This window comes from Capricornis sumatraensis, chromosome 7 (assembly GCF_032405125.1).
Source record: "Capricornis sumatraensis isolate serow.1 chromosome 7, serow.2, whole genome shotgun sequence".
In the NCBI taxonomy this organism is placed as follows: domain Eukaryota; kingdom Metazoa; phylum Chordata; class Mammalia; order Artiodactyla; family Bovidae; genus Capricornis; species Capricornis sumatraensis.
The window spans coordinates 47313983-47458161 of NC_091075.1; the positions used below are offsets into that span (position 1 = coordinate 47313983).

At 40.1% G+C, this 144179-nt stretch overlaps 2 protein-coding genes across 3 annotated transcripts; both read left to right on the plus strand.

Annotated features, from left to right (window-relative positions):
- The first annotated feature begins 12704 nt into the window (after positions 1 to 12704).
- On the plus strand, positions 12705 to 71211 carry ZCCHC4 (zinc finger CCHC-type containing 4). Its single transcript, XM_068975566.1, has 13 exons — positions 12705 to 12831; positions 13560 to 13678; positions 14404 to 14486; positions 36534 to 36809; positions 37202 to 37282; positions 45821 to 45893; positions 51267 to 51417; positions 53173 to 53273; positions 61744 to 61865; positions 62122 to 62197; positions 64881 to 64932; positions 65425 to 65569; positions 70872 to 71211. Exons 1-13 carry the CDS (start codon positions 12705 to 12707, stop codon positions 71005 to 71007), a joined length of 1542 nt encoding a protein of 513 aa, XP_068831667.1. The 3' UTR covers positions 71008 to 71211.
- A 7030-nt stretch (positions 71212 to 78241) lies between these two features.
- On the plus strand, positions 78242 to 112503 carry ANAPC4 (anaphase promoting complex subunit 4). Of its 2 annotated transcripts, none has more exons than XM_068974928.1 (28): positions 78242 to 78397; positions 80691 to 80796; positions 82461 to 82593; positions 84135 to 84209; positions 84345 to 84371; positions 84467 to 84511; positions 85154 to 85238; positions 85858 to 85962; positions 87353 to 87436; positions 88566 to 88652; positions 89359 to 89423; positions 90175 to 90217; positions 90328 to 90404; positions 91841 to 91941; positions 92026 to 92077; positions 96025 to 96080; positions 98528 to 98577; positions 100626 to 100682; positions 101009 to 101065; positions 102893 to 102986; positions 107964 to 108061; positions 108631 to 108692; positions 108772 to 108810; positions 108910 to 109011; positions 109989 to 110063; positions 110925 to 111098; positions 111756 to 111879; positions 112233 to 112503. In XM_068974928.1, exons 1-28 carry the CDS (start codon positions 78269 to 78271, stop codon positions 112449 to 112451), a joined length of 2421 nt encoding a protein of 806 aa, XP_068831029.1. In that variant the 5' UTR covers positions 78242 to 78268; the 3' UTR covers positions 112452 to 112503. The 2 variants fall into 2 exon arrangements, with proteins under 2 accessions (XP_068831029.1, XP_068831028.1); XM_068974927.1 differs by having other exon boundaries at positions 98528 to 98574.
- The last annotated feature ends 31676 nt before the right edge of the window (positions 112504 to 144179 follow it).

The window sequence follows — 144179 nt, forward strand, 5'->3', positions numbered from 1 at the left end:
TTTGGAGAAATGTCTGTTTAGTTCTTTGGCCCATTTTTTGATTGGGTTGTTTATTTTTATGGTATTGAGCTGCATGAATGGCAGCCCACTCCAGTACTCTTACCTGGAAAATCCCACGGACAGAGGAGCCTGGTAGGCTGCAGTCCCATGGGGTCACTAGGAGTCAGACAAGACTGAGCAACTTCACTTTCACTTTCATGCATTGGAGAAGGAAATGGCAACCCACTCCAATATTCTTGCCTGGAGAACCCCAGGGACGGGGGAGCCTGGTGGGCTGCCGTCTATGGGGTCACACAGAGTGGGACACAACTGAAGCAACTTAGCAGCAGCAGAAGCAGCAGAGCTGGAATGAGCTGCTTGTATATTTTTGAGATTAATTCTTTGTCAGTTGCTTTGATTGCTATTATTTTCTCCCACTCTGAAGACTGTCTTTTCACCTTGTTTATAGTTTCCTTTGTTGTGCAAATGCTTTTAAGTTTAATTAGGTCCCATTTGTTTATTTTTGCTTTTATTTCCATTACTCTGGGAGGTGGGTCATAGAGGATCTTGCTGTGATTTACATCAGAGAGTGTTTTGCCTAGGTTTTCCTCTAGGATTTTTATAGTTTCTGGTCTTACATTTAGATCTTTAATCCATGTTGAGTTTGTTTTTGTGTATGGTGTTAGAAAGTGTTCTAGTTTCATTCTTTTACAGGTGGTTGACCAGTTTTCCCAGCACCACTTGTTAAAGAGATTGTCATTTCTTCATTATATATTCTTGCCTCCTTTGTCAAAGATAAGGTGTCCATAGGTGCGTGGGTTTATCTCTGGGCTTTCTATTTTGTTCCATTGATCTCTATTTCTGTCTTTGTGTCAGTACCATACTGTCTTGATGACTGTGGCTTTGTAGTATAGCCTGAAGTCAGGCAGGTTGACTCCTCCAGTTCCATTTTTCTTTCTCAAGATTGCTTTGGCTGTTTGAGGTTTTTTTTATTTCCACACAAATTGTGAAATTATTTGTTCTAGTTCTGTGAAAAATACTGTTGGTAACTTGATAGGGACTGCATTGAATATAGATTGCTTTGGGTAGTATACTCATTTTCACTATATTGATTCTTCCTATCCATGAACATGATATAATATTTCTCCAACTATTTTTATCAACAAATTCATCATGGTAGGGGAGAAAATCCCAAAAAAGCCAGAGAGCCATGCCAGCAAGAACTCTTTTCACAAATCAAAATATATTCTTGTCTATGGAGCATGGCTAGATTTCCTTCCACTCCCATTTACTTGAAAACTTAATTCTTGTCCCATCTTTTTTTTTTAATCAATGAGTTTTACTTATTTAGCTCTCTTTTTTGATGATAATGATAATGATGCTGAGTTGGTTTCCATCAAACAAATGTTCTAATCTGTCATAATATCAAAAGAATATTTTCATGAATGGTAGTAATTAAGCATAAAATCTCAGGAACAAAATATATAACTTGGAACAAAATTGTGTTTAACTTTTGCTGCATTTATCCATTGCTGGGAGCTATTTTGCTTTTCTCGGTGCTTCTTATATGAAGATCCCTAAATGTTAAGTGTGCCCATGGATTGAACTGTGAAAATATATAACACAAATACATGTATCTAAGCAAAAGTGAAAGTGAATGTGAAGTTGCTCAGTCATGTCCAACTCTTTGTGACCCTGTGGACTGTAGCCCACCAGTCTCCTCTGTCCATGGGATTCTCCAGACAAGAATATTAGAGTGGGTTGCCATTTCCTTCTCCAAGGGATCTTCCCAACTCAGGGATCGAACCCGGGTCTCCTACATTGCAGGCAGATGCTTTATCCTCTGAGCCACCAGTGCATTATTAATCAGCATCATTTTGTATTCAGTAAGTTTTGACCTGCTTCAGGTGAAGCTGAAGCTCCAATATTTTGGTCACCTGATGCAAAGAGCCGACTTATTAGAAAAGACCCTGACGCTGGGTAAGACTGAAGGCAGGAGGAGAATAGGATGACAGAGGATGAGATAGTTGGATGGCATTACCGACTTGATGGACATGAGTTTGAACAAGCTCTGGAAGATGATGAAGCACAGGGAAGCCTGGCCTGCGGCAGTCCATGCGGTCACAAAGAGTCAGACACAACTGAGCGACTGAACAAAACTGCTTCAGAATATATATAAAAAGTTTTTTGATGAAAAATAAATCCTTAGGCTTGAAGTTTTTATTCTAATAGTAACTAATTTAATTCTAGCTTTTATTTTATTACAACAGATGTAACTTTTGTCATTTTGAAATACTCTAAACTTATGTTCTAATATTGCTTATCTTCAATAATTAAAAGGCAGGCCACAGTTCTCTTTGGCCTGAGAGTCTGAGATTGAGAGAGACCTGTATTTAAGCCCTGGCTCCATCCTTCATTAGCTTGGTGCCCTTGGGCAGATTGGGCAATCTCTCAGAACAACTTTCTCTCCACATGTAAATTACAAGAGCTAATGCTAACTTCAGAGTTTGCAACGAGGATGATACATAACATATAGGTATTTTGTGAAAAGTGCAGTACAAATTCTGTTATAGATTTGGTTTCTATCCGAGCAGCTGTCTGTGTGTATTAATGGCACTTTTGGATTTTAGGTTTTAGATGATAAAGCACACATCTGTGTTTATGGGTTTGGATTATTGCATACATTTCTGGATTGAATATCATGTTTCCTGGAGCATGGTGACAGATTGGGAATCGAAGGCTATTTTAAAGTTTTCTGTTGTGTGACACCTGGGGTTGATCTGGGGTCAAGAGGAAAAGGCACCTGAGGTCACTGGGTAACACTGAGAGCTTTATGCAAACCTGACTCCCTAGAAATTAAATGACATTTCAAAAGGTATTTGCTCAGAATCCTGACACTCCTTTCCAGCCAGTGAAATGCTAACCTGGCAGTTGGTGGCTGGTACTTCTGCAGGTCGTCTTGTGGGGGTTTTTAAGACCCAAAAATTGAAAGCACGTGATATAAAAAAGAAGCTGCTAATCTACTCTGTATGCAAAAAGATGTGTTTATTTTTCCTTTGACTCCAGGAACCCTGGCTGCTCCTCAGCTCTGGATACACAACCCCCACCTGACCGTTAAGCCTTCTGAAACTACTGAAGCTTTCAGAAACAGTAGAAAAACCAGGTAGCTTTGCCTTCTGCAAGAATCAGAAAGTTGTGTAAACATTTAGGGCTGATCCCCTGGCAGCTGGAACTGGTTTAACCAGATTCAGTGACGCTTGTGCAGAAATGTCTGTCTGGGTGAAGAAGCCTGCCTTTAATCTCAGTGGGCCTTTGGGAACAACCCAGAAAGCTGCTCTACCCTTCGAGTGTTTGTTTTAAGTTGTGGCACTTATAGGTAATCAGGAACTGCCTTTCAACCAAGGCACTGGTTTAAACCAAGGTTGCCACCACCCTGGCACAGTGTTTAAGCAGTTTAACATTCAGCTACACTGGCTCTCTGCACAGCAGGTGAGGAATTGCAAGTGCACACTTCCATCAATCTCTAGACTAAATGCTGCTCATTTACTGGGACAACATCCACCCTATGTTTTGAGGGCAAATACTACTATTTATTATTTTAAAAGTTCAAAAGTCTGTGGTTCAAAGAGGGCAACTTGTCATTGCTGGTGTGGAAATTTGATATATAGAGGAATGCAGTAGGAAAAAGTCTTTAACTGAATAAAGAGATGGAAAGGTAACAGAATACGCCACTTTGGCTTAAGCATGATTTGGAGCTTAAGGCAATTGAGAATCAGCAGATATAAGAAAAGCTCACTGCCCTCTTATTTACCTAAAAGGGGGACATACTCTGTAAAGATAACTTGTAAAGATGCCCCCCCTTCACTCCCTCGCTCCCCGCCACCTCCCTTCTCTATCAAGAACAGAAATAAACCACTAGAGATAATTCTAAATCCTTGTTTACCATTAGTTTCACCATCTCCTTGCCTTCTGGAAATTTGCCATCCAGAAGAGCTCAAAGTACTTCTCATATCTTATGTCTCTAAATATATACTGTTCTTTTGTCAAGAGATTGAATATAAGCCTAGGTTCTAACCACCTCTGTGAGAGACTCACTTCTAATGTTCCCATGTGGATGGTTGACAAAAAATGTTCATAAATGTCTGCTTGTTTTATCTTATTAACCTAGTTTTTTTTTTTTTAAGTTTAATTTGTAGGGCCTCAGCCAGAGAACACAAGATGAGTAAAGAAAAAGAATTTTTTCTTTTTCTTTCCCTACAAGATGAACTAGATTCTAGTGGAGTTTCTATTCACAGTTTGGGGAGGTTGAGTTTCTCATGTATGTAATATGTATATTATATATATATATATACACTATATGTGGGTATGTGTGTGTGTTTGTTCACTTATTTAACTGTGCTACCACTTATGAAATTTCTTACTCAGCCGTGTACTATGTTGCGTGTTTTTTGTGCTGTGTAAACATCTGTTTGCTCCTCCGTATTTACTCTTCGCCTTCCCCCCTCTGCTCTATGTTCTGGGAGGCTGACCTTCATGGACACCATCAGCAGGCATCTCCACATCTCATTTCTGTGTTTTTTTTTGTTTGTTTGTTATCTTTCTTTCTTTCTTTCTTTCTTTCTTTCTTTCTTTCTTTCTTTCTTTCTTTTGCCCATAAGAGATGGAAAGATGAAAGATCTGAGGGCCAAAGGAAGAAAGTGAGGTTGGATATTCATTCCCCCAGCTTCTTCCCTGTGGGCCTGTCATGACTGGCTGAGGCCCTCTGCTGAAGGCCATCACTCTGCAGGGCTGTTTCTTCCATATAATTATTCTCTTTGGGTTTCCAGTAACTTTCTTGGCCCTGTAGATCTGGGGTGGAAATAACTTCCTGTTATTAACAGCCCTGAGGGAATACCCTTTCCCTGGGTAGTTCACCTTAACTCTGCCCACAACCTGGTAAACAGTCCCCTTACAAGACTTCCTTCAGTTACCCGACTTGAACGTGCCATCTGTTTCCTGCCAGGATCCAAAAGGTGCACATGTGCTTTCATTTCATTATTCCCACAATTCAGAAGCCACATGTATTATTACATATAGTAAACCTGAGGAAGACTCAGAGATGCTGAGCAACTTGCCTGAAGTGGGTGGCATAATTAATTTGTGAACGGTGGAGCAGGATTCGAAGGGGGCTCTGTGTGGTTCAGTGACCCACCCTCACCAGGCTGAGCTGTATGTGCTGGATGACCTCTATGGTCCCAACCTTTCCCCTTTGTCCTCTTTTCATAAAAAATACTTTGCCGACCCCCTTGACTCCCCCAAAATGAAATTCATAGATGAGGCAGTCTAACTAAACACCTAATTTTTAATAAAATAAAATGTACAAAATATTTTAAAAGGACAGTTACTTATAATAGAGTATATATTTCACATGTAAGTGCTTGGCATGACCACACTGTTACATGATAATGTAGCTGTCAGGTGGACATGCTTACTTTATTTTTTTGTAAAATAATTTTATTTATTTATTTATTGTTGGTTGTGCTAGGTCTTCACTGCTGCTCAGGCTTTCCCCAGTCGCAGCTGAGTGGGGGCTATTCTGTATTTACGGTGCTTAGGTTTTTCATTGTGGCGGCTTCTCTTGTTGTGGAGCACCGGCCACTAGTGCCACCTGGGAGTGGTTGGAAACAGTACCACCAGACACTTGGTTGCCCCAGCGAAGAGTGCTTTTGTGGTAGACTGTGTCACTGCCTCCAGTTCTTCAGCCCTTTGTGACCTATTCCCTTTGCCTTGTAACTTATTAATGTTTGACCAAGTGACCTGCTTGAGTCAAAAGAATGAGGCAGAAGTGACAGTGCAGCTGGAAGCCTAGGCCAAGCTTGTCTATTTCTTCTAGCTGTACTGCATTTCTGTCATTCTCATGAGAAAAACGTGCCCAAGCTGGCCAGTTGGTCACAGTAGGAGGCTGAGGCACACATGGAGAAGAGCTGAGTCATGCTTGTCAAGGTGGATGTAGATCACCTAGACAATGACTTACCTTGGGTAAGATTAGAGAGCTGAACCCCTCTGCTATAAGAAATCTCTGAGATGACAAAATGGACCGGTAACAGCTTCTTTTGCAGGCATTCCAGCAGAAGCTCCAAGTCATCTGCCCAAACCCAAGCCAGTCTTTATGGTTCTTTGTACTCTCAAACTACAATGGACTAAGGACTTCCCTGATAAAAGTGGTTAAGAATCTGCTTTCCAATGCAGGGGATGCAGGTTTGGTCCCTGGTTGGGGAACTAAGATCCCACATGCTATGGGCCGACTAAGCCCTTTAGATGCTTCAACTAGAGAAGCCTGAGTACTGCAATGAAGAACCTGAACCCTGCTTCGAAGACTTAGCACAGCCAAAAAAACACAAACTACAATGGGCCCAAACTGGGGATGGTTGTTTTCCCAAAGGAAACTGGAATTCTGTTAGAGAAGGTAGAGAAGACAGTGAACCACTACCAAATGCTTCACCCATCTTCTGTGCAGCAGATTTGGGGACTGAGGGCTTTTATCATGGCTTCATCCATGTTCTCTGCAGGAAATTTGGGGACTGAGGGCTTTTATCCAGAAAGTCAAGGAGTAAGACTTCCTGATCTCCATAGGAAGATCACCAGTTTGTCCTCTGTTCAGGGTGGAGGACCAAAATCAAGTGTCTCTTAGCAGCATTAAAGATCATGATCTGAGATGGAAATGTGACAAGGGTCTGTCTCAGAGTCCTGTTAAGACTTGAGCTTTTTTCTGCTCAAGGATTTTTGTGTACAAACTAAAAATATTATGAAATAATAAAATGAAACATTAAATTAAAGCTCATATGCATGGCCTTTCCAGCAAAGAACCAACATATGCTATTTAACGTTTTGTTGTCCAGTTGCTCAGTCGTGACCGACTCTTTGTGACCCCATGGGCTGCAGCATGCTAGGCTTCCCTGTCCTTCACCACCTCCTGGAGCTTGCTCAAACTTATGTACATTGAGTCTGTATGTCACTCAACCACCTCGTCCTCTGTCAGCCCCTTCTCCTCAGGGAGCACGTTCAACCCCTGGCTGGGGAAGATCCCATGTGCTGCAAATAAGACCTGGTGCAGACAAAGATGTAGTTTCCAAAGGAGAGTAGAAGCAAACCTGGAAGACATTTAAAGAGGCAGAGGCTGGTATTTGAGAACATATTCATTCAGTTCAGGTCAGTTCAGTTGCTCAGTCATCTCCGACTCTTTGCAACCCCGTGAATCACAGCACGCCAGGCCTCCCTGTCCGTCACCATCTCCTGGAGTTCACTAAAACTCACGTCCATCGAGTCGGCGATGCCATCCAGACATCTCATTCTCTGTCGTCCCCCTCTTCTCCTGCCCCCAATCCCTCCCAGCATCAGACTCTTTTCCAATGAGTCAACTCTTTGCATGATGTGGCCAAAGTACTGGAGTTTCAGTTTTAGCATCATTCCTTCCAAAGAACAGCCAGGGCTGATCTCCTTCAGAATGGACTGGTTGGATCTCCTTGCAGTCCAAGGGACTCTCAAGAGTCTTCTTCAACACCACAGTTCAAAAGCATCAATTCTTCGGTGATCAGCCTTCTTCACAGTCCAACTCTCACATCCATACATGACCACTGGAAAAACCATAGCCTTGACTAGACGGACCTTTGTTGGCAAAGTAATGTCTCTGCTCTTCAATATGCTATCTAGGTTGGTCATAACTTTTTTTCCAAGGATGCAGTCTTCCCCAGCATCAGGGTCTTTTCCAGTGAGTCAGTTCTTCCCATCAGGTGGCTTTTAATTTCATGGCTGCAGTCACCATCTGCAGTGATTTTGGAGCCCCCAAAAATAAAGTCTGACACGGTTTCCACTGTTTCCCCATCTATTTCCCATGAAGTGATGGGACCGGATGCCATGATCTTCGTTTTCTGAATGTTGAGCTTTAAGCCAAATTTTTCACTCTCCTCTTTCACTTTCATCAAGAGGCTTTTTAGTTCCTCTTCACTTTCTGCCATTAACCACCCCCCCTCAAAAAAAATTGGTAATTATTTCTGGTGATATGATTTCATGAATTCAATTGCAAATTTTGCAAACAAGCTTTTTAAAGATTACAAATATGTACCTATAAGCCAAAACTTAAAAAATAGAGGTGTTACTGCTAATGTGAATGAATAATTACGGCTTGAGATATATCCAAAAGTACCATCAACAGCAGGTCCTGAAAGTTTCCTAACTGGAGATGTAGAAGTGCAGATAATGTGCTCCAGAAATCCATGCTAGAGTACTTGAAAAGGGGCATTGTTATGTCAAAGACCAGATGCTACAGGTGCAGGTGAAGATCTGAGTGAAACTATCCCATAAAAAGTGCAGGAAAAGAGGAGTATTTGTAAATTAATATACATTAGTATTAAATGAGTGAGTCTAAATATGTATGAGTAGCATCATTTTTTTTTTACATACTATCAATTTAGTTCAGTCTCTCAGTCATGTCCGACTCTCTGCGACCCCATGGACTGCAGCACGCCAGGCTTCGCTTTCCATCACAAACTCCTGGAGTTTACTCAAACTCATGTCCATTGAGTTGGTGATGCCATCCAACCATCTCATCCTCTGTTGTCCCCTTCTCCCCCCGCCTTCAGTCTTCCCCAGCATCAGGGTCTTTTCCAGTGAGTCAGTTCTTCCCATCAGGTGGCCAAAATATTGGAGTATCGGCTTCAACATCAGTCCTTCCAATGAATATTCAGGACAGATTTCCTTTAGGATGGACTGGTTGGATCTCCTTGCAGTCCAAGTACTCTTAAGAGTCTTCTCCAACACCACAGTTCAAAAGCATCAATTCTTTGGCACATAGCTTTCTTTATAGTCCAACTCTCACATCCATATATGACTACTGGAAAAAAAATAGCTTTGACTAGATGGACCTTTGTTGGCAAAGTAATGTCTGCTTTTCAATATGCTGTCTACGTCGGTCATAACTTTTCTTCCAAGGAGTAAGCGTCTTTTAATTTCATGGCTGCAGTCACCATCTGCAGTGATTTTGGAGCCCCCCAAAATAAAGTCTGTCACTGTTTCCACTGTTTCCCCATCTAATTGCCATGAAGTGAAGGGACTGGATGCCATGATCTTTGTATTCTGAATGTTGAGCTTTAAGCCAACTTTTTCACTTTCCTCTTTCAGTTTCATCAAGAGGCTCTTTAGTACTTCTTTGCTTTCTGCCATAAGGGTAGTGTCATCTGCATATCTGAGGGCATTGATATTTCTCCTGGCAATCTTGATTCCAGCTCATGCTTCCTCCAGCCCAGCGTTTCTCATGATGTACACTGCATATAAGATAAATAAGCAGGGTGACAATATACAGACTTGATGTAAGCCTTTTCCTATTTGGAACCAGTCTGTTGTTCCATGTCCAGTTCTATCTGTTGCTTCCTGACCTGCATACAGATTTCTCAAGAGGCAGGTCAGGTGGTCTGGTATTTCCATCTCTTGAAGAACTTTCCACAGTTTGTTGTGATCCACACAGTCAAAGGCTTTGGCATAGTCAACAAAGGAGAAAATAGGAATAGATGTATTTCTGGAGCTCTCTTGCTTTTCTGATGACCCAATGGATGTTGGCAATTTGATCTCTGGTTCCTCTACCTTCTCTAAAACCAGCTTGAACATCTGGAAATTCACGGTTCATGTATTGTTGATGCCTGGCTTGGAGAATTTTGAGCATTACTTTACTAGCGTGTGAGACGAGTGCAATTGTGTGGTAGTTTGAGTATTCTTTGGCATTGCCTTTCTTTGGGATTGGAATGAAAACTGACCTTTCCCAGTCCTGTGGCCACTGCTGAGTTTTCCAAATTTGCTGGCATATTGAGTGCAGCACTTTCACAGCATCATCTTTCAGGATTTGAAATAGCTCAATTGGAATTCCATCACCTCCACTAGCTTTGTTCATAGTGATGCTTCCTAAGGCCCACTTGACTTCACATTCCAGGATGTCTGGCTCTAGGTGAGTGATCACACCGTCATGGTTATCTGGGTCATGAAGATCTTGTTTGTATAGTTCTGTGTATTCTTGCCACCTCTTCTTAATATCTTCTTCTACTGTTAGGTCCATACCATTTCTGCCCTTTATTGAGCCCATCTTTGGATGAAATGTTCCCTTGGTATCTTGAATTTTCTTGAAGAGATCTCTAGTCTTTCACGTTTTATTGTTTTCCTCTATTTCTTTGCAATGATCACTGAGGAAGGCTTTCTTTTCTTTCCTTGCTATTCTTTGGAACTCTGCATTCAAATGGGCATATCTTTCCTGTTCTCCTTTGCTTTTTGCTTCTCTTCTTTTCACAGCAATTTTAAGGCCTCCCAGATAGCCATTTTGCTTTTTTGCATTTCTTTTTTTGGGGGGGATGGTCTTGCTCCTTGTCTCCTGTACAATGTCATGAACCTCTGTCCATAGTTCATCAGGCACTCTGTCTAGCAGATCTAGTCCCTTAAATCGATTTCTCACTTTCCCTGTATAATCATAAGAGATTTGATTTAGGTCATACCTGAATGGCCTAGTGGTTTTCCCTACTCTCTTCAACTTTAGTCTGAATTTGGCAATAAGGAGTTCATGATCTGAGTCACAGTCAGCTCCCTGTCTTGTTTTTGCTGACTGGATAGAGGTTCTCCATCTTTGGCTGCCAAAAATATAATCAATATGATTTCGGTGTTGACCATCTGGTGATGTCCATGTGTAGAGTCTTCTCTTGTGTTGTTGGAAGAGGGTGTTTGCTATGACAAGTGCGTTTTCTTGGCATAACTCTATTAGCCTTTGTCGTGCTTTATTCTGTACTCCAAGGCCAAATTTGCCTGTTACTCCAGGTGTTTCTTGACTTCCTACTTTTGCATTTCAGTCCTTTATAATAAATAGGACATCTTTTTTGAGTGTTACTTCTAGAAGGTCTTGTAGGTGTTCATAGAACCGTTCAACTTCAGCTTCTTCAGTATTACTGATTGGGGCATAGACTTGGATTACTGTGATATTGAATGGTTTGCCTTGGAAATGAACAGAGATCATTCTGTCATTTTTGAGATTGCATCCAAGTACTGCATTTTGGATGCATTTGTTGAGTATGATGGCAACTCCATTTCTGCTAAGGGATTCTTGCCCACAGTAGTAGATATAATGGTCATCTGAGTGAAATTCACCTATTCCAGCCCACTTTGGTTCACCGATTTCTAAAATATCAACGTTCATTCTTGCCATCTCCTGTTTGACCACTTCCAATTTGCCTTGATTCATGGACCTAACCTTCCAAGTTCCTATGCAATATTGCTCTTTACAGCATTGGACCTTACTTCCATTACCAGTTACCTCCACAACTGGGTGTTGTTTTTGCTTTGCCTCTGTCTCTTCATTCTTTCTGGAGTTATTTCTCCACTCTTCTCTAGTAGCATATTGGGCACCTGCTGACCTGGGGCATTCATCTCTCAGTGTCCTATCTCTCTGCCTTTTCATACTGTTCATGGGGTTCTCAGGGCAAGAATACTGAAGTGGTTTGCCTTTCGCTTCTGCAGTGGACCACATTTTGTCAGAACTCTCTACCATGATCCGTCCATCTTGGTTAGCCCTACACAACAAGGATCATAGTTTCACTGAGTTAGACAAGGCTGTGGTGCATGTGATCAATTTGATTAGTTTTCTGTGATTGTGGTTTTCAGTCTGTCTGCCCTCTGATAGAGAAGGATAAGAGGCTTATGGAAGCTTCCTGATGGGATAGACTGACTGAGGGGGAAACTGGGTCTTATTCTGATGGGCAGGGCCATGCTCAGTAAATCTTTAATTCAATTTTCTGTTGATGGGTGGAGCTCTGTATATATATAGTATATATTACATACTATAGATACTGACTGTTTCATCTACAACCATTCATGTGTTTACTGCAGTTACATAATAAGTCTTGAAATTGGGTAAACTAATTTCTCCTACTTCATTATTTTTCAAAATTGTTTAGCCTATTGTAGTTTTCTCACCTATCCTTATGAATTTCAGAATAATATTGTCCAAATCTACAAACATCTGACAAAGATATACTGTAAATTTCGGTATAAGTGACATTTTTACTAAGTTGAGTCTTCAGCTATTTTTATCAGTCGTGGCTGGTGGTGGTGGTTATGTTGCCTTTTGGATTTTTAACCAGACCAAATCTTTGCTGCACTGCTAAGAGTCATCTGTGGTCATAACCTTCACAGAGTGTAAGGGGAAACTCATTCAGTCGTGTCTGACTCTTTGCGACCTCATGGACTATACAGTCTGTGGAATTCTCAAGGCCAGGATACTGGAGTGGGTAGCCTTTCCCTTCTCCAGGGGATTTTTGCAATCCAGGGATAGAACCCAAGTCTCCCCCATTTCAGGCGATTCTTTACCAGCTGAGCCTCAGGGGAAGCCCAAGAGTCATTTCATCTCCTGGCTATATTCTTACGCAAGGAGGGTACTCACGGATCCTAAGGTACTAAGGCTGAGGCAGAAAATAGGTGCGCTTACTGCACAGGGTCCAGCAAGTTGCCTGTCAACCCATCCCGTCTCCCACTCACTCCCGGGAGTGGGACCTCTTAGCCTCCAGCTAGCAAGGGACAGGGTTTAGGGGCATGACCTCCGCTCCAGCGGCCGAAGTTCCTCCTAGCAGCGTGGGGGCGCTCTAAAGTGGTTGCAGGTCCAAGCGGCGCTCTTTCTCAGCCTCTTTGGTCCGGACTGAGGCTTTCGGGACGGCGGTGGGAAGATGGCGACCTCCAGGGACCAGCTTGGAACCGTGGAGGCAGAGGGGAGCTTGGGTCGCCGGGGATACTCGGGAGTCGAGGTGGTGCTTTCTTCTGATCCCGCCACCCCCTCCCCGCTGTGCCCTCACGGTGGGTCCGCGTCTGGGCTCAGCCTGGCTGTCTGGTGCCAGGGGGCGTGGTTAGCCTGAGGGTGCCTGGGGCATTTAGGGCTCCCGAATTTTTATCTGCCTCTCTCTCCCACTGAGTGCTTTTCCACTTACTTAAGAAACCTTCAAAGAAGCCTTCCTCTTGTGATTTTGGCTCCATCGCGGTTACATCTTTTTTGAAGGGACGAGGCAGAGGCTAGGCACAAAGGATGTATGTTATTGAGTAATTCCCATTGCGAAGTACTTTGATATTTCATGTTGACTTGCTTTATTTTTAGTTAAAAAAATGTTAGGGAGGCGCGAAATCATGAATTCTTGCTTAGAAACCAGACCCAGTTTTTCTCTTAACTCGTGGAGAGAGAGTGTGTCCAAATCTAAATGCTAAGAGTTTCACTGAAAAGGTAACTGAGCAGAGGTAACAAAGTGCTCAGTTGTTCGAACTCTGTTGTTGTGTCAGGACCTAAACGGTTCACCATGTGGACTGCAACTGTACTGACACTAGCGTTTTCTTTCTGGAGAGACTGGTTTTCGAAATATATTTCCTAAGTAGTCAGTGCCTGAATGTTGTGACTTTCGGTTAAAAAAAATTATCGAAGGATTGCATTTAATTATGACAACCTATGCATAAAACTAAAACATTTTGTTTGAGGTCGGTGAAAACCAGAAACTGGATATTGATGACTGACATGTTTTTTCTTATTATGGAACTAGGACCTACTCTTCTGTTTGTAAAAGTGAACCAAGGGAAAGAAGAAACACGGAGGTTTTATGCCTGTTCAGCTTGTAGAGATAGAAAAGATTGTAATTTTTTTCAGTGGGAAGATGAAAAGGTATATCAGCTTTCTGGATATATTTATTTATTTATTTTTGATGTGTGTGTGACATTTTGTTGAGAATGTATGAGATAAACCTCTTAAGAGATGAAGATACCATGTTTTATGGTCCAGAGATTGGAGTTTATATTTACTTTGAACTTACTTTGACTACTGATGTCTTAAACTACTGTCTCAAAGAATGAATTTCCTTTAAAACTTTCTGAGGTATTAATACTGAGTTTGCAAATATAGATTTCTTCCTGAAGAATGCAGGTCATGATCATTCCAGGAAATATTTTAGAAAAACCCTTTTTGGGAAGCGTTTGCATCAAACATCCTTTCTTCAGCTACTGGATGGCTGACGAAGGCACTTAGAGCTACATTTATGAGCTTGGTATCCTCTTGGCTTAGTGCCAGTTCAACTTTCTGAAAGTTTTGACTAGAAACCTTTCAGCTTTGTTAGGTTTATTGGGAAACAGTCTGTGTGCCACTCTTTTGTAGACCTTACAGATCACCGTGTCTGAATTAATCTCTCAGTGATTCAATACATTGTTTACTGTTTCAAACTGCTCTAGAGTTTCCCCAGCTTAATGTCTTTTGTTTTCCCCCGAAATGAATGCTTGTTTACAGCTTTGAGCTGCCTGAGTTTCTGGCTTCTTGGTGTTCGAATATGATACCACTTTTTCTAGGATGTTAGCCAGTTTGATGATTTACTAAGTGGATTTTGTACTATCTTTCAGTTGTCAGGAGCCAGACTTGCTGCCCGGGAAGCCCATAACCGAAGCTGTCAGCCTCCTTTATCCCGATCTCAGTGTGTGGAAAGGTACTGATGGGGTGTCACTTTTAATTTATTATCCCATTGTTGATTTTTTTCTCTGTGCCTTTAAGTTTACTTTAAGTAATTAGTGTATTTTTGTTGTGGTAAAATGTATATTTAACATTTACCAATTCAGTTCAGTCCAGTCGCTCAGTCGTGTCCAACTCTTTGCGACCCCGTGAACCACAGCACACCAGGCCTCCCTGTCTATCACCAACTCCCTGAGTACACCCAAATCCATGTCCATTGAGTTAGTGATGCCATTCAACCATCTCATCCTCTGTCGTCCCCTACTCCTCCTGCCCTCAATCCCTCCCAGCATCAAGATCTTTTCAGATGAGTCAGCTCTTCACATGAGGTGGCCAAAGTATTGGAGTTTTCAGCTTCAACATCAGTCCTTCCAATGAACACCCAGGACTGATCTCCTTTAGAATGGACTGGTTGGATCTCCTTGCAGTCCAAGGGACTCTCAAGAGTCTTCTCCAACACCACAGTTCAAAAGCATCAATTCTTTGGCCCTCAGCTTTCTTTAGTCCAACTCTCAAATCCATACATGACCACTGGAAAAACCATAGCCTTGACTAGACTGACCTTTGTTGGCAAAGTAATGTCTCTGCTTTTTAATATGCTGTTTAGGACTTCACTTTTCACTTTGATGCATTGGAGGAGGAAATGGCAACCCACTCCAGGGTTCTTGCCTGGAGAATCCCAGGGACAGGGGAACCTGGTGGGCTGTTGTCTGTGGGGTCGCACAGAGTCAGACATGATTGAAGCGACTTAGCAGTAGCAGCAGCAGCAGATTGGTCATAACTTTCCTTCCAAGGAGTAAGCGTCTTTTAACTTCATGGCTGCAGTCACCATCTGCAGTGATTTTGGAGCCCAGAAAAATAAAGTCAGCCACTGTTTCCACTGTTTCCCCATCTATTTACCATGAAGTGATGGGTTACCGGATGCTATGATCTTTGTATTCTGAATGTTGGCTTTAAGCCAACTTTTTTCACTCTCTTTCACTTTCATCAAGAGGCTCTTTAATTCTTCTTCACTTTCTGCCATAACGGTGGTGTCATCTGCATATCTGAGGTTACTGATATTTCTTCCGGCAGTCTTGATTCTAGCTTGTGCTTCCTCTAGCCCAGCGTTTCTCAAGATGTAGCCTGTATATAAGTTAAATAAGCAGGGTGACAGTGTACAGACTTGATGTACTCCTTTTCCTATTTGGAACCAGTCTGTTGTTCCATGTCCAGTTCTATCTGTTGCTTCCTGACCTGCATATAGATTTCTCAAGGGGCAGGTCAGGTGGTCTGGTATTCCCATCTCTTGAAGAACTTTGCACAGTTTGTTGTGATCCACAGAGTCAAAGGCTTTGGCGTAGTCAATAAAGCAGAAATAGATGTTTTTCTAGAACTCTCTTGCTTTTTCCATGATCCAGCGGATGTTGGCAATTTGATCTCTGGTTCCTCTGCCTTTTCTAAAACCAGCTTGAACATCTGGAAGTTCACAGTTCACGTATTGCTGAAGCCTGGCTTGGAGTATTTCAAGCATTACTTTACTAGCGTATGAGTTGAGTGCAATTGTGTGGTAGTTTGAGCATTCTTTGGCATTGCCTTTCTGATCACATGGACCACAGCCTTGTCTAGCTCAATGAAACTGAGCCATGCCCTGTGGGGCCACCCAAGACGGGTGAGTCATGGCGGAGAGGTCTGACAGAATATGGTCCACTGGAGAAGGGAATGGCAAACCACTTCAGTATTCTTGCCTCGAGAACCCCATGAACAGTGTGAAAAGGCAAAAAGATAGGATACTGAAAGATGAACTCCCCAGGTCAGTAGGTGCCCAGTATGCTACTGGAGATCAGTGGAGAAAAACTGCAGAAAGAATGAAGGGATGGAGCCAAAGCAGTATCAACACCCAGTTGTGAATGGGACTGGTGACGGAAGCAAGGTCCGATCCTGTAAAGAGTAACATTGCACAGGAACCTGGAATGTTAGGTCCATGAATCAATGCAGATTGGAAGTGATCAAACAGGAGATGACAAAAGTGAACGTCGATATTCTAGGAATCAGCAAACTAAAATGGACTGGAATGGGTGAATTTAACTCAGATGACCATTATATCTACTGCTGTGGGCAGGAATCCTTTAGAAGAAATGGAGTAGCCATCATAGTCAACAAAAGAGTCTGAAATGCAGAACTTGGATGCAATCTCAAAAATGACAGAATAAAGTGGCGATAATTATATTAACAGTGTTGTGCAACCATCACCACTACGTTTCATCACCCCAAATTCTGTCACTGTTAAGTAATAACTCTCCATTGCACCTTCCTCTAGTCTGCGATAACCTTTAATCTACTTTTTGTCGCTATGAATTTGACCATTCTAGGTACTTCAGATAACAGGAATCATCTGTATTTGTCTTGTTGTGTCTGGCTTATTTCACTTAGAGTAGTGTTTTCAAGGCTTATCCATGTTGTAGCATGTATCAAAACTTCATCCTTTTTATGGCTGAATGACATTCATTTGTATATGTGTACCACATCTTGTCTATCCATCAGTGGACACCCAGATGGTTCCACCTTTGGGCCGTTGTATGTAATAGTCAACACATGTTGGTGTATAAATAGTTTGAGTCCCTGTTTTCATTTCTTTGTGTACATCCCTAGGAGTAGAATTACTGGATCATCATGGCATCCGGTCCCATCACTTCATGGGAAATAGATGGGGAAACAGTGGAAACAGTGTCAGACTTTATGTTTTGGGGCTCCAAAATCACTGCAGATGGTGACTGCAGCCATGAAATTAAAAGATGCTTACTCCTTGGAAGAAAAGTTATGACCAACCTAGATAGCATATTCAAAAGCAGAGACATTACTTTGCCGACTAAGGTCCGTCTAGTCAAGGCTATGGTTTTTCCAGTGGTCGTGTATGGATGTGAGAGTTGGACTTGTGAAGAAGGCTGAGCACCAGAGAATTGATGCTTTTGAACTGTGGTGTTGAAGAAGACTCTTGAGAGTCCCTTGGACTGCAAGGAGATCCAACCAGTCCATTCTAGAGGAGATCAGCCCTGGGTGTTCTTTGGAAGGAATGATGCTAAAGCTGAAACCCCAGTACTTTGGCCATGTCATGCGAAGAGTTGACTCATTGGGAAAGACTTTGATGCTGGGAGGGATTGGGGGCAGGAGAAGGGGACGACAGAGGATGAGATGGCTGGATGGCATCACTGACTCGATGGACATGAGTCTGAGTGAACTCCAGGAGTTGGTGATGGACAGGGAGGCCTGGCGTGCTGCGATTCATGGGGTCGCAAAGAGTTGGACATGACTAAGTGACTGAACTGAATTGAACTGATGATAATACTGTTTAGTTTTTTGAGAAATTGCCAACCCACCCCCCAGCAATGTAGGAGGGTTCCAATTTCTGCATGTCTTTGCTAACATGTATTATTATTATTTTTTGCTAGGATAGCCATCCTAGCAGTTGTGTTTTTGATTTTTTGTTTCCTTCTGTATTGATTTTTGTTTCCTTCTGTATTAATTTTTGTTTCCTTCTGTGTTAATGGTGTTGACCATCTTTTCACATGCATTTTGGCCATTTATATATCTTCTTGGAGAAATGTCTATTCATGTCCTTTGCCTACTTTAACAAGGTCATTACTGTTTTTGTAGTTGAGCTGCAGGAGTTCTTTATATGTTCTAGGTGTGTGTGTGTGCATGCACTCAGTCGCGTCTGACTCTTTGTGACCCCAAGGACTGTAGCTTGCCAAGCTCCTCTGTCCATGGGATTCTCAGGCAAGAATATTGGAGTGGGTTGCCATATATTACTCCAGGGGATCTTCGAAACCAGGGATTGAACCTGAATCCCTTGTGTCTCTTGCTTTGGCAGGGGGATTCTTTACCACAAGAGTGTATCAAAGGGTCTCATCTTTCAATTTTTGTTGTTGTTGTTGCGTGTGCTTTTGTTATCATAGCTAAGAATCATTGCCAAATCCAGTTTCATGATACTGTAATCTTCTTTATTGAAATAGTATTAATAAAAGAACTAAATTTTTTTTTTTAACTATAACATCTGTCTTTAAAAATCTGCATTTTTAAAATGTTTTATTGGGTTAACTGGAATTGAGTCACAGGTTTAATTTGTTGGTAAACTTGTGAAGAAAATTCATCCCTTTCCTTTGTGGTAGGCATCGTGCTCTATGTGCTGGGGGAAGCTTCTTTCAAAGCCTCTAGTCTTGGTTGCTGATGACAAACAGGTTTTCACTCTCGTGACAGCTCTTTCTGGTTACCTGGGTTGCTGTGTTGAGAAGGATTCTGAAGTCTTGTCTAGGTTAAGTGGAAAGGATACTGGGATCTGTTAAAAATGTCTTCCTGAGCTTTTAAAGTCCTTTGATGGAGGTGACTTTTTTAAAGATAACTTGATTGCCCCTTAACTACAGTACTTAGTGATATCTACTTAATTTATGGGAATTAACTTGATATCTTCTTAATTTATGGGAATTAAATCAACAGTGAAAAATGTTGAAAGGCGAATTGATGAAAATTGGGTACCACTGAGCCAGGCATCATGTGAGGTGTTTTCCATGTGAAGTGAAGTGAAAGTCACTCAGTTGTGTCCAACTCTTTGTGACCCCAAGAACTGTAGCCCACCAGGCTCCTCTGTCCATGGGATTCTCCAGGCAAGAATACTGAAGTGGGTTGCTGTTTCCTGCTCCATGAGATACTATTTAATCCTGCCAAGGTGGTTTAGATGAAACTTGTGGCTTGGAGAAGTTAAGTTAACCTCATCAACTTCATACTACTAGAATGACTGAGCAGTGACTCAAACTTATGCCTCTCTGATTCTGAAGTAGTATTTTTAAGCATATAGTTCAGTTCAGTTCAGTCGCTCAGTCATGTCCTACCCTTTGCAACCCCATGAATCACAGCACACCAGGCCTCCCTGTCCATCACCAACTCCCGGAGTTTACCCAAACTCATGTCCATCGAGTCAGTGATGCCATCCAGCCATCTCATCCTCGGTCGTCCTCTTCTCCTCCTGCCCCCAATCCCTCCCAGCATCAGGGTCTTTTCCAATGAGTCAACTCTTCACATGAGGTGGCCAGAGTATTGGAGTTTCAGCTTTAGCATCAGTCCTTCCAATGAACACCCAGGACTGATCTCCTTAGGATGGACTGATTGGATCTCCTTGCAGTTCAAGGGACTCTCAAGAGTCTTCTCCAACACCACAGTTCAAAAGCATCAATTCTTCGGCACTCAAAGCAGATAGTAATTAATATATGATGTGCAGTAATTTAATTTAAGGAAATTTAAGGATATAAAAGTTATATAGAGATATATTATTATGAGGTTATCATAATGAGATAGAATAAATGCAGAAAGTAGAAAGTAGGTTTTTCCCTTTGAAGCCATCACTTTGGTCATTTTCTAGTACTTTCCCCCTGGCCTCTTTCCTGTGCAAAGGGGTTGTGGTCATAATGTGTACTTACTTTTGTACTCTACCATATCACTTTTAGCTAATAAGCATGTATTTCATGTTATTGCATAAAAATACTGGTGATTCAGTTAAACTCTGTAAGAAAATTTACATGATCTTCTTTCCTTACATAATAAGATTTTAGCCTGGAGCTAAGCCACTGTGCAAATCTTTGTACTGCCAGAGTATGGTTTTTGATCCTGAAGAATTTTTGAAATACATATTTCATGATAATTAGAAATAAAAACACTGGCTAGAATATGAAAATATTAAAATTTTTTCAAAAGGTTATTTCCTGGGGGCTGTAATTTCATCTGTTCTAGTGATGATAATTGAGAGCTTGTCTTAAATCATCTGTGATCCAAAACCTCAGATTTTGTTCCCCGGGCCTCTGTCCATTTATCTATCCTTCCATCCATCCAATCATTTATTCATTCTTTGTTGAGGACTCAAAAAAAACTTAAAATGCTAGTAATAATGGAGTTGAGATATATTTAAAAATAATACACTGCAAAGAAGATGTACTGTGTTGCCAGTATTCTTAGAAAAACTGGGTACTGTGGAAGGTCAGAAGCTTTACAGATTACTTGTGCCTTCACTAACTGATTCAATTTAAGGATATGGTATTTAAATAGATTTTGGAGGATTGGTAAAAGTTTACACTTTTTGAAGTATAGTGTCATTGATTTTACTGCATCAGTTTATAGCTGATGCTCTTATTTATGCTTTCGTATTTGCTTGCTTCAGAGTGAAAAGTTTGAAATTAATCATTCTTCAAAATTAAAAATGTTGCCTTTCTCAAACCAAAGTTTATTAAATTACCTGTTCTATGCTATTAATTGCTTATTCTTTTAGTGTGTCTTCAGTTTGAGACTAGAAAATTCTTCTTGTGTGTAATGGACCTAAGGATGACATACTATTACTTGAGATTATAATTGTTTTCTAATTTAATTTTATACAACTCATTTGTGTTATCTTATTAAGTAACTATATTTGAAAGTGTTAAAATGCATTTAAACATTATACCTATTTTATAAAGCAAACTTTCCATCTGTTACGGTGACATAGCATTAGCTTTTCATTGATTTAGTTTTGAAATTGTTAAAAAAGAACAATTGTAGTTATTGAGATAAATAGATTTTGTTACTTGGTTTTTATTATGGAACTGGCAGTGCTGCACAGACTTCTAAGTTCTACAATATAGGATTTGATAATCATTTTCCTAATTTTACTCTTTGAACCATGCTTTATATTTCATATGTGTTCAGCTGACTGGTTTACATTTTGTGCCTGAAACGACTTTCCTTGCAGTTTTTAGCTGCCTGTTATGTATTCTATTATGTAGTATGTTGGCCATCTTTATCATGATCCCTGAAGTCTTAGAGAAGATTTATTTTAATGCTAAAATCAGCATTAATTTATGTGCATCCAGATAGTTTTGTTTAGTTGATAATTCATTTGGTTATATTTTTTTCAGAGCTCATTTAAACTCAGATTTTCAAGGTCTGCTATTAGGGAAATGCCATAAACATAATTTGTCTCCTCTTGGAAAGACAAATGGAACATCAAATGGAGATCAATAAAAGTGACATTCAGAATGCTAGCCTGCAGTTTGTGAGTCATGCTGAGCCGTGCAGCAGAATGAATTTCTTCTTGCCCCCGGGTGTGTGTAGTAAGTACAGATGAGGAGGGAGCGCTGAGTAATCCTTCGCTCTGGAGAGTCTCATGTTCTTCCTACCAAGCTTAAAAAAACTCTTGTGTCTGAATGTTACATAAAGCCATGAATGATGATGTAATTCTGAATAGAAATATGCCTAAGATCTCAGTTGATCTTGTCAAGAGAAGGTTACTAAACTAGCAATAAAAACTTTCTGAAGGATAGCTTTGACCAGACACAAAATATGTAAGTGGAGGTTCATTTAACATTGTTCTTTATCTTTTCTTAAAAATAATTAAACTTAGTGGCTTAAGATAGTTCCATGTAGTTAGTGAACTGCCACACTAGCCCCTGGCTTTGAACTTTCATCTCTTCCTGGTGATTTGCACTTTGTCCTGCCTTCAGTTGGCTTCAGTGGGTGTGTGATAGGCAGTCCTTTTGCCTGTTTTTAAGTAGCAGAAGCTGACATAGCATTATCTCTTTGGGGAGCTTCCTTTCTCCTTTTTCCTGTAAAGCCTTTGATTGTTTTTGTCTTTCATTCAATGATGAGTGTTTACTTCTCTGATATCAAGTGTGCTTCGGTTTCCAGGGCTTCTTCAGGCGGTGCTAGCAGTAAAGAACCCGCCTGCCAATGCAGGAGTTGTAAGAGATGTGGGTTTGACCCCTGGGTTGAGAAGATCTCCTGGAGAAGAGCATGGCAACCCACTCTAGTATTAACGCCTGGAGAATCCCATGGACAGAGGAGCCTAGCAGGCTACAGTCCATAGGGTCGCAAAGAGTCAGACACAACTGAAGCAACTTACGTGCTTCCGCTCTGTTGCTCTGGTTTGGTCCTTGACTGCAGGCACAATAACTTTGTGTGTCGGGACTGAGTCATAGGATGATGGCAGTGACGCTCCACCTACAGTCTGGCTGATGGCAGTTTTAAATCATGTCTCAATATCCTCGATGCTAAAATATGAAAATGTATGCATCTTCTGCTAAGTCACTTCAGTAGATGTGGTGAAATAGGTTGATTGGATTTTGCTTTTGTGATCCAGTCTTTCTTCTAATGGGTGGATTTATTTAGCCCGTTTTAATGGTAGGTACGATAGATACGCTTGGTCCTGGTTTTGTTGTATGATATTTATTGCTTCTTTTTATTCTCTTTCACTCTATGGTCTATGTTTGCTTTTTTTAATGTGTGTTTCTTCTGTATTATTGTTTTCATGGTTGCCTTTGTGGTTTTTTAAACCAGATTTAATTTTTTTTTTTTATATTGCCTTCATCTAAAAATGAGAAATGGTGACTTTATATATTTCTTCTTCTGTCTTTCCTTCTCTATAGTTACTATCTGATTTCAGTTGATTATTTCTTTTTAGGGTTAACCTCATACCTTTGATTGTTGCTTATAGCACTTTTACTTGATTTTTCAGTTTTAAATTATATCTTTTGGCCTATGGCTCTAAAATATGAGAAAATCAGTATACTTCTACTAACTCCCACTTTCTCTTCCCCTTCCTCTGCTGGTTTTATTTGGATTTTTATTGTTTCCATTTTATACTATGATACTCATATTTTTTTCTCATTTTAGTCTGTGGTCAAATGGATTTAGTGCTGACTGACAGTCTACTGTTGTTTCATTTGGCTGAAATTTATCCTCCAGCAGTTTTAATTCTCTCATAAAAAAACCTTTGATTAATTAAAAAATAATTGACATCAAAATATCCATGTGGCTATTGTGTGATTCCATTTATATTAAAACATGTATTAATCATAATAACTTCTTTACTGTACAACTTTTGTTTTCCACTAGTTAATAACAGTTTGGGGCTTATTTGTTTTGTATAACTATCTGTTTAATTATTTATGTGCTTCAGAAATGATTCAATTGCAAACTCTCTGCCTGTTGTCTGAACTCTCTCAAAACATTCAGATGTAACATAATCTCTCAGCTTCACCTTCTTGAAGAAATCTGAACTGCTCCTGACTGGAAAAGTTGCCCTTTCTCCTTGACATCCAGCTGTCCATCAGTTTCTGCATGAAGTAACCAGATTACATAACTGTATAACCTCTATCCTTCCAAGTCCAAAAATATTTAATGCCTTTATTCTTTGTTGTTGTGGGTTTTTTTACAATTAGAAATTTAATCTCTATTTTTCCTTTTACACACATATATTTTAATTAAAGTATACTTGATTTACAATGTGTTAATTTCTGGTGTACAGTAAAGTGATTTGGTTTTATATGTTGTTGATCAGTTGCTAAGTTGTGTCCAACTCTTTGTGACCCCATGGACTAAAGCACGCCCAACTCCCCTGTCCTGCACTATCACCTGGAGTTTGCTCAGATTCATGTCCATTGAATTGGTAATGTCATCCAACCATCTCATCCTCTACTGCCTTCTTCTCCTTCCCCCTCAATCTTTCCCAGCATCAGGGTTTTTTTTCAGCGAGTTTCGGCTCTTCACATCAGGTTGCCACAGAATCAGAGCTTCAGCTTCAGCATCAGTCCTTCCAATGAATATTTAGGGTTAATTTCCTTTAGGATTGACTGATTTGATCTCCTTGCGATCCAAGGACTCTCAAGAGGCTTCTGCAGAACTGCAGTTCAAAAGCATCTATTCTTCAGCGCTCAGCCTTCTTTATGGTCCAACTCTCACATCCATACATGACTACTGGAGAAACAAACCGTAACTTTGGCTGTATAGACCTTTGTCAGCAAAGTAATGTCTCTGCTTTTTAATACACTGTTTAGGTTGGTCATAGCTTTCCTTCCAAGGAGCAAGCATCTTTTAATTTCATGGCTGCAGTCACTGTCTGCAGTGACTTTGGAGCCTAAGAAAATAAACTCTATCACTGTTTTCATTTTTTCCCCATCTGTTTGTCATGAAGTGATGGGACCAGCTGCCATGATCTTCATTTTTTGAATGTTGAGTTTTAAGCCAGCTTTTTCACTCTCCTCTTTTACCCTCAGTAAGAGGCTCTTTAGTTCCTCTTCACTTTCTGCCATTAGAGTTTTATATATATATTAGTTTTTCAGATTTGTCTCCATTATAGTTTATTACAAGATACTGAATATAGTTTGCTGTGCTCTACAGTAGAGCCTTGTTGCTTCTTTTTTATGTATAGCAGTGTACATTTACTAATCATGAACTAATTTATCTCTCCCTACCCTCCTTTCCCCTGAGGTAACCATAAGCTTTTTTCTATGTTTGTGTCACTCCTTTGTTCTTGAATGGCATTGTATTTAAATATAAAATTATTCGGATGTGTATTTTCTTTGGGGTTTTGCAGGATTGCTTCATGTCCTCCAGAGCAGTGCTTCTTAATGATCTGTGTTAAAGGGTCAGTGTTTTGTTTGTTTGCTTGATTTATATTTTTATTCACAGTTCACGGGGATTGGATTCTTCTATAATATAATAAAAATATAATTAGAAAATAAGATGAAAAAGAAGGCCTACAAAATGCAAGCCCACATTTTTTATTATTAGACTGAACAGACATAAAGTGCTCTGCCTAGATGGTATCAAAGTTTCTAAACACGTACTCTTAATGTCTGTCTTTGTCTGGTCAGGAACTAGAAGCACATGTTGGCCAGCTCCAGTGCCTGGCCTCTTTGCAGAGCGCTGTTCTAGAGTTAAGTAAGTACTGTAGATGTCTGGGGCCAGTTTGATTTGTTATCACTCAGCAGTTGACTTGATCTTTTCTCTTTGTGCTTTGAAATCTTGTATTTCTGTAAATATCTTTATGCTGATACTTCATTGATAGGATTCTAGGTTGGGAATATATTTTCTTCAGAATTTGGAAGGCAGTGTTCCAGCTTCTTTTGTCTTCCTTATAGCTGTTGAGAAGTTCAGGTTCAACAAGTTCATGTTCAACAAGTTCATTCCTGATCTCTTCTGTGTGACCTGTGACTTTTTTGATCCCTCCATCAATTTTTTAGAATCTTTATTCTTAGAGATGTGATATGTCATGAGGGTCTATCTTGATGTGAGTCTGTTTTGTTTTATTTTGCTGGGTGTTAAGTAAATCCTTGCAAACTGGAAACTCATTTTCTTGAAGTCTGAGAAATTTCCCTAATTATGTCCCCAGTGTCAAAGAATGAAAAACCGAGTGTTACATGATTTTACAGCTGAGTAAAACCCAGTTCTTAGTGATCTTCTGGAGTTGTCTTTTTTTTTTTTTTTTTTGAGTTTGACTCTTGCCTTTCCTTTAAAGTGCTTTTTAACACCTTTGACTTAGGAAAATTTCAAGCATACACAAGAGAAGAGAGAGCAGTGTAAAGAGCCTCCTTTATTCTTTGCAGTATAAAAAGCCTGCCCTCACACCTAGCTTCATCAGTCATCAATATGAGGCTAATTTTGTTCCACCTGTACCCTCTACCCTCACCTTCAACCTGGACATTGTATAGTTCTACCCAGAAATACTTCTCTATGTATAACAAGAGATAAGGCCTTTAAAAACATGATCACAATACTATTAAAATACTTAAAACGTAAACAGTTTCTTAATATTATGTATCATGTGCAGTTAGAAATCAACATTTCTGTTTACCTCATAAATACCATTTTATAATTGGTCTGTTCATATCAGGATCCAGACAACCTTCACATAGTGTAATTGGTTGATATTTCTCATTCATTGAAGAATGAGAGTCATTTGTCTGATAGACTTTCCATATCTGAATTTGATTGATTAAATCCTATAATGTCATCGAACTTTTCTTCTATCCCTTGTATTTCTTGGAGGGTAGCGTGTCACCAAAATCAAGTTCAGTTTTGGTAGCAGACTCTTCTGTAAGTGGTGGGGCATATTTCCTTTAACATCTCATCAAAAGGCAGATAATATAGTTTTTTTCATTTCTTGTGCCTGTAGCTCACTGAGTTTGATCTTTGGATATAATTTTAGAAAATTTTAATCATTATTTTCTTTAAGCTTTCTCCCCACTCTCCCTTCTTGGAGGTTCATTTTCACATATTTGGGCCCTTTGATGTTTCATTTTAGATAGTGTCTAGGGCTGTGTCTTCAAGTACCCCAATTTTTTTTTTTTTCCTATAGTGTCTGAACTGCTGTTAGTCCTGAGTCCTGTCTAGCATGTTTCTCATTTCAGACAATTAAAAAATCTTCATAGGTTTGATTTTGGTCTTTTTCTGTTTTCCATGTCTTTCCTTTGGCTGTTGCTTTTGTCTGCCTTCTTGAACACATGGAATATAGTTATAATAAAATGGCTTTACTGTCTCTGTCTGCTGATTGCATTGTCTCTGTCATTTCTGAGCTGGTTTGAATTGATTTTTTTTCTCCCTCATCATGGGTCATGTTTTCTTGTTTCTTTGCATTCCTGATGCTGGCAATGTGATTTTTACCTCCTATATGGATATTTTGTATTCCTTTACCTATTTTTGAACTTGGCTCCAAGGTACAGTTAAATTACTTGTCTACTGTTTGATATTCTTGAGCTTGTTTGGCCAACAGTAGTCTGTGGGCCACATCTGGTCATGCCACTTCATTCCTGTTTGGTTTGTGGTTGGTTTTGTGCTCTGGCGATAGAATAGTAGTGATAGAGAATGGATGGCCATGCTCACAGTATTTGCTGTCTGATTGTTTGTAGTCCTTTGCTTTTGAAGGCAGATCTTTAAGTCTTTTGGAGGATCAGAGCAGCCTTTGGGATATGGCTGATTTCTCCCCACGTCTGGGGCCATACGTGCTGAGCACTGTACCTAATGCTTGTGGATTTAGAGGTTTTTCACTCAGTGCCCTGGGTGATTGTTCACCTGCTCCTTTGCATTGGTCCTTGCCCTCTCAGAGGGGAGTGTTTTCACGCACCTGCTGATCAGTATGCAACGTAGACTTGAGGGGACTCCCATCAGGCCTCAGAGTGCTCTCTCACTGCCCGTGCTCCGCCCTCTGTACCCTGTGCCTACGTTCAGTGCTCTGTCCTGGGGGTCCAGCCCATGGCCACCATGAATTCTCAGCTCTACCTTATTAACTGGTCATCATGCTGCATCTGGAGCCTTGGTCCTGTGCAGCCAGCTCTCCACAGGCAGGAAGCTGGACACCGTACCACTCGCTCATCTCTTCCCGTCTCTCAGCATTCACTGTTTGGGCTGCCAGTTGTCCAGTATCTTAACACTGTGGTTTCATATGTTTTATCCATCTTTTGAGGGCCAGGATGGTAAATCCTAACTCTGTTGCTCTGTCTTAGCTGGCTGTGGAAGTGTTCAACAACAAACAGTTACTAATGAAGGGTAATAGTAGTGAATTCAGTGTGTCTGTTGTTGAGGAGGGTACTGGTTCCTTCTGCTTGCATCTCATGTCTCTGGGGCCCTTTTCCCTACTGACATTCTTACTTTGAATTACTATTAAAGTTGCTTCTAATATCGTGCTCCTTTTTCTTTCCTGTCATAGATACAGCTATCAAAAGAACAGTTTATCATAGAAATAGGAGCATTTAAATTACCAGCATGATAAGCTTATTTCTTGCTGTAGCCATTCAAAATATCTGTCAGTGCCTTGAGTGCTTTGAAGTGAAACTGTGCTTAGGTATAAAAAGTTTTAAAACCCACTTTGGTTCTATGCTAAGTTCATAGTTTTTGCAGTGTAGTTCAGAGTTTAGTTCAACTGAAATCATATGACTCTTTTCAGACTCTAAGAATCCTTTGATGTGCTTAGATTTAGATATTTCTGACCTTCATTGAGCCATGATGGCTCAGACAATGAAGAATCTGCCTACAGTGAAGGAGACCCAGGTTCGATCCCTGAGTCGAGAAGATCCCCTGGAAAAGGGAATCGCTACCCACTCCAGTATTCTTGCCTGGAGAATCCCATGGACAGAGGAGCCTGGCAGACCCCAGTTCATGGTGTTGCAAAGAGTTGGACATGACCCAGCAATTAATAGACACACACATGAGCCATGATAATCTTACTTATTTTTCTTTTGTTTTCCTACTCTGATTTCTTGGTTGGTTTTTTAAAAATCAGCAGTTTTAAAAACATACTCTGATTGTCTTCTGTCTTTAATTATCAGGAATAAAAGGAAAAAAAAATGATGACTTTGAAATCAAATATAAAGATGACTTGAAAGGGATCAAATAGGATATCTGGTATCATATTTTTTAAGGTCTTTGATTATTGTTTTGCTGTTTTTAATTTTTTTTTTGTTTCTATGGCCAGTTTTTTTTTTTTTTACTTTATTTTTTATTGAAGGATAATTGCTTTACAGGATTTTGTTGTTTTCTATCAGACCTCAACATGAATCAGCCATAGGTATACATATATCCCCTACTATTTGAGCCTCTCCCCCCGCTCCCATCCCACCCCTCTAGATTGATACAGAGCCCCTGTCTGAGTTTCCTGAGCCATGCAACAAATTCCCGTTGGCTGTCTATTTTACGTATGGTAATGTAAGTTTCCATGTTACTCTTTCCATGCATCTCACCCTCTCCCCATGTTCATAAGTCTATTCTCTATGTCTGTTTCTCCATTGTTGCCCTGTAAATAAGTTCTTCAGTACCATTCTTCTAGATTCTGTATATATGTGTTAGAATGTGATGTTTTATCTTTCTCTTTCTGACTCACTTCATTCTGTATAATAGGTTCTAGGTTCATCCACCTCATCAGAACTGATTCAGATATGCTTCTTTTTAATGGCTGAGTAATATTCCATTGTGTATATGTACCACAACTTCTTTATTCATTCATCTGTCAATGGACATCTAGGATGCTTCCATGTTCTAGCTATTGTAAATAGTGGTGCAGTGAACAATGGGATACTTGTGTTTTTTTCAGTTTTGGTTTCCTCAGGGTATATGGCTAGGAGTGGGATTGCTGGGTCATATTGTGATTTTATGCCTAGTTTTTAAAGGAATCTCCTTACCATCTTACATAGTGGTTGTGTCAATTTATATTCCCACCAACAGTGCAAGAACATTCCCTTTTCTCCACACCCTCTCCAGCATTTATTGTTTGTAGACTTTTTGATGATAGCCATTCTGACTGGTATGAGGTGATATCTCATTGTGGTTTTGATTTGCATGTCTCTAATAATGAGTGATGTTGAGCATCTTTTCATGTGTTTGTTAACCATCTGTATGTCTTCTTTGGAGAAATGTCTGTTTAGGTCTGTTTCCCACTTTTTGATTGGGTTGTTTGTTTTTCTGTTGTTTTGAGTTATATGAGCTGCTTGTATATTTTAGAAATTAATCCTTTGTCAGTTGTTTCATTTGCTATTATTTTCTTCCATTCTGAGGGTTGTCTTTTCCCCTTGCTTATAGTTCCCTTTGCTGTGCAAAAGCGTTTACATTTAATCAGGTCCCACTTGTTTACTTTTGTTTTTATTTCAATTACTCTAAGAGGTGCGTCATAGAGGAACTTGCTTTGATTTGTGTCATCGAGTGTTCTGCCTGTGTTTTCCTCTAAGAATTTCTCGTCTTACATTTAGGTCTTTAATCCATTTTGAGTTTATCTTTGTGTATGGTGTTAGGAAGTGTTCTAATTTCATTCTTCTACATGTAGCTGTCCAGTTTTCCCAGCGCCATTTATTGAAGAGGCTGCCTTTGCCCTGTGTATTCTTGCCTCCTTTGTCAAAAATAAGGTACCCATAGGTGCATGGGTTTATTTCTGGGCTTTCTGTTTTGTTCCATTGGTCTGTATTTCTGTTATTGTGCCAGTACCATACTGTCTTGATGACTGTAGCTTTGTAGTAAAATCTGAAGTTAAAAAGATTGATTCCTCCAGCTCCATTCTTCTTTCTCAGGACTGCTTTGGCTATTCGGAGTCTTTTATGTTTCCATATGAATTGTGAAATTTTTTGTTCTAGTTCTGTGAAAAATGCCATTGGTAGTTTGATAGGGATTGCATTGAATCTGTAGATTGTGTTTGGTAGTATAGTCATTTTGTAATATTAATTCTTCCTACCCAGGAACATGGAATATCTCTACGTCTGTTTATGTCATCTTTGATTTCTTTCATGAGTGTCTTATAATTTTCTGTATACAGTTCTTTTGTCTCTTTAGATAAGTTTATTCCTAGATATTTAATTCCTTTTGTTGCAGTGGTGAATCGGATTGATTCCTTAATTTCTTTTTCTGATTTTTCATTGTTAGTATATAGAAATGCAAGTGATTTCTGTGTATTGATTTTTGTATCCTGCAACTTTGCTAAATTCACTGTAATTTTATACTATCATTAGGGTTTTCTATGTACAGTATCATGTCATCTGCAAACAGTGAGAGCTTTGCTTCTTCTTTTCCAATCTGGATTCCTTTTTTCCCTCTTCTCTGATTCCTGTAGCTAGGATTTCCAAAGCTATGTTTAATTGTGGTGAAAGTGGACACCCTTGTCTTGTTCCTGATCTTAGGGGGAATGCTTTCAGTTTTTCACCATTGAGAATAATGTTTGCTGTAGGCTTATCATATATGGCCTTTACTGTGTGGAGGTAGGTTCCCCCGTGTGCATTTTTTGAAGAGTTTTAATCATAAATGGGTGCTGAATTTTGTCAAAGGCTTTTTCTGCATCTATTGACATAAGCATATGGTTTTTATCTTTCAATTTGTTAATATGGTATATCACATTGATTGATTTGCATATATTGAAGAATCCTTGCATAGCTGGTGTAAACCCAACTTGATCATGGTGTATCAGCTTTTTGATGTGTTGCTGAATTCGGTTTACTAAAGTTTTGTTAAGGATTTTTGCATCTGTGTTCATTGGTGATATTGGCTTAAATGTGGTCTTTCCTGGAGAATGTTCCGTGTGCACTTGAGAAGAAGGTGTATTCTTCTGTATTTGGATGGAATGTCCTGAAAATAACGATGAGATCCATCTCATCTAATGTATCATTTAAGACTTGTGTTTCCTTATTTATTTTCTGTTTTGATGATCTGTCCATTGGTGTGAGTGGGGTGTTAAACTCTCCTACTATTATTGTGTTACTGTCAATTTCTCCTTTTATGTCTGTTAGTGTTTGTCTTGTGTATTGAAGTGCTCCTATTTTGGGTGCATAGATATTTACAATTTTTATGTCTTTCTCTTGGATTGATCCCTTGATCATTATGTAGTGTCCTTCCTTATCTCTTGTAATCATCTTTATACTTCTTCAACTTCACTCGCTCAGTCGTGTCCGACTCTTTGCAACCACCAGGCTCCTGCATCCATGGGATTCTCCAGGCAGGAATACTGGAGTGGGTTGCCATTTCCTTCTCCAGGGGATCTTCCCGACCCAGGGATCAAACCCAGGTCTCCCTTATTGCAGGCAGATGCTTTAATTGTCTTTATAGTAACATCTATTTTGTCTGATATGAGAATTGTACTCCAACTTCCTTTTGCTCCCCATTTGCATGGAATATATTTTTTCATCCTCTCACTTTCAGTCTATATATGTCTTTAGGTCTGAAGTGGATTTCTTGTAGATAGCATATCTTGTTGATATGGATCTTGTTTTGTGTCCATTCAGTTGGTCTGTGTCTTTTGGCTGGAGCATTTAATCCATGTACATTTAAAGTAATCATTGATATATATGTTCCTATTGTCATTTTCTTAATTGTTTTGGGTTGATTTTGTAGATCTTTTTTCTCTCTTGTATTTCCTGACTATAAAAGTCCCTTTAACATTTGTTGTAAAGCTGGTTTTGTGGTCCTGAATTCTCTTTAACTTTTGCTTGTCTGTAAAGTTTTTTATTTCTCCATCAATTTTGAATGAGATCCTTGCTGGGTACAGTAATCTTGGTTGTAGATTTTTTCATTTCAGTACTTTAAATATATCCTGTCATTCGCTTCTGGCCTGCAGAGTTTCTGCTGAAATATCAGCTGTTAAGGATATGGGGTTTCCATTGTATGTTACTTGTTGCTTCTTGTTTGATGCTTTTAATGTTCTTTCTTTGAACTATGAACAGAGGTTCATGACATTGTACAGGAGACAATGGATCAAGACCATACCCAAGAAAAAGAAATGCAAAAAAGCAAAATTGTTGTCTGAGGAGGCCTTACAAATAGCTGTGAAAAGAAGAGAAGCCAAAAGCAAAGAAGAAAAGGAAGGATATACCCATTTGAATGCAGAGTTCCACAGAATAGCAAGGAGAGAGGAAAAAAGCCTTCCTCGGTGATCAATGCAAAGAAATAGAGGAAAACAACAGAATGGGAAAGACTAAAGATCTCTTCAAGAAAATTAGAGATACTAAGGGAACATTTCATGCAAAGATGGGCTCAATAAAGGACAAAAATGGTTTGGACCTAACAGAAGCAGAAGATATTAAGAAGAGGTGGCAGGAATACACAGAAGAACGGTACAAAAAAGATCTTCAGGACCAAGTTAATCATGATGGTGTGATCACTTACCTAGAACCAGACATCCTAGCATATGAAGTCAAGCGGGCCTTAGGAAGCATCACTACAAACAAAGCTAGTGGAGGTGATGGAATTCCAGTTGAGCTATTTCAAATCCTAAAAGATGATGTGGTGAAAGTGCTGCACTTAATATGCCAACAAATTTGGAAAACTCAGCAGTGGCTACAGGACTGGAAAAGATCAGTTTTCATTCCAATCCCAAAGAAAGGCAATGCCAAAGAATGCTCAAACTACCACACAGTTGCATTCATCTCACACGCTAGTAAAGTACTGCTCAAAATTCTCCAAGCCAGGCTTCAGCAATATATGAACCATGGACTTCCAGATGTTCAAGCTGGTTTTAGAAAAGGCAGAGGAACCAGAGATCAAATTGCCAATGTCCGCTGGATCATGAAAAAAGGAAGAGAGTTCCAGAAAAACATAGATTTTTGCTTTATTGACTATACCAAAGCCTTTGACTGTGTGGATTGCAATAAACTGTGGAAAATTCTGAAAGAGATGGGAATACCAGACCACCTGACCTGCCTCTTGAGAAATATGTATACAGGTCAGGAGGCAACAATTAGAACTGAACATAGAAGAACAGAAGTTCCAGATAGGAAAAGGAGTATGTCAAGGCTGTATATTGTCACCCTGCTTTTTTAACTTATATGCAGAGTACATCATGAGAAACGCTGGGCTGGAAGAAGCACAAGCTAGAATCAAGATTGCCGGGAGAAATATTAATAACCTCATATACACAGATAACACCACCCTTATGGCAGAAAGTGAAGAAGAACTAAAGAGCCTCTTCATGAAAGTGAAAAAGGAGAGCAAAAAAGTTGGGTTAAAGCTCAACATTCAGAAAACAAAGATCATGGCATCTGGTCCCATCACTTCATGGGAAATAGATGGGGAAACAGTGACTGACTTTATTTTTGGGGGCTCCAAAATCACTGTAGATGGTGATTGCAGCCATAAATTAAAAGACGCTTACTCCTTGGAAGGAAAGTTACGACCAACCTAGACAGCATGTTAAAAGGCAGAGACGTTACTTTGCCAACAAAGGTCCATCTAGTCAAGGCTATGGTTTTTCCAGTAGTCATATATGGATGTGAGAGTTGGACTGTAAAGAAAGCTGAGCGCCGAAGAATTGATGCTTTTGAACTGTGGTGTTGGAGAAGACTCTTGAGAGTCCCTTGGACTGCAAGGAGATCCAACCAGTACAGTCTAAAGGAGATCAGTCCTGGGTGTTCATTGGAAGGACCGATGTTGAAGCTGAACCTCCCGTACTTTGGCCACCTGATGCAAAGAGCTGACTCATTGGTAAAGACCCTGATGGTGGGAAAGATTGAGGGCAGGAGGAGAAGGAAATCACAGAGGATGAGATGGTTGGATGGCATCACCGACTCAATGGACATGGGTTTGGGTAGGCTCCAGGAGTTGGTGATAGACAGGGAGGCCTGGCGTGTTGTAGTTCATGGGATCACAAAGAGTCGAACACGACTGAGTGACTGAACTGAACTGAACTTTGTGTTTAGTCTTTGTTAGTTTGATTTGTATGTGTCTTGGCGTATTTGTCCTTGGATTTATCCTGTATGGGACTCTTTGTGCCTCTTGGACTTGATTATTTCCTTTTCCATGTTGGGGAAATTTTCAGCTATAATCTCTTTAAAATTTTCTCATACCCTTTCTTTTTCTCTGCTTTTGGGACCCCTATAATGTGAATGTCTTTGCATTTGATGTTGTCCCAGAGGTTCTTGACACTCTCCTCAATTCTTTTCATTCTTTTTACTTTATTCTGCTCTTCAGAAGTTGTTTCCACCATTTGTTTTCTAGCTCATTGATTTGTTCTTCTGTTTCAGATATTCTGCTATTGATTACTTCTAGAGTATTTTTAATTTCAGTAATTGTGTTGTTTGTCTCTGTATGTTTATTCTTTAATTCTTCTAGGTCTTCGTTAATTGATTCTTGCATTTTCTCCATTTTGTTTTCAAGATTTTTGATCATCTTTACTATCGTTATTCTGAATTCTTTTTCAGGTAGTTTGCCTCTTTCCTGTTCATTTATTTGGACTTCTGTGTTTCTAGTTTGTTCCTTCATTTGTGTGGTATTTCTCTGCCTTTTCATTATTATTATTTTTTTTAACTTACTGTGTTTGAGGTCTCCTTTTCCCAGGTTTCAAGGTTGAATTCTTTTTTCCTTTTGGTTTCTGCCCTCCTAAGTTTGATCCAGTGGTTTGTGTAAGGTTTGAATAGGGTGAGGTTTGTGCTGAGTTTTTGTTTGTTTGTTTGTATGTTTTTCCTCTGATTGGCAAGGCTGAGTGAGGTGGTAATCCTGTCTGCTGATGATTGGGTTTGTATTTTTGTTTTGTGTGTTGTTTAGATGAGGCCTCCTACACAGGATGATACTGGTAGTTGGATGATGCCAGGTCTTGTATTCAAGTGGTTTCTTTTATGTGAGTTCTCACTATTTGATAGTTCTCTGTTAGTCTAGGATCTTGGAGTCAGTGCTCCCACTCCAAAGGCTCAGGGCTTGATCTCATGAAATGGACTGTTGTCCAGCATAAAATGCCTGTGGTACTGCACACAGTTCCTATTCTCCAGGTTCCAGTAACTCATTTTCAGAAGATTGCTGGCACAGCATCAAAACCAAATTGCTCTGCTCAACTTTGAGTGCTTGAGAGATGAAGGATTCCTTGGAGTCCTCCAAAATGCTGGCTTGATGAGTTACTGGTTCCTGTGACTCCAGCTCCAAAACCCTGTGGAGCAGCAGAAAAGCCCCCCAGAAGGGCACTTCTGCACACCACCTGTGGAACCCCAGAGATGAGCAGGACAGAATGTTTTGTTGTTTTGCACATGAGCTTGTCAGAACTGCCTCCATCAGTACTGCTAAGAATAGAGGAACTTTGTGGGAACATTTTTTCTTTCAAGAGGTAATTTTTCTTGCTAAGTATGCCATAAGAAATTGAAGAATGATCTTAATTTCTCATTTTAAAATGACTGCCTTACTGAGCCAGACTGGTTAACACTTCCAAGTTGGAATACATGGATTTGTCAATAAATTTAAAGGTGATAGTAGTCTCCATTACTACTAAGTTGTTTGAGTAATGTATTATATTCACATTTTAAATGAATATTGATCTTCATCCAGTGGCTAAATTGGAGCATCTCAGTTCTTATGAAATCGCTGATCCTTTTCTACTTTTAGGTGTGCAGCCAGACATAAATTCTAGCCGACATTCCACAGAGTTCTTTGTACCTTTGCTTCCTCATACAGCACTCTTTGGGCTTCCCAGGTGGCGCTAGTGGTTAAAGAACCAGTCTGCTAATGCAGGAGACATAAGAGACACAGGTTTGATCCCCAGGTCGGGAAGATCCCCTGGAGGAGGGCACGGCAAACCAAGCCAGTATTCTTGCCTGGAGAATCCCATGGACAGAGGAGTCTGGTGGGCTACAGTCCATAGGGCTGCAAAGAGTTGGACACAACTGAAGTGACTTAGCATGCATGCTTGCATGCCCAGCACTCTTTAAGAAGTAATACTTTTTGCATATTAAAAGTGGCAAAAATCAAATGCCTTTAAGGTAACCAACTTAGACTGTATTGCTTTGTGTTTTGTCGCGTCTTAAAGGTACTTGAAGTTTATCGAGTTGCCCTTGTCTCAGAGAAAGTTTTGTCAGAGCTGTCAGCAGTTGCTGTTGCCGGATGATGAGGAGAAGCATCATGAACATCCAGTAGTGGGTGATGTTTCTATCACCCAGTTAAAAAGGCCCAGTAAACTCCTTTATCCACTGGAAAACAAGAAGACAAATGCCCAGTATTTGTTTGCCGACCGGAGCTGTCTGTTCTTGGTAGACCTGCTCTCAAACCTTGGATTCAGAAGAGTACTGTGTGTTGGGACCCCAAGGTATGTGGTAACAGTATTTTAAAGGCTTCTCCCATCACCACTTTCTAAACTGTAAGAAAATATAGTGAGTAGTTATTTACTGTATAGAGGGTACAACATGCAACCTCAAGTATACAGTGTAGTCCTTCTCTGAAGGAGTTTGTAATTTTTATTCCATTCAAGCGAAGTCTTTACAGATTTCTGATGTATGATAGAAGATTGTGGTTTGAATCTTCAGTTATTTACTATTAATTCTAGAGTTTTCTGTTTTAGATGAGATCCAGCATTTAAAAATACTTTGAAATTCAGTGTTTCGTTGAAATGTTAGAAATATCAGGAGACCATTGATGGGTTTTTTGTTACATGTGACATTAGTCGTTTCTTACTAAATTTGCTTTCACTGATTGCTTTAGGTTACATGAGCTGATCAGGTTGAAAGAATCAGGTGGCAAGAAGTCTAACATTAGAAGCCTTTTATTGGATATTGATTTTCGGTAGGTTTACAAAGTATAATATTTATTCTCCTTCATTGTGTTCTGTTTCTTTTTAATGTTTTCTTTTCTTTTTTTTTTTTAATTTTTATTTTACTTTACAATACTGTATTGGTTTTGCCATACATTGACATGAATCCACCACGGGTGTACATGCATTCCCAAACATGAACCCCCCTCCCACCTCCCTCCCCATAACATCTCTCTGGGTCATCCCCGTGCACCAGCCCCAAGCATGCTGTATCCTGCATCGGACATAGACTGGCGATTCGTTTCTTACATGATAGTATACATGTTTCAATGCCATTCTCCCAAATCATCCCACCCTCTCCCTCTCCCTCTGAGTCCAAAAGTCCGCTCTACACATCTGTGTCTCTTTTGCTGTCTCGCATACAGGGTCGTCATTGCCATCTTTCTAAATTCCATATATATGTGTTAGTATACTGTATTGGTGTTTTTCTTTCTGGCTTACTTCATTCTGTATAATAGGCTCCAGTTTCATCCATCTCATTAGAACTGATTCAAATGTATTCTTTTGAATGGCTGAGTAATACTCCATTGTGTATATGTACCACAGCTTTCTTATCCATTCATCTGCTGATGGACATCTAGGTTGTTTCCATGTCCTGGCTATTATAAACAGTGCTGCGATGAATATTTTACTAATCCTGTTATAACCCTTTACTTAGTATAGAAGTAGTAATTGTTTATAAGGTATTTCTTCAGTTAGATAGACTCAACATGTAAAAGTGAAAGTCACTGAGTTGTGGCCAACTCTTTGCGACCCCATGGACTATACAGTCTGTGGAATTCTCCAGGCCAGAATACTGGAGTGGGTAGCCTTTCCCTTCCGTAGGGGTTCTTCTCAACCCAGGGATCGACCCCAGTTTCCTGCATTGCAGGCGGATTCTTTACCAGCTGACAGGGAGGCAGTAGGCTTTTTGCTAGTATGCTTCCTAATTTTTTCCTGTGACGGTATCTAGTTGTCTTTGGCTTATAATTTAGACATACATTTCTATTGAGGAAATTTCTTCTTATATACTTACTTTTCAAGGGTAATTCTGAATTTCCTCTGGGATTTTATTTTATCATAATGTCTTAAATGGGATAAGATGTGTATTTTAATGTTTTTAATGAAGGGTGTGCATACTATCTTTCACTGGATGAAGCCTGAAGTGAAGGGAGTGCTAACTAGGAAATAGGTCCTGAGGCAGAGGCTAATTAGTAAGCAAACAGATAAGCTTTGTGGGAGAGAATCAGAATTAAACAGCACCTGATATGTTGGAACAAGCAAGTGAGACAGTGGACCACGTTTTGAGTCTTCCCTCTGGTTGTAATTGAGAAGATACAAATTTTTTATTTACAGCACAGGACAGCAGATGTGTCCATCCACAGACTCTAATTCTATAAACTTGAAGTACTCTTCCTATTTTCTGTAATTGTTTGAATTCTAGGAGTTCATGGTAAGTCTATGAGACACCATGTCCTTAGTATATTTTTCTTGTTCTTGAGTGTATTGAAGGAATCAGTCTTTGAGTTGTTTTTTTTTTTAATCTGATAGGACCTATTTAGCCAATATTCCAGTAGTTGTTGTGTTCTCTCCAGTATTACTCAGATTCTCTGTGAAATTACATATGCTTTTTCTCCCTAAAAACAAGGCAGACAGAATTTTAAAGTGTAGAAGTCAACAATAAAAAGTACAGCTTTCATCATTTATTTTTCTTTAGATTTCCAAGTTAGCTTTGGGTTATCTACTGTAAGCATGTATGTGTCTCGGAAATAACCCACATTTTCTGCAACTCTCATTCCTTACTAACAAGACGAGCACACTCTTTACAAATACCTATTTGGTGTTAGTAATCTTCGGGAAAAAGAAATTCCATGAATGATAATACAGACGTCTTCTTAAAGATAAACTCAATTTCTTTTTTTAAACTGAGATATAACTCATTTAAAACAGACCATTTTTAAGTGTGTATTTCAGCAGTTTTTGGTATATTCACTGTTTTACGTCTACAATCTATCACCCATAATTCCAGGACATTTTAAATCACACTAAAGAGAGACTCCTTACTTCCCCTGATATGCTCCTTACTCCTCCTGATAAGCGTCAATCTTTCTTTCATCCAGATTTGTCTCTTCAGGATATTTTATATAAATGGAATCATACAATATATGCCCTTTGTGTCTGACCTTCTTCACTTAGCATAATGTTGTCAAGATTCCTCCATGTCATAGCATCTAAGTGTACTTCCTTTTATGACTGTGTATTATTCCATTTATGACTGTGTATTATTCCATTTATGACTGTGATATATTCCATTGAGTGAATATATCAGTTTCTTTTTTAACTACCTTGTTTATTTCCTAAAGTGTTATTAAATGATTATAAAGGTATTATTTTAAAGGTAGAAATTTAACTTTTAAGTTCTTATAATAACATGAAATATTAACTATAACTGATATTTAGTAAATGCTTGTCACATGTCAAACCCTATTCTAAATTCTTTGGTCCCCACAATAGCCCTCTAGGACAGATGCCATTAACATTCTCCTTTCCTCAGAATAGAAAACTGAGGTACAAAGAAATTAAATAACTTGACCAAAGTCACAGTCTTAATTGTCCTATGGTAATTCTATGTTTAACTTCTTGAAGGACTCCCAAACTGTTTTCTAAGGTGACTGCACAGTTTTTCTTTCCCAACAGCCGCATATGAGAGTTCCAATTTCTTCGCATGCTCATGAACACTTATTACTGTCTGTCTTTTTGAAATAGTGTCTCATTGTGGTAATGATGTTGAGCATCTTTTCATGAACTTAGGACCAATTGTTTATCGTTTTGGAGAAATGTCTATTCAGTCATTTGCTCAATTTTTAAAATTGATTATTTGTCTTATTGTTGAATTGAAAGATTTCTTTAATATATTCTGGGTACTAGACTCCTATCAGATATATAATTCGTAAATATTTTCTCTCATTCTGTGAGTTGTCTTTTCACTTTTATGTAGTCAAAAGTTATTCTCTTTTCTTTGGTTGCTTATGTTTTAGGTGTCATACCAAGAAACTATTACCTAGTCTAAAAGCATGAATATTTACATTTGTTTTCTTCTGAGAGTTTTTAATTTTTAGTTCTTACATTTAGTTAATTTTGAGTTAATTTTTTAGTATGATGTGAGGTAGGGGTCCAGTTTCATTCTTTACATGTGGATATCCAGTTGCCTTGGCACCATTGTTTAAATGATTATTCTTTTCCCATGGAATGCTCTTGGAACCTTATTGAAAACCACGTGACGATATATCTGTGGATTTATCTGTAGACCTTAAATTCTGTTCCTTTTATTTGTGTCTGTCCTTATGCCAGGCCCATGCAATCTCAATTGTTGTTTTGTAGTGAGTTTTGGAATTGGAAAGTGTGTATCTTTCAACTTAATTCTTTTTTGAAATTATTTTGGCTTTTGTGGGTTTATTGCATTTCTGTATGAATTTTAGAATTACCTAGTCAGTTTTCATAAAAAGCTAGCTGAGCTTTTTGTAGGAGTCACATTGAATTTGTAGATCAATTTGAGGGGTTGTTGTTTAGTTACTAAGTCGTATCCAACTCTTTTGTGACCCCATGCACTATAGTCCACTGGGCTTCTCTGTCCATGGGATTTCCCAGGCAAAAACACTGGAGTGGGTTGCTGTGTCTTTCCCCAGGGGATCTTCCTGACCCAGAGGTCAAACCCACATCTTTCCATCTTAAGTGTTCTGTTTCATGAATATGAGCTATCTTTCCATTTATTTAGCTCTTCTTTAATTTCTTTAAACAATATTTTATAGTTTTCAGTGTGCAGGACTTGTACTTCTTCTGTTAAAGTTTTTCCTAAACACTTCATTCTTTCTGTTTTTTTTTTAAATTAAATTTTTAAAAAATTTTATTTTGTGTTGTTCATTGCTCATGCCCTGATTTACTTGCTTTTTTTTTTAAGTTGCAATAAAATATACATAGTATAACATTTACCATGTTAGCCAGTTTTTTAAATATACCATTCAGTAGTGTGAAATAAGTGAAGTATATTCACATCAGTGTGCACTGTTCTCCAGAACTCTTTTTTGCATCTTATCTGATTTACTAGTATTATTTTTTTAAGTTAATCATTGTCACATTAATTTTTAAAAATTGCTTCAAAAGAAATTCTAAGTCTTATTACTGGTTTACTTTTAACTTGAAAGATTGATATTGTACTTTGACTCTTTTGCCTTAAATGCCATACCTTGCAGTTTCACCTTTCTTGAGCCTATAGTTAAATCCCCTGGTCTAAGTAGGGAGTAGGTGATGTAGATAAAGGTTGTTTTATAACCTATGGAACACACAGATGCTTTTTTCTTTCTGTGTCGGCAAACCTCTGTGTGTGTTGCAAACAAAAGCTGAAGGTATTGAACTATGGTCTCCTGGCTTAGCTTCTTTGATAGCTACTCTTATTTTTGAGTCAGTTCTGTAAAAGGTCAACATTGAGTGCTAAGAGAGAGCCGGTTTAATTGAAATATGTTACTAGTCAGAATGAACTCTGCCTGTTGCCTGTATTTACATTATGATGGAGTGTGGGGTTGGTTCACATTTTTCACAGAGACCACAATTAAATCAGGGAAACCTTCCTGTGTAGTATAGTGTGGCAGTAGATAGTTCCTTTGGCACTTTGAATTTGGCTTGTTGTTGCCCTACAGAAGGTCTTTGCAGAGCTGCAGATCCCTCAACTCTAGGGATCTGTGTATAGTGCTGTAAATGTTCTTTCCTTTCCGTCCCGCCCTCCTTCCATTTATTTTTGCCTGCACTGTGTCTCTGGGTTGGGCTTTCTCTAGTTGCAGCAAATCGGCATCTTATTGCAGTGGCTTTTCTTGTTGCAGAGCACAGGTTCTAGAGTGCAGGCTGAGATGTTGTGGCTCGCAGTCTTAGTTGCCTTGTAGCGTGTCAGATCTTCCTGGACCATGGATAGAATACACGTCCCCTGCATTGGCAGGTGAATTCTTAACCACTGGACCACCAGGGAAGTCCTAAATGCCCTTTTCTGAACATCTAAGATACGAACTTCATAAAGAGATGGAAATACCAGATCACCTTCTGTGTCTCTTGAGAAATTTCTGTGCAAGTCAAGGAGCAACCGTTAGAACCGGACATAGAACAATGGACTGGTTCAAAATTGGGAAAGACGTATGTCAAGGCTGCATACTGTCACCTGGGTTATGTAACTTATATGCAGAATACATCATGTGAAATGCCAGACTGGGTGAATCACAAGCTAGAATCAAGATTGCCAGGAGAAATACCAACAACCTTAGATGTGCAGTTGATACCACTCTGTAACGGCAGAAAGCGAAGAGGAACTAAAGAGCCCCTTGATGAAGGTGAAAGTGGAGAATGAAAAAGCTGGCTTAAAATTCAGCATTCAAAAAAAGAAGATCATGACATATAGTCCAATCACTTCACAGCAAATAGATGGCGGTGGGGGAGTGAAAACAGTGACAGATTTTATTTTCTTGGCCTCCAAAATCACTACAAACAGTGACTACATGAAATTAAAGATACTTTCTCCTTGGAAGAAAAGCTATGACAAATCTGGACAGTGTTTTAAAAAGCAGAGACATCAGTTTGCTGACAAAGGTACATATAATCAAAGCTATGGTTTTTCGAGTAGTCATGTATGTATGAAAGTTGGACCATAAAAAAGGCCGAGTGCCACAGGACTGATTCTTTTGAATTGTGGTGCTGGAGAAGACTCTTGAGAGACCCTTGGACAGCAAGGAGATCAAACCAGTCAATCCTGAATATTCATTGGAAGGACTGATGCTGATGCTGAAGCTGAAGTTTCAGTACTTTGGCCACCAGATGCAAAGAGCTGTCTCACTGGAAAAGACTATGATGCTGGGAAAGATTGAAGGCAGGAGAAGAAAGGGGTGACAATGGATGAAATGGTTGGATTGCATCACTGACTTGATGGCCATGAGTTTGAGCAAAGTCCAGGAGATAGTGAAGGACAGTGAAGCCTGGCATGCTGCAGTCCATGGAGTTGCAAAGAATCAGATGTGACTTAGCAAGTGAGCAACAAGAAAAAGAAGATATGAAGTTAACATTTGCTAAGATGGATTTCTGTATGCTCCAATTTTAGCATGAAAGATGTGAAATTCTGTTTGGCAAACTACATCCAAATAAAGTTATATCAAAAAGCTGAATTTCTTAGGTTCATTTCGTGAACTAATTTTATTCAGCTCTTGATTACATTTCCTGTGTGTAGAACATGTTTCATACTTGGTAACTGGCTCTCATTTAAAGAGAATGAATGGCCAAATTAAATGGATGTCCTTTTGAGCAGTTTTCAAGTGTATGCATTTCTGATTGGTTTTGTTTGCGTTATTCAATGGAGAGAATAATTCTTTGTGGCCAATTTCATTTTAAGAGGGTAATGTTGAGTGAATTTTTGTAATTTAAAATATGAATAATTATGCTCCCTTATTTGTGTTTGATGGAAGCTTAGAGCTGAAACCTTGGCTTTTTTCTCTCTCTGGCTCTGCCCACTGCTACTGAGAACATTTTGGACAAGTATGCTGTGCTGAATTTTATGTAAATAACATTTTCTTTTTTAATTAAAAAAAATAGCTATTGCATTGTGAAGCAGTGAAAAAAGTAGAGGGCGGTAGAAATAAATACATTTAAAAAGGGATTGTATTTTTCGCTTGCTCACACGAAGCAGTGCAAGGGAGAACACCTCAATGATGGTTGATCTACAGCTGTACTAGTCTTAATATATATGTAAATTAAATAATTGATATGGATATATTATCAGCTATTTGGGATTTGGTTAAAGAGGAAGACATTTGTTAAATAATGGTAATTGACATTGTCACACAGTTTTTGGAGTATTCCTTAGGTTACAGTGTATAGTTTAAATATTTTCTGTTATTTAAGCCTTCTGTTTATTTCTTCAGTTTAAATTTATGTCGGCAGATGTACTAACAGTATCTTAAATGATATTAAGGGATATTGTATTGAGAATGGTGGACAGATGTTCTTTTGTCTCCACAGAATAAGAGGAAATGGGTTTAGATTACAGGAGGAGAAATTTTGGCTGGACATAAACCTAATTCCTTAATATTAGAGACATTGAGACATAAATCTTTATAGCTGATATTTATTAAAATAATGATACCTGAAATCTCAGTATATGCTTTATAGCTGGCATTGTATTAAGCACTTTACATAATTATCTTATGTATTCTTACCTAGTCCTATGGGGTAGAAATCATTTTCCCATTTTGCAGATGAAGAAACTGGGGCTTAGATAGGTAAAATAACTTACTAAAGTTATACAGCTAGTAACTGAGAGACTTAAGAGTTTGAAACCATGCCCCCTGACTCTCGAGCTGTACTCTTAGTCACGGTGTAATAGAAAGAGGATAAACTAGGCTTGTCCGTTGTATTAAATACTCAACATGGTTGGTGATCATGCAGATGGTATTAAATAACTGTGAGTAGACGTAGAAGCAAAGAAGTGCCTCTATCATGATTTGGTTAAAGAAGTTGTATAAGTAAGTATGTGTCCATGATTTTTTTCAGTCTTTCCCCTAACTTATGTGTTCTGTAGAAGGATGGTGTGGTCCTGTGTGAACTGTTTTTGACAAAACTATGGAAGTTCAGAATCCTATTGAAAGAGGTTTCTATATTACACAAAGAAAACCCTCAGAAGTCAGCAAGAAAGACATTAAGACCCATAGACATAAATGGGGAAAATAGAGATAGGCAGTACAAATAAAATTAAGGAAGAAAGAAATTTCAGTTTTGTAAGAAATCAAGTAAATGCAAGTTTAAGCCATAAATCTGGTATGAATCAAAATTTGCCTAGTAAATTAGTAGAAATTATAATGTGTTAATACCCAAAGCTGGTGTTCCCATTCATTAGTGATTGCATTTTAAAGTAGTATGTTAGAAGAATAAAATGATTCAATCAGTAAATAAATATCCTCTTTCCTGGCACTAATTCAGTAAATATGAAATGCACATAAATTCTTTTTCTTATGTATTAAGAAGCATATTTTATTAAGCTAATTTGCAATAGACAAAAAATACTCTGTATTAAATACCTTTTTTGTTAGCCACAGAAGAAAATAACAGCTATTGAGCAGAAATGTTGATTCAGTATTTTCCTTAACATTATTAGGTATGAGAGACATTTAAACTGCCAAACCGACTCAAGCTTAAAATGCATAATAATCTATCAGGAACATAATTATTTATTTATAATCTTCTGGTCCATAGGAATATGTGTGTTTTTTGTATATGAGTTTTCTCACTGACTTATTAAAACTTGGGGCCATAATTTAAGTTTGTTATTCATCCACTATTGTTAGCTTCTTGAGGTTTGGGGAAAGTATTCTTTATTTCAGAAACTTGAAGGATGATGAAATTGATTTTATTTAAGGTGTGATTTCATAATTTTAAAATTTAGTTTACATTTATTTACTATATAGCTGTGACCAGACAAATAACTACAGTAATAAATTATTTTACAGGTATTCACAGTTTTATATGGAAGATAGTTTTTGCCATTATAATATGTTTAACCATCACTTCTTTGATGGAAAGGTAAGAGTTATGACCATTATCTCTTTCTTCTTTCTTGTATTTCCTTCATTATTTTTCTACAGTCCCTCAAGAGCAAATGGTGGCTGTTCTTCCATTTATTGATATTTACTTTTGTTTGTTCACTGAGTGTTATCAAGCATCTAGGGGTGATCATGTTATTCACCTTTCATGCTTTTCACTGCTTCTTGGGTAAAGACCTACTTTCTCAGCAAGACCCATGTAGCCTTGTGAGATTTGACCCTGCCGCCCTCCAGCCTGTCTTCTTTCCGTTCCTGCTTTGCTGTTTGTATTCAGGGCGTGTGACATTCATCTCAGGCTGGCCTTTCCATCACAGGGGCTTTTGCCATGCTGTTCCCTCCTTCTTCCACTCCCTCTTTGCCCTGTTAATTTCACCTCATCCTTCAGAACCCTGTTCCAAGTTCCTTTCTCCAGCTTCCCCTACCCTCAGACAAGGTCAGGTTCTCCTTTGTAGATTACAATACTGTAATTAAATAATTCTGTGGTTAGTTGTTTGATGTCTTCCTCTCTGGTAAATTTCATGTCCTAGTTAAGGGGATTTATGGTTTTATTAAGCTAATCCTTAAAAAATAGACAGTGTCAGGAGTTAACCCCAGTCTGTGAACTCTAGGTGATAATGATGTGGCAGTTTAGGTTCATCTCTTTTAACAGATGTCCCACTCCGGTGGGGGATATTGGTAACGGGAGAGGGGTAGGAGCAGGGGGTATGTAGGATATCTTTGAACCTTCCTCTCAGTTTCACTGTAAACTTAAAACTGCTCTTAAAAATTAGCCTTAAAAAAAGGAGAGTGGCTTAAAAAAAAAAACCTTCTTTCAGTATGATGTTAATAATGTCCTTGTGAATAAACAACATAGCAAGAACTGATATTTCTACTCTTGTTTTGAACTCTTTGTTAGTCCCATTACAGAATAAAATCTGTAACCAACCAAGTAATCATACCTGACAGAAGGCTGGCCTAAAATATTTGAAATTATCAGGACTACCTGAAGCATATCCACACATGTGCTGGGCTGTGCTGTGCTTAGTTGCTCAGTCATGCCCAACTCTTTGTGACCCCATGGATTGTAGCCCTCCAGGCTCCTCAGTTCATGGGGATTCTCCAGGCAAGAATACTGGAGTGGGTGTCATGCCTTTCTGCAGAGGATCTTCCCAATCCAGGGATCAAACCCAGGTCTCCCACATTGTAGGTGGATTCTTTACTGTCTGAGCCACCAGGGAAGTCCAAGAATACTGGCTGAAGTGGGTATCCTATCCCTTCTCTAGGGGATCTTCCCAACCCAGGATTGAACCGGACGTCTCCTGCATTGCAGGTGTATTCTGTACCAGCTGAGCTATAAGAGAAGCCCATGTCCATACATATATGCATATATATATATATTTTTTTTAAATGGTGAACTATGCTTAAGTATATATTGTGCTTTAAGATATTAACTGACAGGCTGAAAATCAAGAAGACCAAAAGACCTGTGCATTGAGGAAATGAAAGTAGATTCTAAATTGTTGGTTGGGATTGAAAAGTGAGTCTCCTGATTTACTAGGTATAGCCAATGAAGTACTCCTTCCATCAGAATCACTTTAGCATTGGGATACACATTCTTCAGCAGTGAAAGCTATGAAAACCAAGTATTGAAGTAAATAGCAGTTACAATTAGATGTATTTCACTGTTTCCTGAAGGGCTTATGTGGTTGATAATCACCAGAATTTGAGGACTGATTAGATGAGCTTTAAGGAAAACAAGAAATTGAAAAATCACTTGACAGTAGATCAGGAGGGGCTTTTCACCTTAGACAGTGACAGTAGGAAAAGGAGAGGAAAGAAGTGGATTCTGAAGACATTTTACTGATGGAAACCAGCAGACTTGCTGTAATTACTATGTGTACACATGTCAATTATACCTCATTTAAAAAAAAAAAGATGACTTGGTGATACCTGTGCTGGGGAAGAGATCAAAGATACCATGGGGCCATGACCTGGGTTCATCTTTCATTCTTCAAAACACAGAGTGGGGAAGTTTGTAAGTGACATTTGGAAATGTTGAGTTTGTGGGGCTGGCAGAACACTGCCATGCAGGTGTCCAGTGTGGCATCTTGGAATTGTGGGGCCTGGAGCTCAGGGGTGCTGTCAGCGCTAGTGACACAGGTGAGGGAGTAACTGAGCTTCTGTTGCTGCTTGATGCTGCAGTAGTGGGTCAGGTATTCATTTATTTGTTCTTAATACTAGACCATGACTTTGCTTTTTATTCTGAACCATAAAGACGAGTAAAATTACATTTAAATACCTAACAGTTGGCCAGCAATTTTGTATATTTCAAGAAAATAACAAATAATTAGCATTTCTCTAGGAAATTCTATGTAAGTTTTATTGAGAGTTTATAGAATTAGCTTGCAAGTTTCTAGAATAACCGTTGGAATCAGCTGTAAAGACTGAGCTCCATGTTTTCTTTCCTAGAAGAAAACAGTCATCCAACTCAGGCTCTCCTTTCTCTGTGTTTTAGGAGCAGCCTCTAAATAGCACTGCAGCTGTAGAGAATGATCTGTAGAAAACTACTGTTTAATTATTTTATTGTCTGCCCCTTTTCTACCTACTTGGAGTCAAGGTTTTCAGTAGAGATTACCATCTAATAATCGATCACTAAAGTATTTAAGTGTCTGCAAGGTGCCTGTCTGTGAAGGCATATAAGCCTTTGAGGCACCAAATGCCTTTGAGGATCTAAGCCTCTGCCACTGCACAGAAGCTCTCCACAGTTGACTGGATTAAAAAGCAGAAGTTTCCTGCACAAGATTTTTTTCATAACAAATAATATAGTCTCTTGAAAAATAAAAAATGTCATGCACCTTAATGGTTAAGGTGGTTAAAGTGTGTATAGAGGGTGCCTATTTAAAATGCCAGCTACTGAGATAAAAGAGTTAAGTTATTGTCAGCTTTGGTGGCATACACGAGTGTCTTATTTCCGCCTTGTTTCCTAAGGTGATCAACCTTAGGACCCTCAGCCCCTCAGAAGAGTACACCCCACCGTTGATTCTTACCTGGAAAGATACTCTTTAATGTTTTTTAAAAATTTGGTTAAATGTTCAGGCTTTGTTAACATTTTTTTTTTCCTACTTATAACTCTTAGGGATTTGAAGGTTTTTCAGTAACATCATCTGCAATTTTAGTCCTTGATCGTGTAGGCAGGTTAGGGAAGTGCCAGGTAGCACCTGAAAAATGATTAACCTTCTTGACACCATCCTTTGCTGTAGTACTTCCAGGAGGAAGTTAATACTTTGTTAGAGAAAAGGGAATGGGGTATTGTGATTTTTCCTTTCTTCAATTGGGTCTTCTAAGTTGATTTAATAGTAGAACAATATATATTTTATTATAATGTACATATAGGTTTATTAAAGTTCAAATGCCATTAAACTTTAAAATCTTCTACTGTTTTGTATACTAAAAGTGTTGATTTGCTTTTATAGATGAATACTTGAAAGCTACTACAAAGTCAGTAGACTGGAGCTAGTATTATAGGTCTGTCTCTTGTTGGTCTTTCCAAAAGCAAAAAAGGGATAAATATACTGGACAGTTTTTAATGTTAACTTTGCAGTCACTAGTTCATTTGAGTTCAGTCGCTCAGTTGTGTCCAACTCTTTGCAACTCCATGGACTGCAGCACGCCAGGCCTCCCTGTCCATCACTGGAGTCTACTCAGATTCATGTCCATTGAGTCAGTGATGCCATCCAATCATCTCATCTTCTGTCATCCCCTTCTCCTCCTGCCTTCAATCTTTCCCAGCAACAGGGTCCCTTCAAATGAGTCAGTTCTTCGCATCAGGTAGCCAAAGTATTGGAGCTGCAGCTTCAGTATCAATCCTTCCAATGAATTCCTTTGCAGTGGACTGGCTTGATCTCCTTGTTGTCCAAGGGACTCTCAAGAGTCTTCTCCAACACCACAGTTCAAAATCATCAGTTCTTCGGTGCTCAGCTTTTCTTTATAGTCCAACTCTTATATCCATACATGACTACTGGAAAAACCATAGCCTTGACTACATGGACCTTTGTTGGCAAAGTAATGTCTCTGCTTGTTAAAATGCTGTCTAGGTTGGTCATAACATTTCTTCCAAGGAGCAAGCGTCTTTTAATTTCATGGCTGCAGTCACCATCTGCAGTGATTTTGGAGCCCCCCCAAAATAAAGTCTGTCGCTGTTTCCGTTGTTTGCCCATCTGTTTGCCGTGAAGTGATGGGACTAGATGCTATGATCTTAGTTTTCTGAATGTTGAGCTTTAAGTCAACTTTTTCACTCTTCTCTTTCACTTTTATCAAGAGGCTCTTTAGTTCCCCTTCACTTTCTACCATAAGGGTGGTGTCATATGCATATCTGAGGTTATTGATATTTCTCCCGGCAATCTTGATTCCAGCTTGTGCTTCATCCAGCCCAGCATTTCTCATGATATACTCTGCATTTAAGTTAAATAAGCAGGGCGACAGTATACAGCCTTGACGTACTCCTTTCCTCATTTGGAACCAGTCTGTTGTTCCATGTCCAGTTTTAACTGTTGCTTCCTGACCTGCATACAGATTTCTCAGGAGGCAGGTCAGGTGGTCTGGTATTCCCATCTCTTGAAGAATTTTCCACAGTTTGTTGTGATCCACACAGTCAGAGGCTTTGGCGTAGTCAATAAAGCAGAAGTAGATGTTTTTCTGGAACTCTCTTGCTTTTTTGATGATCCAATGGATGTTGACAATTACTAAAAACACTTTAGTTAGTTTGTTGGGAAAATATGTTAGTAACACAGTTTCATGGCCTGGATAAGCTTTGTTATTTGTGAACTTGCATTTATTTACTTTTCATTATTCAAATATGCCTGCCATTTACCTGGCATTCAAAAACACATGCATGTTTAACTGGTGATTTGTGGCTCATTAAATTGAAATTATGGTGGTGGACAAACCAGATAGGAAAAATATGTCTTATTCATCTTTGTGTCTCCAGTGTTTAGTACAGTCCCTGCTTCTGTTTGTTGAATTGAATTTAGCATTTTAGATAGTCTTCATGGATAGTGAGTTTCTCTCTTTTAGGTGACTAAATTTAGTTTTTTAATTTAACTATTTGAAATGTGTAGTCCTTGAATTTGCAATTTTATAAACCCATTTATCAAGGAACCTGAAGATAAAACCTTATGGGGCCAAATGAGAGAGGTTTCAGGATGTCACTGAGGGACTCTGGGCTGATAGGGTGGGTGAAGTTCAGGATGAAGAGAGAGACTGAGCCTAGTGCCTTCTCCTCAAAGTAGGGCGAAGTTCCTGACTCTAGTCCTGATTTATTTATTTATTTATTTATTTATTTATTTATTTATTTATTTTTCTCTGTTTATTCCAGGCTGCCCTTGAAGTGTGCAGGACATTTTTACAGGAAGATAAAGGTGAAGGAGTCATCATGGTGGCAGATCCTCCATTTGGTGGCTTGGTCGAACCTCTGGCTGTTACATTCAAGAAGTTAATTGCTATGTGGAAAGAAGGTCACAGCCAAGGTGTGTGATTTATTATTTACTGCAAAATAAACTTGTATATGCATCTACTTCCTGTCACATTTTAGCAGACCTTAGTGAATCAGAGCACTGAAAAAATATACATGCCTTGAGTTCTCTGTTGAAAAATAGGCTTATTTGATGATGACTTTATCATGAGATACACTTGGTTTTATTCTAATTATGTATTTGAAAAATGGCTCATAAGTAAAATATTTGATTTTGGTGGGCATAAGGAGGCATTATCCATGAACATTTAACAGAATATCAGTGAACTGTTGTCATTTATTTGCTATTTACTAAATGGCCACTATGTTCCAGATACTGTTTAGGTACTGGAAATGGAGTGGTAAATGGACACTTACCTCTGCCCTCATGGACCTTATATTTCATCTTCCAGAAGCCTTACCAAGAACTCTAGGATGGCACCTAGCCTCTGGGCCAAAGCTCTGAACTGTGCACAGATTTGTTTGGGAAGGCTGGCCATCAAGTAGCCTAGCAGTGACGCATGGACACCTGACTCTAGAAGTGGGTTAATGACTAGGGGATATTCAGCTTAAAGTGGCTTAGGACTTCAAAGTATTTTATATAATTGCCTAATTAGTCAGTTTAATCATTTTTCAGTTTCCAGCCTGCAAATTGATAAATATGAGTGTCAGGAATTAAGTGATCAAGCTTCTCCATTAATTGTGCTATATAAATAGTGTGCTTTGGGGATAGGATGCAAATGAAATCTGAAAAGTGACTCATAGTGCTAAGTATCCTACTTATTTTTGGTTCTGAGGTCTCCTTTTCAGAGTGGAAAAGTCAACTGTTGTTGGGGAAGCAGTAAAGAACCCTGTGGGCTTGAATTCGGTTCTACTGCTTATTAGCTGCAGTAAATTTGAACAAAGTGCTTAAATTTTGCAGCTTTGGTTTCCCCATCTATGATATGAGATTATTATATTAATATCTGACTCCAGGTATTGGTAAAGAGATAACATATAAAAAAGTTATATGCTCAGCCTGTATGAGATGTTCTGTAAATAATAGCTATGTCCACTGTCTCTCATAAAAATTAATTTTGATGGAATTGTTAATAAGAATCTCCCATGATTCAGAAAAGATGTATCCACCCTGAAAACTGGCATAGTGAGTTATGGCAGAGATAAGGATTCAGATCTAACGCCTTCTGCCTTCTGGTCCAGGAATCCTTCCACTGTGTCACAACAACCTTTGTGCTTCATAGTGAAACTCATTTTTTTTTATTTGTCACTTTTTAGGTAGTATCTTTGCCTTTACCTAGACCACAGTGATATGCATATAAAGTTAACTTTTATATACATACCCCATGTGAAAGTGAAAGTGAAGTCACTTAGTCGTGTCTGACTCTTTGCGACCCCATGGACTGTAGCCTACCAGGCTCCTCAGTCCATGGCATTTTCCAGGCAAGAATACTGGAGTGGGTTTCCCTTTTCTTCTCCAGAGGATCTTCCCGACCCAGGGATCAAACCCAGGTCTCCCGCATTGTAGGCAGATGCTTAACTGTCTGAGCTAACCCTGTGTAGCTGTGGTTAAATATACGAGAATGTTTCCATTGACTTTGGGGAAAAGTCAAGTTGTAAATGGTACTCTGGTAAATAGTCTCTCCTTTTGTATGATTTAAATGTATTGAAGGATTACAATTTCGCCCAATACCATATTTTTTTCAGTAACAACTCTCTTCTTTATGTTTTCTCTGACATCAGTTTTTTTCTTTTGTTTTTTCTGATCCATTAGATAACAGTCAGAAAGAACTACCCATATTCTGGATTTTCCCCTATTTTTTTGAATCCCGAATTTGTCAGTTTTTCCCAAGCTTCTGCATGCTGGATTACCAGGTATAGTAAATATTCTGTTTTCTGGCATGGTTGGGAAGTGGATATTCTGCTTAAATAAATATTCTGGTAGGACTATCCATCAGTTTTAGTAAATGCAAACACTATAAGCTATATGAGACACTAAAACTCTATCATATGTAACTTAGTGCAGTGGTTTCTGGTGTCTGTAATCTCTAGGGTGCCTATTAAAAATAAAGATTCTTAGGTACCAAAATAAGCCTACTAAATCAAAATCAGAGGGTAAAGCTGTAAGAAAAAAATATTTTACCAAGCTTCCCAGGTAATTCTGAACTCTGCCAGGTTTTGCATTAAATGATCTAATGTTTCACATCACCAGGAGAGTGGGCAGCACCCCAGGATCATCATTAACAGCATGGGATTTCTCCATTCAGAGGTGGTAGAGAAGTAAATCACTTTTTCTGGACACTTTACTTTGTTGCCCAGAGGATGCCAGGAGCTCCAAGGAGGGGTTTGCCCAAAGTTGTGTCGGAACAACTAGTGTGTCAGAGAAGCAAAGATGCTGAGGTGTGAGTGTGCTGATTCAGGGCACTGACCAGACCTTCTCCTTCACGTCCCTGCCATTCAGCTCCTCTGCTTTAGCGTCCACTCTCCTGGATTCATTTCCTTGAGTTCTGAGTTTAACCCTGTTGTTGCCATCACAGTGTGTGGTCAGCAAGTGGGCACTGTTTCTTCTTCTGTAATGACATTTTTCTGTTTGAGTTTTCTGAGCAGTTGACTAGTCTCTGATCAAGGCTTTTCAGCCCCCAAATTGTAAAAGTCTTCGCTAGTTGTTCCAAGCCAGCAGTTGATTCTTTTCTTTTATTAATTGAAGCATAGTTCATTTACCATACTGTGTTACTTTCAGGTGTACAGCATAGTGATTCAGTATTTTTGCAGATTATATCATATTATATGCTATTACAAGGTAACAGGTATAATTCCTGTAGCACTTGGCTCTAATCTTTGTACATCCTGAAGATGTATACTATTATGAAAATTATTTAGAAATAATGTGAGAAACAGTGTTACTAAAAATGAGGGCACAGATTCTACCTGTAATTCTACTCCAAACAGCAAATAGGTTGTTGAAGTAGAGTTGACCCTTGAATAACCAGAGGGTTAGGGGTGCAGTTGTAAATCAGTGTAAAACTTATAATTAGCCCTCTGTATTTGAACTTTCTCCAAATCTGTGGTTCCGCATCTGTGGATTCAACCAAATTTGTTTTGATAGTATTTACTATTGAAAAAGACCCATGAATAAGTAGACCCACACAGTTCAAACTTGTGTTGTTCAGGGGTCAACTGTATTCACTTCTAGTCTTCTCAGAAAATACTTTTACATATTTGTAATCATAGCAGATGAATATGAATTCTGCTTCCTTCATGGTGCCTTATATAAATGTATATTTTAAATGTAGCTATATAATCTTATTCTTTATTATTTCATTAATGGACTGTATTGTTATCCTCTCTTTTTTCAGACTTAAGAGGTTGCTTCCACCTTTAAACATCTTTTATTCATAGAATTTTTTTATATTGTATATAACTCCATTAAAATAAATTTCTAAAACTAAAATAGAATTACAAAAGTTACATTGTCAAGTTTAATGGACATTTTCATGGCTGTTGAACCACATTAACAGATTCCTTTCCAAAACTGTGTAGCACAAGTCATTTTAACCTTGATTTCTTGAGCTCTGCTTTAGGCAAAATCTGTTTCATAATTCTTCTCAAAGCTGGTTTACTTTCCTTTTTAGGGCATCCAGTTTTCTGTTGCTTGTCTGAAGGATACTTCTGCTGTAATATGGACACTTGCAATGCAGAGATAGTTGACATATCCTAGAGATGTGAACTGAGTAAGCCATTTCTGACTTCAGGTACACCTGCTGCCTTTGACAGTGAATAATCATACAGTACAATGTTTGGCACATAGTAGGTGCCCTATATACATTGAGTGAGTTCAGTTCAGTTCAGTCGCTCAGTCATGTCCAACTCTTTGCGACCCCATGAATTACAGCATGCCAGGCCTCCCTGTCCATCACCAGCTCCCGGAGTTCACTCAGACTCACATCCATCGAGTCAGTGATGCCATCCAGCCATCTCATCCTCTGTCGTCCCCTTCTCCTCCTGCCTCCAATCCCTCCCAGCATCAGAGTCTTTTCCAATGAGTCAACTCTTCGCATGAGGTGGCCAAAGTACTGGAGTTTCAGCTTTAGCATCATTCCTTCCAAAGAAATCCCAGGTCTGATCTCCTTCAGAATGGACTGGTTGGATCTCCTTGCAGTCCAAGGGACTCTCAAGAGTCTTCTCCAACACCACAGTTCAAACGTATCAATTCTTCGGCACTCAGCCTTCTTCACAGTCCAACTCTCACATCCGTACGTGACCACTGGAAAAACCATAGCCTTGACTAGATGGACCTTAGTCGGCAAAGTAATGTCTCTGCTTTTGAATATGCTATCTAGGTTGGTCATAACTTTTCTTCCAAGGAGTAAGCGTCTTTTAATTTCATGGCTGCAGTCACCATCTGCAGTGATTTTGGAGCCCCAAAACATAAAGTCTGACACTGTTTCCCCATCTATTTCCCATGAAGTAATGGGACCGGATACCGTGATCTTCGTTTTCTGAATGTTGAGCTTTAAGCCAACATTTTCACTCTCCTCTTTCACTTTCATCAAGAGGCTTTTCAGTTCCTCTTCACTTTCTGCCATAAGGGTGGTGTCATTTGCATATCTGAGGTTATTGATATGTCTCCCGGCAATCTTGATTCCAGCTTGTGTTTCTTCCAGTCCAGTGTTTCTCATGATGTACTCTGCATATAAGTTAAATAAGCAGGGTGACAATATACAGCCTTGATGCACTTTTTCTGGAGTTGAAAAGGAACTGAGTTTTAAGCCTAGTTCTGACACTTAATAACTAGGCCTACACATTTTATCTAACTCTCTGAAACTTACCTTGTTACCTGAGCATAGTAACAATATATCTGCCTCATAAGGTTTTAAGAATTATTTGAGATAATATCTTAAAAAGCTTAGCCTTGTCCCTGACGCACAGCAAATGTAGAATAAAGGTCATTGCTATCAGCATTGTTGAAACCATCTTGATATTGTCATCATTCTGATGGTCCCAGAGTCAGGGTAGAACTTTTCTTACGTTCTCTTTTGTACAGTATCTGAGACATTAAAATTGTAAAACACATCATTCCTCAGAAAACTTTCATCCACATTTTGTTGTTTTTCAGTCACTAGGTCATATCTGACTTTTTGCAGCCTCATGGATTACAGCATGCCAGGCTTCCCTGTCCTTTGCTATCTCCTCGAGTTTGCTCAAACTTATTTCCATTTTTTCACTGTGGGCAAGAGTTTGAAATGGTGAGGAGGCAGAAGGCAGATCCAGGATAAGGCAGATGCGAGCAATTAATGTGGATTAACCAGTTATTGTTTGTTTAGACAGGCTGTGTTACTACAAAAGAACTTTTACAAATGTTGGCGTTTTAGTTTTGAGAGCTAGTTCCAAGGTCCAAGCTTACTGAACGTAGTTATATATATAACTCAGTGCATTGGGGGAGAAGGTTCTGATTAGATCATGTATATCAGTCAGGGTGAAAGCAGTGTTTTCAATTAAAGAGAAAGCCAACTTTTGAGAAGAATTAGAATAAAACTATAAAAGGAAACAAATCTTCATTTTTTTGTGATTCCTACTAAAGATAAGAATTACTGCCCTATTACATGCTGACTGGGAGAAGATTTCGCCAGATCTCCTGGGGTGAATGTAAACCTTTTCTGTTTTTTGTTTTTGTTTTGAAACTTTCTCTAGACTTACTATTATCCTTTCCAAACCTTTTGCATTCTTTCTTTCGTTTCTGTTGTTACTTTAGCTTCATTTTGTGGCAGTTTTTTCCCTTTTATATTAAACTGCCTTCATCAAATGAAAAATTTGCAAGTTTCCTTTCTTCCTTCACATATCTTTTCCCATAGACCTTGATTAGGCTTTCTTTCTGACTTGGTCTGAGATGATTATATGCCCCCAAACCACAATACAGTAAAAAGAAAAGAAAAAAGACACAAAATCTCTTTTTTCAGGAATACTTTTTAGGTTAGAGGAAGGCAGAAATGCTGCGAATCTTCATAAAATATAAATCATGTAGACTCTTCAGCGATAAAGCACTTGATGAATACAGAATAGTTATCTAAGACCTAGAAAGGAAGGATTTGGTAATGAAAAGAAATTCTGATTTAGAGTCAGAAGAAGTTTGAGTCCTAGCACTGCCTTTTAGAAGCTATTTAATCTTGAGGGAAGTCACTTTATCTTTCCAGGTCTCTGTTTCCTTACCTGTAAAATAAAATAATCGAACCAGAAAAGGGATGGCAGATAAGTTTTACTTTTAGACATAAGCCTGATGAATTGTCAGTGACTTCCTGGAGAATTTGTTGAGAATACCAGACTCAGTGGCAGAAAGTAGCATGATTGATTTGTGATGTCTGCCACAGGGTCAGGGTCAGAGAGTGGTAGATTCAGGTCCTATACTTACCATATCTGAGCTGGATCATCTCACTTCCCTTCCACCTGGAACATGCTGTGATCTCTTGTTTCTACTTAGTCTGGGACATTGTTAAAAGTAGAGATCTTTGCTTTTTTTTTTTTAAAGCTATCATTTTAAAAAATCATCCCATTAGAAAACAGTTTTTCAAGGCTGATTTCATGTTAAGAAATGACACTTTGACAAGAATTTCTGAGAAATGATTGTAAATTATAAGGTGACAAGAAATTCTCAAAACTCAATATATAGTAAACATAAAAAATTTAATGGATTTGAAGTAATGGATAACACACAAACACGTCCGTGTATGTCTCTGTATATATCTATATGTATCTATACATATGGTATTTAAAATAAGAGGTTACATGGAGTAAGGTTTTTAACCTTTTAGAAGTTCTTTAATCTTGAGGGAAGTCACTTTATCTTTCCACGTTTCTATTTCCTTACCTGTAAAATAAAATAATTGAACCCAAAAAGGGATGGCAGATAAGTTTTACTTTTAGACGTAAACCTGATGAATATATTACATATTATATACGTAATATATATGTAAAAAAACTTTATTGCTATGGCAGAAGTTGAGTGATGGAGCTGAAGAGTTCACTTGGGATCTTTTGAATATAATGAAATTAAACAGAACATACTTTAGGGAGTTCTGAAAATACAAGTATGTACTGTGTTTTATTTAATCTTTATTTCCCAGCATGACACTTAAAGCATAATAGGTGCAGAGTAATTGTCGACTTGAATGTCTTGGTTTCCATAGAACTAGTTTCATTCTTGTGTTGCAGAAGACATTTGCTTATAGATAAAATTAAAAGTTAGGAATTGCAGATATTTTGTACTTTTCCCTCATTTCTATACAGTACTTCATCACATTAATCAGTTCCATGGGAGAAATTTTCTATTTGAAAATGCCTCTCATCATCATTGTGAGTGAAATGTCAGGGATAATGATGGGAAAATGGTGTATCAGCTCTACCACTAGTGATATGCAATTTGCAAAATTGTGTTTGCTTTACAGCACTTCCATAGGAGGTTTATTTATGTGGATGAAGCTATGAAATATGGATGTATGTTAGAGGTACATTAATTTACCCTAGCAGCATGCATTTTACATACCATATGTTTATAGTTAATTAGCACAACAAACCCACATTTAAAAATAATAATAATCTCAATTAGGTTATGCAAAATCAAGTAATCAACCACCTTCCTGACACACACATTCTCTGACTCCTTGGGTAATCATAAAGAAATTGTTCTTTTTCCCCCTCTCTTCCATCTGCTATCTATTCTATTGCATGGAGTATTCCATTTACTAAAAGTCTTTCTAAGATACTCTTTTCCATCAGTTGGAAATCTTCATAAGATTCTCTTGGAAAGAATTTTTTTTCTTATGACACTCATAAATGTTCAGAATATCTTTGTTGGATTTAATAAGGTGCCATATATTTACTGAGTACATTGAGGAAGTGTGTTAGGGAAAAATTATGAATTTAAACCATTTTAAAAGAAAACTACTTAAAGTACTGTTTTAAGGTGATTGAAGTAAAGTCTACTTTTGTATCTTAGCCTCTAATAGGTAACATATATTCATAGAATTTTAAAGTTGGAAACAAGCATAGCTTTAGCATAGGCTAACTTCCCAATGTAATAATCCTCTCCACTAAATTCATGACGAGCAGCCATCTAGCCTCACTTGAATGCTTTCAGTGAGCAAAGTCCTACAGCCTTACAAGGCAACTCAATTTATTTAATAGCTCTAATCATTAGAAAATTTTCTCATATGGAGATAAAATATGCTCCCTATTAACTTCTAACCATTGGTCCTACTTCTATTTTCCAAAGCAATGAAGGAGAATTCTAATTTCTATTCCACATAACACCCCTTCAGTTATAAAATAGCCATCAAATCCTCCCAGTCTTCTCTTTTCTGAATAAACACCCCCAGTCTGTAAAACTGTAAGTCCTATTTATCCCCATTACTTTCAGTAGAAATGAACTGGCTTTATTAATGTCTCAAAATGTAGCAACTGAATGCAGAGCTTTGAAAGTGATCTAACCTCGTCTCCTTTCCTTGTTAATGATACTACAGTTGTTATAGTCCTGAGTAATCCAGCTGTAGGCCCACACCTACTCTTAATGGTTACCCTAGACTGTGGACTCCCTATGCTGACCTGTGTATGCTTACCGTGCAGAACACCCTAGGGCTTTTTTCCTCACTGTCTCTCGTTTAGTTGGGTCTCCTCACCTTGTACTTTTCTTCCCCCCTGCTGCTGAAGCTTGTTAATCAGTCTTCCTAGATTTGTTCCCCTGTACATCTAGCCAGCAGTGCTACGGTCATGGGAGAACCTAGGAATCTCCCATTAAAGGCCTCTCTTTCCATCGTGCTCAGTGCCTCCAGTTCAGGCAGTTCAGTCGCTCAGTTGTGTCCGACTCTGCGACCCCATGGACTGCAGCATGCCAGGCTTCCCTGTCCTTCACTATCTTCCAGAGCTTGCTCAAACTCATGTCCATCGAGTCGGTGATGCCATCCAACCTTCTCATCCTCTTTCGTCCCCTTTTCCTTCTGCCTTCAATCTTTCCCAGCATCAGGGCATAAGGGTCTTTTCCAATGAGTCAGTTCTTCGCATCAGGTGGCCAAAGTTTTGGACACTTTGACAGGAATTTCTGACATGCCTTATGCCTTATATTTTTGCAATTCTCTCATTAAATAGCTAGCTTGTGAGGTTGTTCTGTTATAAATTCTTAAGTGTAATCTTATGTAGAATCTACACAATTTATTACTTGAAAGTTGGGATCTAGCTTATAAAAATCACATAATACTCTGGTGGGTGATCTAAAGCAGTGTTTCTCAAACTTTAGTGTGCAAAGAGGGCTTGTTAAAAATACAGATTGCTGGGCCCCACCCCCAGAGTTTGTGTTTTTAGGTCCTAGGTGGGACAAGAAATTGCATTTCTAACATGATCCCAGGTGATGCTGATATTGCTGATCCAGACACCACAGTTTGAGAGTTAATGATCTGAAGAAAGATGGACTTAGTGGCTAGGTGGAATTCACAGCAGTTTTAAAACCAAACTGAGAATGTTTATGGGTGATAAGCTGGAGGAGGAGACAGGAGCCAGAAGCTGATAGGAATCATGCTTATTGGTTTCAGTTTACTTTCCAGATAATCTGTAGAAAGGGAAAGTTGAGTTAGGGATATTAAGGAGAGAGGTGAATGCTTGAAGTAGTCATTGTGGGGAGAACTGTAGTTGATTTCCCTCTGTGTCTCCATCCTTCTGTCGCCAACTTATGCCAGGTCCTGAATTCAGTGTTTTACCTACACTGGCTCATTCAACTTTCACAGCAACTCTAAGGTAGTTGTTAGTAACCTTTTCCAGATGAAAATGATGCAGGCTTGCCTGAAGTCATATAACAAGTGAGCGGCAGAGCCACTGCCTGGCCTTGACCTGGCTCTGTCAGAAAGTGACGGTGGAGGGCCAAACCAAGGTGACACTGAGCCTCAGGGAGCTGAAAACTGACACGCAGTGAATGCAAACAGTGAAGCACCCTAACTGCCCTGGCACAGATCATCAAAGGTGGAATTTTTTAACCCTCAAAGCTAAATTCTTAATTATGTAATAGTCCTTCTTGCAGAGTCTGTTGCATTGGATACAAGATTAGAGTTCTCTTAATTCCAGGTAACATGAATCTGTCATAACAAATTGTACCTTTTTTATAATACAATTTTACTGTCATGGAGTCCTCTCTGAATCTGTTGACTAATAAGTAAACTCTTGCTTTTAAGAACTTCTTGTTAAATATTCTGATTTAATTTGTATCTTGGCATCAGTTTGTTCACTTATTGGTTAAAGAGTCTTAACAAATGTTGACTCAGTTGAGAAATTTTTCTTTTAATTTTTTTTTTTTTTTTTTACATTCTAGGTAGATTATGATAATCATGCACTTTATAAACATGGAAAGACGGGACGGAAACAGTCTCCTGTGCGTATTTTCACGAATATCCCACCTAACAAAATAATCCTTCCTATTGAAGAAGGGTACAGGTAAGATCATAGAGGGACCTTGAAATACATTGGTCACTGAAAATAAAGTTCTGTATATCTAACATGAAAATGCCTTTCATATTGACTCATGTAGTACTTTTATTACTATTAAATGTGGCCTAAAATGTTATATTGGATTTAACTTGAATTATACCGAATTTTTGTAACATGCCTTGTGAACTTTTATCTACCTTGTGAATCTCAATAGGTATAAATATATGCAGCCCATTTCATCGAGTCTTTCTTTTCTCCTTAGATTTTGCCCACTGTGTCAACGATATGTTTCTCTAGAGAATCAACACTGTGAACACTGTAATTCTTGTACATCCAAGGTATAGTTTTCTATTCATATTAATGTATTAATGCCAAAGAATGTTCAAACTGCTATACAGTTGTGCTCATTTCACATGCTAGCAAGGTTATGCTCAAAATCCTTCAAACTAGGCTTCAGCAATATGTGAACCAAGAACTTTCAAATGTGCAAGCTGGGTTGAGAAAAGCCAGAGGAACCAGAGATCAAATTGCCCATATTCATTGGGTCATGGAGAAAGCAAGGGAATTCCAGAGAAGCATCTACTTCTGCTTCATTGATTATGCTAAAGCCTTTGACTGTGTGGATCACAACAAACTGGGAAATTCGTAATGAGGTGGGAGTACCAGACCACTTTACATGTCTCCTAAGGAACCTATATGCAGGTCAAGAAGCAACAGTTAGAACTTACTGTAGAACAATGGACTGGTTCAAAATTGGGAAAGGAGTACATCAAGACTGTATATTGTCACACTGCTTATTTAACTTATCTGCAGAGTACATCATGTGAAATGCTGAGCTGGATGACTCACAAGCTGGAATCAAGATTGCCAAGGGAAATATCAACAGCCTCAGATATGCACATGATACCACTCTAATGGCAGAAAGTGAAGAGGAACTAAAGAGCCTCTAAAGAGGAGAGTGAAAAAACTGACTTGAAACTTAACATTTCAAAAATCTAAGATCATGGCATCCAGTCCCATCACTTCATGGCAAATAGATCGGGAAAAAGTAGAAGCAGTGACAGATTTTCTTTTCTTGGGCTCCAAAATCACTGCAGATGGTGACTCCAGCCATGAAACTAAAAGACGCTTGCTCCTTGGAAGGAAAGCTATGATAAACCTAGATAGCATATTAAAAAGCAAAGACATCCCTTTGCTGACAAAGTCCATATGGTCAAAGCTATGGTTTTTTCAGTAGTCATGTACAGGTGTGAATGTTGAACCATAAAGGAAGCTGAGCTTCAAAGACTGATGCTTTTGAATAGTAGTGTTGAAAAAGACTCTAGAGAGTCCCTTGACCAGCAAGGGGATCAAATCAGTCATTCCTAAGGAAATCAACCCTGAATATTCATTGAAAGGTCTGTTGCTGAAGCTCCAATACTTTGGCCACCTGATGCAAAGAGCTGACTCATTAGAAAAGACCCTGATGCTGGCAAAGATAGAAGGCAAAAGAAGAAGGAGGCAGCAGAGGATGACATGGTTGTATAGCATCACCAACTCAATGGACATGAATTTGAGCAAACTCTGGGAGATATTGGAGGACAGAGGAGCCTGCAGTCCATGGGATCACAAAGCATTGGGCATGGCTTAGCAATTGAACAACAGCAACAAGTTAGTGAATTATTGTTTATTAATTATATTTTAATACAGTACCTTTTCTCTAATCATAAAGTACTGCAGGCTTTTAAAAATACTTAGTTGCCTTCATTATCATTAATAATTTTTGAGTTATTTTTATATGGTACTGTGTGACTGCTAAAATTATTAGTGTTTCAAATAAGACAGTAAATGAGGACTGAATTTTGTTGAGGGCAAAATTGTTTCAAATAAGGCATTGAGTTATTAGATATCAATCACTGTTCTGATGAAGCAGCAGTTAATAACAGGACTTTTTATGTGCCAGGCCCTGTCTTAAGTGCTGTACATGGGCTGAGTCATTTACTCCTCACACAGCACTAGTAGACAGGCTTTTCACAGGTGAGGAGGGACTGCAGAGGACACACCTCCTAGTGACATTTTTGGAAGGCAGGATCACCCTTAGGATGCTCTGTTATTTTAACTAGATCCAGTCAAAAAGAACATGTGAAGTTTAGTTGGCTGATAAGCACATATTATTCTCTAAAGGAAAGGCTATATTTTTATAACTATTGGAGAATACATTTTTTATAACTTTATAATTGTATTACTGGTTATACTGGTTTTTTACTACGGTTACATAGATTATATATATTTCCAATTAGTTTAGAAAGTGTCTGTATTCTTCATTAAAAAAAAAAAATTATGCCCAAGTCATACAAATTACAAAATGAGAAAAAAAAAAACACAATTTTTTAATTTAGAGACTCACACATAAGTGGAAAAGTTAAAAACAAGGACGTGAGCATCAGAAAAGCTAGGATAGGTGTTTCTCAGTGGGGAGGGAGGAATGCTGGACTAGAAAGGGGCATTTGGGGAAGTGTCTAGGGGACTGACGGTATTCTGTCTCTTGACTTGTTGGGTTCTTCAGTGTTCACTTTGTAATACTCACTAAACTGGATGTATGCATTTCATGTACTTTTTTAGGTATGTTTTATTTCAGTTTTAAAATTACCCAGATAGTAACCTCCATCCTTCTAAATTACATTTTCTCAAATATGAACGTTATTAAGGATTATGTCAGATAGACTATAAAAACTATGAGTCATTAATTCTCTTGAAATTTTCATTGAGTCCTTCTTCGTGCAGTTTGGGTTGATTGATCTGGAGTGGACTTTCAAGATCATTTAAATAAATCCCCCAGTTTTAGTGTTAAGGAATCTGGGACATTTGAGTTGAGTGGAGAAATGCATAAATTAAAATCAAAGTATTTAATTGTAAAGTTCAGGAAAGTGAGAAATAAGGAATGAATAATTTACACAGCTTTTAATAAGCCATTTTAATTTTTAATTATCAGACTTGATTCTTAATGACAAATTAATCATAATTTAAAAATTGTTTTTGTAGGATGGCAGGAAATGGAACCATTGCTTTCTCTGCAAAAAGTGTGTAAAGCCTTGTAAGTATTTAGACTTAGTGTTTGAGATCCTATGAAAACATTTGGGTTTTTCTTCATCTAAATAGAATTTTTATTTAACTGTATTTACAAAAGAAAAAAATTAATATAGAGACTTACATTAATTTACTTTCTTTTTAATTTTTACACTTATTAAAATGAACTTTCTCTTCTTCAGAGAGATGACTTTACCTTGTTTGGTTTGGCTTATTTTAGTAGGATTTTGTATTGTTCAGCCAGTCCCCATTGTATCAGTGGTTCGTGACTCATTGCAGAAGGGCGGAATTTGTTGCCACGTATGAGAAAGAAGTTAGCTGATTTACGTGGGATTCCAGCCTCTTAACCTTGGCCCCTTTAGCCAAAGTATAATTAGCTAGCCAAAGCAATCACAATATTTTAAGTAAACACTATTCATACTTCCTCATCATAAAGGTTAATCTAATGAAAAATTCTATTAAATGAACCTCTTCTGAAACCTAATATTTTATTTTACAGCCTGGATCCACTGTAGCATTTGCAATCACTGTGCTCTTCCAGATCATTCTTGCAAGGGCCCTAAAGACGGCTGCTTTATTTGTGGTGAATTAGATCATAAACGGAGTACTTGTCCTAACATCTCTACATCTAAGAAAGTTAACAAGTTAGTAGAATTCCTTTATTTACTAGAAAAAATTTTTCTTGTGTACAGAACAATCCACAAAAGTGTGCAATAATTGGAGGATCCATAAGTGTGAAATTAATTGTTGCTTTCACTGTTAGACATTGTTTGCATAGATGGGGAGGAAGGTTATCAAGGTGAGTTTCAGAGAGCTTAAGATTTTACAGGCAAGACCAGTAAATAACCAAAATATAAGGTAGAAAATGACTAACTTTCCTATATGTGTATGTGATATAGTTGTTATAATTCAGAGCAACATTATACCAATGACAGTAGTTGATTTAGAAATATTATTGGTATTTCAAATGGGCTAACTTATGATTACATTTTTTTCTTTTTAAACTAAAGGGATGACATGTATTGATTGAGTCCTCTTGTTTTGCTGATGTGGAAACCCGATAGCTAAGTTTAATATTACATTAAAATTGAGATCAGGATAAAAATTTTGAGCAATCATATAACTTGTGATGAAAAAAACATCTTTTAGTATTAGAAGTGTTAGGTTGGTGCAAAAGTAATTGTGGTCTTGCATTGTTGAATTTTGCCATTTGATACTGGAATACATTCTTAAATAGATGTTACTTTATGCATCCTTTTAATGCACATTTCTTTTTTGCTGATTACTTATTACTTGTTTATTTTATATTTATTTTAGACTATAGAAATGATATTAGACAAAAAAACAAATTTGAGCAATTTTTTTATTCGAGTTCGAAATGGGTTGTAAAGCAGCAGAGACAACTCACAACATCAACAATGCATTTGACCCAGGAACTGCTACATACATACAGTGCAGTGGTGGTTCAAGAAGTTTTGTAAAGGAGACAAGAACCTTGAAGATGAGGAGTGTAATACAGTTGGTCATAGGAAGTTGACAACAACCAATTGAGAGCCATCATTGAAGCTGATCCCCTTAACGGAGAAGTTGCTGAAGAACTCAACATTGACCATTCTATGGTCATTTGGCATTTCAAACAAATTGGAAAGGTGAAAAAGCTCAATAAATGGTTGCCTGATGAGCTGACCAAAAATAAAAAAGTAATTGTTTTGAAGTGTCATCTTCTCTTACTCTCGGAGAAGGCACTGGCAACCCACTCCAGTACTCTTGCCTGGAAAATCCCGTGGACGGAGGAGCCTGGTGGGCTGCAGTCCATGGGGTCGCTAAGAGTCGGACATGACTGAGTGACTTCACTTTCACTTCTCACTTCCATGCGTTGGAGAAGGAAATGGCAACCCACTCCAGTGTTCTTGCCTGGAGAATCCCAGGGATGGGGGAGCCTGGTGGGCTGCCAACTGTGGGGTTGCACAGAGTTCGACACGACTGAAGCGACTTAGCAGCTGCAGTTTCTCTTATTCTGTGCAACATTTCTTGATTGGATTGTAATGCATGATGAAAGTGGATTTTATATGACAACTGTCAATGACCAGCTCAGTGGTTGGACCAAGAACAAACTCCAGGGCACTTCCCAAGGCCAAACTAATACCATGAAAGGTCATGGTCACTGTTTGGTGGTCTGCTGCCTGTCTGATCCACTACAGCTCTCTGAAGCCTTCTGAAACCATTACATCTGAGAAGTATGCTCAGCAAATCGATGAGATGCACCAAAAACTGCAGCGCCTGCAGACACTGTTGGTCAATGGAATGGGCCCAATCCTCTACAACATCACCTGACCCCATGTCACACAGCTGCTTCAAAAGTTGAATGAATTGGAAAACAGAGTTTTGCCTCTTCCTCCATAATCACCTAACCTCTCGCTAACCAACTACCACATCTTCAAGCATCTCAACAGCTTTTTGCAGGGAAAATGCTTCCACAACCAGCAGGCGGCAGAAAATGCCTTCCAAGAGTTCGTCAAATCCTGAAGCACAGATTTTTACGCTATAGGGATAAACAAACTTATTTTCTCACTGGCAAATATGTGTTGATTGTAATGGTTCCTGTTTTGATTAATAAAGATGTGTTTGAGTCTAGCTATAATGATTTAAAATTCATGGTCCAAAACAATTACTTTTGTACCAACCTGAATACCTGATGCTTTACTAACTACTTATGATTGTATTCTTTTCCATCTGTTTTTATTTTTTTGGTCAGTAGAATTTTTTTTTCATTAAAGCCCAGCCGTTTGAATTCTGCCTACTATTTAAACTACCTTTTCCATTGAAAAGTGAAAATGAGAGTGTCAGTCACTTAGTCATGTCTGACTCTTTGTGACCCCATGGACTGTAGCCTGCCAGGCTCCTCTGTCCATAGAATTCTCCAGGCAAGAATACTGGAGTGGGTGGCCATTTCTTTTTCCAAGGGATCTTCCCAACCCAGGGGTCAAACCTGAGTCACTTGCATTACAAGCAGATTCTTTACCATCGGAGCCACCAGAGAAGCCCATATTGAATCTACTTTAAATAATTTATTCCCACTAGGTAATCAAGGGTAGAAGTGGTATTATAAAAATTAATTAAAGAGGTATATTGAATCTTAGAAAATACTTTTCCTTATAATCCTTTAAGAATAGAATACAGTCTCATAAAGTAGGGGTGATCTAGGGGTGTTTTACTATTTACAGTATAATTCTAGTTGCAAACGAATTAGTATCATGCTCAGCCTTTGATTCTGTGATTCTGTGACACATGGAAACTGAATTTGCCTTTTGGTAATACATTGTAGGCTCTTCCTTGGTTCTTAAATAGCTCTGACTAGTCTATTTGTTAGTAATATATATTGTTTTCATTGAGGAAAATCATGTAGTATCTTTCAGTACTAGATTTTATCAATTTTCATTTAAGACCAAATCTTTTAGGACGTGGTATACCTGATAATTCTTGAATAGTATCACCTTCTTCTCTTAGAGAAGACACCTAAACTGTTAATGGTTATTTTCAGGTATTGCTTTCAAAAAGTTTTTACAATGAGTTGACAAGGCATGAACTTTTTATAATAGTAAAAAATAATTTTTATGCTTTTTTTTTAGCCTATATGGCATCAAAGGTGTTTTCATCTTGTATGTTTTATAGTTGTCTTATGTTGCTGGTGGCTCAGAGGTTTAAGTGTCTGCCTCCAATGCAGGAGACCTAGGTTCGATCCCTGGGTCGGGAAGATCCCCTAGAGAAGGAAATGGTAACCCACTCCAGTATTCTTGCCTGGCGAATCCCATGGACGGAGAAGCCTGGCAGGCTACAGTCCACGGGGTCGTAAAGAGTTGGACACGACTGAGCGACTTCACTTCACTTCTATGTTACTTTAGTTTTCCTTAGTATTAATTGTCCTTTGGTTATGAACTAGAATGATGCTGGCTCCCTCTTGTGGTTAGAGCTTGTTTTATCAGTTACATAAATACTTGGAATTTAGAGGACAAATATCAATACCAGGTGAATTTAATTTTAAGGCAAAATAAAACAGCCAATTGATTTATACTCAGTTTATCACTGTTTAAAGACTCTACCTCTGGAACATTTTGTTCATTCATATTACAAATGAATATTTTCTTTCTGTTTTTGTTTACCATATCTTCTAGTGAAATCTAATGGCTCCGAGGTTAAAGCTTCTGCCCGCAGTGTGGGAGACCTGGGTTCAATCCCTGGGTCGGGAAGATCCACTGGAGAAGGAAATGGCAACCCACTCCAGTATTCTTGCCTGGAGAATCCCATGGGTGGAGGAGCCTGGTGGGCTATAGTCCACTGGGTTGCAAAGAGTCGGACATGACTGAACGACTTAACTAACCTAACTAGTGAAATCTGGTTCATGTTTAGTTCTTATCAGTGGATAAGCCAAAGAAAATTTGTTTGAATTTTATATACAGGCATGCATAATAACGTCATTGATTTTGCCATCAAGAGATTATATGTCATTACATTTGCTAAATCATCACTTACCAGGACATTTTCCTACTTTAAAATGAATGGCTAGAGAAAAAGGAGACTTATATAACATTCACAAAACAGAACGAAGATGACTGTTTTGTTCTATTTTGAACTTTAAAGATACCCTAGTGTGAAATCTAAACATGGAAAAATATTAAATTACCAAGCAAAATTCTGAATAGTAGTCATGTGGAGCTACTAACAATAGCTAATATTTATTTAGGAGTTACTATATGCTGAACATTTTATATACCTGAATAATTTATAGTAGTGTATGTAGTATGAAGGTAAAATTAAGAGCATGGTTTCCTGAATCAAGCTGGTTCTGCCACTTCCTCATAGATGGTTTCTTAGCCTCAGTTTCTTTCCCTAAAAAAGAAAAGTGGGGAGAAGGAAAGGGAAGGGTGACGCCTGCCTTGTCTCAGTCTCCCAGCTCCTTGAAGTCAGTTGTGCCCATTCATGTTCGTATTCCCAACACTTAATATGTATACTGAAGGAACCAAAGGAGAGGCTGGGTTTGTCCACTAGGAGATTATATACTGTATATGAAGCTGCTTTCCCAGATTTTGGTCCTGGGAAGATCAAGAAGAAGCTTTCCCCTAGGACTTGTGGTGTTTTATAAGAAGGAGTCCAGCAGTTGATATTGCTGGGCAGCCTTGGAAGTTTCCAGGTTTGCCAGTGCTGGCAGCCCCAGCCCACCCCTTTGGTCATGATATAATAAATGGCATGATTCTGCTATCTTGGAGAAAGTGAATGAACAGACCAGTAATCTTTCTCAGCTATAGATTGCCTGTAACTTAGTTCAGAGAGCACCTGAAACAAAGGATCTGTTTTTGTTTTCTGTTAATGTTTTTTGGAGATTGACTTTCAGCTTATTCATTTTGAAGCTAGTCTTCAAGAGCCCACTAAATGTGGACATCCTGTATGGCACTTGTCAAGATTTTAGGATACTGAGGAAAGGAAAATTAAGACTATAAGATGAGCTTCTGTAAGCCTTTTCAGAGCTGCAGCATTTTTCTACCATTGCTAACTGTCAATGTATTGGTCTTTTTCTGAAATATGTAATTCAGGGATTTGGAGATAGAAGTGCTGAGTTGAGCAGTACAGATGTATAAGGGGAAAAAAAAAAAAAAAACCCTCCCAACTCATTGGCTTGACTCTTTACCTCTGTGGTGTATTTGTCCTGAATAGATTGTTCTAAATTTGTAGTAACCATCTTTCAAAGAAATTTCTTCTCTAAAACATTTTGCTTGGTCAGGACTCTATCTCCTTGTTACTGTGGTTAGGATTCTGAGGATTTATGCTTATAATACAGTAAATTCTTTCCCTTCTGTTTTCTTATTTGGTTAGCTAGTTAATTAAACTTCAACATAATTACATAATTCACTGTGCTCATTCTCCAAAATAATTTAGCACCTTGTTTTTCAGAGCTGTCAGAAAGCAGAAGCAAAGAAAAAGCAATAAGATGAAAATGGAGACCACTAAAGGACAATCCATGAATCATACATCTGTTACAAGGAAGAAGAAAAGGAGAGAAAGAACCCATCAATATCTTTGCTCTTAAATGTCCAGTGACTTGAGAATAAGAAAGATTTATAGTCCAACCTTTGATGCCATTTTCTGAAAGTGCCATGTTGGACTTAAATTCTGTTGCTTTCAAAGGTATGCACCTTTCTAAGCTTGAAAATAGGCAGGTGGTATTTTGCTGGTTTATAGACACTCCCCCTTTACACGCCCACCCCCCCCCCACACACACACACACACTGCAGCCCCTCTGGAGACCTTCGCTGGCTTACTAGCTTTTGGTGCCTTTTTTCTCTTTACATCTCTTCCAGTCATATTATTTTAGCCTCTTTTATCTGAAAAATGGGCACAGAGCATTCTTTTGCAAAAACAAAATAAGAATGAAAACTTTAGGTTTTGTTTACATTGAACATAGGAATATGTTGTTAGATATGTTAAATTAAATATTAAAATATTGTACAATGGCTTAAATCTCACTTGTAAAGAGAAATACAATGTACAGTTGTTTTTTTTAAGACAGAATCTGAAGATGGAAAGAATTTTGACAAAGGCAGTCTAAAACAGAATTATGATTATGGTTACATTAATATTAAATATTTATTTTTCAACTACTCTTTGCAGTTATCCTTTGATGGTATAGAATCACCTAAATGTTTGTTGAATTATGACTTGCTCTGTCATCTTATTGTCTTTTAACTTATGCAGGATGTTTCTTTATACAAGTTGTAGCAGAGGCAGTCTATTTTGGTGATTCACACTCCTCTTTCCTATTCTAACACTTCCTGGTTGTATGTATTTGGCCAAGTCATTCACTCTCTAGAAGCCACTGTTTCTTATCATTATAATGGGGACAACACATCTCAGGTTTGTTTGTGGTTAAATGAAATGCGGCACCTGCACCTGGCTCTCAGTTCGCTTGTTAGCCTGGAGAAATGTTAACAGGTGAAGATGGTAATTACCTGGTGGTCCAGGGCTGCAATGCTAAAGGGAGGAGTGTGAGCAAAGAATTCCTCTCCCCATTTCTCTGCTAGGTATCTGACATTATCTTCTTCAGACTTAGTAGTTTTGAATGGCTTGTATTTGCATAATGACTCTCCTCTCTTCCCCACATAATTATTTTAGAGCACGTTTGGAGGCATCTCTGCTTGGGCTTAGCTGGAGCCCTCTAAGTAAAGTAGAAGAACTGTACTGCATCTCTTATTTAAATTCCAGCTGGTATTTTAAGTTTGGATGATTTGGTACCTGCTGTGGAATCCTCACACATGGTCCTGACAGTGTGGTCCTGATAGATCAGGTGACATCAAAAGATGAGCCAAGCTCCTGGACTTAACAAGCATCAAACAGTTCTTCTCTTGCCCCATTTTTGTGGGTTGCTGTAGTGATAGGAGGGGCAGGTTTTGAGGTGATTGGATGAGATATGAACCTTGTAGAGTCATTTTAAGAGTCTCTCTGATTCAGGGATAGGTGTGGCCATTGCCTGACTTTCATGGTGTCCATGATACTGTGGTTAAAATCTATTGAAATCTGCCCAGAAACTCAGACACCTGAGGGACCGTGACTGCTGAAGAATTGAGACCTGATGGTCAATGGTTATCATCACCACGTTTTCTTAGTTTTAAGATACCAACAGTTGTAAAGTGTGCTATTGATGGAATCATCTTTTCAGGGGGAAAACACCCTTATCTTATTAATTGTATGTATTAAGTTTTAGATGTGTCTTATTTCAGAAATACTGAAATGTGAAAAAAAGCCCATATTAGTATTGAGCAAATAGGGTATTACTTATAATCAGGAATTCTGTACTTGAAAACTTCGTTACCTTCTCAGAGTTAAAAATAGGAAGTTTGATGGTTCTGTTCTTGTGTTCAGTTAATGGTAATTTTAAGGACTTAATCTCTTTCTTTTCTCAGAGGATAAACTAATAGAATGTGAAAATGTCTCTGGGAGGTTGGGAGATGAGGTCATTTGTTCTAATTAGGAATCTGCATAACTGAACATTAAGATACTTATTTAAAACAGCAGTAAGAGAAAATCCCTGAATTTGACAGACAAACCTTTTTAAGCTTTTTTTTTTAATTTTAATAAAATAAAAACCCCTTGCACCAGCCCCAAGCATCCTGCATCCTGCATTGAACATAAGGAAATTTTTTTTTTTGCCATGCCTTGTGGCATGTGGAATCTTAGTTCTCCCACCAGGGATTGAACCTGTGCTCCCTGCAGCGAAAATGTGGAGTCTTAACCACTGGACCACTAGGGAAGTTCCCGAAAAGGACATTTTTCTTAAATAATTGCAGCTAAATCTCATTCTATTTCTTGCTTATATTACATAATGTAATGAAATATGACGTTACTTTGTCGTATTTTTGTACGTTGTCGTATTTTTGTACTTTGTTGCATTTTGTCACTTTGTAGGCCCTGAATGAGATTAGATTTTTTTCCCCTACATTTAGTGTGATATTTGGACTAATTTATTTCTCTGGTATGCCTCAATCTTTTCATCCCATTCTCTTTTTTCTGTTTGGAATATTTCCCTCCATACAGCCATCTTTTAAAGTCTTACAGAGCCTTTAGGCCCTGGTCCCAATCCCACTCTCTCCTGGTAAGTTGCACATTTGAGACTGATCCCAGCTACGACCTTCCTCTCCAAGCCGCTTGCTCTTCTGCACCACGCTTGAGTCACTTTTTATGTAGTATTCCGTGACTGTATTGACAGCTTCTGTTTCCCCAAAAGGTTTCAGTTTCTTAATGTCAGTGCCCGCTTCTTACAGTCTCATGTCTGCTAAGTGCTGTAGGTATCTATAGAAACTTGAAAGTATGGAATTTTCTACAGGTTTTCAGGTGGTAGGTATATTCATTTGCTAGGGCTGCTATAACAAATGTATTGGATGGCTTAAACAGTAATTAACTTTCTCACGGTTCTAGAGCCTGGAAGTTCAAGATAAAGGTGTTGACAGGCTTGGTTCTTGAGGCCTCTCTCCTTGGCTTGCAGGTGGTTGCCTTCTCGCTCTGTCCTCACATGATCTGTCTGCCGTGTCTCTTTGATCCACATTTCCTCCTGTAAGGATGGTTGGATTGCATTAGTGCCCACCTTAATGGCTTCATTTTACCTTTATCTCCTTTTTAAAGATGGTGTCTCTAAATCCAGCCCCTGTCTGAAGTACTGGGAGTTAGGTCTTCAGCATATATATTTGGAGAGACACAGTTCAGTCCCTAACATTAGGCTTGCCTAAGATAGGGAGACAAATTGCTCTTTTTCTTACAAGGATTGGAAAAAAAAAGAAAAAACCTGGAGGCTGAAATGGTGAAGAGTCTGCTTGCGATGCAGGAGACCTGGGTCTGATCCCTGGGTCAGGAAGATCCCCTGGAGAGAGGGGATGGCAACCCACTTCAGTATTCTTGCTTGGAGAATTCCATGGATGCAGGAGCCTGGCGGGCTGCAGTCCACGGGGTCACAAAGAGTTGGACATGACTTAGCAACTAACACACAACACTTTATTACTAAAAAATGCTAACCATCATCTTATAACAAAGGGATGCCACAAATCTTCAATTGTAAAGAGACAATATCTGTGAAGTACAATAAAACATCGTGTGCCTTTGACTTAAACATAAAATCACAGCCTACAAAAGGTTGTGGTCTGATGCCACCTCCTTCACGATGTCCTCTTTGCTGTCTCCAGTGAAACAGTCATCTTTTGCCAGTAAAATAAAAACAGGTGTGTGTTTGTGTGTCTTCGACTTGTTTTCAGGCACTTAAATCATGCCCTGCATTAGAACGACTCTCTGTGCTTGTTTCCCCTCTGTAGCTTAGAAGCTGCTTGGGGCCGGGACTTCATGGTGTGCCTTCCCTGGCTCCCAGAGCTGTGTCTTGCACATGGTGATATCAGAGACAGCCAGCAGCAGGACCCATGGCCACCTTCCTTCTTCCACAAGCCTGGGAAGCTAACACGGTTAACTGGAAGTTAGCACCCAAGCTAACACTGTTGTTCACTCACCCAGTAGAAGCTCCTCATAAATCAGAGTTGGGTCAGGTGAATGGAAATGGTCATTCATGCCTCCAGACCCAACTGTGCTGCCTAATAGTAAGACGCTAATACTCTTAGAGCTGCCAAGAAAGAAAAGCTTTAAAAAAAATGCAAAGGAAAAATCTAATTTGACTTATTTGATGTGGTTTTAATTGGAAATTAGGACATGGGTTAAATTACTTGAGGGTCAGCTAGAAGGTCATTGATAAAGTGACGATAAGATCTCTAAATTTGATTTCAAGAGACTTAGTATAAATGTTAACTCTGTAAGATTGAGGGGGAGGGAAAGCATCAAAACTGAGCAAGCAGATCTCAGAGATTCAAGGAGTAAATTTTATCCTTTTAGCTGGACAGTCAAACTATTCTCAAACTATTGCACGGCTTAGTACCCCTGCAGACTATAACTATGACATCCATTCGTCTTTAAGAAACTAACCCTAATTAGATGGGCCAATTTCTTCACTTGCAAATGTGGAGGTGAGGAGTGGGAGAAAACTAGAGATAGTCAGTCTAAACATTCTACATATTTAAAGAAGACAAAAGGAAATAAAAGTTGCTGCCTGTTAACTTTACACTTAATACATGAGCCACCTGAGTCAAAGAAAATGAAGAGTAACTCTGATTCTACTACCCAGAGATAACCACTGTCACAACTTATGTGTATTTTCTTCCAAAAATAAGATTCCTGTATAAATAGCTATAGACACTTTAAATTTTTTAAAAATGGAATTGTAAAAATAGTTTTGTAATCCTCTCATAAAGATGTTGTGAACATCAGTTTATACACATAATGACAGTATTATTCAGTATGGACATATTGTATTTAATCAGTCTCCCGTGGTTGGGCAGCTAAGTTGTTCCCATTTTTCAGTATTGTAAACAATTTGATGAATGTACTTAATAACCAAATTTTTTCTTATTTCCAAATGGCCACATCTGGAACTTCACACCTAAGATATTTCCTATGTTGTTATACATATCTGGGAGGAAATTCATACTCTTCTGTGAAGGTTTCATAATATGTAGGTAGTTACTCTCCTCTGTCTTGTAACACTGAGGGTATAGCTTTATTCACAATCCTTTTACTGTGTGGTACGAGGGACCATATTCAGGATAAGTTTCAGGAAGGTGGGCATTCAGTTTTCATAAGATTGTAAAGCAGGTAGATAGTGGATTTAGCTAAATGCACCCCACCATCTAGATTATCTATTGCCATGTGTTAGAGGATGGAGAAGGTTATCTTGAGATCCGAAAACCAGATAGCCAGCTCCATATTATCAATGGATCAGTTTATTACCAGGTAACTCACAAGGTGGGGGTCAGGCAGACAATGATCTGGAAGCATTTGCAACTGCACTCAGCACCGCCAAAGGACCACTGCAACGGTTTTATATTAGTTCACCTAGAGAAACAGGAAGTGCATTCTGAAGTCAAGATTTATGAATGGGTAATTAGTCTTGGGCTTCCCTAGTGGCTCAGACTATAAAGAATCCACCTGCAATGCACGATACCGGGGTTTGATCCCTGGATTAGGAAGATCCCCTGGAGGCAGGCATGAAAATCCACTCACAGTATTCTTGCCTGGAGAATCCCATGGACAGAGGAGCCTGGCAGGCCACAGTCCATAGGTTGTAGAGTCAGACGTGACTGAAGCGACTTTAGCACTAGTCTTGTGGGTGCCAGGAATACGTCAGGGAAGGTTTTCATCATTGTTTGGGGACTAACAGAGCATAAAGGCCACCTGGTCCTAATAATTATTAAACTATTAACTGCAAAGCTCTTGATGACAGAGAAGTGATTTACCACACAGTACAGTCCTGGGTAGGGCAGTGGAAGGACAGGTGGAACTGTACATGCTCAAGGTGGCATTGGTTGTGCTAACTATACAACACTCCAGAACATTATATAATACCCGGAAATGCATTTCATTAATAACAAAAGCAAGTCCATTCTCACCTTGGAATACTGCCTCTGGACAAATCTGGGGACCATGCTTAATAGTTTGCAGAAAAAGCAAGGTAAAAGACCCATCTCTGAAAGGGAGCAGAGTAAACATCATGAGTTACAAACCGCCTGACACAAAATAGTGCCTGAAATATTTGTTGCTGAATGAATTAGTCTACTTTTGTCACCTTTTCCCAGGGGCTAGATCCAGATAGATGGCGGGAAGATAAGGGCTTATTTAGAGTTGAAGATCTTCCCACATTTCTTGTTTGAGCAAGTCAAACGAAGTGAAAGGTAGATGGCTTTCTACCATGGACTTTAAGATGGAGAATCACAGGATGATGATAGTCACATTCTTTTAACCTGGCCCATAACTTATGGGAACTTTTGAACAAGTTAACACATTTAGATGTGTAACAAGAGGCATCAGATGGACTCTGATTCACACATCCGGCCAGGCTGAGCCCATGTCCCCTGCACTTGTGGAGCCCAGATTCCTTCGTATAGTAGACGCTCCAATAGCTATGAGACAAATCCTGACTGAGCCCACAGTCCTCATTTATTACAATGCGGCTACTAATATCAGTAGTTATGAAGCTTAAATGGGAATAAAGAATCAGGGTATTTGCCAATGTCGGAGATTCTAAAGCAGAGCTCTCCTACGTAGGCTGCAAATTGGCAGCACTCTTGAGTGTTCCATAAATCCTGGGTCCCATTCCGTACTGTGCTGTGCTGTGCTTAGTCGCTCAGGCGTTTCCGACTCTTTGCGTAGCCCGTCAGGCTCCTCTGTCCATGGAGTTTCCCAGCAAGAATACTGGAGTAGGTTGCTTGCCTTCCTCCAGGGGATCTTCCCAACCAAGGGATCGAACCCAGGTCTCCCGCATTGCAGGCGGATTCTTTACCGTCTGAGCCACCAGGGAAGCGCTTTTCATCAGTCTGGCGTGCTGCCTGGGCACGGTGTTTAAAGCAAAAGAAACAAACAAAAAACCTCTCTAGTGAGCAAGCAGGACTGAGGACCACCGGTTTGGAGACTGTCAAAAGGACTGTGGGTGATCGAAACCTCGCCTCCGTGCTCTCGCGAGGAAGTTCGGGCACCGGAAGTGCCGGAAAGCGCGCGGCGGCTGCGGCGGCAGCGCTGCCGGCGCGGGCAGGGAAAGCGGGAGGCGGAGACCGCCCCGGCGGCGTTGGCTGCGGTGGGGCACCTCGCTGGTACTGCCGCCTTTGGTGCTCTGCTGGAAGGGTCCGGGGCAGGAGCGGCGCCGGGCTCTGGCAGAGCGGCCGCGGGGTCCCCAGCCAGCCTCCGACTAGGGAAGTCATTGCAGGGCCGTCCCCATGTTGCGTTTCCCGACCTGTTTCCCATCCTTCCGGGTGGTGGGAGAGAAGCAGTTGCCGCAGGAGATCATCTTCCTGGTCTGGTCACCCAAGCGGGATCTCATTGCTTTGGCCAACACCGCGGGCGAGGTGAGTGAGCCGGCGCGCAGCCACGAGGACACCGAGCCCGGGCCACCTGTCTACCCTGCCCCTCTCTGCAGTCTTGCTGCATAGTCTAAGTGAATATAAGCGACCACGCACAGGAAAGGTCTTTCGTACACCCATTTCCCGCATTCTGTGGCCAAGTTTTCACACAGCTTGACAATCACACGGTCCTGCATCCCCGAGACTCTCATAGTTATTTGTTAAATGGGGCTTTTAAAGGCTCGTGTATCACTTATGAGTTGACATAGTAGAGGGTCCACAGATTCCGCCCTTCGTTTACTTATACAGTTCAGGCAGAAGAAAGGTGAGTTGTCAGACACGAGCTGTGAATATGCATGTTTGTAGCTGCCAGAGAGGATGTTTAAGAATCTTTATTCTGTTGTCCAACATTCACAGTGTTGGTTGGTTAGCCGTCTCCCATTAAAAATACCTTTAAATTGAAACAAGAGTGATGCTTCACCTGATGGAATGTGCCTGATTCACTGATTCCTGGTGGAATGTGCCTGAGTGTTGTCACTATTTCTGCTGCTGCTGCTGCTGCTAAGTCGCTTCAGTTGTGTCCGACTCTGTGCGATCCCATAGATGGAAGCCAACCAGGCTCCCCCACCCCTGGGATTCTCCAGGCAAGAGTACTGGAGTGGGTTGCCATTTCTGGTTCACCTTATATTACACTTCATCAAGTGTAACCCAGTTGTAACTTTCTGCTGAAAGTTTTTAATTACTTGGCAGACATTTTGTAAGGAAACCTTCACCTTTGTGTCTTTACTCCTTTGGCCTTTTGGCAGGTGTCCTGATAGTTACTTGGCCAGGTGGGAGTTGTCTTCAGCCAGGCTTGGAAACTAGTTGGAAAAGGGAACTCAGCAGTCAGGGAAACGTAGCAGCCTGGAAGGCTGTGTTGATTATCATGGCTTTGTCGCCAGGGTATTGATGTCTGCTTCCCCAAAGCCCTCTATGAAATCTAGTCTCCCTCTGCATCCAGAGTGTTCTGGAATTCTCTCATGGCTCTGAGAGGAGTGCAGTTCCTTCAGCCACAACTGTAGGAGGGAAGGGAAAAAATAGGAGCATCAGTGTGACCAGATGAGTAGGTGTAATTGTGGGCACTTGTTGCTTCCATTTTCTTAGTGAAGAAGAAAGGGCACTGTTTAGGAATGAGGATGGAGACGAAAATATTGGAATTTTGAGGAGGGAAGAGAACTTTGAAGAAGCTGACAAGGCGAGTGGACTAGTGGATCTAATAGGATTGTTCTTCAGTATTAAAAGGCACATGAGCTTAGTGGTTCTGTAGTGAAACTAGTGAGCATGGTTGTGTCTTCTGTTCAGCTGCATGGGTGCAGGTGTAGTTGGCTTTAACCAGAGTTGTTGTGCCAAAGGGTGACAAAAAGCAAGAGATGCAAGGGAGTTGAAATTATGTACAGGAGAAGTGATTGTAATGATGAACTTTGGATTCTAACCTGATTAAGTAGGGAAGTGAGGTCATGTGTGGGGTGAGGGACAGAGAATCGGTGGTAGACTCATTGGATTGTATGTCTTGGTGAGGTTGCAGAATTCAAGTTGGGTATTAGTCAGGATGAGCAGGAAAGATACAGACAGTGATGGAAAGTGGGAAGTTTGCAGCTGAAGTTTATGGCAGCATTTGTAGTTGTCGGTAATGACAGTGTAACAGACATGACCCTGGGAATGACTGAGGTGAGGTAGAAACTGTGGTCATTGAAGAAGAGGTAGTTGAGAACCGAAAGCCAGGACACTGTTGCTCTTGAAATCACCAAAAATGATGATGAGAAGTGTTGGAAGGCATGAATGAGCCAGTGTGTGCATGTGTGCTAAGTTTCTTCAGTTGTGTCAGACTGTGCCCGTATGGACTGCAGCCTGCCAGGCTCCTCTCTCTATGGGCTTTTCCAGGCAAGAATACTGGAGTGGGTTGCCATTGCCTTCTCTAGGGGATCTTCCCCACCCAGGGCATCGTACCTGAGTCTTCTGCTTGGCAGGTAGATTCTTTACCGCTGAGCTGTCTGGGAAGCTGTATTCCTTTCTAAAACATAAGTCTCTTGTTGACATAAAAGTTAGGAAAATGTGTAGAGTACAAGGTTAAATTAGACCTTGTTTCACCTATTTCTTTGAAAATACCTTAAGTTCATTCAGACACTCTTGACTTTGAATTTTTTCTGATGGCTAAATATTATACTTGGTACAATTTTTTTTTAAAATTTATAGTGGGGTTTATATTTATTTTTGGAAATGGATGTTTTTATTATCTGCCACTATGTCTGTTTTGTCCTAGGTTTTACTTCATCGACTTGCAAGTTTTCATCGAGTTTGGAGTTTTCCACCAAATGAAAATACAGGAAAGGAAGTGACCTGTCTGGCTTGGAGACCAGATGGCAAACGTAATGACAGTATTGTAAAAAATGTGTTTTTGTTTTTCAGAAAGAGTATTCTGTAAAGAGAACTTATTCACCGAAAGAATTTATTTTTCTTACAATGTACTAGAATTCTAAATACTGATTTGGGAATTTTGTTTTTTCAGATGCTTTATAGTGTTTTCATGGAACTCAGATTGATTCTGCCATCTTGTTTCATGGCAGAGATATCTCTAAAATGAAATCTGACTTCTTGGCAAAGATAAGTCTAACAGGAAGTTTTATGAGAATATACAGGGTACTTTGGTTTTGTTCTTTTGCTGTCTTGTTCTGCACTGTTTGTCCAGAGCTTCATTTGCCACTCAATAGTCAGTTCAGAGCCATCATGGCCCTTTTCTCCCCAAAATGTGTTTTAGCATTAAATGTGTGGTTCGTAAATATTCTCTCTGCACAGTTGTTTACCTCAGCTGAAGGACTGTCAGCTTTGACCCCCTTCCTTCAATTTCCATGTGATTTTCCTGTTGGTGCCCTGTGTGGTGTAGCTTACCATGCTGCTGCTCTGAGGACTGAACTCTCCTCTTCCATGTGTTGTTACACTGACAGTTATTTGAGCTGCTGTACATGTCTGGTCAGCACAGGAAAATGCTGCAATTCATCTGTATCATTGGTGCCTTAAAAAAACAAATTGTTTTTATAAAATGATATGTATTCCTCCTTGTTGCCTCCTTTTTTCCCTAGATAAATATAAGTCTGTAAAAATGTCCTGAAAGCCTGTCACTCTACAGATAACAGCTATTTTGGTCTATATTCATTTTGCTCAGTTCTTGTTTCTTCTACTGGAAAAAAAAAAAGTATGTGTAAAATTAGAGAACTTTCGTGAGTAGTATTTTGAGATCTTGCTCTCTTCGTCTAAAAACATGAGGATCTCAAAAATCATGAAAGTCAGTGTGTATGAAAATGTATTTAAGTAGGTGATATTTTTATCATTAAAAAATGTCTCCTGTTTTTGAACAGTAAAATAGAGCTTAGCTTGATAATGATTATTTCAAGATTGCTTTAAATTGCTTTAAAGAAGAGGAGACTTGGATTGCCTCTCATCTCACAGAGTTGTATGTATTGGTATACAGTGAAACACACAGCCTTCTGTCTAGACGGTCTTCAGTTTTATATGTTAGGAAGACATTAAGGACTTCTGTAGAGAAATGATACTAGATCATTCAGACCCATCAGTATTTGATATCCCTGTTCAATAAAGGTTAGAAATTAAAAAGAGGAATAAAAAACCTTCCCAAGAACCAAGCAGATGGAATCACTTTTTAACTTTCAGGTGGGGACCAGTATGTCTTGGTGATACGATATTATTGTTTATATGTTGATGTCTGTTCTGTGTTTTCTACTTGGCATCAAGGTTCCAGTCTAGAGGCTCTGATATGTAAGATGTTAAGAACAGTACACAAGACAGTAGTAGGTTGCTCACAAAAGTTTGAGCATTTGAAAATAAGTGTCGATAACAGCATAACTCTATGCAAAGATACCTTTCAGTGTTTTACTTATTTAAAGGAAGGATTTAAGGGTTAAAGCATTTCTATGATTATGATATATATAAAATAGTAAAATTGGGCAAGAAATGAAATACCCATTTTTCTCTTAATATTACACTGACTTATTCTGATTATTTCTTCTTGTTTTAGTTTTGGCCTTTGCCCTTGCTGATACCAAGAAAATTGTGTTGTGTGATGTAGAAAAACCTGAAAGCTTGCACTCTTTTTCTGTGGAGGCCCCAGTTTCTTGTATGCACTGGATGGAAGTGACTGTTGAGAGCAGGTAGAGTGATAAAAACCCCAGTGGTCCCAGTAGGATATTCATGAAATTTTCATTTTTTAAAAGTGGAAACTTAGGCGCATCTGAGTATTGAGTATGTGTATTTGCTTTTAACCTTTTGTCTTAAGCTTATCAAGATGAAATTTTTTTGATATTTGCTAGATTTCTTTCTCTTCTGGGAAAAAATCTGTTTTATTATTGGAGCAGTAATGCCTGAATAGCCAAGATTTTTCTTTTTGGTTATTTTTTAAAGTTTATATCAATGACTTATACTTTCAAGTAATATTAGTTGAGATTTTTGATTAGCAAATTAAGGTTCTGTTTTTCTTTTCACCATATATTTCATTCTGGAACTTTGTGTTTCTGTGTCTGAGTAAATATTCTTCGAATATGAAAAGTGCTGAATCGAGCATTTTGTTTTGATACTGAAGGAGTTCTTTTTATTTTTGTGATCCCTATAGTTTCCTTATTTTGTGAAAATAGTTTTGCCTTAGTCTGTGAAATTAAGTACTCTGCCACGTTTGCAGTAAAGATAGCCTAAAGGGTCAGTAGGCTTAGTGAATACTGAACATAAAAGTTTTTTTTTTTTTTTTTGAGGAAATAAGATCATTTTCTTCCTGTTAGCTTTTCTGTTCTAATTAAGTTTTAAGTTAATATCAAATGAATTTATAAATCCTGATTATTAATTCACAAATTTCCTCAGGAGGGGCTTGTAAAAATATTGGATAATAAGGTCTAGCCTGGGGTTTAAAATTCACTGTAGATAAAACAAGGATCAATCTGTCATCAAATAATAAAGGTTGCAAGAGGTCATGTGAATTTATAGAGGAGCAGAGTATACCATGTAATTTCTGTCCCAGTCCAGTTACCTGCTAAGTGTATTCCTAACACGCTTTCTGTTAAGAGTTCAGAAATGTTATATGGAGATTCCAGGGTCTTTTAGGACACCGCTTTTCACCTTATTCATTTCCATCTGTATTTGGAGGTAGGATTGAAAAAAATGCGAGGACACATAAAACTGTTTCAAAATACTTGGTGTCATCTTATATACACCGACTGGATTGTTATGTCTCCAAATGTGCATAAGGCATAGAGCCCATCATTACATTATAATAACTTCAGTGTTCTTTAAAATTACTCTTGCTACTCCTATGTTCAGTGTTGGTTTTTAGAGGAGAGTTAAGAAATCACAAATTCTCAGTCCATATCTGGTACTGATACTAAATACATATGGATGCATTTCATATGCTGAGAAAATTGTTTATAAATATTTGTTCCTCTTAACATAAAGTGGGTAGGCTGATTTTTTTTTTCTTTCAGAAATAAAGTTCAAGATAAATTAAGAATTTCCAACTTTTCTGTTTCTTGCGTGTGATTGTTAAATGCTGTGCACAGTTTACCACTGTAAAAGTCACTATGTTCATTTGGTAATGTGTCATATGTAAAATTGGGCCTTTAAAAATTAATATTTTTAATGGAAAGAGAAGTAGAATCTTTGTTTTAATAATACTTATTTTTGCTTTGTCTTATTTTCCCCTTTGTAGTGTTCTAACGTCCTTTTATAATTCTGAGGATGAATCAAATCTTCTCTTACCTAAACTTCCTACATTGCCGAAAAAGTAAGTACCAGTGTTTAATCTCATTCAAATTAATCTTACAGGTTTCTTTCTTTTAACACTGACAGTTTTCTCATGTGCTTTAAAAAAATGTATTTCTATTGAGAGTTTTTTACCCTAATCTTTTTTTTTTTCTAGTTATAGCAACACCTCAAAAATATTTAGGTAAGGTATACCTTTTCTTTTTTTCAAGTAAGATAAATCTTTTATTATTTGAAGCATATAGTTGAAAGATAACCCAATTTATTTTTATATTTTAGTGAAGAAAATTCGGATGAAATTATTAAGCTTTTGGGAGATGTCAGGTAAATCTTGCAGACATCTTAAATAGCAAGTTTTATTTTCTTAAATTTGATACTTGAGGCAGTTTTTAGACCAGAGTTCCAAAGATATTTTCTTTGTCATTTTATTTCATTGCTGGCAAATACCTCTGAACAATAAACAGACAATATCTATTACTCACTCACTTTTATTGTATGATATTTGTGTCAAGTTTAATATTATGGTATACTTTCATTTTTAAAAAGTAAAGGAGGATAGAAGTGCTTGAGTTTCTGAAATTTAAATTGAATCTTCAGGTCCTTTAAGCCCACATAATATGTTTAGCATCAGGGCCATGATAAAACTGATGGCATTTTATATTAACTGGAAAAGAGATGATTTTGTTATTGAGGGTATATAAATACAGTTGTTAAAATAATATATTCTTATTTTACTGTAAACTGAGGTTTTTGTAGGCCGAATGAAATTTATGTTGTTCTTTTGGGGGGAAAAAAGGAATAAGCCTGATGTAATTGAAACTTGGTGAACTTGTTTAGAGGTTCGGTCTCCCTGCTAGGGAGCTTGAGTGTGCAGATTATACGAGGGCAGCAACAACTTGTATCATGGTGTAAGAACTCGGTCCTCTCTGTTGTCCTCAGCTTGCTTGTTGCATTATTTTTAATCAGGCTTAATATTCTTGTCCTTGGAGGAAGCTCTGGTTTTATTGAGCTTTATGCTTATGGAATGTTCAAAATTGCTCGAGTCACTGGGGTAAGTTTTTCTTTAAGATTCTCTATTTTTGCCTCTATTTTTGTAACAACTGACTGATTTATGGAAAAGAATAAAACATTACTATTTTTCTCAGTTTCATTTCTTGGATTTACTCGTCCTTAAATGTTAAGAGGATAATTTTCTGACTAAGATAAAATAGTGATATGATGTCTGTAAAGATCAGAGGTTAGAGAATTAGGAGAATTAGTCAAAAAGTTTTTTCTTAACTAAAAGATTACTATGGTACACTTGATTATGATTTGATGTTTTTCTAGCCTTGCATTTAAGAGCTGCCATTTGTGATCGGAATGTGATGAAAGTCATTAGAAGCAATCTTAGGCTCAGTCTTGGTCTTCTCCATGCCTTTTCTTATTCTTGCAGTTCCCTAAAAGGGCAGAAAATGTTGCGGCTCTGCAGGCTGTGTTAGTTCTCCAGCACTCGGGTGCGTAGTTAGGGTCTGTGTCTGCGTCCTTGCAACTCAGTGGACGCATGCCTTCATCTGCCACATACGTGGCAGGAGTTACTGCTTTTTAGAGCTCTGAATTTTCGCTTCCTGTGTTGTAAGCAGATGCAGTGCAGCAATAACACTAAATATAATGGGGATTTGACTGTTTTACAGATTGTCGGTACTTGTCTTGCGTTATGTCTGTCAAGTGATTTGAAGTCATTGTCAGTGGTCACAGAAGTTTCTGCCAGTGGTGCTTCAGAAGTTTCATATTTTCAGGTGAGTATTTGAACCAGCAGAGAGTAAATATATATTTTTAAAGGTTTGATTTTTATTATCCATATCACTGGATTCTAATGGTCATTAAAAAACAAAGCAAAAAATTGACTTGGAGCTTCTAAATCTTAGAGTGTTACTGGTGAATACCTTATTATTCCAATTGCTCAGCATAATTTTCATCAAAACAGTGTTTCGATGGTCTGTTAATGACCAATATTAACTTGTTCCTATACCAGTTCATGTTTGTAACAAGTGTTTTCTTGGGATTTTGACCCAAGAAAATATTATTATAAAATATAATTGTTTTATAATTATATATAAATAATTATAAATATATAATATATAATATAATATATATTATATATAATTATTATTATAATAAAAGCTAATATTTATTAATTATGTAATATGTGCCCAGTACTGAGTAATTCAGTATATTTTATGTGAATCCTCACAGTAACCTAATAGATAGGTACTATTACTATCCCCATTTTGTAGTTGAGTAAATGGCACGCAGAGCAACTGTCACTTGCTTGGTAAGGACTTGAAGGTGATGCTGGGCAGTCTGGCTCCAGAGCCGGGGCTCTTAACTAACACATTGCCTCCTGTATGAGATGCCCACTAAATGCCGGGGAAAACCTTTTCATTGTGTGCTGTTTGTATCATAGACTGTGGAAACGGGGCTCCTACAGAGTATTTAGATTGTAGCTTTGCCTTCAAGAAAATCTTCCTGAAAATTTCATCTCGAATAACCCAGCCACTTAATCTAAGTATGTGTGAACTCTCAAACCAAAGTAGGACGAAAAGATGCAGGATGTGACGCAAATGAGGCCTTATAGTTTCATTGTATTCACAACAGCAGAGAGCTCTTGACTTTCTGCTATTTGCTAGAACAGTTGTTCATGGTTGCTCTTCATCTTAAGGTTCTGTGAAAATCCAATTTCCCGAATTGTGTTTGGTGCTATAGTAAAATAATTCGCTCTTTATGTGGAATTTGTAACATGTTTTTAATAACAACTTTATTGTGATAATTCATGTACCTCTGTAATAGGTAGTTAACTTGTATTTATTAGTAGCTATAATTCCTTAAAAATTTTTTAGATATTTGTGATCATTTTAAAAGTCTCTCATAATAGTGGTATAAATTAGATTATTACATTTATTCTAACTAAGTAGAGAGGACTGCTAACTTAGAGGGGGTCAACTGTACATAGATAGATGCTACAGATGAGAGAATCCTAAAATTATATTCTGTTATTTTCTAATTTGTTATACTGAAAAGGAGCAAAATTCTGAGGTAGTCTTTCTGAGACATAGTTATTCCTTGACTCTTCTTTAAAAGTAGTAAATATATCTGTTTGTGACTCACTTTAGTGTTTTGATTTGACAGCTTGAAACCAATCTATTGTACTCTTTCTTACCTGAAGTAACTCGAATGGCCAGAAAGTTTACTCACATTTCAGCTCTTTTACAGGTATTTATTTATAGCTTGTTTTATGTGACTGTTTACTATAAGTTTCTAATGTTGTGTAAATAAAAAACTTGAAAATCTTACTTTTTAAAGCCAACTATACATGGCAGAGGTGTCCAGTCTGATAGATAAGCTTATAATATCCACTGAAACAAGAAAAAGAAATTTAATTGAAAATTTATTCCAACCCATCTCTATATCTCCAAAAGAAAAGAAAAAAGTCGTTTAAATCTTTTTAAACATTCTCATAAATAAGGTATTTTGTAATTTTAAAAGTGTCTTTGCAAATCAAGTATTATGGAAAATAGTCATTCTAATAGTTTTTGGATATAATAAATGTACCCCCAGTTAGCAGGTGATTGGTGTTTTAGTTGGTTGACTGTTTGGGCCAGGCCCAGCTGAAGGTTCTGTTGTTCTGGGCTAGGTTCAGCTATTCAGGCTGGTCTTGGTCGTACAGCAGTGGTCAGCTGGCTGGTCCAAGTATCTCTCAGCCATGATGGCTTTATCTGAAATCCTCACTCCCCACTTCCCAACAGGCTAGATCAGGCTTGTTGGGTAAGTGGTGTGGACAGTGGGAACGTCAGGCATGTAAGTGGAAGCTTGCAAAGCCTTCTGGAGCCTTGGACTCAGTGACACTTGTGCTTCTTTGTCACACTGAGACACACGGCCAGCCCAAATCGACAGACTGGAGAAACCGGCTATACATCCGGATAGAGGAGCTACAAAGAACGGTGACCTTCTTTCTTCAGTCTGCCACAGTCACTAATGTACTTCATGTCAAAGATTTCTGGAGATCAGTATCTTTTTAAAAGGATACTGTTTGAAGATCGAATAGTTGACCAATCAGCATTTTAACAGTTAATGTACATAAAACACATCGTATATGTAAAAAGTTGAAAAATATCTATTTTACCAGATAAAAACTTAATTTGAGAATGTTTGATTGTTAAATGATTATCAAGTGTTAGCCATGGTCTCTTCTTTCTCAGGCTTAACTTTCAGAGTTAAAAGTGGTTTACAGTAAATCCTGGGTTTCTTTGAGACAATTGGCAGTAAGAAGCATGTATTATTTGGTTAGCATATTGACTTAAGTATTTTTTGCTACTTTAATATTTTTTCTTTTTGCTAATAGTATATAAATTTGTCACTGACATGTATGTGTGAAGCCTGGGAAGAAATACTGATGCAGATGGATTCTCGTCTTACCAAGTTTGTCCAGGTGATGTAACTGGAGTTTCCCATGGAAGGTGTTAAAGAGTGTATGATGTCCTTACTCATTTCATGAGGGACATGAGAAAAATCGGTCTGATTTGTTCAAGGCTCAGATCTTGATTTCTTTGAGATGGCTTGATCTAACCTCAAACTCTTGTCTCAGAGAAAGATAATGATAGTCCTTCCCATTGGAAAAACTTACGTGGGGACAGGATTGTGAAGTGGAGCTAATAGGATGTGGCGATTAAGGACAGGTGTTGGAAGAGCTGACTGGCTGTTTCCTCATAACTGCTATTCAGATCGGAGAAGGCAGTGGCACCCCACTCCAGTACTCTTGCCTGGGAAGTCCCATGGACGGAGGAGCCTGGTAGGCTACAGTCCATGGGGTCGCTAAGAGTCGAACACGACTGAGCGACTTCACTTTCACTTTTCACTTTCATGCATTGGAGAAGGAAATGGCAACCCACTCCAGTATTCTTGCCTGGAGAATCCCAGGGACGGGGGAGCCTGGCGGGCTGCCGTCTATGGGGTCGCACAGAGTCAGACACGACTGAAGCGACTTAGCAGCAGCAGCTGCAGCTATTCAGATAAACAGTTTAAATATGGATTTGAGAGAAGGTTAAAGGTAAGAAAGGGAGTCATGTTCCCATAATTTTGAATAAATAATGCTTATTTAAAAAACACTTATCATGAGTTTATCCATCTTTCTCTAGGAAAAGAACACAACCACATCAGTGCAAGATGAATTCATGGACTTGTTGTTGTGGGGGAAGGCAAGGTAATAAACTTACATTAGAAACTTTTGCTTTACCTTCTCTTTTTAAAGTAATTTATTTCCAAAGTAACTCATATTCATTGTAAAAAAAAAATAGAAAATTCTGATGCACAAAAAACAAAGAATAGTATATATCTTTCTAGGCTTTTTTATTCACGTATTTATTTCCTGTGTAAATGTAATCATTTTATGTGTATGTACCATGTATACATATATCTGTACTTTTTAAATGTATAAAAAAATTAAAAATTTTTATGTAGCTAAATCACTCTTTTCCTTTATTGTATTTACCTCAGCATTATTCTTAAAAAGATCTTTCACATAGTAAGCAGTCAAAGATCTTTATTTTCATCTAGAGATTTTTTTTGGTGGTTTATGATTTTATTCCATTTACATGTTCCAGATATGATTTATTTGGTTGTATGCTATGAAAGACATAACAACTTATTTTTTTCCAAGTGTCTAGTAATTGCCCAGTGTAACTTACTGAGTAGTACATCTTCTCCTTACTGACATGAAATACCATTTTAGTGTATAGCACATTCTCATGTCTATTTCAGTCTGTTTGTGGACTTTAACGTTTCCTGTTTTTGTCTGTTTCTCTGAATACAACAAAGTCTTAATTTTTGTTGGGCTATTTCTTTTTATTTGTTTAAAATCTTTGTTTAAATTTGTACTTTGAAATTAAATGTTTTAAGTGATGCATTCAGATTTTAAATAGAGAAGACTAAAAATACTTTCTTTTTCATTCTAGTGCTGAACTTCAGACCCTCTTAATGAACCAGTTAACAGTAAAGGTGTGGTTATCTTTGTACTTTAATGGCTATGAACATAGTCTTAATTTTTTTTGAATGGCATATAGTATCTTACTTGTTTGCTAAATGTTATATTTTTTTCTCTTAATCAGGGCCTAAAGAAGCTTGGCCAGTCTATAGAATCATCATATTCCAGTATACAAAAATTGGTTATAAGTCACTTACAGAGGTATGAAGATGACGTAGAATCTTTTGGTGTTGCATCTGCACGTACTTATAGCATTGGTTTCCTTTCTTCAGCCTTCTTTTCATCGTCTGGCATTCTCTGTTAGAGAGTCTTCTAGCTGACATTTTTGCCTTAGCATTCGAGGGGAATCTTAAAGTGCCCAAGATTTAAAGAATCGATAATAGTGACTCTGCTCTGTGAAATAACTTTCCAACATCTTTTCACCACCCAAGGCCCTGTCTGGGCTTTTTTGTCACCCAGACAGCCATGAGTTATGTCTTGAATAGGGCATATACCCTTTTTTGAGCAGTGAAATTAAGTATGTTTGTATATCATTTTATATGTTCTGTAAAAGCATGTTACATATTTTTGCATGTAAGTCCTTGGCAAGATGTTGGTTGTGATTATCCTCGTTTTACATAAGAAGAAACTGAAGTTCAGAAAGGGCATGTGGCATATGAAGTTCAGAAAGGGCAAAGTTATTACGTGTCAGAGCCAAGACTGTTCTAGACCCTCAAGTCTCATGCCATTTCTAAACACTGCTCCCTCAGGGAGGCAGCTTGCTGGTTGATGTTCAGTGTTTGACGTAGATTTTGATAGATTCCTTTATGCTGAGACGCCTGGCCCTTACCTCCCTCTTTGAGCACTGTAGGGCTGTCGGCCTGGTCTCCAGTCCGCACTGTGTCCCTCAGATGTGTTCTCCACAGTGGATCTGATCATGTTACTCTTATTAAAAACTTCCAGTGCCTTCCCATTTCTTAGGACCCATGTCTTTGGTGGCCTTCTCAAACTTGACACTTCTGTCTCCTACCTGGGGCTTTTGTACGTCTCTTCTGCTTTTTGAAACACTTCCACTCTGTTCTTCACTTGCATTTTCCAGCTCACAGCTCAGATGTTCAGAGAATCCTTCTCTCATTCCCAGACTAGTTCAGGTTCTTCTCTTTCACCTGTACCTGGGGTGTTGAAATGGTCTGATGATGAAATTATGAAACTGTCAGATTATGTGGTTATGACTGTCTCCCCCATCAGACTATCAGTGTTGTAAGGACCCTTTTGTTTTGTTTACCATGAAGTCCCCATAGTGCCTGACCTGAAGTTGGAGCTTAATAAATATTTGCTCAGTTTTAAATACATAGCTGTTAGGTGAACAAGATGACCATATGACTATCTTAACAGTGCCAGGACCAACTGTGGAACGTAATTTGATCTTATAAAGTTTAATCATGTGGCCAGTTCATCTCACTAGTCATGACAACCAAATGATTCTGCTACAGTTTTTTGAAATAATTTTGAGAGCTAATAGTCTCTCATAGTAAGAAAATTAAAGTTACTTTCAGTTTTTATTTTTGAAAACTTAGAAACATTCAAGTAAGATAATAGGTGCCTGCCACCCTGATGACGGTGATGATACTAATTTATTTCTGCTTTGTTTTTGATAGTGGCTCAGAGTCTTTATTATACCATTTGAGTGAACTGAAAGGAATGGCTTCATGGAAGCAAAAATATGAACCTCTTGGACTAGATGCTGCAGGAATTGAAGGTGATAATTTTATTTCTCAACAGAATGTTTTAAACTCACTTTACTTATTGGACAAATGATATTTATTTATTTACTTCTTTTCAGATGCTATTACTGCAGTAGGTTCTTTTATACTCAAGGCAAATGAACTTCTTCAGTAAGTATTGGGGATACTTGAATATTGAAATCATTGACTTGAGAATATTTCACTTTTTGTAATTGAGAACCTAGCCAATTGTGATTTTCTTAAAATGAGATTTTAAGTTCTTATGAAAATTGCATGTTTATAGGATTAAAACAAACCAATAGCAGAGTGATTGTAAAAATTCACATGGTATTTTCCTATCTCACCCATCCTCACCTCAGGTCCTCTCTTCAGAGGGAATCCTTTAAACTCTTGTAACTGTTTCTGGTTTTAGTTCTATAGGTTACTTCCATATTTTTAAATTGTATGACTGTACTGCATTTCTTGTATTTATCAGTTTTTTGAAATTGTTCCTTTGTTTCTCTTTGTTTTTCCTAGACTCTATTTGCTTTCTTTTTTCCTTGCACTGTCTCTCTTTACCACATTTTTAGATTTTCTCCCTGTCTCAGGGGTAGCATCACATCCCTGGAATTCCCCTCTGTCCCTGGTGCCTCCTCTGTTAGCCTCCCACCTCACAACACCCCCACCACCACCACGCCTGCACCAATCTGTCCATTGGTTCCGGCTCTTATGCCAGCTACCACCCAGGCGTTTTCCTCATTGCTTTCATGGGTTAGATCCTTACTTTCATGATCTCTCCTGTTTCTTGGTTCATTTAATCACTTTGTGGAAAATGTCCTCCAATTACTTAGAAAACAGATGTGTAAAGGTAAGCTTTCTGTGTCCCTTTGTGTCTTTTCTCCTCCTACCACACTTAATTGACAGTTTTGACTGGGTATGGATTATGAAGGGAGATTTATTTTCTCCGAGAGCTTTGAAAGCATTGCTCTGTTGTATTCTAGCCTGTTTGTTGGTGATGGAACTTCTGGTGCTTCTGATTCTCATTCCTTTGTATGCTGTTTTTCTTTCTTATCTTGAAAACTTTATTCTTCATCCTTGATCCATTGAAATTTCACAGTAGTATTTTAAATGTGGGTCTTTCCATATATTGCACTGATAATTAAAAAATGCTATTTTTAAGCTGAACTCTGTTGTATTATTATTTTGATAATTTCCTCTTCTCCCCCACTTTTTAAAACTAGATTTTTGTTCTAGAAATCTAGTTGGTCATATTAGACTTCGTGGATTGACCCTCTATGTCTTTTATTTTTACTCACATTTTTAAAATAGCTTTGTCTTTACTGTTTCTTGTGAAATTTTCTTGACTTGATTATCCAGCATCATCTTTCATCATATACATTTATTGTGCATTTTTCACTATGTTTTAAACATTATTCTAGATGCTGAGAGTATAGTAGTGAACAAAACTGATAAAAATCTTACCTTCATAGATACTGTATTCTAATGTGATGAGACAGATAATAAAGAAATGAATAATTAAAATCTATAGCAGGTCAGATAGTGGTTTGTAGTGGTGGGAAAAACCATGTAGGGAAGGAGAATCTAGGGTGTGCTGGGGGTAGGAGTGCAGTTTTTTGGTCAGGGAGGGCCTTGAGGGTGGAAGGAGTGAGCCTTGCTGATATTTGGGGGCAAAGGGGACAGCAGGTATAAAGGCCTTGAGTTTGGAGCATGCCTGGCATACTTGAGGGGCACCTCCAGGAGCCACTAAGTTAGTGAACTTAGCAACAGTGTGAGCGATAGGATAAAGTGAAAGAGGTCATGGAGGATGGGTCAAGTTGTGTAGAGCCTGTAGGCTGTTGTAAGGACTTTGGCTTTTACGCTGGACATAATAAAGAATAACATAATAAGCTCTTAGAGAATTACAGGCTGTGGGGGAACAGGATCTGACTTAGGATCTTTTTGATCCTTCTTGTTATTTACTTAGTGTTGAGGATAGTTTATATGAGGGCAAGCACAGAAGCCAAGAGAGAAATGGTGGTCAGAATCTGAAATGGTCAGAACCTGAATATATTTTGAAAATAGAACCAAATGGGTAAGAGACAGTGAAAGACGGGAGAAGTAGTAATAAGTCTTGGTGGTACGACTGTTGGGATGCTGGCAAGAAGTCACTGGAAAGAAAGCTGGTGGTTGTGGTTGAGTAGGATGCTTGAAATTGAGATTTAGAAGGCTCAGGTTGGTAAAGAGGGTCTAGGGTGTGAACTTTGGAATAAGAGTCCAGGAGGAATGGAGAATGAAGTCATTGACCCGTGCCATGCTCTTGCCTGTTTTATTATGGCAGTCCTGTCTTAATTACTAAGTGTTTTCTTATTTGTTTACTCATTTTTCAAAGCAGTGCCCTTGCTCTGTAGATATGATATTTCATGGCTCTCTGAGGACATTAATTAGATTTTTTAAAAGTCTTTGCTGCTTCCTGAATTACCTGTTTATATGTCACTTTGCTGTTTGTTTTGGTCTCTTATTGCAAGCTTTCTGGAAAAACCTGATGCCCGATTGTTTACTCATATTTATTCCTGAGGCAGTTTACAGTTGCTTGGAGTTGCGGGGTGCAGGGTGGACCAAAGCCAGCACGAGTGCCAGCGCATGTGGGCCTGTGCTGAGCCCCTCTCTTTCAGTTTCAGTCCTCCTTTGCCCAGCCTGACGTCATCCTGATGTCTTCTGCTGAGCTTGATGTCTCTTAAGGACTGAGTGTCTCCGGGGCTCTGCTGGGTGGATGACTCCGTGCTGCTCCCTCTCTGAAGTGCCTCACATGTGGCCACTGCTGGTGACCTTCACCAGTCACCAGTCTTCTGTCTGCTTTTGACATTTCTGAAACTTAAAAAACCTTTTTTTTCTATCATCTTTTTGTATGTGAGTTTATAACACGTACACCCCTCCCCACTGTCGTTTTAATGGAGTTTAGAATATAGATGTGTGTGCTCAAAGAACAGGGAGGGAAATGACATTCCTTTTCCTGAATATTGAATAATTTTTTGGTTTTGCATATTTGCAGAGAGTAAACATAAAATACTAAGTTTTCTCTGATCATGTTTTAATATGAATGAAAGGTTGTTGATTTAACTTCTTGCTCCTTGGAGATAAGTGAAATATAGCATTATTTTAGATTATAATGGAGAAACTGAGACAGTGAGAATTTTAACATTAGCCTGGGGTTGGGGTGAACTGAGAAAGACAGGAATCTTTTTCCCCCCATTTTTGCTGCAGGAGTTTTGATCGTGGTGCTTGGTAATGCAAGAGATGTCGCAGTTTTTTATGTCAGGTGTTGTACTGTGTACAGAAAGGTTAATGATACTGACCTACTTCTCCAGTAGTATTATGAGACTTAATGCTTAGAAGGGACTTTGAGATTTAGGGGTAAAAAGGGCACATATTATTTGCTTAGAGTAATTATCTTACAGATGTGAGCTTAAAGAGCTTTAAAAAAATGATATCCATTTCTATATTCAGAAACACTTTCATCAAAGTGTAGATGACTTCCACTTATAACACTTAATCTTCAGGGTACGTTTGTGTAAAGCCCAAGGAAATTTGATTTTTGAGATCTGTTACTATAAGGATAAAAATATCAGCTTCCATAAGTAATGTCTTATTGATATCATAGGTAATGGTAGTGACATAGTATAAACTTATAATGATGATTTTCTGTTATGGTTGATATTTTTTCTTCTTACTGATCAGTGATCTTTAAAAAAAAACTGAGAATAGTGCTGAAAATTGTTTTTGTTTTGTTTTGTTTTTTTTAATTTCTTTTGGTTCCAAAGTTAGAAAAGGATTTCATACTTTATTGAATGCTTGGAGAGACTATTACACTTTGTGGCAAGGCTGTTATAACCAGTTAGAATCTGAGTTATTTGCTTTATTTTTAAAAAGAATCAGGATTTGCTCTTTTGAGAGTTTATTTTTAGCTATGTGTTTGATTTGTTAAATCTGTTCTAAAGCTTTAAATGTCATCCAGATAGGCTATACTAGAACAGTAAGGATTATTATATTCCATAGTAACTGAACAGTGATATATGAACCTCCTGTAATAATTTCATTTCTGATTTATTTTTATCTTTTAGAGTTATAGATAGCAGTATGAAAAACTTCAAAGCATTTTTTCGGTGGTTGTATGTGGGTAAGTTAATTGAATGAACCATTCTTGTATTTTTAACACTTTTGAAGAAAAAATGTGGGAATATCAACTTGGAATATTCAATTACACTAGTAAAATTTTAAATACTTTTTCAACACATGGCCAGTTGTATTTCTTCTTTATACCCTCCCATCCCCGCCCCCACAGATACAACTTCTAACATTGATTATCTCTATCACTTACTGATAACTGACCTTTTTTTTACTCTGTAATGTCTCCTTAGGTTCAAATAACATTTTTTAATCTCTACTTTGTATTGGGCACTGTTAGGTGTTAGATTTGGAGTGGAAAAGGGGAGAGAAAATAAGACAAAGCCTCTGCCGTGAATAGTTGAACTCCTGTTTTATACCGTGATCTTGTGTTTCTAGATCTGTGCCATTCATTATGGTAGCCACTAGTCAATTATGGCTGTTGAAATTAGTTGAAATTATGTGGAATTACATATGCAGTTCCTTAGTCATGCTAGCCGTGTTCGAAGTGCTCGGGAGCTGCTTGTAGGTAGTGGCTACCACGTTGGACAGCACAGAACTAGAACACTGCCATTATCACTTCTACTGGACAGTGATGCCCTAGCTAAATCGATTGCAGACCACTAGTCCTTCCTTTGTGTCTCCGCCTCTCTTTGCATTTGTATGTGATCAACAAATAGTTACTGACATGATATCAAATGTGTTAATGTTCACCCTGCAGAGTGTGCATAGTTTATGTATGTAGTCCATTGGTGCTGCTGGTTTTGTGACCTCTCTTAATGTCTTTGGAATAATTTAGCATCCATTTCCTTCCAACACATGGAATATTTAGTTGTAAATAGAATTTATTCCGTAGTTCTTAAAATTCTAAAGAGTAAAATAGAAAGTAAATTACCTGTACTGTGCTAACATCCTTTTTAAACAAATGCCCAAATCTTTTTTTAATTGATTTTTTTCCAAATCTTTAATTCTCGTGTTTTTAAAACATGACTTTTCATATTTGTTAGCCCAGTATAATTGTTTTTAATTAAAAAATGAATGCAGTCAGTGGATGCTGACATTTAAAATTCTTAGATTTTTCTCAAAACCATACTAACACTAGCCAGAATGGGGAGCCAGAGTGTTTATCAGGCCAGCCTGTTTAATATCAGAGTTAATTAGAATAAATTGCAATGTTCAAATTAAATGAAACCTTAGAAGTGACTTTCTATTAGAGAAATAGTAGCTTGGTTTTACTTATAATTACTGGAGTAATTAGGCAGTTTATATTCTTACTGCATGTCCTAACTGTAATAAGAAGCTGCATTAGAAGATAAATGAATTACCACTCAGTCCTTATCATTAGAACAAAGCACACTGAATTGATCCCTGGGTCGGGAAGAGCCCCTGGAGAAGGACATGAAAACCCACTTTGGTTTGCTTGCCTGGGAAATCCTCTGGTCAGAGGAGCCTGGCAGGCTACAGTCCGTGGGGTTGCAAAAGAGTTGGACAGGACTTAGTACCGAACAAGAAAACAAACACTGGATTGGAGAACTGGAGACCTAACTGTAACTGGATGCTGCCACCAGTTAGCGCTCTAACCCTGCTTTGCTCTTTTGTAAAATGCAGTCTCCATGAAGACAGGGATTTATTTATACTGCTTTGTTCCCAGTACCTGTATTATGCTCAGTAAGTAATTTTTGAATGGATAAATGAATGAATGGAACTAGATTATGGCTGGGTTTTTTTTTTTTTTCAGATAAATTAGAAGTCTGAATTAATTAAGAACAGTTTCCTAAAATAATCCTATTTGCAGAATCATGCCTAACATGCTTTTTCCTGACCAAACATAAAAAGCATATTCAAACACTATGCAAAACACATGCAATATATTTCTTCACTTAGGTGGATGTAATATGTATATAAAATACAGTATTGATGAAGACACCCCATGAAAGGACAAAAAGGGTCCACCACAAATATTAAAGAAGGTATATAAATACATATATACACATATATAAGTGTGTGTATACACACATAAATCTTAGTGCAAGCATCTTCATGTGGCAGAAAAGCCCAAGGGGAAGAAACACATCTGTTTGGCATTCTAAGGCTTTTGGAGGAAAGAAAGAATTGCCTGCACATTTTAAGAGAAGAAACATGACTAAGTTAGGAGGGATTCCTGCACACACAGTCTTTGCTAAAGGCAGCAGTTCGGTTTGTTTGTCTGGAGTGGCAATGGGTTGTATTAAAGGAGAAAAGGAAAAATGGTTTAAGATGGCTATACCAACCGTTTTTAGCCTAAATCAAATTCTTCACTCTGTAGTTCTTAGAAGAAAAATAAGTTTTCCTTGGTGACAAGAAGCTGTTGAAACTAGAAAATGTAGTCCAGTGAAATACATTTAGACTTGAAATGCATCTATAATTAAAATTATGTTTGGAGTTTCCCTTTAAAGATAGTTTTAAACTTTATATTTTCAGCAATGTTGAGAATGACAGAAGACCATGTACTTCCCGAACTGAACAAGGTAGTATATAATAGTATTTTTCCTATATGTGTTAGTGTTGCCCTGGTTGAGCTCAGCTGTGCTGGTCATCTTAGTAGTAAGATGCAGTTATTGTTAAGAGATGTTAGGCTGTAGGCACAAGAGAGATCCTAGTAAGCCCTTTTTAAAATTTGCATGTTTGATATTTTTTATCTCACAGAATACTAAACTATGGCTAAGCTTATCATTTTCATGTTTGTATAAGATTTTGGAGTTTGTATAACATAGGGTATTTGGATTCCTTATTTTAACTTCCTAAAATCTTAAATGCATTTTTATTTTCATTGGAAGTCTTGTATGTAGATATTAGTACCTATGTTCATGTCTGGTGAGTACCAGTTTCTTTCTGACTGTAATAAGGATTGTGACAAGTAGCAATGGAATCTCCTTCTCGGAATATCTTACAGAATAGGGCAGAATTCCCTTTTGGTTCCTGCAGCTCACTCATCCTCACCCCTCCCCCCAAACTGTGATTCAGGTAGATTAGGTGGTTTTAAGCCTGAAAAAATGGGAAGTATTAAAATTAGTCTTAGTGGACCAGATAAGTAAGGGATCACAGCTTTTATAGGAAGTAGATCTTTTGTGCTGTATGACTGGCCTTGCAAACCAGGGATGTTCGCATTAGCTATTTCTCTGCCATCACTCTTACCTTTACTTTGGGAGATTCAGTATGTTCTTTGTTGGCAGAGACCTCAATATGTAATTTTTTGAGGGTTGAAGAACTTGGATAGGGAGAAGGTGGGGTCATTAAAAGAAGCAGAGGCCAACACTGAAGCAAGAGGTGTTCTCAGGTTGCAGCCCTTAACCTAGATTGAGGTTATCTGAACAGACGTCCTCCACTCCCAAAGGAGAGACTCCACACTCATTCTTCAGTTCATTCACTCAGTCATGTCCAACTCTTTGTGACCCCATGAACCACAGCATGCCAGGCCTGCCTGTTCATCACCACCTGCTGGAGTCCAGCCAAATCCATGTCCATTGAGTTGGTGATGCCATCCAACCATCTCATCCTCTGTCGTCCCCTTCTCCTCCTGCCTTCAATCTTTCCCAGCTTCAGGGTCCTTTCCAATGAGTCAGCTCTTTGCATCAGGTGGCCAAAGTATTGGAGTTTCAGCTTCAACATTAGTCCTTCCAATGAATATTCAGGACTGATCTCCTTTAAGATGGACTGGTTGGATCTCCTTGCAGTTAAGGGGACTCTCAAGAGTCTTCTCCAACACCACAGTTCAAAAGCATCAATTCTTCGGTGCTCAGCTTTCTTTATAGTCCAACTCTCACATCCATACATGACTACTGGAAAAACCATAGCCTTGACTAGACGGACCTTTGTTAGCAAAGTAATGTCTCTGCTTTTTAATATGCTCTCTAGGTCGGTCATAATTTGCCTTCCAAGGAGTAAGTGTCTTTTAATTTCATGGCCGCAGTCACTATCTGCAGTGATTTTGGAGCCCCCAAAAATAAAGTCAGCCACTGTTTACATTGTTTCCCCATCTATTTCCCATGAAGTGATGGGACCGGATGCGATGATCTTAGTTTTCTGAAATTTTGAGCTTTAAGCCAACTTTCCTCTTTCACTTTCATCAAGAGGCTCTTTAGTTCCTCTTCACTTTCTGCCATAAGGGTGGTGTCATCTGCATATCTGAGGTTATTGATATTTCTCCCGGCAGTCTTGATTCCAGCTTGTGCTTCCTCCAGCCCGGCATTTCTCATGATGTACTCTGCATTTAAGTTAAATAAGCAGGGTGACAATATACCACCTTGATGTACTCCTTTTCCTATTTGGAACCAGTCTGTTGTTCCATGTTCAGTTCTAACTGTTTCTTCCTGACCTGCACACAGGTTTCTCAGTCTTAGCTTTAGGCCTAAAATAATAAATAGCCTTAGACTGTAAAGAGATCTGTAGCTGTTGGAGTTGCTGATTGAAAAATGGGTTTAAAATAATTACATGCTTGTCACATTTATTGTTACATAATTTTTTATTAAGAAGCTTTTCTTTATCTTCATTTGTTTTATTTTTGTTTTGGATTTGATAGATGACTCAGAAAGATATCACATTCGTTGCTGAATTTCTTACTGAACATTTCAATGAGGTAGGAAATTGGCATTTCTATAGTGCTTTTTCAACAATAATTACAGTAAATCTGGATAATGGTAAGAAGTAATCAAATTTAATCCAGTTTAAGCAACCTTCTAGCAATTATGTATGCTTTTTCAACTGTTGAACTAATTAATGACAGTACTTATTTATTAAATGTAAAGCATATAAATTGAACTTTGTGTTTGTGTCTTACCATCCACAAAAGAAAAGAGTGCTACTAACAGCTTTCTTGAGAAGTAGAGTTTTGGGTTAAAATGTAAGATTTTTTTTTTCTTTAATGAGTTGATTTAAGAATTAAACTTTATTTATTCTTTCTAGGCTCCAGATCTTTATAATCGAAAAGGAAAATACTTTAACGTTGAAAAAGTTGGTCAGGTATGGGCTCTGGATTGAATCTAGTTACGAATTTTTTAATTTTTTAAAAACTAATTTTGAAACATTAGCAGTGTTAGTCTTTATTATACAAAACTTTCTGAAAGTAGCATAATGCCAAATTATATAGTAGCCTTCTCCTTTAGTAAAATCACCAAAGAGTAGCTTTAAACTTTTGGGGGGTCTTTGAACCCTTTATATTAAAATTATTGAAAACTCCCAGAGAGCTTTCATGCGGGTTGTGTCTATGAATAGCATATATTATTAGATATTAGAAATTAAACAGAAAAAAAGAATTATTTATTTCTTAATTCACTTAAAAAGAACAAACACCCTTTTCATTACATGTTAATATAAATATTTTTAATGGAAAATAACTATTTAAGAAAACTAAGTGAAGAGTGACATTGTTTTATATGTTTGCAAATCTCCTTGATGTATGGTTTAAGAGAAGGTTGCTGCATTTGTTCTGTTGTGATATGTTGTTTGGTCAGAAAGCCTGGTTTTACACAGGTGTATAGTTGGAAAGGCAGAGATATTTTAATAACTTTTTAGAGAATTGTGAATATTCTTTGATACTCCACCAAACTCTGACAAACAGTAGTATCTTAGGTTAGTTCTAGTGTGGAATCTAAATTGCAACAGTAGACGTTCCGTATTATGATTCATTAAAATTTATTCATCTGCTTTTCACTTTGGAAGGATCTTGTTACCCTGTGCTTGATTTTGTAATATCATGTATTGATCTTTGGCAAAATACTGATTCACTGAATTACAGAGATCTTCCGTAGGCTGATACCTTTCTTCATACAGTATCCAAAAGTCAGATTCTGTTAATATCATTACCAATCTCATCAGACAATCTTTAACTACTATGAGGCTGTCAAGCACATAGTAGCAGATATGGGTTTTCCAAAATTTTAATTTTTGCTTGAATGTTTAAATTTTATCACTGACAACAAATACTGTCAGTTATTTTGCTTAAAGTGACAGGATCACTTTCTTTAGTTTCAAGAAAATATCTGCCAAATACCCAAGGACACATAATCAGAGTTTGCCTGCCAGTCATTCTTTTGAGTAAAAATGGAATTCCAGGAGCAGCAAAGATGTGCCTAGGTGACTCAAGTGCATTTTCATAAATGCTTTTCCTCATGGTAACCGTCATGCTTTGTTATGCAGCGAAAGTGCTTTATTCATACTTCCAATTCTGTCTCTCAGAATATTAAAAAGATTTTGTTGAGATTTAATAAAATTAATAATTTTAATAGCCTTTTCAGAGATTAGTGAAACTGTATGTGGCAAAAAGGAATCCAGTGACTACTAGCATGGTTTGATTCTTGGGGGCAATGCCAGCAGTTGTCCCCGCCTGTGCTTTTGACAACCAGGGCAGATGTCATTACAGTGGAAAAAGCAAATAATAGCTTTTTACCATTATAGAAATAGTAATGGCCTCATGGATCTTGGAAACCATCTTGAAGGCGCTCCGAGTGGTGTGGACCACACGTTGAGAATCGCTGCCATGGAGTAGATTGACAGTTGAATATCTAAGTCTAAAATGTGTAATGGCAACAGTTCTATTTTCCATGAAGCTAGAACGTGATACTTAAACTCCATGTATGGTTTCTATATCTGTCGCATTCTGATCTTTCAGTAGTCTGCAGTTTGTTTAGTAGCTTGGCATTTAGTAAATGTTGGTCATCTCACAGAATAATGTGGTTTCAGAGGACTTGACAGTAAAAATAACTTGCGTAGAATAGTGTTAAATGTAAGCAATTTCAGAGCCTAATTCTCTGGTTTACAAAGCTGAAATGTCTAATTCTCGGTTTCTAGTACTTGAAAGATGAAGATGATGATCTTGTGTCACCTCCTAACACAGAAGGAAACCAGTGGTATGACTTTCTTCAGAACAGCAGCCACCTTAAAGGTATTTCATGAACCAAGCAGATTTGGGCCATGTTCCTATTTATTTGAGACCAGTTGAAGTGACTTAGCAGCAGCAGCAGCAGCAGCAATACCTCAGCAAGTGTCCTTGCTGAATACTTATTTAAGTTCTTTGATTTTTGTGTCCATTTTATTTGATTAGAGAAACAGGAAAATAATAACAGTGTATGCTATTACCATGTTCGAAAACACAGTATGTTAACTGTGATGTAGTAAGATTGCTTATTTTAAGTATTGTCTGTTATAAAAAATAGGATATTGGGAAGAAAAAACACAGTATGCTAACTGTGATGTAGTAAGATTGCTTATTTTAAGTATTGTCTGTTATAAAAAATAGGATATTGGGAAGAAAACTATAGAGCCTATCAGAGAAGTCTGTTTAAGTCAGTTCCAATTTATTAGCTTTGAACAACATATGATGCTTTTAACTCCTGTAATGACGCATCACTGTATTCTCCTGAGGTGGCTTTTTTTTTTAACTTGTTATGCCTTTTGTTTTCTGGATTGTTGATACGATAAAATTTTATTAAGCCAACATTATTGGGGATGCCACACAAAATAGCAACCATTATGTATCAAAACTTCTCCATTTTAGATGAAAAGATGTTTAAAGCATCTGTTTCTTTGCTTTCTCAAAGAGTAATTTAACCAAGGTTTAGCTGTTTCTTAGATCCTTGGGGTAATAGCCACCTGCTGCTGCCAAGTCGCTTTAGTCGTGTCCGACTCTGTGCGACCCCATAGACGGCTCCACTGTCCCTAGGATTCTCCAGGCAGGAACACTGGAATGGTTTACTATTTCCTTCTCCAATGCATGAAAGTGAAAAGTGAAAGTGAAGTTGCTCAGTCGTGTCTGACTCTTCGCGACCCCATGGACTACAGCCCACCAGGTTCCTCCATCCATGGGATTTTCCAGGCAAGAGTACTGGAGTGGGTTGCCATTGCCTTCTCCCAATAGCCACTATATACATGTATTATCTCCTTTAATCCTCAGAAGAATCTAGAAGGTTATCTTCATTTTACTAAAGAGGAAACTGAAGGTTAGACAAGGCCCATGATGATAAGGGTAGTAACCAATAGAGCTAGGACTCTGCTAACTTGAGAGCCCTTGTTTTTAACTGCAGTCAGTAATAATCTCTGCTTCTTTCTGTTTGCTGTTTATCTGAATGAGGAGTGAGTGGGAGAAGCAGAGAAATCTCAGGCCCAAAACTTTGCTTGTTGCTCTTTTGATTTAGCCCTAGAAGTCCACATTCTTTTTCGGAGCAGAACATGTTTTATATTGCTTGAGAGTCTTCAGGATCACCAGAGAGATGTATTAGCACAAGTTAGTATTGAATGGAGGGATAATAAAAGTACAGCTGACTCAGCTCATTTATTGTATTGAATGAGGATGCCAACGGAGTAAGGAACGATGCCTAGGGAGGGCTGATAGCAGTGTGTGAGCAGTGATGGCACCAGGACCCTGTCACTGTTGGGCTCATATCCATCCTGAGGACTTTGGAAAAAACTAGTCCTACCCTTTTTTCTCCCCACATCTTCTGTAGCTGAATAGAAAGGCCTAACCTTAGTTACAGACCTCATATTTAACTTCAAATTAATTCCATCTCTTAAGATGTTAGAATGTGACTTCAGACCAGCTCATTAATCTCCCATCTTAGTAGATTATGAAGTAGTACAAATTGTCACTATGGAGCTTTTAAGAAACCCTTGATGAAACTTCTTTCTAGGACTTTGCAAAAATCAAGTGCCGAATACTTAATGTACATACCTTCCCAGGGGAGGTGAGAGAGTTGGTGTCACATGTGGGTGAAAGTGGGTGTGCTGGAAGCAGGGCTGCCTGGGCTGGGGGCCTGCCCTACCACTTGCTGGTGTGTGGCTGCGGGCACATTGCCTGACCTCTCGGTGCCCCAGTGTTCTCTTCTGTAAAGTGAGGTGATCATAGTGTCTCCCTCAAAAGCAGTTGGGAAGATTCAATAAATTAATCTAAATGGAGCACTTAGGATAGTGCCTGCCACATAGCACACAAGCAGTCAGTGTGCATTTGAAGTGTTTTTACTCAAACACTTCTGACTCCAAAGTGAGAGGATTCTTTTCCTCCTGAGATCATCTCAGGTCATACCCAGATCACCTGGGTATCCCACACTTGCATTATGACACTAACTCTGCAGAGTTAGCTCGACTCCTGGGTTCAGGCGTTAGTCCCACAAGACTGCCCACACTTCAGAGTTCTGTCACCAGTACTGGGTTCCCAGGTTACCCACATTTCTGTTCTGCTTTGCTATAAATTTGAGGGTTCCCATAGTTCAAGTTTAATAATTTGCTAAAATGGCTCACAAAACTAACAAACACTTGACTTATACTTACCGGTTTATTATCAGGGATGCGATCCTGGAATAGCCAAGTAGAGATGCACATGGGGTGAGGGAGTGGGGGACGTGGAGCTTCCACCCCCTCTTTAGATGCACACGCCTCCCAGCCCCTTAGTGCAGGCGTCAATGCCGAGGCCCTAGCTCTGCCACCTAGGGGTTTTGTGGAGTTTTCATTATGTAGGTGTGGTTAACTTAGTGGCCATTGGTGACACTTCATATTTTCCCTCCATTGTCCTTAGGATCCCACACTGTATTGAGTTGTGTCTTCTTAGTCTTCTCCAATCTGTGATAGCTCCTCAAGTCTTTCCTTATCTTTTTATGACCTGATTTGATGAGTACTCAGTTCAGTTCAGTTCAGTCCCTCAGTCATGTCCAACTCTTTGCAACCCCATGAATCGCAGCACACCAGGCCTCCCTGTCCATCACCAACTCCTGGAGTTCACACAGACTCACATCCATCGAGTCAGTGATGCCATCCAGCCATCTCATCCTCTGTCGTCCCCTTCTCCTGCCCTCAATCCCTCCCAACATCAGAGTCTTTTCCAGTGAGTCAACTCTTTGCACGAGGTGGCCAAAGTATTGGAGTTTCAGCTTCAGCATCATTCCCTCCAAAGATATCCCAGGCCTGATCTCCTTCAGAATGGACTGGTTGGATCTCCTTGCAGTCCAAGGGACTCTCAAGAGTCTTCTCCAACACCACAGTTCAAACACATCAATTCTTCAGCACTCAGCCTTCTTCACAGTCCAATTCTCACATCCATATATGACTACTGGAAAAACCATAGCCTTGACTAGACGGACCTTTGTTGGCAAAGTAATGTCTCTGCTTTTGAGTATGCTATCTAGGTTGGTCATAACTTTCCTTCCAAGGAGTAAGCATCTTTTCATTTCATGGCGGCAATCCACATCTGCAGTGATTTTGGAGCCCCCCCAAAAATAAAGTCTGATACTGTTTCCACTGTTCCCCCATCTCTTTCCCATGAAGTGATGGGACTGGATGCCATGATCTTCGTTTTCTGAATGTTGAGCTTTAAGCCAACTTTTTCACTCTCCTCTTTCACTTTCATCAAGAGGCTTTTTAGTTCCTCTTTACTTTCTGCCATAGGGGTGGTGTCATCTGCATATCTGAGGTTATTGATATTTCTCCCAGCAATCTTGATTCCAGCTTGTGCTTCTTCCAGCCCAGTGTTTCTCATGATGTACTCTGCATAGAAGTTAAATAAGCAGGGTGACAATATACAGCCTTGATGTACTCCTTTTCCTATTTGGAACCAGTCTGTTGTTCCATGTCCAGTTCTAACTGTTGCTTCCTGACCTGCATATAGGTTTCTCAAGAGGCAGGTCGGGTGGTCTGGTATTCCCATCTCTTTCAGCATTGTCCACAGTTTATTGTGATCCACACAGTCAAAGTCTTTGGCATAGTCAATAAAGCAAAAATAGATGTTTTTCTGGAACTCTCTTGCTTTTTCAATGATCCAGCGGATGTTGGCATTTTGAAATCTGGTTCCTCTGCCTTTTCTAGAGGGACTCAATGCCAGCTTCTCTCTTCTGCCTGGTTGGGGAATGGGGCTGAATGTTCCAAGCTTCTAATCAGGGCTTGGTCTTTATGGTGACCAGCCTGCATCCTGAAGCTATCTAGGGGCTCTTTAAAACAGGGGATGCTCCTATCATCGTTATCACTCAGGAAATTCCAAAGGTTTTAAAGAGTTCTGTCCCAGGAACTGGCGACAGAGACCAGGTATCTTTCTGTGATACCACAGCATCTGTCATCTGTTGGGAGCTTAAAATGTTAACATGATTAAAAACTCCTTTATCCAGCATAGCTGGGGCAGGAGGTGCTATGAGGGAGGCCAGCAGAGCACAGTGGAAGAGGGTGGGCTTGGGAGTCGGACCTGGGCTTGATTCAGAGGTCTAGCTTCTCGGTCATTCTCACACTGGGTGATTGCCTAAACCTCCTAGGGTTCATTTATTTTAAAAAATCAGTAAAATAAACAGTATGATAGTTATTTTATACAGCTGTTGTAAACAATAGAAATAACAGATATAAAAAGAATCTAACATACTTGATGGCAGTAGTTGACAAATTATATATTACTTTCTACTGATAAAAGTGCCCTTTTCAGAAATGGAGAGCTTATTTTCATAGCACCAATTTCTTATCTCCTGTTTTTGTTTTCACCATCATACTCTTCCAAAATAATACTGGGTTGCTATTGTTACACCATTGTGGCAAAGAAGAGGGAAGAGTGAACTTGTTTCATTATATATTTTCTGGTTCTCAAGTCATCCTTTGCTTCTTATAGCCAACGGAAGCATATTGTTGGATTTTGGTGGGAAAGATAAAAGAATAGTGAACTGCCAGGACTCAACTTGTGAGTGTGGTGGTTTTCAGTGGGCTGGCCGCCAAGGATGTTGCAAAGCAGGAGGCCTTGGTCGTTTTTCGTGAGTTTGTGTGAAGGTACAGTAGAGTGCCCAGGGAGAATTCCACCATCAGATAAGCTGTGTGGGCTGGCTCTAACAGTAGCTTAGTTTTGCCTAGCTATCTGGTTTGTTATAGCTTTTTGTTTTTTGTTTTTGTTTTTGTTTGAAACCAGAAAGTCCTTTGCTGTTTCCTTATTATCCTCGAAAATCATTGCATTTTGTGAAAAGGCGGATGGAGAACGTTATTGATCAGTGCTTGCAAAAGCCAGCAGTAAGTTTGAAAGAAATGCATGTTTTTGTATAGGAGCAAGAATGTCTACAATATGTGGCTCATTTATGTAAATGATCATAATTATTAAGATGAACCATATGAAAATGCTGATACTCAACTGTTTTTGACTAACAGAAGTGGTAGTTTCATATTATTCACCCTAATATTTCCTCTTACTGTTGGTTTCTTACATAAATTAAAAAATATATACACGGTTATTGACTGTGTTGGCATCTTTAGTATTTTATTGGTCCCCAGAACAAACTTATTATAAATGATCTTAGTTACAGAGCTGATGTGTCTGTTAACTGCTGAAGGATGGATGATTGATGCTGCGAAACTTAGAAGAGATGGTTTTTCACCTGCCATCACTTATCTCCAAGGTCCTTTGGCACTCGGAGTTTTCTCTCTTCTTTTCTGTCGTGACTGTCATTAAAATTTCTTGCATGAAGGTTTGGTGACAGAGATGATTTTTCACTAGACTTAAACAGTGATGATCAGTCACTTTCTGTGGAGTATTTATTTCTGTGTATGTACATGCTTTAATTATATTTTTAAATCTTATTTAGGATGTAATTGGAAAATCAATGAATCAAGCAGTATGTATTCCATTATATAAAGATAGTAGAAGGTAATTCTGTTTACTTTTTGGGTGGTATAATTCAACAGCCAATTAAAATTTTTCTTACCTTTCTTTTCCTTTGTTTTAGTGAGGACTCCACACGTAGACTGTTCAAATTCCCTTTTCTGTAAGTGTGTGTTTCTTCCCTGTCTTCTGTGAACAGTACAGTTTTGTTGTATAAATTGATAGCTAAATGTCATGTTTTGACATTAACTTTTTTCCTTAGGTGGAATAATAAAACCTCAAATCTACATTATCTTCTTTTTACTATTTTAGAAGATTCACTTTACAAAATGTGCATCTTAAGGAGACATACTGATATTTCCCAGTGAGTATTAATCTGAAGTTTGAATCAAGGAGATAAGATTCTAATATTTTTAATAATAAAACATACTGCTTCCCTCTCCTCCATTTCAGCTTTTAGTTAAGCTACTTTGACTTTAGACTTGGTAACTCAACTCTTCTAAGTCTTAGTTTTCACATTATTAAGGTGGTAATGCCAAATTAGGAAGCTGTGCAATCCCTTTTAATTTTAGATTATTTAATTTTGTACTGGTATATCGCTATTACATATAGGATTTCCTTAGGCTTAGGGAAAATATAACAGCAAAACAGTTGGTATTATATCTCATGAACTTATGGAACTTCAGAATTGTATTTGGGCTTCCTTGTAGAAAGGATTTTTACCTCAGGTTTAGTATTCAGTTCAGTCTCTCAGTCGTATCCAACACTTTGTGACCCCATAGACTGCAGCATGCCGGATTTAGTATGCCTTTCATTAAACAAGAGGCCTTGCCTATAGAGACTTCTTTTGAGAATGCAAGTAAAAGTTTTGAAAGATAAATCATATTCAGAATGTCACTAGGATCTTAAGTGGTTTTAAATCTAAACCAAAGGAAACTTTCTGAAACCAAGATGTAGTCCAAGAGAAATAATTTGGGTCTATGGCCATACCACCCTAAACGCACCCGATCTCATCCGATCTCAGAAGCTAAGCAAGGTTGGGCCTGGTTAGTACTTGGATGGGAGAAATAATTTGGTTGTCCAGACATCCTCGTTTTGTAAGATATCTTGCTGCTTTGGTGACTGTGAGATTTTAAACCGAGTTGTAATTTTGATGTTAAGTTTGTCTATCAGGGATTTGCGTTAGTTATCAGTATTCTAGAGTGAGTGTAGTAGTATTTTGGTCTGGGGTTTGGTGATTATGTAAATGTATGGACAGTCATTTTTTTTCAAGCATGTATAGATTATTGCCTATCCAAGTTGTTCTACAAAGTCTCTCCCCACCCCTCTTCTTTCTTCAAGATCTGTAAATAATGGACTAATTGCTGTTAAATTTGGGAGCTTCACATATGCCACAACTGAAAAAGTGAGAAGAAGGTAAATCTTGAACCTTGTCTGGATGAGCTGTATATACAGTAAATGCAAATACAGGAATATGGTTAGAATCAGTTACAGTGATGATATTCTCAGGCCTTCGTCACTTGCAACATAGAGGGGCTGGGTTGTTTATGTGTTTTATACTTAGAGGGTGATTTGAACCTTAGAGGGTGATTTGAAAAGAACCTTACTGGCCTGCAGGAATTCCTGTAGTATGGTTCCCTACAGTTAATACTTCTGAAGTCTCTGTCTCCTAAGAAAGTAATGCAGGGGGCAGATGGCTAAAGGTCTTCTTATGACCAACAGAGATGTGAGGTGGTGGTGTCCTTCTTACTGCTCTGGGGTTTTCTTAGGTTAACTGTAACAATACTGATATCATCTGGAAGCTTTGCAAGAGAAAGAACTGACACTAATCCTAAACTTACCTTTTTCTTACTGTTTTCCTTACATAAAGGAAGTTCTTTGAAGTTGTATCTTTTCATATGTAAATCTTATTTTTACTTGTCATTCTAGTTAACTTTGATTACTCAGTATATTTGTATGGTGCCATTCATAGAATTTCCAGAGGCTTAAGTCCTGACCATTGATGTCAAGAATTTTCTGGAACTGTGAACCAACCTCACAGATTTTTCTTTTTCCATGATTACCTGTTTTCAGGGCCTAGTTATATTTGTGAATAATCAGTACCATAGGTAACTGTGACTTTAGCGTAAACTAATGATATATTTTAAATGTTGCTGCATAGAATATCAACTTGACATTTTCATTGTCAGTTTTTGGTTTGGTACCAGTATAATGCTATATATGTAGTATTTTCTCAGTCATGATAACCTTGATATAATGGAACTTATTTAATTCTAGCACCTACAGTTGTTTAGATGCCCAGTTTTATGACGATGAAACAGTCACAGTAGTTCTTAAAGACACTGTAGGACGTGAAGGAAGAGATAGACTCTTGGTGCAGCTGCCATTGTCTTCAGTGTACAGCAGTGAGGATTCTGCAGAATATCAATTCACTGGGACTTACTCTGTGAGGTAACTTACATTAGTAAGATTGTCTTTCTGATAGCACAGTTAAATATTTTTTTTAATGTATATTGTACATTATATTTCTTTAGGTATGATAAAATCAACTAAGTAGAAGTACTTCTATTTTTTTAATTGAAAAAATACTGGCTTCAACAGCTCTCTTGTCCTTTTGCTTTGTTCGTAAATCAAGAATTATTTGCTGGAAGAAGGTGGGGAATTATTTTGTGTGGAGAACAGCACTTCTGTTTTCAAGGATGACATTAGCCCTAGTATATAGTAGAATTATTTTAGATTTGTCTTTAGTATTTTCCTTTCAGAATTAGGACCTCAATAGCCTCAGAAGGGGTTCAAGTTCACTTCCAAGAGCTAGCTTTAGATTAAGATTTAAGTAAGCAGATTCATTAATAAAATGAGTTCATTTGCTTACCTTAAAAGTGAATCAAAAACGTTATTTTCTAAGGTTTCTGCTTTAATAAGATAATTTGATCTATTTGGAAGTGCAGTGTTTTCATAGAATATAGTATCACAGCTTTTTTATACAATAGCTGGGAGAATTATGTTGGAAATGGGAATATTAGTAGGAATCAAACCCTGATGCCATCCCTAGTAAATGAGGGGAAAGAGCCCCGTTTCACTCCTGGCTTGGCTTTCTTCCCTCTCTAGGCTAGATGAGCAGCGTAGTGCTATCCCCACCCGTACCATGCACTTTGAGAAGCACTGGAGATTACTGGAAAGTATGAAAGCACAGTATGTTGCTGGGAATGGTTTTCGAAAGGTGTCCTGTGTGGTAAGTGTTTACAAATTGGTACTAAGAGTAACAGAAGTGGCAGGATCTGTAAGGTCCTCTCAGTGCAAACATTCTGTGATAAAGCTTTTATTCATTACGAGCATGTAGTGGTCTTAGCTATTTAGTTCTCTTGTTCTGAGAAAGCTTGCTAAGTAATTATTAACTGTTTTAGATTTTATTAATCTTGAAATTATCACTGTATATGTGGAGTACAAAATGAAAGCTGAGTTGAGTGATTTTGTTGTAAGTTGATGGGAAAATAATTTTCCTATGAAACCACTCTTCAGATTTCTGATTTTTAATATACAATATATTAAGCCATTTAAAATTTCTGTATTTGGCCTTTTCTTTAGTTAAGCTCAAATCTCCGTCATGTGAGAGTGTTTGAAATGGACATAGATGATGAGTGGGAGCTTGATGAGTCTTCGGATGAAGAGGAGGAGGCTGGTAACAAGCCTGTGAAAGTAAAGGAAGAGGTGCTGTCCGAGTCGGAAGCAGAGGCCCAGCAAGCCGGTGCTGCTGCTGCAGCTCCAGAGATGGCTGCTGAAGTAGGAAGCGAGACCCCGAGCTAGACTCATGATCTGGCTTGCTGTTATTTTTATGTTCTCATGTCAGGAAGGACATAGATGGTGATCGAAGATGTGTTGAACCACTTAATTTTCTTTACAAAATAAACAGTGAAATTTCCTTGAGTTTTTTATTCTGCTTCTTCTCTTAATGGTATAACCACTGTGAGAGGCTTTCTCCTTTTACCGAGATTTCTTTTTAATACTGGGTGCAGAACTAGTGTTAAAGAAAATACATATTGAATGTGAAGAAAAAGTTTAGTCTTTTCTGTCAAAAGGTAGTATCGGGAATCGTCCCTATATCAGGAAGAAGTCACCTTTAGTCATTCATCACTGGAAGTTTTGATGCATTTAGTACTTTTAAACTGCAGGCAACATTAATTTTTCTATCTTCCCTTTCTAGTTCCTTTTAGAGCTCCAGAATGCTTTCAAAATTACATTTACTTTTTAAAAAATTAATTTATTTTTTATTGAAGGATAATTGCTTTACAGAATTTTGCTATTTTCTGTCAAATGTCAACATGAATCAGCCATAGGTATACATATATCCCCCTCCCTTTTGAGCCTCTCTCCCATCTCCCTCCCCATCCCACCCCTCTAGATTGATACAGAGCCCCTGTTTGAGTTTCCTGAGCCATACAGCAAATTCCTGTTGGCTATCTATTTTACATATGGTAATGTAAGTTTCCATGTTACTCTCCATACATCTCACCCTCTCCTCCCCTCTCCCCATGTCCATAAGTCTATTCTCTATGTCTGATTCTCCATTGTTGCCCTGGAAATAAATTCTTCAGTACCATTTTTCTAGGTTCCATATATATGCATTAGAATATGATATTTATCTTTCTCTTTCTGACTTACTTCACTCTGTATGATAGGATCTAGGTTCATCCACCTCATTAGAACTGACTCAAATGTGTTCCGTTTTACGGCTGAGTAATATTCCATTGTAATAGACCACAACTTCTTTATCCAGGCATCTGTTGATGACATCTAGGTTGCTTCCATGTTCTACCTATTGTAAATAGTGCTGTGTGAACAATGGGATGCATGTGTCTTTTCAGTTTTGGTTTTGGATAGAGATGGTGTGTTTGGAAAGGTGATTTTTAGTATAAAAGTGGTGACACAGTGTTTCAGAGGAGTGTTGGTAGCAGAGGCCCTGTTGGAATGGATATGAAATAGATGTGAAGTGAGGAAGTGGAGCCCACAGAAGTAGGCCAGTCTTGAAGAATTTTGCTGCAAGAGAGGAGAGAAAAGAGGCTGGAGACATGACTTTGGAGGCTTTTTTTAAAAAAAGATGGATTCTCTGAAGGCATATTTACATTACCAGAGGAGTGATCCACAAGAGAGACATTAACCATTCTAGAGGAAGGGGAAATACGTGAAAGTGAAACCCTCGAGAAGACGAAGGGCCAGGACCCAACGGCCAGAGGAATGGTCAGCCTCGGGTTGGAGCATGGTGTTCCTTCCACGCTCACAGGAGTGTGTGGGGACTGGTGCTCGTGGCTGGTGGAACTGTGGGTACGACAGTTTTCCCCAAGAGATACCGTCTCAGCAGAGAGAGATGACGAGAGGAAATGTGTGAAATCCTTGACCTCAGAGGAAAAGTGAATTCACTGAGAAAGTGTTAGCATTGAAGGTCCGCTGGAGATTGGTAGCCAAAGTTAATGAACCCAATTAATGGAATCATTTCCTCCTGCTGCTCAGATGTTGGGTGAATTAGGTGGAGCTTTGGCTTTAATCTGGGTTATGGTTTTGTCAAACCACAGCAACAAGAAAGGGATGAGGGGCCTGGAAAAGGTAGTAACACCGTGACAGGGTCAGTGGGTTAGAAGGTGGAGGATTGTGGGGTTTTAGATTCAGAGGGATGGAGAGTTGGGTGTGGTTTGCAGTGAATGGTACAGAGGGCAAGGGAACTGGGGCCATGGTGTGAGGGAAGGAGAAAATCACTGGGGCTCAGTAGATCCAAGAATTGCCTGGTGCTTTTGGATGACTCATCCATGTGGCTGTTCATGTAACAAAAATGACAGCAAGCAGGATGGAGAAAGTTACCCCGAGTCGGGTGCTGGGATCACCAGTGTAGGAGGAGGAGAAGCTGACAGCTCTTTGAAAAGCTGCCTGTGCTCAGGGCTTTGAGAGGCCCAGGGGAGGATCTGTGACTTAGGTTACTTAGGAAGTTGGAGGAAGCAGGGAATTGGACCCAGGCAGACTGAGGCAAGGCCGGGCTCCCAAGCCCCACACTGACCTCTGGAGAGATCGAAGCAAAGCCCAGGGTTATAGAGGACCCGGTGCAGAATAAAAAATTACGAAGCCAGCTTATGAGCACAGCAGTGTCTTCCAGTCCTGTATCAGCTATAGGTTGGCACTGCCTCCATCTGGGAGATATGATGGGGAGACGTGGGGAGGTCCTTAAAGCTGACTTGGCAGCTCTCCTCACTGGCTCTGGGAAACAGGTGCCCCTGTCTGGTCCTGTCTTAGCACAGCGCTGGTCACAGAGATAATCCTGTGGGGTGAGGAGGTGGCCCAATCCAATCACCTGGGAGAGTGGACCAGAGTGAGCCCTGCTCAGAGGCCCAGGGCGGGACCAGGGATAGGCAGGCACTGAAGCACCCATCTTTCCCCCGGTGTGGGGTGCCTTTCAGGGCCTCTCTGGTGCTGGGTGCTCTCCTGGGTCATCTGAAGCATTACCGGGAGGGGAGCTATCCTGTTTAGGGGCTCCAGCTGTTTGAAAAACCAGGCAGTTCCCAGGCCCCCAGGAGATGGCACTGGGCTGCTTAGCACACCCAGGAAGGCCTAGCCCCAGCTGGCCCATGGACCTCTGTATCTGCCAAAGTGTACACAAAAATCCCAAGTGCTTAGGGCCAGATGTTCTGGGCCAGGCTGGGCCAGACCTGAGGCTGGTTGTAATCAGAGGGTCTCTACCTGCACCTGCTGCCGCCCATCCCCCTCCTCCTGGTCTGTGTGCCTTTGGTTTTTCAAGGTTCTCCTGTGCAGAAGCCTGTCATGAAAGAGAAATAGTGTGGGAGAGGCTTTGTATACATTATCTCATATGGTTCTCTGAACAGCTCTGCAACAAAGAAATTGCTCTCCTTAGTTCAGAGAAAAGAAAAATGTTCAGAGAGGTTCCATGTATCCCAATTACACAGCTAGTCAATGTAACAGCCAGGATGCAAAACCCCAGGTAGCAATAATTGCCACAGCTGAGTACTTAGTAAGAGCCAGGTGCCATTCCAAGCACACTGCACAAATAACTCATTCAAGCCTCAGCCCAGTCCTATAAGGTGAGTGCTATTATTAGCATCATCTCCATTTCACAGATGGAGCAGCTGAGGCATAGGAAACGTTTGCTTGTTCACAGGACTCACACCGGCCGCAGGGGCAGGATGGGGATGCCTGGTGCAGCACCCTGGCTGTTAACCACGACGCGTGCTGCCTTTCTGGGGTCTGTGTTACAAACCCCACTCCCTCCCGTGCCTTGGCTGCCTTGCGCCTAACCACGCGCTGGCCCGCAGTCTTCCTGCCGTGGTGCAGCCGTGACGCCGTCTGTGTGGCACAACTGACAGTGGTGCCAAGGCTTCATTCTCAGAGCTCCGTCCTTCATAATCACCATCAGGTCCGGGAGGAAACAGGCTGCGACCAGAAGCAGTGCTGCTTTCTCTGCCTATTTGGGAGTATGTGGGGGACCCCAAATCCTGCCCCCCAAGGTCAGGGTCGTTTCCTCCAAGACGGGACTGCTGCCCTTGCCTGTGACCGTGGCCTCTCACCTTGCCTACTCAGCAGGCTCGTATGTGTGTATGTTCAGGACTCAGCCGTGCTCTCCCCGCAAAGGTGACAGTGGGGAAGCTACCCACTATATTTGTGCCATGGATGTTCTCTGTCTCATTCCCAGTGCATCAAGATATTTTGCATTTTGTTGGTCTACAGACTTCCACTGGGTAAAGGCTTCCACGGAAGATGGGAAGCAGGTAAGAAGCAGAGATGATCTTCTGAATAAATACATGGGCCAGGCAGGGGGTGAATCTGCAGTTTGCAGCAGAGAAACCATTCAAAACACAGGATGCTTGGTGGTGAACACTGAGAGGGACTGTGCGACTCTATGGAATACAGACGAGAGAACACACTTGGCCCGTTAGTTGTGGGCTAGAATCGATGATAATGCAGTGTCGAAAAAATAAGTTCCATCTTAACTTTTTCCACAAAATAGAGCATGACGTGTCAATTATCCCATTTATTCATCCAACATGTAAAAGGGACTTGAGGTGACGGTCTTGGGATGGAGCAGGAACTGTAATAATGTAATTTCCATTTGAGGAACAGAAGTTGGGGGAACAGATTTGCAAACTGGCTCAGCAACTCGGTGAAAATGTGAGCCTTAGACCTCTCAAATGTCTAACCCAGTACTTTTCACTGCCCTTAGTTCCAAAATTAGTATAAGGGTCTGTTTATGTTTAAATGCAAGACTATTTTACAGCTAGTTTTGCTGTGGGCTGCACACTAGGTGTGTGACACGCGCCACGTGGTCCACATTTCTGGAAGCCGGAGGGACGGATGATGGTTTGCTGCCAGAATGTGGTGAAGATGACAGTACGCAAAATCACTGGTAAAGGAGATGAAGACATGTTTTATGGGTTGAAGCAGAACAGAGAGGAGTGGTGTGGCTCTAAGGGGAGAAGGGTGCAAAATGTGCCCACCTAGTTTGGAAGAATAAAGACTTGCTGCCCCTCTGTTGGTCCCAGAGTCCAGTTCAAATGCTTTCCAAAGCCTCCTTTTACTCCTCCAGCCCTCACCATCCCAGTCCCAGGCTAGCTGTCATCTCTGCCTCGAATCCTCACCATACCCGTTGTGTTTCCTGAGCACCAAGTCCAGGAGAGGGCCTGGACTGATCAACTGTGGGCATGAACTTGTCCAGCTGCCCCCACCCCAGAAAAAGGGAGCATTGTTAATTTCCCTTTGTACCAAGGAGGATGGAGAAGCCCAGAGAGGTTAGATAATTTGCCTAAGGTCACACAGCTGGTGAGGGAAGGGTCAGCCAAGTTTCCTATCACACACAGTACATCTCCGACATCAACCACTTCCTCCCTTTCTTGTGAACAACAAACCTTCCACTTCTGGCAGGCGAACTCCTCCAGGGCTGGGAGCCCTGCTGAAGTGAAGTGAAGTCAAATCGCTCAGTCGTGTCCGACTCTGCGACCCCATGGACTGTAGCCCACCAGGCTCCTCCGTCCATGGGATTCTCCAGGCAAGAGTACTGGAGTGAGCGGGTTGCCATTTCCTTCTCCAGGGGATCTTCCCCACCCAGGGATCGAACCCAGGTGTCCCGCATCACAGGCAGACGCTTTAACCTCTGAGCCACCAGGGAAGCCCTGCTGCCTGGTGGTAAATCCTCACTGAAGATCTGTGCCATATTGGAAGCCCTGCCCTTGAAATTGATGGGAGTCCAGCACTTTGAGTCCTATATGGGAAGCCACAGCGCCCCCTAGTGCCTGAGAAGTCTTAACTTTAGCGCCAAGCTGGCCAGCTCGGAAGGTTCCTGGCGCTCTGAGCCACCCAAGGTAGCAGGGGCTGATCCCCACGGCTGCCCCATGCCGATTGCTGAGCCTGACCTGTGGGAATGCCTCAGTCCAGGAAGCTCAGGCACCACATGGCCTTTCTGACATGCTGGGTTGCCAGGCATGGTGACCTCTTAGACCTCTCAAATGTCTCTGCCAGGACTGTAGCCCACTCTGCCAGGCCCAGTGGCCTAGGAAGAAGATATGTGGGAGGGTCCCCATCAGGAGACGGGGTTCCAGAGGTCGACGTGGCCTGCGAGTTGGAGGATGGCTGAAAGGCCCTGCAGAGGGCAGCAGTTTGCTTGGCTATGCTGTTCATGCTGGGCTGGTTTCCTGACACATGGGTATAACACAGGCCTCGTGCTCTGAAGGGCTCAGGCTCAGTTTAATGCTCTGTGGAACTAACCACATGAGAACAAGCAAAGGCTGTTTATTCTGAGCTTTCCTGAGCGAGGGAGGCAGCCTTGCCTTTGGGCAGACACTAGAGAGCAGGCTGAAGGGCTGGGAATGCTTTAGAGTGAAGAAGAGGGAAGGCTGCAAGCTTACGCTGACTAGAGACAGTGGGCCCCAGGAGGCTGAAGGAGGCCTAATAGAAGCAGGACATCCTATGTGGCTGGTTGGGAGTGTGCATTTGGCCTTATTGGGTTGGTCCTGAGTTAGAAGCAAGGACAGAAATTAGGAAAGCTGTTGATTACCTCAGTTCAGTTCAGTTCAGTTGCTCAGTCATGTCTGACTCTGTGACCCCATGGACTGCAGCACACCAGGCCTCCCTGTCCATCACCAACTCCCAGAGTTCACTCAAACTCATGTCCATTGAGTTGGTGATGCGATCCAACCATCTCATCCTCTGTCGTCCCCTTCTCTTGCCTTCAGTCTTTCCCAGCATCAGGATCTGGTCCAGTGAGTCAGTTCTTTGCATCAGATGGCCAAAGTGTTGGAGTTTCAGCTTCAACATCATTCCTTCCAATGAACACTCAGTACTGATCTCCTTTAGGATGGACTGGTTGGATCTCCTTGCAGTCCAAGGGACTCTCAAGAGTCTTCTCCAACACCACAGAGTTCAAAAGCATCAATTCTTTGGTGCTCAGCTTTCTTTAGTCCAACTCTCACATCCATACATGACCACTGGAAAAACCATAGCCCTGACTAGATGGACCTTTGTCAGCAAAGTAATGTCTCTGCTTTTTAATATGCCGTCTAGGTTGGTCATAGCTTTTCTTTCAAGGAGCAAGCGTCTTTTAATTTCATGGCTGCAGTTACCATCTGCAATGATTTTGGAGCCCCCAAAAATAGTCTGTCACTGTTTCCACTGTTTCCCCATCTATTTGCCATGGAGTGATGGTTACTGATCATTGGCTATTGAGGCCGATTGTTGCAAGAAGATTCTTTGGCTTCCTGGATTGCCACTGTTGAGGTGTCCGTCTCCCTTTCTGTGTGAATGGCTTATAAAAAGCAGACAGTTTCCTGGGCTGGTTATCATAGATGAGTTGGTTTTCTGGGCAGGCTGCTGTAGGTTGCAGCTCAGAGTTCTATTTCATGCATGGTCTGGCTGTTGACTGTATATTCAGTTTCTCACTCTGCTGTCACCGTCTTGGAAGTTCTTGACAAGAGGCCCTGTATTTTCATTCCATATGGCAACCTGTAAATGATGTAGCCATTCCTTGTTTTTTGGACTCATGACCAAGGAAGCTTTCATGATCTAGTTGCAGTTTTCAAACTTTTACTTAGAATTCAAGTTTGTGCTGTTCACAAGGACTGAGGGCCTCCTGGTGAAGCCGAGGCACAAACACCCTGGAGAATGTCTGCCTGTTGATGGGTCTGTTTCATGTCTGTTTCATTCTCCAGCCTGCAGATCTTCTGCTGTGTTTTTGTTTTTTGGTTTTTTTTTTCCATCTTGGTATGGCAGGGGTCTTCTGGGCAGTGAGGTTATTCAGTGAGCCTGGGCTGAAACAAACATCTAACTTGGGTCACAGCTCACTAATTTAGATCCTGTTCATTTTAAATAAAAAAAGTTTGATCAATATTTGATGAAAAGATTTGCTAAGCAAATGCACTGTACAAAAAGTTTGGAAGGAGGAGGGCAATATTTAATCTGTCTAGAGCAAAATTTTCAAGGAGCTAATCAGCACTGTGTTATACAAAACCAATGAATTACCTTGTAAGCATAAAATCTAGTTTTAATGCATTCTTTGCTGTTCATATGTTGGAGAAGGTCATTGAGAGGTTGTGACCACCAGTTGACCTGTGAGGGGACCCTGGCAATCAGAGGCTCCTACCCCATCCCCTGTCCTTGGAGTCTACATTCTTCCCACTGTTCCAACACTAGGAGCTGTCTCAAGAATGCAACCTTGAGATAATACGCTGTTGAGACCATCTGAACCCATTTAAGGCCCTTACATAAATTTTAAGACCAATGGACAAGTGTGGAAATCTGGGGCCACCCCAGACAAGCCTCATTTGTTAGCTTCCTTTGCTTGTTAAACTTTCCACCTACCAATCTGCAGCAGCTTTCTCTTTTTTATTCTCTCCTTGTCCCCTGTAACCTATTAGGGACAGTTTCTGATTTCACCTGGGGGAAGATCCTGAGCTTATTATCATGAAAGTGGCTCTGAATCCTCCGGCCTCTGGACATAGCCTCATGAAGGCATCCTGAAACACTGAAAAGCAGGACAGTGAAATCCTTCTGCAGGGATTTGCTAATTTAGGCTTACTGCAAAAAAAGCACGTCTTTTTCAGGTCCCTGCACCCAAGTGCTGAGGCGTTTCTGTACCTCTGTTACCCTCACTGCTCCCTGTTTCAGGTTTCCCGGGGACACCAGCCCCACCTTATCTGTGAAATGGGGACACTCATCCTAGCCTCCCTGGGTCTTGGTGAGGGCCAAGGGGATAACGTTCACGGAAAGGGATGAACTAGCGCTGACCCAGCCCTCTCAGTAAACTCAGCCGGTGGTGGTTAATTCCAGATGGTAATGCCATTCACCTCATTGCTTTGGTTACATTTGTCTTTCTGGTGAAGGAAAATTTCCTTATTTTTGTGTCACCTCAGACATCAGCTCTGGTTCCAATGCTCTCAAACTCAAAGGATGAAGACTTTTCTCCACTGATGGCATTCAAGAGAAGATGCCGTGGGGGCTGGCGGCAGCTGCCAAGGAGGCCTGTCTTAACTTTTTGGGAAGACAGTATTATGGGCTGGAGCACAAGAGTGGCCTCTCAGGTGGCCATTTGCAAGGGGACGGGCTCGTTTGCACACAGTTTTGAAGGGTTGTTTTGGGGGGAGTCTCTTTGCTCTGCAATCACCCATCTAAAGGAGAGGGGTGGGGAATGGCATTGATTCATAACCAGAGGCGTGGGCACCGCTGCCTCCCTCTCTCCCAGGTTCCTCCTGGGTCTGCCTTCTGACACTTTGGGTTTGAAGACTGCTGTGTTTTGCTGGTACCTGCATGGTACCTGCATGGGACAATGCAATTGTTTGCAAATACCTGGTGCTTACCTTCGTTCTCAGTGGCTAGAGGCACATAGTAAGTGCCCACTAAAATGACTTACCTGGCCACATGCCCCACTGCCCGGGTTACTTGGCGACCTTCATTTATCCACCAGGACTTCAATACTTTGCAGTCCTCACGAAAGTCTCTGGGAGGCCTGAGGAACACCTGAATTATGGATCAGAAAAAACAAGACTGAGATGCACTTTTTTTTGGTTGAACAAAAATCAAGATCTTTGTTCCAGGGTTTTGCAAATGTGAGCACCAGGCTTCTTATAATTAAAGAGGGAGAGGTGGGACCGTAGACAACACGAAACAGGAGGAGGCTTTGACGGCCCGAAGCCCTGCAGCTGTCGCCGCCGGCATCCCGCACTCCCTCCCACCCCCAGCGTCTCTGCACTTAGTTCCTAGGTCTGTACCTTCCTCTCTCTCAGCCAAATCCCCATTTTAGGGGATCATGTTTCCTAGAAGCTTCCTGAGAGTGGGTACACAGGAATAAACTTTCTAAAACGGCTGATCTCTGAAACTGTCTTTGCTCTGTTCTGACATCCACTGACAGTTTGGTTGGGTGCACACTTCAAGGTCAGAAATGGTTCCCCTCACAGTTTTGAAGGCGTTGCTACCTTATCCCTTAGCTCTCCTGTTGCCGGTGACTCGTCCGTCGTGTGTGATGACCAGCTTGTTAGGTCTTGTTTCCATTTTCTCTCCTGGGTGCATTTTGTACGCTCCCTTTTCCCCTAGTATGCTGAGGTTTCATGATAATGTGTTTAGGTGGGATGATTTTTATTCATTTATTGAGCTGTTAATGGACTTTCATCTGGAAAGTCATGCCCATCATTTACAAATGATAATAAAATACGCAGTGCTCTCTGCTGTTAATTCAGCCTGGCTGATGAGCTCTCAGAATGCTTTCATCGTTGTTGTTGTTGAACTCTTTATACCTTTAGTAGCAACTCAGGCATGATTTGACAGAACCAGAAAAAATGAAGCAATACCTGTTTACTATTCAGTTCAGGAGAGGTGTTCACGTCACTGCTGAACAAGTGTACGTCCCATATCCATGTTAGTGGGTATTTTCGTCTGTGTTAAAGAGTGAGATGAAAGTTAGGCCACAAAGCTATTGGACCTCACAGATACAGATACGAAGGAATTAAAGTTTTAAAGATGGGACCGGGGGACTCAAGACCTCTTGGATCAAGAGCCCTGTTCCTCAGAGCCACATGACTTTTATTTAGTATCTTGCCAAGCAGAAAGTATCTGTTGTGCTGCCATAAAATCAGCCCCCTGTATCCCTGGTCATATCTCCCATTTGACTGATTACTTTGAACTATCTTTGCTAGTTTCTTATAGAAGGGGTATCACCCAGGTGGAGGTCATAGACCCGCATAGGCTTTGGGAAAACATCTTAGTGTGTGTACAAGCAGTGTTCTGAACTTGTACTGACCTGGCTTTCCGAGGTCCACACTATGCTTTTCCTCAGCTTAGCAGAGCGTGACGACCCCAACTAATCAACCTGACGTACTTTTGTTTAGATTGTACTGTATTGCTATATTTTTCTTTTGTTCTTTTCCCATGGTGATTTCCTCATGGCTTAGCCAGAGCAACAGGCAACTGATTATTAACCCCTGCAAACTTCTCTGCCTCTGGCTAGGTTTTCACACTCAACCCAGTCTAACAGGGGCACTGTAAGAAGAGCTGAAAGGAAACTTTCTAGGGGCTTCCTAGGTGGGTGGTCCAGTGGTTAAGACTCCATACTTCCAGTGCAAGGGGTATGGGTTCAATCCCTGGTTGGAGAAATAAGATCTCACATGCCACATGGCAAGGCCAGAAATATATGATATAATATATGTGAAGTGTGTGTTAGTCGCTCAGGCGTGTCCGACTCTTCGCATCCCCATGGACTGTAGCCTGCCAGGTTCTTCTGTTCATTCGTGCCTGTCCATTCTCCAGGCAAGAATACTAGAGCAGGTAGCCTTTCCCTTCTCTGGGGGATCTTCCCTACCCAGGGATCTAACCCACGTCTCCTACATTGCAGGTGGATTCTTTACCTCTGAATCACCAGGGAAGACCATATAATCTGTATTATTATATAATAAATATAAAGAAAGCTTCCGTTTTGGTGCTTTGTTGGAAAGCTGGGCCTTCCTGTCCCCTTTTCTCCCCTGATCTGGACTCTGCATCTCCTTTCTCCTGTGCATTGCCAGCTGCTCTGGAGCGACTGTTGGCTCCTATGCTAAGGAGGAAGTTCACACCCCAAGCGCTCAGCCCCCTTGGTGACAGGTCCTTCAGGCTGAGCCATGCCAAGATAGGAACATGGGTGACCTCGTTTCCAGCTGGCTTCTCCACCACCTGTCTTCACAGAGCTGTCATTTTTAGAAGCTATAACTCTGTGACCCTCATGCTTTTAGTGGAAATCCTAAAGGCTGTGAAAACCAAAAATTGTTTGCTATTTATTTTTGTAACTAGCTTGGCATCAAAATGTGACCTGAATTTGGTGGCAAAACCTCACCTGAATGGAGGCTATCAATAACTCCACTGAGTGTGAAGATTTGTATATTTTGGTGCAGAAATATTACTATATCTGATTTTGTCACGCTATGTTCATATGTTTAATTGTGTGCTGTCCTGGATCCCCTGGGTGTAGCACAGATTGTGCCATACCAAACTGCATGAACATTCTTAAACTGGAGTTTCTTGGATTTCGACCCACAGCTGATCCAGGATTTGGATATGGGCCGTGGATCTGTGTGTGTCCTATGATAGGGAGATGTGGAGCAATGCCTCTCAGAGCCAGACAGCCTGGCTTCAGCCAGCACATACTGGCTGTGGGGTCTTGGCAAGCCTCGCATCCTCCTGGACCCTCTGTCTCTTCCTCTGTAGCGTGGCGGCCGGGACAGTGCTCTCACAGCACTGGGGCAAGGTCTGCCCTGGTTGCCTCACCACCTGCACCTCCCGTCACATCCTTGCTGGCCCCTTTTCTTGGATTCATTCTCCCCCAGATGTCTCCACCTGGCTCCCACCCTGTGTTCTCTGAAGTCGCCTCCCCCACGGAGGCTTCCTGACCCTGCAAATGAGGCATGGTCTCTCCTACTTCCATGCACTGCCTCTTTCTCTCACTTTGCTTCTCCACCTAGCACGTGTCTCCACCTGCAGGGATATTGTGTGACTGTTAGTTTACTTGTAAATTGCCTGTCACCCCCACTGGGAGGCAGCCTCCTTCAGGCATGACTTCTTGGCCTGTTCCATGGCCGCCTGCCCGGCAGGTCCAGCAGCCCTGCTGATGCCCAGTGAGGAGCAGAGAGGTGCCCAGAGAGAAGACAGAGGTGCCCAGAGAGAAGACAGTGGTGCCCAGAGAGAAGACAGTGGTGCCCAGAGAGAAGACAGAGGTGCCCAGAGAGAAGACAGTGGTGCCCAGAGAGAAGACAGAGGTGCCCAGAGAGAAGACAGAGGTGCCCAGAGAGAAGACAGAGGTGCCCAGAGAGAAGACAGAGGTGCCCAGAGAGGAGGGGAGTGGCTCCCCTGGATACATGCCCTCAGGGAGCGGGGTGATGTTGGGTACAAGACCACGAGGGGCTCACCACCCCGTGCACTCTGGGGTGCTGCTGGTTCATCCCTGGAGTTGCTGAGTTCTCCTTTTATATTTAGAAAGGATTGGAGGAGGCAGCAGAGGCTGCATGTGTGTGGGAGTTGGAGGTTCTGAGACAGGAAAATGGAAGGCAATTTCGGTTTTTTGTCAGGACTCAAGTCGAAGCTGATTAGATATTTCCTTGAAAGCCTTTTTTAGTATGGATTTCGGGAAATTCAGAGGGGCATTGCACTCTGCCCACGCTCTGAAATCCTTGAAACCCTGGAGTTGGTCTCTGCTTCTGGCAAAGGCAATCCCTAGAAGCCTCCTGAGGGTGTAGGTAAGCCGAGGGCTCCGCGGGGAAGCCAAGCCTCTGGGTGCCACGGTTGCTGGAAGAGCCGTTCCCTCTGGACCTGTGTTCTTAGGTTTCCTGGTACCTGGACTGGGGAGGGTTCCCTGGGAGGGAGATTGTGTTTCCTGAGTCCTTTTGCAGGACTTGAAGCCTCTCCAGTGATGAAGCAGAAGCAAGTCAAATGTGCTTGGTGCCAGCCTGCATGTCAGATGATACTGAAAAAAACTGAAGCAAATACTGGACTTAACAAGAGAGCACTTGCCCAAATTTCAGGGCAGTGGGGTGAGAACTGAGCTCTCTTACACAACAGGAGGGCAGAGTTTTAGAGGCGGGTCAAAGTGTTTAGGAAACATGTGACTGAAATTGGTTAATTAGAGGTGTGATTTGAAATACTGAGCCCAAGGGTCCCAGAATGAAATATGTTAAATATTAGAGATTTTCAGAATGTATGCACGATGCCAGCAAGCAGAATAGCCTGGCAGCCATGCACCTGCTATCTGGGTTTATAAAATTTCACCATTTTGCCAGATTTCCAATAAAAGAACAGTGTTACAGACACAGTTGGAGTCCCCTATGTACCCATGCATTTCCTCCCTCCCTCTAAATTTGGCTACTACCCATAGGCATGTTTTTATATTATTGATACAAATACTGTCTCCTTAAATCTATTATTATATGTTTCTAAAATTCTATTTATTTATAATATAAAGTTTTCATTATGTAATAATATATACTATGTACATACATACATTATAAACTATTATGCCACTGCGTACAGCTTTCTGCAACTTACCTTTTATGTTGTTCAATATTATGCTTTGGAGATTTGCCCATGTTGGTCCACAGAGTTTTAGTTCAGTCATTTCAACTCTAGAACATTCCATCATGTTAATACATCACAAGTTATTTATCCATTTTTCTATGGATGGCCATTCTGAGGCTATCGCAAGCTTCTGCCATTACAAACAATACTTAAATGAATATTTTCGTGCCATACTCTTGTGCTCTTGCTTGAGTTTCTTCAAAGTATTTATCTATGAGTGGAATTGCTAACTCAAGAAGTCTGCAAATATCTAGCCTTGTTTACTTTTGCCAGATTGGTCTCCAGTCGGTCAACACTAATCTAGCCTCCCATTAGCTGAGTAGAAGAGTTCCTGTTGCTCCACACCCTCAGCAGCTCTTCAGTGTTGCCCAAGTGTTTCTCCCAGAGAGCTGAGGGCTCTGGACCTTGAGCCCGTCATGAGGGCAGACAGCTGAGGGCAGTCTGCCAGCAACACCCCCGGCCCCTGGAAGCTGAGAAAAGCATCCTTCTCTTCTCAGAGGGAAACAGGCCACCTCTGCCTTCCCCCAGCCCCATGGCTCACTCCAGTCTTGAGCTCTGTGTGGAGCTGGCTGATCTCTATGGATCGAATCACCCCAGCTCCCTCTCCTCTGCCTTCCCCTTGGGTCTGACCTGAGTGAGAGGCTGGGACAGGAGATCAGGAGATGAGAGTAAACAGAGGTCAGGGTGTTTATTCCTGCCACCCCGTTCTTTTGGCCTCAGTCCCTGCTGGGCCACCTCCAGCTCATCCTACTTCCAGGAGTGCTGTTCTCTCCTCTCAGCCCTCTGGGCTTTGGGTGTTACCTGTTCCCACTGTTACCTGTTACCAGTACCCACTGCTACTTGGCTTCCTTAATCAGCCTGCTTGTTATGAACAGTAACTAAACCCTTGGAAGTGTGCCATCTCCATCTTTCTCTGAATGATATTCTTTTTGATTTTTTAAAATAATTCCAATACTTATGAATACCATCCTCCATCAAGTTTCTCCATAAAAGGTGAAACGATGAAATATAACCAAGTGACACAAAGAGCTGAATCCAGCCTGTGAGCAACTGAGCCACCCCCCAGCCAGGTGACCTTCCCACAGGGATTTAGATTTAAGCCCCAGCAAAGTGACCAATGATGTCACACCACAGACCCAGTCTGGGGGTCTTGCAGATACCTGAACTTGTCAGTGTTAAATCTGTGAACTCAAGTTGGGCGGGGGCGGGGTGGGGGGGTGCTGGTATACCTTCCTGAGAGGGTTATTGAGAAACGAGAGGAAATAGTCTAGGTCAATGGCCGAGAGGCCCGTGGCTGATCCAGCCCCTCTGGATGTCCCTCCCTTGAGTGCTCGCAGCCCTACAGGTAGTCTGGCAGGCAAAGCCCTTCCTGCCAGGGGAGGAGGAGGCCCTTGTACAATCCACAGCCTATGCAGCAGCATGCGATGGCCCTGCTGAAGCCCTCACCCGACGTCCTTGCCAATGTGGTGGAGATACAGTGGCTCCTGGATTCAGACAGAGCTAGGCTCAAGTCCTGTTCCAGTCCTAGTCTACTCCAGGAAGTTCTGCGGCTCATCCAGTGAGTCACCTGAACTCTTCTTGCGTTCAAGGAATACAAACACAGTCTCTACTTTGGAGAGCTGCAGCGAAGACGGAATGAAGATGTCTGTAACATGTACAGACTTCCCAGGTGGCTCACTGGTAAAGAATCCACCTTCCAATGCAGGAGATGCAAGGGTCACAGATTCGATCCCTGGGTCGGGAAGATCCCCTGGAGAAGGAATGACAACCCACTCTCGTATTCTTGCCTGGAAAATTCCATGGACAGAGGAGCCTGGCAAACTACAGTTCATGGGAATGTAAAGAGTCAGACATGACTGAGCAACTGAGCCCAGACTGCACACTGTAATGTGTATAAAAATGTCGGGCACACAGAAGGTGCTCAGGGAATGCTACTATTCTGACTTAGCTGCTGTTATCTTTATGTGCAGTCAGTGTGGTCCTCATCTTTCCCTGCAGGTGGGATCTATAATTCTCACTGGGAGGGGCTTCTGTTAGGGAAGGGGTGCTGCTGTCATTTGGAGTTGGTGCCCTGAGATAATTTTCCTCCTCTGAAATCCTCCTGCTGCAATATCCCCAAAGACAGTTTTTCATTCCGAAGACCAGCCTCAACACCATCACTTTTGCTTCTTGATGTCTGGCTCCTTCCTCTAAACTGTTCTGCAACCCTCCTCTCTCCCCCACTCTCCCCTCATTCCTCTCCCGCCCTTCCTTCTCTCTCTCCCCTCCCCCCTCTCTTCTGAGCAGCCTTCAAGCTGCACAGATGCAGTGCTGGGTCCAAGGGGAGAAGCAGCTTCCCTGGCTCCCAGGTCTCACAGTAACATTTGCTCTTCTGGAAGGAAATAATCACTCGGCTCCTAAAGGGAACCTGTGGCCTCCCCAGACCCATGCCCTGCCTCTGCTCTGGAGAGAGAGTTTGGTGTAGCAGGAAGGGATGGTAAGGAGGTCAGGAGTGTGTCTACTGCCCCACCCTACCTCTCAATACCCAGAATACACTTTCTCCTCCCAGAGAAGTCAGGTCAGGGTTCCTATAGAGGGCAGTGGAAAGGACCAGGACTCTGGGAGCACATGAAGACCAACCAGGCGTAACCAGTCAGGATCCCCTTGACTGGGCTTGGCTCCATGTAGCATCTGGGAAGGTGAGGCCCCACAGTTTGTAATTGGTTCAAATTTTTATGATCCAGTAGATGACTTCGTTTCTTGATGAAGACTGTTTTAGAAAGATCATAGTCATGTGACTTTACTTAGAAAAAAGATTACTGTTTCCCTAAGCAGCCATGCTTATGCGTGTGAATGTGTGCGTGTGTGCGTGTGTGTGTGCGTGTGTGTGTGTATGTGTGTGTGTTTGGGGGTGGGGTGGGGGGAAGTGACTCCTTCTAGTGGGCAGCTGTGGTAACACTGTAAACATGAGTAGTTAGTGAGCTGTGGGTTGAGAAATGGAGAAACGTATGGAAGGAGCTGCAAGTTGACTTATTTCTTCCTCTTGGGATCCCCTCTCCACCTCCACGCCAACCTCCACCCCACCCCAAAATGGCCTCCCTAGCAAATATGCTCCTCTGCCTCACAAGATACTCTATTTCTTTTCATTTTTATTTTATTTTGGAGTACAGTTGATTAACGATGTTGTATTAGTTTTGTATACAGCAAAGTGATTCAGTTATACATAGATCCATTCTTTTCCCATGTAGGTTATAACAGAACGTTGAGTAGAGTTCCCTATGCTATTCAGTAGGTTCTTGCTGACCATCTATTTTCCAGTACTCTTGCCTGGAAGATCCCATGGACGGAGTCCATGTGGTTGCTGAGTTGGATACGACTGAGCGACTTCACTTTCACTTTTCACTTTCATGCATTGGAAAAGGAAATGGCAACCCACTCCAGTGTTCTTGCCTGGAGAATCCCAGGGACAGTGGGGTCTGGTGGGCTGCCGTCTCTGGGGTCGCACAGAGTCAGACACGACTGAAGCGACTTAGCAGCAGCAGCAGCAGCAGCAGTGTGTATATGTTAACTCCAAATTTCCAGTTTATCCATCCCCCACATCTTTTCCCTTTGATAACAATAAGCAGCTGTACTTCCGCATGTTTTTGAAGTCTATGAGTCTGTTTCTGTTTCGTAAATAAGTTCATTTGTATCATTTTTTTGATTCCACATATAAGTGATATAATATTTGTCTTTGACTTCACCTAATCCATTCATATTTCTACATATGGCATCATTTCATTCTTTTTTATGGCAGGGTAATATTCCATTATATATATGTATACATCTTCTTTATCCGTTCGTCTGTCAATGGACATTAAGTTTGCTTCCATCTCTCGGCTATTGTATGAACACTGGGATGCATGTATCTTTCTGAATTATGGTTTTCTCCAGTTTTATGTCCAGTGGTGGGATTGTTGGACCACATGTTAGTTCTATTTTTAGTTTTTTTAAGAAAACTCCATACTGTTCTCCATAGAGGTTATACCAATTTGTATTCCCACCAACTGTGTAGGAGGGTTCCCTTTTCTCCATACCCTCTCCAGCATTTACTGTTTGTAGATTTTTTGATGGTGGCCATTTTGAGCAGTATGAGGTGATACCTCATTGGAGTTTTGATTTGCATTTCTCTAATAATTAACGATGTTGAACAGTATAAAAAAGATCTTCATGACCAAGATAATCACAATGGAGTGATCACTCACCTAGTGCCAGACATCCTGGAATGTGAAGTCAAGTGGGCCTTAGGAAGCATCACTATGAACAAAGCTAGTGGAGGTGATGGAATTCCAGTTGAGCTATTTCAAATCCTGAAAGCTGATGCTGTGAAAGTGCTGCACTCAATATGCCAGCAAATTTGGAAAACTCAGCAGTGGCCACAGTCCTGGAAAAGGTCAGTTTTCATTCCAGTCCCAAAGAAAGGCAATGCAAAGGAATGCTCAGACTACCATACAATTGCACTCATTTCACATGCTAGTAAAGTAATGCTCAAAACTCTCCAAGCCAGGCTTCAGCAATACGTGAACCGTGAACTTCCTGATGTTCAAGCTGATTTTAGAAAAGGCAGAGGAACCAGAGATCAAATTGCCAACATCCGCTGGATCATGGAAAAAGCAACAGAGTTCCAGAAAAACATCTATTTCTGCTTTATTGACTATGCCAAAGCCTTTGACTGTGTGGATCACAATAAACTGTGGACAATTCTGAAAGAGATGGGAATATCAGACCACCTGACCTGCCTCTTGAGAAACCTATATGCAGGTCAGGAAGCAACAGTTAGAACTGAACATGCAACAACAGACTGGTTCCAAATAGGAAAAGGAGTATGTCAAGGCTATATATTGTCATCCTGCTTATTTAACTTATATGCAGAGTACACCATGAGAAATGCTGGGCTGGAAGAAGCACAAGCTGGAATCAAGATTGCTGGGAGAAATATCAATAACCTCAGATATGCAGATGACACCACCCTTATGGCAGAAAGTGAAGAGGAACTAAAAAGCCTCTTGATGAAAGTGAAAGAGGAGAGTGAAAAAGTTGGCTTAAAGCTCAACATTCAGAAAACGAAGATCATGGCATCTGGTCCCATCACTTCATGGGAAATAGATGGGGAAACAGTGGAAACAGTGTCAGACTTTATTTTGGGGGGGTCCAAAATCACTGCAGATGGTGATTGCAGCCATGAAATTAAAAGATGCTTACTCCTTGGAAGGAAAGTTATGACCAACCTAGACAGCATATTAAAAAGCAGAGACATTGCTTTGCCAACAAAGGTTTGTCTAGTCAAGGCTATGGTTTTTCCAGTGGTCATGTATGGATGTGAGAGTTGGACTGTGAATAAAGCTGAGTGCTGAAGAATTGATGCTTTTGAACTGTGGTGTTGGAGAAGAGTCTTGAGAGTCCCTTGGACTGCAAGGAGATCCAACCAGTCCATTCTAAAGGAGATCAGTCCTGGGTGTTCTTTGGAGGGACTGATGCTAAAGCTGAAACTCCAATACTTTGGCCACCTCATGTGAAGAGCTGACTCATTGGAAAAGACTGTGATGCTGAGAAGAATTGCGAGCAGGAGGAGAAGGGGACAACAGAGGATGAGATGGCTGTATGGCATCACCAACTCTAGGGACATGAGTTTGGGTGAACTCCGGGAGCTGGTGATGGACAGGGAGGCCTGGCATGCTGAATTCATGGGGTCGCAAAGAGTCAGACATGACTAAGTGACTGAACTGAACTGAACTATCATATTTTCATGTACTTATTGGCCATCAGTATGTCTTCTTTGGAAAAAAAAAGTCTTTTTATATCTTCTGCTTATTTTTTGATTGGGCTGTTTGTTTTATTGTTATTGAGCTGCATGAGCTATTTGCATATCTCAGAGATTAATCTGTCGGTTGCTTTCTTTGCAAATATTTTCTCTCATTTTGGGGGTTGTCTTTTTATTTTATGGTTTCCTTTGCTGTGCAAAAGCTTTTAAGTTTGACAGATCTCATTTGTTTATTTTTGTTATTATTTTCATTACTCTAGGAGGTGGATCTAAAAAGATATTGCTGTGATTTATGTCAAAGAGTATTCCACTTATGTTTTCTTTTAAGAGTTTCATAGTATCTGATCTTCTATCTAAGTCTTTAATCCATTTTGAATTTATTTTTGTTTGTGGTGTTAAAGAATGCTTACCTGCTGACGAAGTACTTCCCCACCACTGATGGCTAAGAGCAGGTCCTGAAGTTTCAGGTGTCAGCTCTGTGGGGTCAGTGTTACCTGAAGGGTAAAGGGTGAGGAAGACATAGAGATAGTGATCTCAAGTGTTCCTGGTAGGTGATTCAAACCCCCTCATTTATTCTCACTAACCCCCAAGTCCCTGGTGGTTGCAGGAAAGATAGGTCCTGGTTCAGAGCTCTGTTGGATTCCCGGCTTTGTCCAAATCACACAGCTTTGTGACCTGGGGCAACCTAAATTTCTAGGCTTTAGGTTCACTTGGTTCCTCATTGTGAGTGGGAAAAATAAAACACAAAACATAATCACTAGACATTGCAGTGCTGCCTGCAATAGCCAACACATGAAAGCCACCTAAGTGTCCAGCAGTGGAGGACCAGATAAAGAAGATGTGGGACACACATAGAATGGAATATTACTCGGTAATTAAAAAGAATGGAATCATGTGATTTGCAGCAATATGGGTGGACTTGGAGATGATCATACTAAGCAAAGCAAGTCAGGCAGAAAAAGACAAACATTGTATGGCATCATTTATATGAGGAAGCTAAAAAAAGTGATGCAAAGGGACTTATTTATGAAACAGAAACAGACTCCAGACTTAAAGAACAAACCTATGGTTACTGGGGGAGGGATATATTTGGAGTTTGGAATGGACATGTACACACTGGTATATTGAAAATGGATAACCAACAAGGACTTTCTGCTTAGGAACTCTGCTTACTATTCTCTAACAACCTAAATGGGAAGAGAATCTGAAAAAGAATAGATACGTGTCTAATTGAATCACTTTGCTATACACCTGAAACTGACACAGAACTGTTAATCAACTATACAAATGTAATATAAAATATAAAATTTACATATAATTTAAATAATTATAAATAATTCACATGCAATTATAAATAATTTAATTATACTTCAAATGATTCCAATATAAAATAAAAATTAAATAGGAATGAACAAATTGTATGAGAAAAATTACATTATCATTAGAGTTGCCATGAGTGAAGGAAATAATGCAGTGAGGCAGGAGGTAACTTGCTGGGCATCCAGAATGAATGACTTCCCCTTCCTCCTCTCTTCTCCGTCCTGCTGTTCCTCCTTTCCTTCCAGAAGGAAATGTGAGACATCGCGAGCATGATGTTAAGGCACTCCACTGAGCGGGTGGCTCTTTCTCTCTGGGAAATCTTGCTGCGTGGATGTGTAGGAGGTGGGTCAATATGTAGTAACACACTAGTGGCAGCAACTAACATGAGACAGCTGTATCCATAGAGGCTCTTGATATGCTCCAAAAACTCTATAAGGCCACGATATTTGTTTCCCTTTTATAATGAGGAAACCGCAGCACACTTCCGTCACGCCCATCCTCATCCAGTTATTGGATGCCTGCCACATGCTGGCTTTCACTAGTTGAAGGGGACGATGGGAGAATACGCAGGAGAGGATGTGCGGGGCTAGCCTGGCTCCAAGTTCTTTGTACTTGCCCAAAGTGCTTCCAGCTCAAGTGTTAGTGGTTCCAACATTTGCAATTGGGAGTTATTGAATTCCTACTTATTATTGTTGAGAAACATCAATAAGTTATTAATCAAGAGATGAGATAACATAAAACTTGATTTGTAAATAAAATCGGAAGGACAAGGGCATATCCAGGTTGCTTTCAACCTCTCTCTTTGTTCTTTGCCAGGTTCCTCAGGGCTTCCCAGGTAAGGAATCTGCCTGCCACTACAGCAGATGCAAGAAACACAGGTTTGATCCCTGGGACAGGAAGATCCCCTGGAGTAAGAAATGGTAACCCGCTCCAGTATTCTTGCCTGGAAAATTCTAAATGGACAGAGAAGTCTGGTGGGCTGCAGTTCATGGGATCATAAAGAGTTGGAGACAACTGAGCGCGCATGCATGCAGGGTTCCTCAGGGTCATTGGTTTGGAATAAGCAGGTACTTATGGCTCAGAGGTTAAAGCATCTGCCTGCAATTCAGGAGACCTGGGTTCGATCCCTGGGTCGGGAAGATCCCCTGGAGAAGGAAATGGCAACCCACTCCAGTACTCTTGCCTGGAGAATCCCATGGACAGAGGAGCCTGGTGGGCTACAGTCCGCAGAGTCGCAAAGAGTCAGACATGAGTGAGCGACTTCACTTATCCCAACACATTGCTTTGGAATACTCTTTCTGGAACCCCATGGGTGTGAAACTAGCTCCACTGACATGAGCATCTAGGTGCTTTGAGATGTTTGAAATACAGTGCAGCACAATGGTTGGTGGTAAAATCTTGAACTATTATACCAAAGGACAAGGCCACTGGACGGGAAGAAATCCTCCCCTCCTGCCTCCTTTTGTCAAATGATTTGGTTGCCGTGGAGGTGGGAGCTGGGAAGGTGACTGAGTACACATTGTCATATAGGACCTTTAAAACCTTTGTGGGAGTGTGACAACTTCTCTTGTCGCCGAGTCTACCTTGGCCTGGGACACGCCTGACCCTGGTAGATGCAGACCCCAGCAGAAGCAGAGTGGATGCTATGTGAATGTGTGATTTGCCATATGTGTGGTTTGACCAGATGGATTCTGTGTGCCTTTAAGTTACTCCCGTGGTAACAAGCACAGAAGTGGGTCCTGGCAATTTGCTGGTCTGCACGGGTATAACCTTTCTCTTTTGATGTTCTAGTCTAATCTCTCTTGGTCCTTCCTTCCTCCTCCCAGGTCCTATCTTTAGACTGTTGTTTCCTCTTTGATCTGTCTGGGAGTTGAGGCTTCCTGCCTTGTCCCGAAAGATCACTGTGAGTTTTTCCCATCATGGCACTATGTCTATTTCCTCATGCCCACCACCCTCCTGCCTTATCCTTCTTGCTGCGATCAGGCAGTTATTTCTGCCCAGAGCTGGAGACAGTGTAGAGAGAGCTGATGGGCAGGATAGCTGGCTGTTTGGTCAGTGGCAACAGCAGGAAGATGGTGTCGTGGGGACTCTTGAGTCCATTTTCATGCCAAAGCACATCCTTTTTGCTAAACTCCAGTGTGGTTCTGCAGATGCCTGAGAAGCCAGCCCTGCCCACGCCAGTAGCTGCCTTTGACTTCATTCCTGGCTCCTATTTTCAATTAATCGAGAGAAGAAAGGCTGGTTAAAAACCTTTGGGGGTGGGCTGGTTTGAGACTGGGTGGTTGTGTTAGTCTGTCCTATCCTCTCTCAGAGAAGTTTCATACAGGAAGGCTGCTGGCCAGTAGTCACTGCTATCATCTGCAAGGTTCCTTACTGAGCGCCTTCTATGCATTCCACTGTCCTACATATCGTGGGGCAGACCTGATCTATGTACTCAAAGAGAAAAAAAGTTGTGTGCGAGAATAATGGCGTATATAGATCAAAGACATACACCTGAGAGCTGAAACTATAAAACTGTTAGGGGGAAACAGGAAAAGCTTATGACATTGGCTGCGGCAGTGGTTTCTCAATATGACACCAAAGGCACAGGCAACAAAAGAGAAAACAGAAATATTGAACTGCATCAAAATTAAAAATTTCTATGTGTCAAAGGACACAATTAGAGTGAATAGGCAACCTATGGAATGGGAGAAAATACTTGCAAATCACATATCTGATAGGGGGTTAACATCCAGAATACTCAAAGAACTCCTACAAAGCAACAGCAGGAAAAAAAAAAAAATCAAACAGCCTGGTAGAAAAAGTAGGCAAAGGAAATGTCTCTGATGGTGTAGTGGTTAAGATTCTGCACTTCAGCTGCAGAGGGCACAGGTTCAATCCCTGACTGAGGAACTAAGATCCCACATGCCTCGCAGCTCAGCTAAAAAAATTAAAAAGTAGGCAAAGGCCTTAAATAGATAGTCTCCAAAGTAGATATAGACATGTCCAATAACCACGTGAAAAGATGCTCAGTATCACTAATCATTAGGGAAATGCAAACTAAAACCACAATGAGATACCACTTCACACCTATTGAGATGGCTACTATCAAAACACCAGAAAATATTCGTGGCAAGGATGTGAAGAAACTGGAAAACTTGTGCATTGCTGCTGGAAATGTCAAATGATGCAGTTGCTATGGAAAACAATTTGGTAATTCCTCCAAAAATTAAAAATAAAATCACAGTGTGATCCAACTATTCCACTTTGGGTATATAACTGAAAAGAATTGACAGCAGGAATTTGAAGAGACATTTGTCCACTCATGTTCATAGCAGCATATTCACAATAGCTAAAACATGGAAGAAATCCAAGTGTTCATCCATGGGTGAGTGTTACATATACACAGTATGGTATATATATACACAGACCATGAAATATGATTCAGCTTTATAAAGGAAGGAAATCCCAACACATACTACAACATGAATGAACTGTGAGAAATTAAATAAGTGAAATAAGCCAGTCATGAAAGGACAGATAATATAAGATTCCATTTATATGAAGTACCTGGAGCTGTCAAATTCATAGAGACAGAAAGTAGGATGGCAGTTGCCTGGAGCTGGGAAGGGGAATGAGAAGTTATCGTTTAATGGGAACAGAGTTCCAGTTTTACATCATGGAAAGAGTTCTAGAGATAGATGATGGTGATGGTTGCACAACAATGTGAACACACTTAATGCCATTGAAAAGTGCACTTAAAAATAGCTAAGGTGATACATTTAATTGACGTGTATTCTGTCACAATTAAAAAAAAACAGACCTCTTAATTCTATGAACTAGGCAGTATTCCCATTTTACAGATGGCGAAACTGAGGCATAAAGAAGTTAGGAGAGTTCCTTAAACTTACACAGGTAATAACTGATAGATCTGGGAGTTGAATCCAGTCAGCCTGCTTCCTGTAAATATCCATATGGCCCATCCTCACTTGCTTCAGGGCTCTGCTCAATGTCCCCCCAGTGCCCCACCTCCACTCCCCACCCTGCATAAACATCTGTCCCTTCCCTAATGTAATCCCATCCTTGTTTTTCTGCTTTAGTTTATCTTCCTGGCATTTGCCATGACTTGAGTTATAATATACTTATATGGTTAATTTGTTTTAATTGGCTGTCTCCTGGCTTCATGATGACAGGGAGTTGGCCATTTTGTTTACTATGGTGTTGGTGTGCCAGGCACATAGCATGTACTCAATAAATATTTGTTGAATGAATGAATCAGACATGTATTAGGTGTCTTCCATGTGCCAGGCACTGGGAACGTTAATATATCAGTGAAATCTGGTCCCTAGCCCCAGGCTTCCTGGCCTGGTGGTAAGATGGGCAAACAGGTAGATGTTCACAGTAGATAGGAAATACCCAGCCCAGCCTGGGAGGAGGCCAGGAAGGCTTCCTGGAGGAGGAACAACTCCTTGAGCTTAGTTATGAAGAATAGGTTGGGAGTGTCCAGGTGAAGAAGAGGAAGAAGGGCTTTCTAGGTAGTGGGAATAGCATGTGCAGAGTCCCCAAGCCCTGAAAGAGTGCTGACATTTAGGAGAACCGAGTTAGTGAGTGAGTGGAGGGGAGAGGTTTGAGTGCTGAGAGGATCTGCCCAGGCAGATCTTAGGTTTCTGGGGTCCTGTTAAGAAGGGAGAGCTTAAGTCTGGAGAGCTCTTCCTCTCTTTGTCTCCTTTGCTGTTTCCTATGTTCTAAGGGATGCCTTATAGTAAACCTATTCCAGCTTGATGTTTAGAATCACCATAAAAGGAATTCCCTGGGAGCCTAGTGAACTAAGGTCCCTCAAGCTGTGTCAGGTCAGTAGCTCAGTAGTGTCTGACTCTTGCGACCCCGTGGACTGCAGCAAACCAGGCCTCCCTGTCCATCACCAACTCCCGGAGTCTACTCAAACTCATGTCCATTAAGTCGGTGATGCCATCCAACCATTTCATCCTCTGTCATCCCCTTTTCCTCCAACCTTCAATCTTTCCCAGTACCAGGGGCTTTCCAAATGAGTCAGTTCCTTGTGTCAGGTGGCCAAAGTATTGGCGTTTCAGCTTCAGCATCAGTCCTTCCAGTGATTATTCAGGACTGATTTTCTTTGGGATGGACTGGTTGGAACTCCTTGCAGTCCAAAGGACTCTCAAGTCTTCTCCAAGATTTTGAACCACGGTTCAAAAGCATCAATTCTTTGGCACTCAGCTTTCTTTATTTCCCATTCTCACATCCATACATGACTACTGGTAAAACCATAGCTTTGATTAGATGGACCTTTGTTGGCAAAGTAATGTCTCTGCTTTTTAATATGCTGTCTAGGTTGTTCATAACTTTTCTTCCAAGGAGTAAGCATCTTTTAATTTCATGGCTGCAGTCACCATCTGCAGTGACTTTGGAGCCCCCCCCCCCCAAAAAAAATAAAATCTGTCACTGTTTCCACTGTTGCCCCATATATTTGCCATGATGTGACGGGACGAGATGCCATGATCTTAGTTTTCTGAATGTTGAGTTTTAAACCAACTTTTTCACTCTTCTCTTTTACTTTCATCAAGAGGCTCTCTAGTTCTTCTTTGCTTTCTGTCATAAAGGTGGTGTCATGTGCATAAAAAGTCATCATAAGTACAAACCTCACTGGGAAAGGGATGGAAACTGGCCTTGCTGGAGCAGCGCTCCTTGGGGTCTGAAACTTGGCTTGCCTTAGCCATGGAATCTGCACACCCGCCCTGAGTGGCAGGTAGGGGAGTGCGGCCAGCCTGCCCACCTTGGCAGCCTGGAACTACTGCTCAGTATTAAGATCACACAGGTGGCAGAATCAGGACTCGAACTCAAGGTCATGGTTCCAGAGCATGGGTGTTCTTTGCAGCATGGAGGACAATGGACCTCCCCGTTCTTGCTCTTCTTGACTCCTCTGAGCCCTCTACTGGCTTATGTCACTTGATTGGCCTCACCCTGCTGAGCAGGGCAGCAACAGAGGAACCTTACTGAAGTCTTGGGTGCAGACTACCACCTGGAAGTTCTTTCCAAAGCCTCTCAAAAGGTTATGAACCAGGCTCACACTCTTCCTGGCTTCCATCATTGAGCTAAGCAGCAATAGGACACTGGGTTTAGCGGATACAACAGGATTCAGGTAGCTACCCTGCAGTGCAACCTGGGGAGGAATTGCTGTTTCTCTTGGGATGCCTGTGTGTGTCTCCTCTGCCAGAGAAGGCTGTACCATGCTCCTGGCACTCACAGCAAAGCCAGGAGGGTGTGAGTGGCCCCGGGGTCTTGGTGGTTTCAATAAAGGTGGTGGATGCAAATAAGCTCTGGACCCTGACAATCGCTGGCTCTAGAGCAGAGACAAAAGGTGGGGGTTGGGCATTTAAAACTCAGCAATAGATGGAAAAGTAAATCCCATCTTGATGCCTGATGGGCTGATGGAAATAGCCCTTATTGTGTTTTCTGCCAGGGAGTGTTGGTGCCCCGTGTGTGTGTGTGTGTGTGTGTGTGTGTGTGTGTGTGTGTGTGTGTGTGTGTGTGTGTGTGGCAGGGTGGATCAAAGTCACATCACTGGCAGATACATTTCTGCCTTCCAGAAAGTGGGTGAACCAAATGTTGGTTTCCCTGGGGAGGGAGCCATCAGAGCTTTGTGGTTTATTGGGGGATGAACTCTTAGTCACTGTTTGAGGAGGGAAAAGGTTGCTAGATGACGTAGGATGACCCTGGTCTCACTGCTATCACACGCATCTGCTTCCTAGAGGCTTCCATTTTGCATAAGTGTTCACCTGCATTTGTTTTTTCCCCTCTAGACCACAGCCTTTCATCTTTGTGCCCCCAGAGCCAGTTGTGGCTTGGCCCAAGTAGATAATAAATCAATATGTGTTGAAAGGATGGATGATTGAATGGTAAATGATGGAGGCACTTCAGTAATCGGGACCCTAGTGTCTGAGACATTGTTCTCAATGTTTCCATGTGGCCCATGCAGGAGTAATGTTGATTCTGAGGAGTTTAGTTGAGAGTTTTGAACAGGCTCCCCAAATCAATGAGGATGCTATTGGAGCTTTCTTGTTTTCCTACTAGACTGCCAATTCTCTGCTCTTCTCCCATCAATCTTCATGGAGGGACAGAGCCTGGCCTCCTGTAGAGTGAGAGGAGGCTGTCTGACTCCATCTGATCAAAGTCCTCAACAATGGACAGCCCAAGAGCCAAGGGGAGTGTGGATGCTGGGAGTTCTGCATGGAGTCGGGCTGAGCCCTGGGCTTAGTTTGCAAGTCAGTGGGGCAAGGAGATATCCATGAATCCACAGATTCTCATGAGCCTGTATACAGTGAATTTAGCATTCCAGACATCCAGCACCCTGCACTCTTAAAAATTCAAGCCAACAAATTCCAGGCTTCCTCTGTGACCCTGCAGAGTCTGTGCAGGTTAATAGTTGTCACTTTGGGTTATAATTATTGTGGATGCATGCATTCTCCATGCAGTGAGCGTGGGGGACCCTTTAAGGCAGGGCCCATGCCTGGCTCTACTTTCTGGGACCTCACTGAGGTGACAGTGCTCTTGCACCCCCCAGTAAAGGTTAGTTGAATGAATGATGGAGCGCTAGTTGCCCATTACCAGTGACTGAATAGATACTATGAGGATATTAAAAATTACAGGAAATAGTCAGTTCCTTCAAAAACACTATGATCTATTGGCATAATGGTTGGTTTGAATTTTAAAAAGCCCATGGAAGAAAGTTTTCACAATGTGATTCAGAATCAGACCAAGCAAAGGTGAAGTCCTCTTTAGACGTTAATTTATTGTTTCTTCCTTCCCCAGACAATGAAAGAGAGAAGAGAGAGGGAAATTAAAGAATCTCTTAGTTTCTGCTCAGGTTTGGAGGCAGAGGTGGGATATTCCACATGTGATGAAGTGGGTGGAGGGAGACCATGAGACAGAACTACCTTTTTTCTCTTTCTTATATAAGGAATAGTTTTTCATGGCTGACGTCAGAGATGAGCGAAAAGAAAAAAAAAATCTTATCATTCAGAAATAACCACTGTTTCTATTTTCTCTTTTTTAAAAAAATATTTGTTTTTATTTATGTATGTGGCTGAGCCAGGTTTTAGTTGCATCCAGGATTTAGTTTAGTCCTGCACTTCAGTCGCTCAGTCGTGTCTAACTCTTTGCAACCCAGTGGACTGCAGCACACCAGGCTTCCCTGTCCATCACCAACTCCTGGAGCTTCCTCAGACTCATGTCCATTTAGTTGGTGATGCGATCCAACCATCTCATCGGCGTTCACATGTAAATGGGTTCACATTTACTAGCTGTGTGGTATGCGGTATCTATGGTTGCAGCATATGGGATCTAGTGCCCTGATCAGGGATTGAACCCAGGGCCCCGGCATTGGTAGCATGGGGTCTTATCTGCTGGACTGCCAGGGAAGTCCCACCACTGTTTCTATTTTCATGTAGTTTATTCTGTTTCACTTTTTTCTCTCAGCTACTTTTTAAAAAATGTATTAATCTATACAGTTGCTTTACAAGATTGTGTTAGCTTCAGGTGCACAGCTTCAGATTCTTTTCCATTATAGGTTATTCTAAGATATTGAATAGAGTTCCAGATGCTATACAGTAAATCCTTGTTGTTTTGTCTTTTCACTTTTTAAAAACAAGGCAGAATCCTTATTGTTTTTTGTTTTATGTGTAGGAATTTTTGTTGTTGTTATTAGCAGAAAGAGAAGAAAATGTAAATAAGAAAAAGCAAGAGAAGAGCAATTGCCTTTGGGCTGTGAAGGAACTCCAGTGTTGGTAGTTTGTTAAATTTCCCTTGAGTCTTCCTTGCTATTCCCCTTCCTTGTTTGGCTTCTGTCACACACACACACACACACACACACATACACACACAAATAATAAAACCCTGAAGGTTCCCCCCGCCTCCTGTTTTGTACCAAATTAGAGAACACAAATAAAAAAATAAAAAGAAAGCAGACATTAGTGATCCAGGATCACCAGGTGTGTTTCAGAGCCCATGTATCTGAGTTGGGATTTCCTTCCCTCCCCTACTCCGTTCCTTTCCTTTCTTCTTTTATTTTTAAGGCGAAATGGGAACAAAATATTGGGTTAGGTTGAGGCAAGTCAGAGGAAGATACAGATAACCCCCCTGCTTTGCAACTTGTTTTCTACTTGGTGTTCACATTTGCTAGCTGAGAACAGTCACACTTAGGCTTGTCACTCACTTGAAGAACACTCTTCTCCACTTTTAAAAAAAATCCTGAGAGAAGGGGGTGGGTTTATCAACAAAAGGTATGCTTAACTTGCCCTGGGAAAGTAGGGAGAAGGGAACATTTTGTCACTGTCTTAAATGAGAATATAAACAAATTCTTTCAACAACCTTCACTCATCCATCCAGGAGGGCTTGAAAGAAAAAAAGTGTTAGTCACTGAGTCATGTCCGACTCTTTGCAACCCCAAGGACTATAGCCTGCCAGGCTCCTCTGTCCATGGAATTATCCAGGCAAGAAGACTGGAGTGGGTTGCCATGCCCCCCTCCAGGGAATCTTCCCAACCCAGGAATCAAACCCAGGTCTCCTGCATTATAGGTGGATTCTTTACCAGCTGAGCCACAATGAAAGCCCAAGAATCTTGGAGTGGGGAGATGATCCCATCTCCAGGGGATCTTTGCAACCCAGAAATTGAACTGGGGTCTCCTGTATTGCAAGTGGACTCTTTACCAAGGGAGCTATCAGAGAAAACCCACCAGAGGGCTTGGGTAGGGGGAAAGCAGGGAAGGGCTTACAAATGGGAAACACCCAGAATGTCCACGGGGGCTCTGGGCTGATTGAACAGAAAGGTTCTCAGCCATTAATGAAGACCTACTATGTGCTCTGCAGACACTGTGCTGTGCTGTAGGACACCTAGGAAAGGTTCACGTGTCTCCATCCTCCAGAACTAAAACATTGCATGTTCATTGCCTTTATTTCACCCTACATCTCTTCTGTTTGGAGCCAGCTATTGTTTTAATTTACAACAAGAGCCACTATTGCTTCTGGAAGTATTAAATATTTTCAGTTCACTTCAGGTGCTCAGTTGCTCAGTCCAACTCTGCAACCCCATGGACAGCAGCATGCCAGGCTTCCCTGTCCATCACCAACTCCTGGAGTTTACTCAATCTCATGTCCAGTTAGTCGGTAATGCCATCCAACCATCATCCTCTGTCGTCCCCTTCTCCTCCTGCCATCAATATTTCCCAGAATTAGGGTCTTTTCAAATGAGTCAGCTCCTTGTGTCAGGTGGCCAAAGTATTGGAGTTTCAGCTTCAGCATCAGTCCTTCCAATGAATATTCAAGACTGATTTCCTTTAGGATTGACTGCTTAGATCTCCTTGCAGTCCAAGGGACTCTCAAAATTCTCCAATACCCCAGTTCAAAAGCATCAATTGTTTCACACTCAGCTTTCTTTATAGTCCAACTCTCACATCCATACATGACCACTGGAAAAACCATAGCTTTGACTAGATGGACCTCTGTTGGCAAAGTAATGTCTCTGCTTTTTAACATGCTGTCTAGGTTTGGCAGAGCTTTTCTTCCAAGGAGCAAGCATCTTTTAATTTCATTGCTGCAGTCACTATCTGCAGTGATTTTGGAGCCCATAAAAATAAAGTCTCTCACTCTTTTCATTGTTTCTCCATCTATTTGCTGTGAAGTGATGGGACTGGATGCCATGATCTTAGTTTTCTGAATGTTGAGTTTTAAGCCAACTTTTTCACTCTCCTCTTTCACTTTCATCAAGAGGCTCTTTAGTTCTTCTTCACTTTCTGCCATAAGGGTGGTGTCATCTGCATATCTGAAGTTATTGATATTTCTCCCGGCAATCTTGATTCCAGCTTGTGCTTCAT

Excerpts from the sequence above, each read along its gene's own strand:
- ANAPC4 (XM_068974928.1), top strand. The coding sequence starts at position 78,269 with ATGTTGCGTTTCCCGACCTGTTTCCCATCCTTCCGGGTGGTGGGAGAG. Across the intron at positions 91,942-92,025 it reads AGATGCTGCAGGAATTGAAG|ATGCTATTACTGCAGTAGGT; the intron begins GTGATAATTTTA and ends ACTTCTTTTCAG. Across the intron at positions 110,064-110,924 it reads ACTGAAAAAGTGAGAAGAAG|CACCTACAGTTGTTTAGATG; the intron begins GTAAATCTTGAA and ends ATTTAATTCTAG.
- ZCCHC4 (XM_068975566.1), top strand. The coding sequence starts at position 12,705 with ATGGCGACCTCCAGGGACCAGCTTGGAACCGTGGAGGCAGAGGGGAGC. Across the intron at positions 12,832-13,559 it reads CTCCCCGCTGTGCCCTCACG|GACCTACTCTTCTGTTTGTA; the intron begins GTGGGTCCGCGT and ends TTATGGAACTAG. Across the intron at positions 36,810-37,201 it reads CTGTGTGTTGGGACCCCAAG|GTTACATGAGCTGATCAGGT; the intron begins GTATGTGGTAAC and ends TGATTGCTTTAG.